The 121896-nt window shown below is 57.2% G+C and overlaps 12 protein-coding genes and 2 long non-coding RNA genes across 47 annotated transcripts in view; 10 read left to right on the forward strand and 4 right to left on the reverse strand.

The window, feature by feature from the left end:
* The window catches only part of FLYWCH2 (FLYWCH family member 2), an 8757-nt gene extending 2838 nt beyond the window's left edge, over nucleotides 1–5919 (forward strand). The window contains exons 2-4 of one of the 2 annotated variants that reach the window (XM_044233384.1): nucleotides 2313–2407; nucleotides 2801–3233; nucleotides 4735–5919. In XM_044233384.1, the coding sequence (XP_044089319.1) occupies nucleotides 2903–3233; nucleotides 4735–4838 (435 nt within the window). In that variant the 5' untranslated portion in view covers nucleotides 2313–2407; nucleotides 2801–2902 and the 3' untranslated portion in view covers nucleotides 4839–5919. The remainder of the gene's footprint in view (nucleotides 1–2312; nucleotides 2408–2800; nucleotides 3234–4734) is intronic. The other variant, XM_044233385.1, reaches the window with a different exon arrangement.
* Nucleotides 5920–13007: 7088 nt separating this feature from the next.
* Nucleotides 13008–34458, forward strand: FLYWCH1 (FLYWCH-type zinc finger 1). 3 transcript variants are annotated; one of them, XM_044232996.1, is made up of 10 exons: nucleotides 13008–13139; nucleotides 15014–15080; nucleotides 26600–27043; nucleotides 27313–27768; nucleotides 28950–29396; nucleotides 29530–29793; nucleotides 30130–30399; nucleotides 31256–31528; nucleotides 33337–33409; nucleotides 33853–34458. In XM_044232996.1, exons 3-10 carry the CDS (start codon nucleotides 26710–26712, stop codon nucleotides 33974–33976), a joined length of 2241 nt encoding a protein of 746 aa, XP_044088931.1. In that variant the 5' UTR covers nucleotides 13008–13139; nucleotides 15014–15080; nucleotides 26600–26709; the 3' UTR covers nucleotides 33977–34458. The 3 variants fall into 3 exon arrangements, with proteins under 3 accessions (XP_044088931.1, XP_044088932.1, XP_044088933.1); XM_044232997.1 differs by having other exon boundaries at nucleotides 15014–15137; nucleotides 33337–33415; nucleotides 33853–33939; XM_044232998.1 differs by having other exon boundaries at nucleotides 15014–15137; nucleotides 33337–33415; nucleotides 33856–33901.
* A 9666-nt stretch (nucleotides 34459–44124) lies between these two features.
* Nucleotides 44125–47885, forward strand: KREMEN2 (kringle containing transmembrane protein 2). Of its 4 annotated transcripts, none has more exons than XM_044232980.1 (9): nucleotides 44125–44236; nucleotides 44483–44657; nucleotides 45423–45514; nucleotides 45618–45742; nucleotides 45943–46096; nucleotides 46393–46725; nucleotides 46793–46915; nucleotides 46998–47076; nucleotides 47306–47885. In XM_044232980.1, exons 1-9 carry the CDS (start codon nucleotides 44140–44142, stop codon nucleotides 47514–47516), a joined length of 1389 nt encoding a protein of 462 aa, XP_044088915.1. In that variant the 5' UTR covers nucleotides 44125–44139; the 3' UTR covers nucleotides 47517–47885. The 4 variants fall into 4 exon arrangements, with proteins under 4 accessions (XP_044088915.1, XP_044088916.1, XP_044088917.1 ...); XM_044232981.1 differs by having other exon boundaries at nucleotides 44140–44236; nucleotides 46060–46096; XM_044232982.1 differs by lacking the exon at nucleotides 46998–47076 and having other exon boundaries at nucleotides 44140–44236; nucleotides 47306–47477.
* Nucleotides 47886–49033: 1148 nt separating this feature from the next.
* PAQR4 (progestin and adipoQ receptor family member 4) lies at nucleotides 49034–52370 on the forward strand. Its single transcript, XM_044232733.1, has 3 exons — nucleotides 49034–49340; nucleotides 50659–50880; nucleotides 51034–52370. The coding sequence occupies exons 1-3, from the start codon at nucleotides 49175–49177 to the stop codon at nucleotides 51465–51467; spliced, it is 822 nt and encodes a 273-aa protein (XP_044088668.1). The 5' UTR covers nucleotides 49034–49174; the 3' UTR covers nucleotides 51468–52370.
* On the reverse strand, nucleotides 52365–62877 carry PKMYT1 (protein kinase, membrane associated tyrosine/threonine 1). Of its 9 annotated transcripts, none has more exons than XM_044232731.1 (9): nucleotides 62721–62877; nucleotides 62327–62433; nucleotides 56232–56738; nucleotides 54934–55427; nucleotides 54118–54224; nucleotides 53815–53987; nucleotides 53573–53730; nucleotides 52706–52792; nucleotides 52365–52607 (listed from the first exon to the last, which is right to left on the reverse strand). In XM_044232731.1, exons 3-9 carry the CDS (start codon nucleotides 56580–56582, stop codon nucleotides 52496–52498), a joined length of 1482 nt encoding a protein of 493 aa, XP_044088666.1. In that variant the 5' UTR covers nucleotides 56583–56738; nucleotides 62327–62433; nucleotides 62721–62877; the 3' UTR covers nucleotides 52365–52495. The 9 variants fall into 9 exon arrangements, with proteins under 9 accessions (XP_044088666.1, XP_044088664.1, XP_044088662.1 ...); XM_044232729.1 differs by having other exon boundaries at nucleotides 52694–52792; XM_044232727.1 differs by having other exon boundaries at nucleotides 53573–53987.
* Nucleotides 62878–67645: 4768 nt separating this feature from the next.
* LOC122895659 (glycine-rich cell wall structural protein-like) lies at nucleotides 67646–79649 on the forward strand. 14 transcript variants are annotated; one of them, XM_044233203.1, is made up of 35 exons: nucleotides 67646–67901; nucleotides 68098–68130; nucleotides 68966–68995; nucleotides 69125–69154; nucleotides 69697–69732; nucleotides 70076–70108; nucleotides 70206–70259; nucleotides 70504–70536; nucleotides 71126–71158; nucleotides 71347–71388; nucleotides 72352–72411; nucleotides 73102–73134; nucleotides 73209–73241; nucleotides 73326–73361; nucleotides 73579–73608; nucleotides 73691–73723; nucleotides 74506–74541; nucleotides 74910–75017; nucleotides 75111–75143; nucleotides 75948–76001; nucleotides 76134–76166; nucleotides 76246–76275; nucleotides 76373–76405; nucleotides 76519–76554; nucleotides 76863–76997; nucleotides 77271–77315; nucleotides 77579–77620; nucleotides 77735–77767; nucleotides 78201–78260; nucleotides 78343–78372; nucleotides 78463–78522; nucleotides 78673–78786; nucleotides 79055–79099; nucleotides 79199–79252; nucleotides 79484–79649. In XM_044233203.1, exons 1-35 carry the CDS (start codon nucleotides 67646–67648, stop codon nucleotides 79507–79509), a joined length of 1812 nt encoding a protein of 603 aa, XP_044089138.1. In that variant the 3' UTR covers nucleotides 79510–79649. The 14 variants fall into 14 exon arrangements, with proteins under 14 accessions (XP_044089138.1, XP_044089146.1, XP_044089139.1 ...); XM_044233211.1 differs by having other exon boundaries at nucleotides 74988–75017; XM_044233204.1 differs by having other exon boundaries at nucleotides 73105–73134.
* A 3133-nt stretch (nucleotides 79650–82782) lies between these two features.
* Nucleotides 82783–83839, forward strand: LOC122895545. The gene is made up of 2 exons (XR_006382232.1): nucleotides 82783–83495; nucleotides 83674–83839. It is a non-coding gene; the product is annotated as an uncharacterized LOC122895545 (long non-coding RNA).
* A 4955-nt stretch (nucleotides 83840–88794) lies between these two features.
* CLDN9 (claudin 9) lies at nucleotides 88795–89899 on the forward strand. The gene has a single exon (XM_044232962.1). The coding sequence runs from the start codon at nucleotides 88795–88797 to the stop codon at nucleotides 89446–89448; it is 654 nt and encodes a 217-aa protein (XP_044088897.1). The 3' UTR covers nucleotides 89449–89899.
* Nucleotides 89900–90118: 219 nt separating this feature from the next.
* CLDN6 (claudin 6) lies at nucleotides 90119–92811 on the reverse strand. Of its 2 annotated transcripts, none has more exons than XM_044232574.1 (2): nucleotides 92759–92811; nucleotides 90119–91347 (listed from the first exon to the last, which is right to left on the reverse strand). In XM_044232574.1, the coding sequence occupies exon 2, from the start codon at nucleotides 91317–91319 to the stop codon at nucleotides 90654–90656; it is 666 nt and encodes a 221-aa protein (XP_044088509.1). In that variant the 5' UTR covers nucleotides 91320–91347; nucleotides 92759–92811; the 3' UTR covers nucleotides 90119–90653. The 2 variants fall into 2 exon arrangements, with proteins under 2 accessions (XP_044088509.1, XP_044088510.1); XM_044232575.1 differs by having other exon boundaries at nucleotides 90119–91342; nucleotides 92759–92804.
* A 704-nt stretch (nucleotides 92812–93515) lies between these two features.
* TNFRSF12A (TNF receptor superfamily member 12A) lies at nucleotides 93516–95881 on the forward strand. The gene is made up of 4 exons (XM_044234061.1): nucleotides 93516–93632; nucleotides 94377–94481; nucleotides 94738–94872; nucleotides 94965–95881. The coding sequence occupies exons 1-4, from the start codon at nucleotides 93539–93541 to the stop codon at nucleotides 95018–95020; spliced, it is 390 nt and encodes a 129-aa protein (XP_044089996.1). The 5' UTR covers nucleotides 93516–93538; the 3' UTR covers nucleotides 95021–95881.
* Nucleotides 95818–97312, reverse strand: HCFC1R1 (host cell factor C1 regulator 1). Of its 3 annotated transcripts, XM_044234059.1 has the most exons (4): nucleotides 97026–97312; nucleotides 96675–96731; nucleotides 96433–96561; nucleotides 95818–96202 (listed from the first exon to the last, which is right to left on the reverse strand). In XM_044234059.1, exons 1-4 carry the CDS (start codon nucleotides 97118–97120, stop codon nucleotides 96067–96069), a joined length of 417 nt encoding a protein of 138 aa, XP_044089994.1. In that variant the 5' UTR covers nucleotides 97121–97312; the 3' UTR covers nucleotides 95818–96066. The 3 variants fall into 3 exon arrangements, with proteins under 3 accessions (XP_044089994.1, XP_044089995.1, XP_044089993.1); XM_044234060.1 differs by lacking the exon at nucleotides 96675–96731; XM_044234058.1 differs by lacking the exon at nucleotides 96675–96731 and having other exon boundaries at nucleotides 96433–96624.
* On the forward strand, nucleotides 97313–100395 carry THOC6 (THO complex 6). Of its 3 annotated transcripts, none has more exons than XM_044234055.1 (13): nucleotides 97313–97559; nucleotides 98301–98416; nucleotides 98522–98586; nucleotides 98681–98784; nucleotides 98868–98905; nucleotides 98989–99037; nucleotides 99159–99230; nucleotides 99323–99425; nucleotides 99508–99557; nucleotides 99647–99709; nucleotides 99808–99918; nucleotides 100005–100139; nucleotides 100233–100395. In XM_044234055.1, exons 1-13 carry the CDS (start codon nucleotides 97521–97523, stop codon nucleotides 100311–100313), a joined length of 1026 nt encoding a protein of 341 aa, XP_044089990.1. In that variant the 5' UTR covers nucleotides 97313–97520; the 3' UTR covers nucleotides 100314–100395. The 3 variants fall into 3 exon arrangements, with proteins under 3 accessions (XP_044089990.1, XP_044089991.1, XP_044089992.1); XM_044234056.1 differs by having other exon boundaries at nucleotides 97316–97382; XM_044234057.1 differs by lacking the exon at nucleotides 97313–97559 and adding an exon at nucleotides 97579–97737.
* Nucleotides 100396–100400: 5 nt separating this feature from the next.
* BICDL2 (BICD family like cargo adaptor 2) lies at nucleotides 100401–107944 on the reverse strand. Of its 2 annotated transcripts, none has more exons than XM_044234054.1 (10): nucleotides 107886–107944; nucleotides 106322–106617; nucleotides 103657–103872; nucleotides 103402–103518; nucleotides 103179–103325; nucleotides 102158–102349; nucleotides 101905–102054; nucleotides 101346–101476; nucleotides 100996–101116; nucleotides 100401–100916 (listed from the first exon to the last, which is right to left on the reverse strand). In XM_044234054.1, exons 2-10 carry the CDS (start codon nucleotides 106601–106603, stop codon nucleotides 100755–100757), a joined length of 1518 nt encoding a protein of 505 aa, XP_044089989.1. In that variant the 5' UTR covers nucleotides 106604–106617; nucleotides 107886–107944; the 3' UTR covers nucleotides 100401–100754. The 2 variants fall into 2 exon arrangements, with proteins under 2 accessions (XP_044089989.1, XP_044089988.1); XM_044234053.1 differs by having other exon boundaries at nucleotides 107839–107944.
* LOC122896097 lies at nucleotides 101110–120607 on the forward strand. Its single transcript, XR_006382352.1, has 3 exons — nucleotides 101110–101245; nucleotides 119107–119276; nucleotides 119655–120607. It is a non-coding gene; the product is annotated as an uncharacterized LOC122896097 (long non-coding RNA).
* Nucleotides 120608–121896: the final 1289 nt, after the last annotated feature.

Consider the following 121896-nt stretch of genomic DNA (forward strand, 5'->3'; position numbering starts at 1 on the left):
ACATGGAATCCTATGCTACATGGTCTTTAATGACTGGCCTCTTTGACTCAGCATGATCTTTTAAAGGTTCACCCATGTTGTAGCATAATTTTTTTTAATTGCCAAACAGTATTCGATTGTATGGATAGGCTATCTTTTATCTAATCAGGTGCTGATGGGTAATTGAATTGTTTCCACTTTCTGGTGACAGTGATTAATACTGCTGTGAACATTCATGTACAGCTTTTTAAAAGATTATTATTTATTTATTAGAGAGAGAGAGAGAGTACAAGCAGGGGGAGTGGGAGGGAAGATGCGGGACTTGATCCCAGAACCCCAGGATTATGACCTGAGCCAAAGGTAGACACTTAACTAACTGAGCCACCCAGGTACCCCTAACAAACTTTTTTTTAAGATTATTTCAGAGAGAGGGGGGGAGTGCAGGGGAGAGGGGCAGAAGGAGAATGAGAGGGAATTCCAAGCAGACTCTCCTCTGACTACAGAGCCCGATGTGGGGCTCAATCTTACAATCCTGAGATCATAACCCCAGCCAAAACCAGGAGTCAGATGCTTAAATGACTGCACCACCCAGGCGCCCCTCGTGGACAGGTGTTTATGTGGACACTTGATTCTGGATTTGGAATGGAATTCCTGGGTCACGTGATAACTGTGCTCAGTGTTTCGAGAAGCCGCTGACATCCCCATTATTAGTGTAAGAGGCTTCTAGTTTCTTCTTATCCAAACCAACACTTGTTGTCCGGTGTGTGTGTGTGTTCGTTTTATTATGCCCATCCTGGTGGTGTGAAGCCATCTGTCATGGTTTTACCCGGTGTTCCTCTCATGACGAACGACGTTGAGCATCGCATATGCTTACTGGCCATTTGTATTTCTTCTTCGGAGAAAGGCTTATTCAGCACTTTTGCCTATTTTTAAATTGGGTTATTGGTCTTTTTGTTATTGAGTGTGGAATTCATAAATTCCACATACAATTCCCTCATCAGAAATAAGAGTTGCAAAAATTCTTTCCCACTCTGTGGGCTGTCTTGAGCCTCTGGATGGTGTCCTCTGGTGTCCTCCCACAAAAGTATTGAAGTTTGGTGGGGTCCGGTTATCTCTTTCTTCTTTGGTCACATGTACTTTTCATGTCATGTTGAAGAAAGCTTTGCATGATTTAAGGTCATGAAGATTTACTCCTCTCTCTCCTTTTTTTCCTTAAGAGTATTTAATTTTTTTTCTCTCTCTCTTTTTTTAAAGAATTTATTTATTTATTTGACAGAGAGAGATCACAAGTAGGCAGAGAGGGAGAGGATGAAGCAGGCTCCCTGCTGAGCAGAGAGCCCGATGCGGGACTTGATCCCAGGACCCTGGGATCATGACCTGAGCCGAAGGCAGTGGCTTAACCCACTGAGCCACCCAGGCACCCCGCTTAAGAGTATTTTAAAGTTAATGCTTGTATATGGTTTGAGGAAGGGGTCCAACGCCACGGGCTTGCATTCCCCGGTCCAGGGGGAGCCTGCAAACCTAAAGAGTGGGCTGGCTCCAGAAGATGTGCACTGAAGCCGATCTATGTATGGGTTGGGTCGGACGGCCTGGGCTGGGGCTTCCGCCATCAACTTTTCTGCCCAGATCGGCTCTAGCAGGGGAGGCTTTGGCCGTGTCTTTTCTGCGGCTGTTCCCCACGTTCCTCCAGGACTGCTGTGTCACACTGGGGGACAGGATGGGCGGGGCAGAGAAGGACTGTGCTGGGGAAGCAGAGGTTGGCTTGTCCCTGGGCTGAACTGGGGGGCTGGGGACAAGAGGGATACAGAGACACTGATCCCAGGGGTGCCTTGGTCAGGTGACCCGTTACCAGGTGGATTTCCTTGAGGGCTCACCCACTGCAGGGGTGGGTCTCCATGTCTGTCACAGCCCAAGAGGTCTCTGCGTTTATGTCTAGTGGCCAAGGGACTGGAGATGAGCGGTTGCAGGGGACAAGGCACCCTAATCGCATCCCTGACTCCTGTCACGGATGGGGTCTTGGAAAACTTCGGAAATCGGGGCATGCCCCCCTCAGGCCATGTGTGTTGGGAAAGGTTCCAGGAAACAGTGAGGACCGTAAACCGGGTTGATAAACTGGGTCGGGGGCAGGTAGGTATCTGTGAGCCTTCCGTTGCCGGGGTGCCGAGAAGGGCAGGGGAGATGCCTGCTAAGGATGAGGTCTTGTTTCTGGGCTAACACTGTACACTGAGAAAGACCCTGCCATTTGCCCACCACTCAGGTGCCCCCATCAAACAAAATTCCACTCCACACTGCCCTGCCAGGGGCCCCTGTAATATGTCTTTCTGCTTCTCCAGCCCAGAAGCCAGGGGTCCTGGAGTGACTGTGGATTCTCTGCACACCTCTACCACCTTGTCTCCTCCCAGCTGAGGCAGCACCAGCCCCGGCTCAGGTACAAGGTCACTGCCCTCTGGGCATCCCGGCATCTCTCGAGTGCTGCATGGTCCAGGGCCTCTGGCCCAGGCTGGAGGACAGATCAGGCTGTGAGTCCAGACAGTCCCCCCTCTCAGAGCCAGACGTCCCCTTTATGGTCTGCAGAGCGCCTGCGGGTGCCCAGCTCAGTCTCCCTGTGACACAGTGTCAAGAGGAGGGACATCAGGTATCCTGGGAGGGTCCGGGACCTGAGCGCATCACCCGCGTGCTGGTCTCTGAAGCTTGGTGCTCAGGAAGGCCAGTTACTGTCATCCTGATGAGGCACACCAGGTCCTGTGCAGGGTCGGGCTCTGGAACCCCCTCCACTCGACTCCTGGCTCTGCACTTCATGGATTTTTGCCTCCTTCCTTAGGACGGAGCCGCTGGACTGCCAGCTTCCCGAGCAGGGAGGAGGAGGAGGACGACAAGAACTCAACTCCTGAGCGTGGTCGCAGGGACGACCCATCATCCCAGAATGCCCCTGCCGGAGCCCAGCGAGCAGGACAGTGAGAGTGTGAAGTCTGGCCAGGAGCCGTCCCCGGAGTCCTCTCAGCCAAGCACAGATGTCGTCCCCGCTGCACCCAGGAAGCCCAGAAAGTTCTCCAAACTGGTCCTGCTGACGGCCTCTAAGGACAGTGCCAAGGTGGCAGGGGCCAAGCGCAAAGGAGTACACTGCGTCATGTCCCTGGGGGTGCCCGCCCCTGCCACCCTCGCTAGAGCCCTCCTCAAGATCCATCCTGAGGCTCAGAGGGCCATCGAGGCGCCCCCCCAGGAGCCTGAGCAGAAACGCAGCAAGCCAGACATAGGTGAGGCCCCGGCCGTCATAGAGCACACCGTGTGAGGAAGACCTTCCCGGGGCCGGAAGTCCCCTGACACCCGGGAGCCTGGGATCCAGAGGCCAGGCTGGCTCTGGACGGCGTGCACATGCTGTCCACACTACCCCTCATTGTAGGACCTGCGTGTCTGTAGGCCTCCACACACGTGTGTCTGTGTGTGGATTGGCCTGGGAGGGTGAGCTTGTGTGTCCCTCCAGGTGTGTCTGTGTGGGTCCTGGGCCTATTTATGTCCATTCTGCTCTTATATGTCTATGTGTTTGTGTGTCTCTGAGGCCCCAGGCGGGCCCTCCACGCCCCACCCGGCTTGCTGCAGGCGACACTGGAACATGGATGCATTCTTTGAGCATGGGGTCCTAAGGGGTGCTTGAGGGAGGGGATGCCCAGTAGCTGGGGAAGAGATGAGCTGGGTTTCTTCCCAGCTGGAAGTGGGGTCTGCTGGGCTCTGAAGAGACGGGGACCATAAAACCACCATTTGCTGCCTGTGAACAGGTGGCCCCCTTGGAACCAGCCAGGGCATTCGGCCTGGGCAGTGCAGGGGGCCCCATGCGCTGATGGAAGGGTAGGAGTGAGTGGTCTGAAGTCCTAGGGGATTCCTAGTCTACGGCTTCCCTGGAGTTTCGGGGGACCCAAGGGAGCCCTCAGCTTCCCTCAACTGCTAGATGGGAGCCAAGCTCAAGAAGTGGAGGCCCCGCCAGAGTCCATCCAGCTCACCCTTGAGTGTTCCTGCTGGCCAGTCCTGCTCCCAGGGCGCCCTCAAGTCCGTCTGCTGCCTCCCACCAGTCCCGGGGTGGAGGGAGCAGGACCCATGATCTGTGGGGAGGTGGGGCTCACGGAGCTAAGTCACCACTCTGAGGCCACCAGCTGGTCATGGCAGAGGGTAGAGAAGGGAGTGTCAGGCCAGAGCCTGTTCTTCTCTGGGAGCTGGGCGGTGGGCCATCCCCTGGTCCCTTCCACTCCGTCTCAGACCTCTGCATGCTTCTCAGATCTGCCTGGGCTCTTGGACCACGTGGGCCCCACCCACCCGCCACGGCGAATTAAAACGAAGCCACAGGTCCTCAGCTAGAGGGCTGGAGGGCAAAGCTAGGACTACGTTTCAGCCCCACAGACTCCCCTAGGCAGGTGATTTTGGGCAGTGAACAGCCCCGTCAGCCTGTCACCCTGCGTCTACCTCCAGGCCTGGTCCCCAGACTTTCCCACCTCTTACACCATTCCAGGCCCGGTGGTGGGGGTAGCAGTGGCTTTCTTTTTCTCAGCCCAGATCTGGCCCAAAGTTCCCTGGAAATGACTTTTAACAGCCTCTTTGTCCCTGGCCTGGTGGCTGTGGGGAGCATGTCTCTGAATAGCTCTGATTTCTGAAACTCAGCCAGTAGCATTCCACAACATCCCCCCGCTGGGCTGAGAGCTTCAGGCCCCCCGCCCCCCGCTGCCCTTTTCCTTGGATACCAGCCTGACCCACTCCCTTCTCTTCCAGACGGAAAAGAAGATGCAAGGTTGGCAGGGCAGTCTGCCCCCAGGACCGAGGTGGTGGGGGAGGAGCCCACCGCAGATGCCGTCATGCCCAACACGCTCCTGTAACTCTGACAAACACGGGTATGCCCTTACTGGGTCAATGAACTTGGCTGTGACTTCCGCTGGGGACCCAGTTGCAACTGATTTTCACTCTAAGACATTGTGTAATGTTTTCCAAATCAAGTATAAATTACTTTTATAAACAGAAAAAAAAAAAAAGAACTCAAACAGGATCAAAGAAGCTATATGCCAGGTCCCATTATGGGCAGGTTTTAAACCCTTCTGTGGTCCTTTGAGACCCCACTTGCAAAGGACCCACGTGGGTCCTTTGAGAGGCCCACCAGCCCTCCCAGGGCTCTTTCCCAGGACCCCAGCCCCTCCGCCTGGAGAGCCATCACTAGCCCAGAGACTAGGTAGGGTCTCTGAGTTTTCTCCTTTCTGCTGCTCCTGGTCTGAAAGGGAGACATTGGGACCCCCCAGGCCTGAGCCCCTGGGCAGGCTTTCTGGCCCCTCCCTGATAGTCCCTCCCAGGCCTGTTCCCAGGAGGCTTCAGCCTGCTGGTGCCAGATCGACAGAAGGCTCGCCTCCTCCAGGAAGCCCACCACCTGACAGCTTCCCCCACCCCTCATGGGGGCCTGTGTTCCTGGCTGCCGGGGGTTCTGCCAGGGGTTCTGTTGGGATCTGCAGTATGGCAGGCAGATCCCAACAGAAGTGTATGATACCCCCACCATGTTCCTTCTGGGGGTGTTTTGGGGGCTGAGATTCCTGGGCACCCAAGCCCCTCCCCTCCATTCACCCTGGGTGTCACCCCTGGAGGCCTCCCCACAGGAAAGGCTTCGTTCAGCCTCCTTCACCTCCCGTGGTCTTCATTTTGTGAAAACTGCCATCAGGCAAAGGAAACAGACGGATTATTTCTAAAAAGTTGAGACCAGAGGCCTTACATTTTTGAACATCATTTTTCCGAATTTAGCCTGTATCTATGGTCCCCTCTAGGCAAAGGGAGTTCCTCAGCCCCCTCCTGGCCCAGCTCCTCCCTCGGTTATCCCCTGTATCCCTCCAGCGAGGTTGATATTCTGATATTCTGTAACCATCGTTTGAAACGTTCCTTTGTCTTCATTTGATATTTAAATAGATTCCCGCTCCCCACCACCTTTCTCCTTTCCTGTGGCTCTGGGTCATCCCCTTGGTGGGCTGGTGGTCAGTTGACAAGAACGCTGGAGGAGTTGGTGGTGGGGCGCCCCCTGAAGGCAGAGTGAAGAAGGCGTTGGGGGGACAGGGGGCTGGCCAGGGGCGACTTGGTGCGGCTGGGCCTGCTGTCTCTGCTGTCCTGGCCGCTAGCAGTACATGGTGGGCAGTGGCTCTGGATCTGGGGGCTTGGAGCCCATAGGGAGGATTCCAGGCTCATGATGGGGAGGGGGCGGCTGGGGAAGGATTTACACAGATGAGGGACAGGGTTAGCCTCATTTTACAAAGCCCTCAGGCACCATGAAGGGAACGGACTGGAAACGTCCAATGTGGGTTCTGAAAGGCTGGCAAGGAGGCCACCACAGCCTTAAGGGAGAGGAGATAGGGGAGGTCGTGGTGCTGGCAAGACCTGACATTGGGTCAGTGACCGGTTGTCCCATCTCGGAGGGACAGTGTCGGCAATCAGGAGGAGAGTTGATGTGTTCCTGTGAAGAGTGGATCCCTCAGATGTTAGAGCAGAAGATCCTCAGAGGTCACAGAGGTAAGTAAGCGCTGGGTCTCTGCACTCTGTGCGTGTGGGGGGTCTTTATTATAGAGCGAAGGGGGCTCTGAGTCAAGAGTCAGCGTACCTGTGAGGCTCCGTCTGTTCAGCTCAGGTCATGATCTCAGGGCCATGAGATGGAACCCCACTGGGCATGGAGTGTGCTTAAGATTCTCTCCCTCAAAAAAAAAAAAAAAAAAAAAAAGATTCTCTCCCTCTATCCCTCCCTTCTCCTGCCCTCCCCTTAAAAAAAGAAAAAAAAAAAAAGGTAAATAGGATGACTATACACTTCCTTCCAAACATAATTTATTACTCTTCGAACTGAAAAAAAAGGAGGGGGGTAATTCATGTTCATTGAAATAAATACATACCGATTATGGAAAATATATTACAGATATCTCCAGTAACTCATCTAGATATGTCTATAATATTTTTCTTTTTTTAAAAGATTTTATTTATTTCTTTACAGAGAGAGAGAGGTCACAAGCAGGTGGGGGAGGGTGGGGAAGCAGGCTCTCTGCTGAGCAGAGAGAGAGATGCAGGGCTCCATCCCAGGACCCTGAGATCATGACCTGAGCCGAAGGCAGAGTCTCAACCCACTGAGCTACCCAGGCGCCCCCATGATATTGTTCATATTCAGAAAACTGAGATGATCCAGGTCATTTTCTCTTAATCCATTACGAATGTGTTCCCAACCCGGTTTTACGGACTGCAGCACGCCGCTACGGGGACGGGAGCCTATGCATCCCGCACACCTGCCGCGGCTGCACCCGGTCCTCTCCAGCTGATCAGCAATCCCGTAAATTGCCCTGGATTTTCCTGGGACGAAGCTCTAGAAGGGAGACCGCGGCTCATGGGGAGGACCACCAATGGGAGTTGGTGGTCCCATGCTCCCCGCGGGACGGAGGGCCCGCCCCCAGCGTCCTTGCCCCCGGCACCGGCGCTGTCTCCGAGAAGATGGTAATCAGAACTGCGACAGCGGCAGCACGCTTCGCGTCTCGGGCGAGCACGGCCTCCGCGCGCTGGCTTCGCGCCGCGCGCACCGGGGCCGAGGCGGCCGGCAGCCGGCAGGGGTCGCGCGCGGCCCGGAGGCCGTGGTCCCGGAGCCTTCCCAGCAGAACGAGCGCGCTCCGGCTCCCATCTGCCTTCCGCAGCGCTGGGCGTAGGCGCTTGAGCCCAGAGGGTTCCTGCGTAACCACCTGCAGCGCCCCCTCCCCCGGGTCGCATCTTCCTGTCGCACGCTCCACCCACGCAACAGCCCTCCCGTCACTGTTTGTTCCCACTGCTGCTCGCCCGCTCCCCCGAGAGAAGCTCTAGCGCACCCGAGCAGGGGTCTCTGTGAATTTGGGTCCCGAGACGTCCCTGTGGATCTGGGGCTGGTGGAGAACAGAGACGGGCCGGGAGTCGGAGGACCGGCCGGCCCCACGGGACCCGCACCTGCACCTGCACCTGCCTGGAGCCGGGGGCTGGGGTCCTTCCAGCAGCAGCTGTAGGGCAACAGCAGGGAGGCGCAGGGGTGGGGGTGTCAGGGCAGCGGGGGTTTCTAGAGAGGGGCAGCGTCTTCGCTCCGCAAAGGCTGAGGTAGCGCAGGCGGAAGGCGGAAGGCGGCGGGCTCCGGCCCGGCGAAGGGGAGCGGGCGGATCGAGGGGTCCCCGCGGGGCTGGGAAGGGTCGCGGTGAGCGGAGGGGCCCGGGAGCCGTGCGGAGTGGAGGCGGGGGCGTCCCCGCACCTGGGGCCGGCTAGGGGCCGCCTGGCCGCAGTTGAGCTGATGCTGGGGCGGCTCAGGCCGCCTCCGGCCAAGTGTCCAGGAAAGCAGCTCCACGCTGTAGTCTGGGTCCACAGCACTAGGTAGTCGGAGAACGACAAGCGTCCGACGCCTGTGGGCTGTGGGTGGGGCCGGACCTGTGGGCGAGGGAGGGACCGGTGGACCGGGGAGGAGAGGCTAGTGGACGAGGGAGCGACCAGTGGGCCAGGGAGGAGGGGCGAGACCCAGCCTGAGCCGAAATCCAGAGCCAGCCCCTAACCGATTGTGTTACCGATTGTGTTACCCAGGCACCCCTGTCTGCCGTTTTGTTTCCATAATTTCACACCTATAGGAAAGTTGCAAAACGTATAAAAACATTCCTATCTGCTGTTCACCCAGATTTCCCAAATGTTAGGAAGAAAGCCAGCCACACGGCAGTATTTATAATAGCGGGATTTAGAACCGCAACGTTCACCAAGAAAAGAACTACAGGCGCCTGGGTGGTTCAGGGGGTTAAGCCTCTGCCTTTGGCTCGGGTCATGGTCCCAGGCTGCTGGGATAGAGCCCCGCATCCGGCTCTCTGCTCAGCAGGGAGCCTGCTTCCCCGTCTCTCTCTGCCTGCCTTTCTGCCTACTTGTGATCTCTCTCTGTCAAATAAATAAAATCTTTTTTTAAAAAGATTTTATTTATTTATCAGAGAGAGAGAGGGAGAGAGAGTGAGCACAGGCAGACAGAATGGCAGGCAGAGGCAGAGGGAGAAGCAGGCTCCCTGCTGAGCAAGGAGCCCGATATGGGACTCGATTCCAGGACGCTGGGATCATGACCTGAGCCGAAGGCAGCTGCTTAAGCAACTGAGCCACCCAGGCGTCCCCAAATAAATAAAATCTTAAAAAAAAAAAAACTAAATTGTGTAGCCAATGGTATAGAAATACTATAACAATAGGGCATGGTTTACAATGTAGAGTTTAGTGAAAAGGCAGAGACCCAGGAAAATAATTGCTATGCAGTGTTTTCTCAATGATGTAAAATTTAAAATAGAGATTTGTTTCCAAAAGGATTGAAAAGAGTGGCTCCTGGGTGGCTGAGTCTGTTAAGCTTCAGCCCCTTGATTTCTGCTCAGGTCATGATCTTGAGGGTGGTGAGATCCAGCCCATGTCCTACACTGCACTCACTCAGTGCAGAGTCAACTTGAGATGCTCTCCCTCTCCCCCTCCTCCCAGTCTCCTCTCTCTCTCTCTCTCTAAATGAATCCATAAATAAAATCTTTTTAAAAAATTTAGAATATGATACCTAGAAACAGAAGGAACCAGAACAGCCAAAACCATCCTGAAAAAGAACAAAGTTGGGGGTGCCTGGGTAGCTCAGTGGGTTAAGCCTCTGCCTTCAGCTCAGGTCATGATCTCAGGGTCCTGGGATGAAGCCCACATTGGGCTCTTTGCTCAGTGGGGAGCCTGCTTCTCCCTCTTCCTCCTCCTGCCTCTCTGCCTACTTGTGGTCTCTCTCTGTCAAATAAAAAAAATTTTTTTGGGGCGCCTGGGTGGCTCAGTGGGTTAAGCTGCTGCCTTCGGCTCAGGTCATGATCTCAGGGTCCTGGGATTGAGGCCCGCATCGGGCTCTCTGCTCAGCAGGGAGCTTGCTTCCTCCTCTCTCTCTGCCTGCTTGTGATCTCGCTCTGTCAAATAAATAAATAAAATCTTAAAAAAATTTTTTTTTAAAAAGGACAAAGTTGGAGAACTCACACTCTCTGATTTCAAAACTTAAAGGAGCAGTAATCAAGACAGTGTGGTATTGGTGTAAAAAGAGCCATAGATCAATGAAATAAAGGGAAGAGTCCAGAAATAAACCCTCTGATTTATGGCCAACTGAGTTTCATTGAGGGCACCAAAACTACCAAATGGGGGGAACAACAGTGTCATTCTCAACAAATGGTAGTGGGACCATTAGGATATCCACGTGCATAAGAATGAAGTTGGAACCCTACCTCACCCCATATTAAAAAAAATAACTGAAAATGGGTCTAAGACTCAAATGTTAAGAGTTAAAATCTAAAACTCCTAAAATACATATGGAGTAAATCTTTGTGAATGGGGATTAAGCAGTGATTTTTTTAAAATAAATTTGTGCCATTTTTAAAAAGATTTTATTTATTTGAAAGACAGAGATCACAAGTAGGCAGAGAGACAGGCAGAGGGAGAGGAAGGGAAGCAGGCTCCCTGCTGAGCAGAGAGCCTGATGTGGGGCTCGATCCCAGGACCCAGGGATCATGATCTGAGCTGAAGGCAGAGGCTTTAACCCACCGAGCCACCCAGGCACCCCGGGCACTGATTTCTTTTTAAAATTGTATTCACTTGGGGCGCCTGGGTGGCTCAGTGGGTTAAAGCCTCTGCCTTCGGCTCAGGTCATGATCCCAGGATCCTGGGATCGAGCCCCACATCGGGCTCTCTGCTCGGCGGGGAGCCTGCTTTCTCCTCTCTCTCTCTGCCTACTGGTGATCTCTGTCTGTCAAGTAAATAAATAAAATCTTTAAAAAAAATAAAATAAAATTGTATTCACTTATTTGAGAGAAAGAGAGAGCAAGAGCAAGGGGGAGGGGCAGAGGGAGAAGCAGACTCCCCTCGGAGCAGGGAGCCCCATTAGGGGTTCAATCCCAGGACCATGGGGCTGGACCTGAGTCAAAGGCAGATGCTTAACTAACTGAGCCATCCAGGCAACCCTAAACAGTGATTTCTTAGATATGACACCAAAAACACAAGCCACAACAGCAAAAAGTGAAATTCCATTGTTTTTGCTGTTCAGTTTGGGCACTGGGGGAGTAAAAACGTCATGCTTTCAGAATGTGTTGGCTAAATTACAGGGGCGAAAAGTGCAGTCTAGGGAGTACAGTGATAGTGTAATAACCTTGCATAGTGACAGGTCTGATTACGCTCATCGTGATGTGCTGTTGCCTAGTGTATAGAATTGTCCAGTCACTGTGTTGTACACCTGACATTGATATAACATTGTCAGCCAGACTTCAATAAGAAAAGAAAAGTGTAAAACAAGCGATTAACAATAAATATGGGAAAGCTGGGCACCAGTGTGTCGCAGTCCATTAAGCATCTGCCTTGGGCTGGGGTCTCATGATCTTGGGGTCCTGGGATTGAGCTCTCTGTTCAGCAGCAAGTCTACTTTTCCCTCTTCCTCTGTGATCTCTCTCGGTCTCTCTCAAGTAAATGTATAAAATCTTAAAAAAAAATTTAAAAAACCCAGGCTAAGTGAAATAAGTCAGACATAAAAACCACATATTGTATGATTCCATATATATGAATGTCCAGAATAGGCACATCTATAGGGACAGAAAGCTGAATAGTAGCCTGGGGTTCGGGGCTGAGGAATGTTTCAACTGTGGCTACAGGATTCTTCCTGGAGTAAAAATATTCTAAAACTGATTGTGCTGATGTTTGCACAACTTTATGAATATGCTAAAAAAACTGAATTGTACATTTTATTTATTTATTTATTTATGCAAATCTCCTTAATGGAGGCCTAAAGAAATACTAGGGGTTCTCATTTGAGCTTTGGCAGTCAGCCTTTTACAACATCCATGTAATCCATGTCATGTCGCCTTTGCAGTATTCCACAGGGACCTCTAAGAACCCCCAGATTACACTTTGAGAACCATTCCTCTACTGTAAAATTCGTATTTCCCCCTTTGTAATTAATAAGTATCTTTGGGATTATGTAAATACCATTTCCTTGTTAAGATCTCACCCTCCAACTTTAGAGGCCATTAATAATTTTTGCCAAAATCAGCCATTAATTAGGATGGTTGACAAATGATGATTTTCTGCATCATCTCTTCTGCATTTCTTAGTTGAGCTCCTACAGGAAGAGCGAGCCTTCCCTTCTCCCCATTTATTTATTTATTTTATTTATTTATTTATTTATTTTTAGAAAAAGAGTGCTGCAGGCAGGGTTGAGGGTGAGGGGTGGGATCCGGGGAAGGGCAGAGGGAGAGGGACAATCTCCAGCAGACTCCACACCCAGCAGAGAGCCTGATTAGGGGCTCCATCCCACGACCCTGAGATCATGACCCCAACCAAAACCCAGAGTCAGACGCTTAGCCAACCGGGCCACCTAGGTACCCCTACTTATTTATATCAGTATCAACTCTTAGGTTCTTTTATTCAAAGTTATAATCCGTTATTACCAAAATTCACTGTGTTTTGCATCTCAAATTGACCCGGCTTTGCGGTGGGGTCATTTGAAGGTTTCAACAAGGTGTATAAGAAATTTCCTTCTGCTGGCGAAGGAAAGTGACAGGTCTAATACGATATTTAACCAAATGCTCCCGCTTAGTGAGCAGGGAATCAAATCCTCGTGGAGGCCTGGGGGTGGTCTCAAAGAAGCCCCCCAACTCACCTGTCTCAGAGCCCCGCCCAGAATCCCCAGTGCCAGCCGCCTCTGCGGCCAACGCTCCGCCCCTGGGCGCCACCGCCCATTCCTGGGCTTGCCCCGCCCTTTTCGCAAACCCTGGCCCTATATCCCCACGCCGATTGGTCAAGCTGCCAGCTCGTCGCCGCTCACAGAAGAGCCGGAGAAGCGGAGTTTGCCCGAGGAATGGGGCCCCGCGGCCCTGCTGCGCATGCTCGCTGGGAGACTGCTTGGGCGTTCCAAGGGGTCGGCTCCCCAGCCGGGTGGCGCGCGCTCCCGGCCAGCGCGGCGGCGCGCGGGCACGGGGCTCGCTCCCGACAGGGCAGGTGGGGGCGGGGAGCGGGCGCTAGGGTTGTGGTGGCCTGAGGCTCCTGGGCCGCGAGGTCGACGTCGGTGGCTGCGGCGGCCGAGGCCAAAGGACCCGCCGCGGCTCGGTCTCCGGAGAGGGAGGGTTCCGCTGCCGCCACCGCCCGGCCGGTGCCCGGTGAGCACGGGCCCCAGCGGGCCGGGGAGGGTCCCGGGTCCCACGGCGTGGCCGCGCCCCCGGCCAGGCCTCCCCGGGGGTCCCGAGGGCTGCTGAGCCTGGAAGTGGGGGTGGGCACCTGGCTCCGGGTCCCGGCACTCAGGCCGCCTCCTTGTCCTTCACCCGAGACTCGTCTCCCTTCTCCTCGCTCCTCCTTCGCCCCAACCCAGCAAACCCCGGACTGAGCCCCGACACCCCCAGAAAGGGAGCCCCCCCGTTCGCTCCTTCCGCACCCCCGCTCTGCGGTGTCCTCCGCACCGTGCTGACCCGCGCTGGCCCTCACCCCAGCCGCGTCCCGCCTGCGCGGTTCTGTAGGTCCCAGTGACCTTGCACTTTTTGCTGCTGTTAGACCCCTCCTTCCACTTCTGATTGCGCGGATGCCTCTTGTGACTTTCAAACTTTTTGGACTTGAGAAATATGCTCCCCATGCATAACTTGTGCCTGCGGACGTAGATTGCTGGGAGAGAAGTTCAAACGTCCTCTCGCCTCTACCTTTGTTCTGATTTCATTCTGTTGTGTTCTGTCCTTTCCGTTCCCAATGACTATCGCTAACCTGTGACACTGATTTCGGGACCTGGTGGTTCTGACCACAGTTTGAAACCCTTAACAAACCTCCGTCTTTCTCAGCCTCTGCTTCTTGCCTCTGGGGGATGCTGAGTTCCAATAATCAGATAATCATGGTAACCTTCAACTTCCCCCCAAAAGGTATATTTTTAATACTTTGGCATTTCTGCATCTCAGGGCCAAAAATCATTTCGAGGACTGGATTTGAATTTTCTGGTTTGATGCCATCAGGTTTATCTTGTTCCTCTTCCAAAGGCTCCTAGTCACACTGGGAGAAGAGAGGGTGTGAGCTTGGGGCTGGAGCGTGGAGTGTTTATAAGGGAGAAGGAGATGATTTTTACTGGAGAGAGAAATAATTGAAGTTCAGCTTTAGGAAGATTAACCGGCTGGCACTTCGTAGGGAGAATTAGCCAGGCTGGATGCTGGATGGGAAGGCCACGGAGGAATGGGGGAGGACCAAAGCCCTGGAGTGATGTTCTGTGGGAAGGCCACGGGAAGGTGGTGTGTGACCAGGTACAGAGAATGAGATTTGAGGACACATGAGGCCTGGTGAGGAAGGAGTAAAAAAAAAATAGCTAAGATTCTGGGGTGCTGGCTGGTTCGGTGGGTAAGACACGGGACTCTTGATCTCCAGGTTGTGAGTCTGAGCCCCACATTAGGCATAGAGATTAGTTTAAAAAGAAAAAAGAAAAGAAAAAAAATGCTAAGATTCTGGTGACTGAAGGACCTGGGTCTGGAAGGACCTGGAGCCAGAATCTTCCTTTCTGTGCCCTGTGCATCTCTCAGGTACTCAGGAGTGGGGTTCCCAGGGGACATATGGCAATGGTATTGTTGGGCTGGGTGGGCTGCATCCAGCAGGCAGAGGCCGGAAATGCTGCGAAACATCCCTCATTGCACAGGACAGCCCCCCTCCCCCCAAATGCCAGTGGTGCTGAGGTTGAGAAGCCCTGCTTTAGAGCCGTGATTCCGAATCACTGGGGGCGGGGGGTGGTCGCTGCCACCTTCAACACCTCCTAGGAGCAATACCTGTGTGTACATACACACAGAGAGTATGCGTATTTCATAGGAAGTTCACCAGTCAGTGAGTGCACACCTCTACCCCTCATAGCTCCATAGCACACGTGGGAGGGGGAGAGCAGCTGGAGTCCCCCAGGAGCTTTTTCAAACATCAAGACCCATGGGCCCAGCAAAGAACTCCTTGCGTGATGATTTACAGTTTATGGAAACTTTTCAAATACAGCATCTCATTCGCCACTTTTCTTGTTTCACAGGTAAAATCAGTCCAGAGGATTGATGGAATTTGCCCCAGGTGTCGTACGGAGCAAGTCAGCCTCAGCCGTAAGGACCGGAGTACTGGTGGATGGGGATGGTGGGTCTCGCTCTCTGTGCCTGAAGGTAATTCTGTTGATCCACTGTCAGCTGCCGAGTGAGGCTGGGACGTTCAGGACCTTAGTGATGAGCTCTTGCCTGAGAGGCTCCCGGCAGTCTGGAGTCCCGTGGGTCTCTTAGGTGTGTCAGGTTGACACTGAGCCCTTTGGGACCGCACGCAGGAAAGCAGTATCAGTGGGCAGTTGAGTGTGGGCTCAGAATTGCTCTGTGTCTCAGTCCTGGGGAGGGGAGAAGAGAAGAGAGGGATGAAGCAAACCGCAAGACTCTCGAACCTTCCGTGTACATCTGCCCGATTTAAAATACTCGTCACTCGGGGTGCCTGAGTGGCGCAGTGGGTTAAAGCTTCTGCCTTCGGGTCAGGTCATGATCTCAGGGTCCTGGGATCGAGCCCCACATCAGGCTCTTTGCTTGATGGGGAGCCTGCTTCCCTTCCTCTCTCTGCCTGCCTCTCTGCCTGCTTGTGATCTCTGTCTGTCAAATAAGTAAATAAAATCTTAAAAAAAAAATACTCGTCACTCAATAAATCTTGAGTGAGTGAAAATTAAATACTACAAAACAAACACAAGGATCCAAGTATTGACCTTAACGCAATGATCATCCAGAGTAAAAGAATGCATTTGAAGTCCACCCACGATAAGTAGACATATGCGTGGCGGGGTAAAAGTTTCATAAAGTCATACCCACTTATATTGCATGCAGTGCAGATTGGCAGAATTTTAAAGATTGCGGACTTGAACCAGGGATGACAGGGCCAGTGATCCAGGCAATTAGAAAAGCAGAACCTTAGACCGAAACAAAAGAAATAAAGCTGTCTCAGACAGATGTGGAAGGAACGTGTATGGAAGCTTTTACTTAACTCATTAACCAAGGAACCAGAAAGATCTAATAACCAGTTTGCAAGAGAATCCAGAGAAGATTCCAGAAGATGACAGATACTGAAATGTGCACCTGGAAGCAAAACTGGCTTTTTCTTCAGGCGGAAGAATTGTTTACATGTACTTATTTGCATGGAAAGTTTATTGCCCATAGACTAGAATAGTTTTGCATTGATCTTGGTTATCTACGCTGTGCAGAGCTGTCCCAGTAGCTCAGGCTGGAAGCCCGTAACCTGGAAGGATGTGTTCTAGACAGTGCCCAGTTTCCGCTGAGGCGCAACGGTCCTTTACAGTCTCATTACCTCAGTGAAAGATACTTCTGATCAGGGAATGAGGCTGGTCTCAGTCGATTTGGCCTGGTTGCTTGCGTAGGTATGAGCACATTAATTCACTGTAAAGGCCCTCTGGAGTTTGCTTTGCTGGAAGGAACCTTCCAGGATGGGATTTTTACAAGTCTGGTATTTGCTATCCCAAGGTACGGAAGCCATGCTAAGCTCTCTCCTCCACATTTCACTTATATTGCTTAGAAGTTTGAGCAAATTCCCGTCTGTTCTTGAGGTTCTCCGAATAGCTCAAGGTATGTGAAATACATTAAAATGTTACAGGATTGGGGTACCTGGGTGGCTCAGTGGGTAAAGCCTCGCCTTCGGCTCAGGTCATGATCTCAGGGTCCTGGGATCAAGCCCCACATCGGGCTCTCTGCTCAGCGGGGAGCCTGCTCCCCCGCCCCCCGCCTGCCTCTCTGCCTACTTGTGATCTCTTTCTGTCAAATAAATAAATAAAATCTTTAGGGGCGCCTGGGTGGCTCAGTGGGTTAAGCCGCTGCCTTCGGCTCAGGTCATGATCTCAGAGTCCTGGGATCGAGTCCCGCATCGGGCTCTCTGCTCAGCAGGGAGCCTGCTTCCCTCTCTCTCTCTCTCTGCCTGCCTCTCTGTCTACTTGTGATTTCTCTCTGTCAAATAAATAAATAAAATCTTTAAAAAAAATAAAAAATAAAAAAAAATAATAAAATCTTTAAAAAAAATGTTACGGGATCGTCTCAGAAAAGATGAAATCATAACTCTCCTGCTGACCCAAAATAAACAGGTGTTATGATTTTATTTAACACATTAATGAGGGAGCATGTACAGTGAGACAGATTAAGTAAGATCACGTATATAAAATACTTCCTGTGGGGCCTGGCACACACACAAAAAGAAAACCCTTTAAATCCTTCTTAGGCACGTCACTTAGTGACTGACACGTTTCTCCAGGGCTTCTCCTCAAGTGTTTCTCAAAGCACAGTCCGTGGTCTCCCAGAGCCTCATGGGGTGCTTGCTAAAAATCCAGATTCTTGAATCCCTCTCCAGATCCTCTGTCCAAATTTCAGATGGAAATCCAAGCATTTGTATTTTTATCAAGGGCCCCGGGGAATTCTTAAAAAGGCCAGAGTTACACATACAGCTAATTATAATAAAACTTGCATGAAAACTATACTTAGCTCATTGTACGGATTCACTCTTTCTCTTATTTCATTTTTTAAATTTTATTTCACTTTTTAAACACTGATCTCAAGTAGGCTTTCTCAGCCTTGGCTTGGTTGGCATTTTGGACCAGATGCTCCTTTAGGGGGTGTTGGAGAAGCCACCCTGGGCACTGTAGGATGTCGGGCAGCATCCTTGACCTGGCCCGGTAGATGCTGGTAGCACGCCCTGTCTCCCAGTGGCGACAACCAGAAATATCTCTGGACATTATCAGGTATTGCCTGGGAAGCAAATCACCTTGACCGACAACCACCAGTCTGAACCCACTGCACTGATACCTAGGGCAGAATCCTTAGTGTGAAAAGAACCATTTTTACTGATTTTACCAGTTGAGGCCCTGAAGGCGGACACAGGCGTCTTGAATGAGGACTGTCTTTATCAGCCTGCTCTCGGTCACAGAAGCAAGGATTCAGCCTTGGTTCCTCTGCTGGGACACGACAGAACAGCGGACTCTGACTGAGGGGCTTATTTGGAAGATAAACTGAAGATAAACTGGGGTAGTGAGTGCAGAGCCCTTCCCGGCTAGTGGCAGCCACGTCCTTGTGTCTGGTAAATAGAAAATACTGTCATCACTGTCTTGTCCAGCTGGGAAAACAGAAACTACTGTAAGATTTCTCTTTTTTTTTCCCTCTAAAGATTTTATTTATTCATTTGACAGAAAGAGAGAGATAGTGAGAGAAGGAGTACAAGAGAGGGAGAGGGAGAAGCAGGCTTCCCGCTGAGCGGGGGCTTGATTTCTACCTGGAATCATGACCTGCCTGAGCTGAAGGCAGGTGCCTAACCACTGAGCCACCCAGGCACCCTCACTGTAAGATTTCCACTGGGGGTTTCCTTGTGGTCCCTGGTGGTGGAGGAGCTGGGAGGCCAAACAGGAAATGGCGAGCGAGCCCGAGTATGGCAGGGACCCCACACTGCCGGCACAGCCAGGCTGAGCTCCAGGGCAGGCAGGTGGCTTCTGGAACATCCTCCTTGCCCCAGCCTCCAGTGTCCCACTGTGCCTCCCATGGGCCAGATCAGCCGGAAGTCACTGGGATGAACCATGAAATAGCTGGTTTGTAGGGCCGCATCGGTGCAGCTGACGACGTACTCTGAAGGCAGCTCTGAGCATCAGCTTCCGCTGCAAGAGGGAGAAGCAAGAGGTGCTTCTTAGGTCTTACTATAGCCTCCCAGGGCACAGAGAGGCACCCCGTTAGCTCTACACCAGCTAGGCCTGGGCTGGAGTCTTGGCTCTCGCTAGCCATGTGTGCCTGGGCTGCTCACTTATGGCCCCAGACACTGAGCGGGGCTGGTGGTGACACTTGGTAAGAAGATTGCTGGGTCACCGGACTGGAGGTGTGGGCTAGTGCCAGAGGAGCTTTGTTCCTGGCTCAGGTCCCAGGTCCCAGGATGGACAGCGAGGCTCTGGACCAGAGGGTGTCTCCCTCTCTCTCTCTCTCACCCTACACTCAGGAGGTCTCTGTCACTTACTTTCTCTGTCAACTCCCACTTCGTCTGTAAGTTTGACACTTGGGTTTTCAAAGTCTTTTGAGTTAATTTTAGACTTTTTTTTAAAAAAGATTTTATTTATTTATTTGACGGAGTGAGAGAGATCACAAGTAGGCAGAGAGGCAGCCAGAGAGAGAGGAAGGGAAGCAGGCTTCCAGCTGAGCAGAGTCCGACGCGGGGCTCGATCTCAGGACCCTGAGATCATGACCAGAGCTGAAGGCAGATTCTTAACCCACTGAGCCACCCAGGTGCCCCTAATTTTAGACTTTAAAAGCATTGCAAAGGTAGTACGAAGAATTCCCACATACCCATCATCTGGTCCCCCCAATTGTCAACCTCTTACCCGATGCTGCGTGGAGAGTGAATCAGGATATCAACATGGTACAGTTCTCTTTGCCTACACTGTTGACCTGACTCCAATTTCTCCAGCTTGTCCCCAACATCCTTTTTCTGTCCCGCCATCCCATATGGCATTTAGCTGCTCGGTCCCCTCAGCCCTCTCCAGTCAGTGACAGGTCCTCACCCTGCCCTTGTCCTTGATGACCTCAGCGTTTTTCAAGTGTTCTAGTCACTTGTTTTGTGGACTGTCCCTCGATGTGCCTTGTCTGATTGAAGTGGAGGTGTGCACTTGGGGCAGGAATATCCCAGAGACCGTGGGTGTCCTTGGTGCATCTCATCAAGGACATCATGGTGTAGACATGTCTTATGACCGACTAAGTCGGCCTCGATGCCCCGGGGTGTTCGCAGGATTTCCCCTCTGTCGTTACTGTGTTTCCCTTTGTAGTTAATATATTTCTCGGAGGGAATGTCTTTGAGGCTCTGCGGGTCCCACAATAAGGATTTTTAATGTCCTCAAGTGTTGCTCATTTCTCTGTTCCGTCATCTGTATTACCCTTTCATTTCTCGTGTGACTTGTCACAGGAGAGTTACGGAGTTAACGGACAAATGATGGAATGAGGAGATGGAGCTTGTCTCCCGTTTCCCCAGGTGCTGAGTTCATGCACATTGTCCACAATTTCAAGAAAAAGAAATGGAAGGAGAAAGTAAATGACTACTCTTCCTACTTTTAACATTTTGAGATATTTCTTCCTAGGTATTTAAGGCTTTGGGGTTTTATTTTTGTTTTAAAGATTTTATTTATTGGGGCGCCTGGGTGGCTCAGTGGGTTAAGCCTCTGCCTTCAGCTTGAGTCGTGGTCCTGGGGTCCTGGGGTCCTGGGGTCCTGGGATCAAGCCCCACATGGGGCTCTCTGCTCAGCGGGGAGCCTGCTCCCCCCCCCTCTGCCTGCCTCCCTGCCTGCTTGTGATCTCTCTCTGTCAAATAAATAAATAAAATCTTTAAAAAACATAAAAATAAAGATTTTATTTATTTGACAGGGAAAGACACAGCGAGAGAGGGAACAGAAGCAGGGGGAGGGGGAGAGGGAGAAGCAGGCCTCTAGCTGAGCAGGGAGCCCAATGCGGGGCTCGATTCCAGGACCCCAGGATCATGACCTGAGCCACCCAGGCACCCCATTTTTTTGTTTTGTTTTGTTTTTGAGGCCATGAATACATAAAATCAGTCTGTAACCGACAACTCTGAGCAGAGACTCCAGAGGCAGAGGGAGAGGCCCCGCGGGGTCCAAGCTGTACTTGGGTTTGTTTTTGGGAAAACCTTAGCTTAGAAAAGATGGTATTTGCAGACTTTGTTCACTGCATCTGCTTCCTAAATGTTAAGTTTTGTAAATACAAACATTTTGGGAAATCTTTGGTTATTTTTGCTTCATGGAAGAACTCCCACGTTCTTGTTTTGGAAACGGTCGTGTGAGGCCGCTCTTTCTTGCCGAGGACGCAGTGCGCGGGCCCTATGGAGCAGCACCGCCACCCTGCGGCCGCCGGGAGCATTGCTGCCGGGCTTCTCGGTGCGCGCTGGCGCCGGTTCTAGGCCCGCCTTACGTAATGATTTGATCCTGGGCTGGCGCTCCATCTGGTCTAGGTGGGTCTAGGTCCACCGTAAAGTGGGGCGAAATCGCAAAGGACATGTTGATGCGACGTGTGTGTCACGGAAAACAAAACGTCCGTCCAGAGCTCTGACCTAAAAAGGGACAGAGCTGTGCGTCTGAGGGGCAGGATTATGGGGCGTTGACTAGGAATTCGGTTCTTAACAGTTTAAACAAATTTTTTTTTTTAAAGATTTTATTTATTTATTTGACAGAGAGAGATCACAAGTAGGCAGAGAGGCAGGCAGAGAGAGAGGAGGAAGCAGGCTTCCTGCCGAGCAGAGAGCCCGATGCGGGACTGGATCCCAGGACACTGAGATCATGACCCAAGCCGAAGGCTGCGGCTCAACCCACTGAGCCACCTTTTTAAAAGATTTTATTTATTTATTTGACAGACAGAGATCACAAGTAGGCAGAGAGGCAGGTAGAGAGAGAGAGGGAAGTAGGCTCCCTGCCGAGCAGAGAGCCCGATGCGGGGCTCAATCCCAGGACCCTGGGATCATGACCCGAGCTGAAGGCAGAGGCTTTAACCCACTCAGCCACCCAGGCGCCCCTAAACAAATTTTTATATCATTTTTACAATATAATCTTCGCAACCTCCACAATCTCCTAATATTCAATCCCTCTTCTTTGATGAGGAAACCACGCCCAGTAGGGAAAGGCCTGCTTAGGGTGTACAAGACCGGTTTTCGGGGCGCCTGATGGGCTCATCAGTGGAGCGTGTGACTCTTGATCTCAGGGTTGTGAGTTTGAGCCCCATGTTGGGTGTAGAGATGACTTTAAAAAAATCTTTAAAAAAAAAAAAAGGAAAGAAAAAGAAAACTATTTTTTATCCTAGTGACCCTGGGGACCTGAGTCCCTATAAGGATATTTTCTAAGCAGTTTTATTGAGATCTGATTTACACGCATACAACTCCCCTGTCAAGAGTGTATAACTCACTGTATTCCATGTGTCCACGGAGTCCAACAACCATCACCACAATCAGTTTCACTGATTCACAATCAGTTTCATTACCCCAAAAGCCCCACACCTCTTAGCATCACTTCCAGATCTCCCCTCGCCACCAGTCCTGTGCATCTACGTTCCATCTCGGTGGATTTGCCTGTTCTCAACATGTCATATGAACGGAGTCATGTATATGCTATCTTTTGTGTCTGGCTGCTGCTGCTTTTTTTTTTTTTTTTAAGATTTTATTTATTCATTTGTGAGAGAGAGAGAGAGAGAGAGCACAAGCTGGGGGAAGAGGCAGAGAGGGAGAGGAAGAAGCAGACTCCTCACTCGTTCTCGGGACCTGGAGCTCATGACCTGAGCTGAAGGCAGATGCTTTACCAGCTGAGCCCCCCAGGCGCCCCGTGCCCAGCTTCTTTGACTAAGCATGATGTTCTCAGCGTTCATCTGTCACGTGCCAGAACTTGATTCCTGGTTATGGCCGAATATCATTCCGTCGTATGGACGGACCACACATAGGCCCTGCGCAGGTGGTTTCGAGGGAGATCGCGGTGTACGGATCGACACAGCTGGTGCCAACCCTGCACGGGGTGCTAAACGAGAGAGCGGTTGGTGTCCGCAGAGCTGGCGGGCAGCCTGCAGACAGCCGGGCCGAGAAGGCAGGAGTGTGGGCCGGCCTTCCAAAGTCGGACTGTTGAGGGAAGGAGGGGCTTTGGTTAGGTCTTACTCTCAGACACAGGAGACCGAAGAATCTTGGTAGTCCCGGTGCAGAGAACGTGGAGGCAGAGAGTGTTGGTGACCAGAGAGATCAGGACATGAAGGGTGGAGAAGGGGCCCAGAGGGGAGGGGAGCTGTACCAAGGGAACTGGGGGGAGACAGCTTATTTCCAGGTCAGGAGAAAATATGTATGCCCCCTTCATCCAGATAGTGAAGAGTGGTAAGAGCTTATGGAGAGTTCCATCCTCGGAGGGTAAACTGTGAAGCAGATAAAATGGTTAAAGTCCGCATCCTGGAGAGAGAACTTCAGCTTGTTTGAAATCTGCCTTTTCGGGGCGCCTGGGTGGCTCAGTGGGTTAAAGCCTCTGCCTTCAGCTCAGGTCATGATCTCAGGGTCCCGGGATCGAGCCTCGCATCCAGCTTTCTGCTCAGCAGGGAACCTGCTTCCTCTTCTCTCTGCCTGCTGCTCTGCCTACTTGTGATTTCTTTCTGCCAAATAAATAAATAAAATCTTTAAAAAAAAAAAAAAAAGAAATCTGCCTTTTCTGCACAACCTCATTCCCCAGTGATGTTAGGTAAATGGAACATTTCTCCATGTAGTTTGTTACAGATTTGTGTGCATGTGGTAAAACATATATCACAAAAATTTACAGCTTGAATCATTCTGGCCCTCACGCTGGTATGCCACCATGGCCACCCTCCGCTGCCAGAATGTCGTCATCATCATCCCGAACTGAAACCACACCCACTGAACAACAGCTCCCTGTCCCCTCCCCCCTGCAGCGGCCCCCCGATTCTGCAGCCATGAATTGGACTAGTGTAGGGACTTTACAGAAGTGGAATCCCATGCATTAGTTTTTTTTGTGACTGGCTTATTACATTGCAGACTTTTTGCTATTTTTGTTGTTGTTGTTAAGATTAGAGAGAGAGAGAACACAAGCAGGGGTAGCAGCAGGCAGAGGGAGAAGCAGGCTCTCTGCTGAGCAGGGAGCCCGATGTGGGGCTCGATCCCAGGAACCCGGGATCATGACCTGAGCCAACGGCAGACATTTCACTGACTAAGCTACCCAGGCGCCCCCATTACAGGGGGCCTTAATTCTCATTGCCATCCTTCATACTTAATTTTTTTGTTCTTCTTGGTGGATTACCAGCCCATTAAGTGTGATCAGCTGAGGGATTTAACGTTTCTGTATCATGGCCCCTGAAGTTCAAATGCACTTTGGTACTGTGCATCTCACAACCTTTTCTGTTCCATCCATCAAAAAGCCAAAACCCACCAGGCTCAATTACCTTCCAAGAGTACCAGTTACTGCTGAGTAACAAATGACCCCGATCTCACTGGCTGAAGATAAGTTTATTATTGATGCGTATCCCATGAGGTGGGTGGGCTGTTTCCATGGCCGCTGTGCAGGATCGCACAGGCAGGGGGTCTGCTGGGCCGCACAGTGCAGGATGCTTTTCCACGATGCCCGGCAGTTCTTCCTGCCAGCACGTGGCCGCTCACACGGCTTCCTAACTTGGTGTCTCCTAAGGGTGAGGACTTCTAAGCCCCCAGGTTGCTTCCGCCACACTCAGCAAGTCTCAGAGCGAGGGACCCGTCTGGGCTGGAGCCTGTCCAGATTCAAGACCACATTGCGAGGGGGGCCTGCGTACTTGATGTGGTCATTAGACGATCTACATTCCGAGACCCCTTAGTGGCTGAGGATGGTAACCATCAAACCAATCCAAGTTCAAGGTCATTGCCAGACCCCTGCTTTTCAGCAGATGATGAGGGTGTGTTGGGGGGTGAGTTGGGGGTGGCCAGAGTTCGCCTTTGGTTGTGCTGAAATCTCTTCCGTATCCTTTGAGGGGTGTACGTGTTAGAAGCATTTTATGCAGAACCTGTATTTGAGGAGATCTCACTGTCCTCTGACTCTGGGGTACCCATGACTCCGGGTCCTATTCCTGTGGAATGTGGGGGCTCTTAGTCATGCCAGTGCTCTCTAGTTTGGAGGAGGCCAGCCTTCGGCATTTGATGGTCTGAGGCCAGTGGCGTGTCGGGGTCCCCACAGCATCCCCTCTTGCCCCGCGTGTGGCAGGGACCCAGGGCTGGGCCTGTTGGAGTGTGTGTGCTGTGTGGACTGCGACCACAGTGCTTCGCCTGGCTGGAGTTGTCCGAGGCCTCTGCAGAAGGGAGGGCCGGCCCCCTGCACCCTTGGTCCTGCAGGCTGGAGGCCGCTGGGACGCGGAAGAGCACCAGCCGGCTGGGGCATGGGACCCAGAGCACAGGGACCACAGTGCGAGGGGAGCAAGCTGGCTGCTGACTGACGGTCCTGCCTCAGGCCAATTCGCGAGAGGGACATGGCGGTCCGGGGCGGGGCTTCCCGCTGTCACCCTTTTCTGCCCAGAGCATCTCTGCATGCACACTAGGTCCTGCTGGGGCCGGTCTCCAGGGGTCCACGCGTCCCGGCCCAGCCACGTCACGGTGTGGGGCGGGATGGGCAGGGCAAAGAAGGGTGGCACGGGAGGAGCGAGCATTGGAAAGTCCAGGGCATGACACGGGAGGGCAGCACAGCCAGGATTCTCAATCAGGTGGCCTGGGACCTGGAAGATTTCCTTGAGTCTCGCCACCATCTCCCACCCCAACCCCCTGTGATGGGCTTCTCCGCTGCCCTGGGATGGGCAGGCGTGTATGGCGAGATGGGGCGGGGATGAGGCACCCCTCTGGGCCTTCAGCCTTGGCTCTGTCCTAATGGGGCACTGGGGCCCTGCCCTTAGCCTGACCAGGCCTTGGGGAGCTGAATCTGGGCCCCAAACCAGGAACTCCAGAGCAGGAATGGCGACACTGGAAACGAGGGTGACAGCTCACAAATGGGGAGCTGAAATGTGCAGGGAGGCTGCAGTCCTGCTTCTTCTTAAGGAGAGTCAGGGGAGACCGAGCCATTCACCCACCAACCAGTCCCTCAAGAAAGCAAGGAAGTTCAACCTACACTGGTATCCAGGGCCCCGTCTCCAGGCTAGCTCCACCCCTGTAACACATCCTTTGTGCTTCTCCATCCCAGAAGCCAGGGGTCCTGGAGTAACTGTGGATTCTCTGCACACCTCTACCGCCCCGTCCCCTCCCAGCTGAGGCAGCACCAGCCCCGGCTCAGACACAAGGTCACTGCCCTCCACGTGTCCTGGCATCTCCTGAGTACTGTGTGGTCCGGGGCCTCCGGCCCAGGCTGGGGGACAGATCAGGTTGTGAGTCCAAATAGTCCCGCCTCTCAGAGCCAGACGTCTCCTTTGTGGTCTACAGAGCGCCCGTGGGTGCCCGGCTTTCTCCCTGTGACACAGTGTCAGGAGGTGGGACACCAGGTATCCAGGGAGGGTCTGGGACCTGAGCCTGTGACCTGCGTGCTGGTCTCTGAGGCTTGGTGCTCAGGAAGGCCAGTTACCGACATCCCAGATGAGGTAAACCAGGTCCTGTGAGAGGTCAGGCTCTGGAACCCCCTCGACCCGACTCCCGGCTCTGCACTTCGTGGCCATGTTGGCTGTCCTAGCGTGCCTCAGTGTCCTCATCTGTACACTGGATCAATAAGAATGATAAACTATTATAACATGGGGCCAAATTAAATGGGAAACCCCGTGAAGACATGTCCCACCATGCTCAGCACCTAAGGGCCTCTATTTGTAGAAGCTCATGGTCCTCAGTGCCTCAGTCTCCCCAAAAGCCCCTGGAGAGCCCAGCCTGTGGCACATTTTACAGACAGGAGTGTGGCATTTGTGGAGGGGACGTCACCAGACCGCAGTTGCCTGAGAGGGCACAGAGGAGCAGAAGCACCTACCCGGGGTGCCCCAGCTCCACCCAGGACTCTCCCCAGCCTTTCAGCCCCCTCTGGCTCCACCTCCAGCCCACGTCCATCTTCCTGAGCCCCAGGCCCAAGGGGGCCTCCATGGATGGATTTTGCCTCCTTCCTTAGGACGGACCCCCTGGACTGCCAGGTTCCTGAGCAGGGAGGAGGAGGAGGAGGACAAGAACTCCACCTGCTGGGTCCTGAGCGTGGCCGCAGGGACTGGCCATCATCCCAGAATGCCCCTGCCGGAGCCCAGCGAGCAGGAGGGCGAGAGTGTGAAGGCTGGCCAGGAGCCATCCCCGGAGTCCCCTGAGCCAGGCACCAATGTTGTCCCCGTAGCGCCCACGAAGCCCCAAGAATTCTCCGAACTGGTCCTGCTGACGGCCTCCACCGAGAGCGTGGATGGGGTGGACTCCCAGCCCGAAGGAGGGCACTGTGTCCTGTCCCTGGAGATGTCCAGTCCTGACGCACTGGCCAGGACCCCCCAGATCCTGTCAGTGGAGGAGCAAGTGGGGGCAGTCCGGCCAACCCCCCAGGCCTTTGAGCAGAAGCACAACAAGCCAGACACAGGTGAGTTCCAGGCCTCCTGCTCCTGGCCCAGCTCCCTCAGTGGGCCTGCTCGCTCAGACATAGGCCCTGTGGACCCCTTTCTAAGGGATGGCCTTGGGGTCCCATCTCTGCTTGGAGCCAAGCATCCTTTTCTCTAACCAGGACTCTGTCTGGCTGGTGTGATGATCTCAGGGCATCGTCCCTGCACATCCCCCCACGCTCCCATCCATGCCCTTGGCCTCAACACTTGCTCCGTTCCAGCCAACCCAGCCCTCTCTTTTCCTCCACAGCCCCCAAACCCCTGGAGTTCCTGAGGACCCCTTTCGGGGGCCGCCTTCTGGTGCTTGAGTGCTTCCTGTACAAGCAGGAGAAGGCAGTGGGGGACAAGGTGTACTGGAAATGCCGTGAGCACTGGGAGCTGGGCTGCCGGGGCCGGGCCATCACCCGAGGCCCGAGGGCCACGGTGATGCGGGGCCACTGCCACCCGCCCGATGAGGAGGGCCTGGAGGCACGGCGCCGAAGACAGAAGCTGCCCGGCCCGGCCCTGCCTGAAGGCTTGGGGGGTCCAGATGGCCCTGGGGGCCAACCAGAGGAGCCGCTGAAAGGGGTGGGCCCCTGGCTGTGCCCTAAGGAGCCAGAGCGCACCCCTGGGTTGGTGCTGAGCAAGCCGGCTGCAGTAGAGGAGGGGCCGCGAGCCATGTCGCTGCTGAGCTTGCCCCCCAAGAAACGCCCGACGCTGGGGATCGGTGAGTGCCCCGTGCCCGACCTCCACTCTGGGACAGGCAGGAACCCGGGGGTCCTTACCTGTGCTCAGATGGAAACGTGGGGCCCCCATGGTTTGTAATGCGCTCCAAGTCAGCATGGCCCAGAAATCATCAAACCCGGGGGACAGAACTAGTGCTCCAGAACCACGGGGCTCAAGTCCTTCTGGAACTTTGTGATGCGGGTCTGGTGCTAGGCCCAGAAATGTGAGTTTGAACAGAGCGAGGTGGTCCTGGTGGCCCAGGACATTAGGGGAGGTCAGCCTAGGGGAGAGCTCTGGACCAGGTTCAGGTCACAGCCCCACCCCACCAAGGTTCAGCACAGGTGCTGAAGCTCTGGGGTTTTGGGAGCTGTCCGGGTTGGGGCATCGCTCCAGTGCGGAGGGGTGGGGGGGGGGTGAGATGCTTGATGGGCTGGAAGCGCTCAGCGCCAGTCCCACATGTGGTGGCACCCAGTGCGCGGTAGCTGAGGTCTTGGTGGCTTTTATTACCAGCAAAGGGGAGGTGGACTTGTCCCAAGGGTTGGCTCCCTCCTGATCCAGATGTGAGGGTTTAAGGACTTAGGGCTGCTGCTGTGCTGGGTGCTGGAGCGGGGGAAGGGGCGGGGTGGGGGGAGGCGGAGAATATGTGTTTTTTACTGTCTATTTTTCTTTAAAGATTTTATTTATTTATTTGACAAAGAGACAGAGATCACAAGTAGCAGAGAGGCAGACAGAGAGAGAGGGGAAAGCAGGCTCCCCACTGAGCAGAGAGCCCGATGGATGCATGAGGGGCTTAATCCCAGGATCCTGAGATCATGACCTGAGCCCAAGGCAGAGGTTTAACCCACTGAGCCACCCAGGCGCCCCAAATAAATAAAATCTTAAAAAAAATTAGAGAAAAGTTTCAAACAAACCTTAAAAAGAGTACGGACAGGTGTGTTACACCATGAGGTGTAACCACCTGAGCTGGGGCCTCCCCGCTAACCTCCCGGAGAGGACCTACACCTTCTCCCTGGCTCCCTTGGGGTGTTGGGGGGTCGGGAGAATGCCCAAGGGGCCCATGCACACCCAGCTCAGGGGAAGCCCCAGTCGGCGTCCGCATCAAGGGAAAAAACGCTTGGCCCCCCACGCTGCCCCAGACTCCACTCCTCCACCTGCCGTGACTGCGCCAGCTTCCTCCCCCAGGAGAAGCCCGGCCCCTGGAGTTCCTGAGGACATGCTATGGTGGCAGCTTCCTGGTACACCAGTCCTTCCTCTACAAGCGGGAGAAGGCCGTGGGGGACAAGGTCTACTGGACGTGCCGGGACCATGCGCTTCACAGCTGCCGCAGCCGGGCCATCACCCAGGGCCAGCGGGTGACCGTCATGCGGGGCCACTGCCACCCGCCCGACGTGGAGGGCCTGGAGGCCCGGCGACAGCAGGAGAAGGCCATTGAGACGCTGCAGACCCGGCCTGGGGGGTCTGGGGGCCAAGCAGACAAGCTGCTCCGAGGCGTGGATAGCCTGCTCCCCTGCAGGGGGCCTGGGACCCTGACTGTCGCCAAAGCCCGGCCCAGGAAGCGCACAAAAGTCCTTCCAGCCCCGCCCCAGGACCCACAGGGATCCCCTGCCGAGGACCAGGACGAGGACCCAGGTGAGCCCTTTGCACTGCTGGCCCAGAGCCCCCGAGGGTCTTGCTTCCTCAGGTCCAGGGAGGTAGGAGAGGACCCAAAACCCTGAATCGCCACTTCCCTCCCCCCCACCGCACCTGTCCCGTTTCTCCCTAGGAGGCCCTGAGTTCCTGAGGACCCCTCTGGGCGGCAGCTTCCTGGTGTACGAGTCCTTCCTGTACCGGCGGGAGAAGGCGGCAGGGCAGAAGGTCTACTGGACGTGCCGGGACCAGGCCCGCATGGGCTGCCGCAGCCGGGCCATCACCCAGGGCCGGCGGGTGACCGTGATGCGTGGCCACTGCCACCCGCCTGACCTGGGGGGCCTGGAAGCCCTGAGGCAGCGGGAGAAACGCCCCGGTGCGGCTCAGCGGGGGAGCCCAGGTAGGACAGATTGTGGCCAGTGGGCCTTGGTGACAAGCAGGAGACCCAGAAGGCCACCTTTCCCTCAGCCCTCCCATGAGCTCCACCAAGCAGCATCCCGTTCTTAGGGGAACACTCTGGAAGTGGATACAGCCCTCTCCGGTTACTCTCTCCTCCCCTTCCTTGCCTCCCCTCCTCACCTTAGCCCTGCTCTGTCTGGGCAGGGCCCTCCCTGAGCTGCTCTGTCCAGGAGCTATACTGCTCTTGCTTTGAGAACAGGGGCCCCCATCGCCTCCCTGCTGAACTCCAAGACCTGGCTCCCAGTTCTCACCCCACACCTGTCCTGTTTCTCCCCAGGAGGCCCTGAGTTCCTGAGGACCCCTCTGGGCGGCAGCTTCCTGGTGTATGAGTCCTTCCTGTACCGGCGGGAGAAGGCGGCCGGCGAGAAGGTCTACTGGACGTGCCGGGACCAGGCCCGCATGGGCTGTCGCAGCCGGGCCATCACGCAGGGCCAGCGGGTGATGGTGATGCGCAGACACTGTCACCCGCCCGACCTGGGGGGCCTGGAGGCTCTGAGGCAGCGGGAGCAGATCCCCAGCCCGGCGCAGAGGGAAGGCTCAGGTGCGGGTGAGCTGGTGCAGAGCACGGCAGGTGCCGGGCCCCGGTCTCCCTGCTGGGACCTTCTGTCCTTGGCCCTGGGCCTGGTGGGGTCTAGCCAACCACGTGTGGTGGTCTGCAAACAGACCTAAAGCTCCCTAAAGGCAGGGGTGCTTATGCGCTCCATCCTCGAGGCTGGTACTGGTGTGGGACTGGCTGGCAGCAGAGAGAAACCCACTCAGCTGGAGGGAAGGGGACAGGGGGCGTGATCTGCTACAGGACAGGAAGTGCCCAGCACCCACTAATGGGGCAATAAGCCTGGACCTTAGGGACCTTCTGTCTTCCCTCTCGGGTCCATCTATTTTCCTCACTCCCCCGCCCAGTTCTCTCTAGCCCCCCAGACCCCAGCATCGCAGGACCTTTCAATTCAGGGTCTTAAAAGCCTCACGAGAGGGTTGATCAGTTGCCAGCTGGTCGAGGGGAGAGGGGACATGGAGCCAGGAGGCTCCTAGTGCATGGTCCCAGCCAGCCATGGGCCCCGCTGAGTGGTGTGGCCCAACCTTCGAGCGGGGTGCTTGCCAGCAGGTGTGGGGTCCCAGGTGGGTCAGGAGGGGTGTGCAGGGACACAGAGCCAGCCTCCCAGGCAGCCCCAGAGCCCTCAGAAGGAAACAGCCAGTCTGTCCTCCAGGGTGTCAGGGCCGCAGGCCCTGGGCTGGCCGTTGGAGCCGCAGCCCTCGGGCCCCAGAGCGGGGCTGGTCTGCCGGCAGAGAGCAGAGCGCCTCTGTGGGGTCACCGCAGGCTCAGAGGAAGCGGCTTCTGTCCCTGCCGCCCAGGCTCTGCAGCCTGCTTCCGAGCTGCCCCGTTCACGTTGCCACATTCCTTCCAGGACCCCTCCAGCCTCTGGAGTTCCTGAGGACGTCCCTCGGAGGCAGGTTCCTGGTGTACGAGTCCTTCCTCTACAGGAAGGAGAAGGCGGCAGGGGAGAAGGTCTACTGGATGTGCCGGGACCAGGCCCGGCTGGGCTGCCGCAGCCGGGCCATCACGCAGGGTCAGCTGGTGACTGTGATGCGCAGCCACTGCCACCAGCCCGACCTGGCGGGCCTGGAGGCCCTGAGGCAGCGGGAGCGGCTCCCCAGCGTGGCCCCACAGGCGGACCCAGGTGCAGAGGGGATTGGCGGTCAGAGTGGGGTGAACACGAGCGGTGGGGCTTGCAGCCCTCCCAGCCCATGGTGCGGACACCTCAGAGGACAGGCACTGTCTGAGGAGCTTTGTGCCCTGGCCTTTCTACCTTTCCAGAGTTTTCTACCTCTCCTGTCCTCTGGAGCCTTTTCCAGAACTTGAAAGCACCCCTAGATCCGTCCCGTTCTCAGAACAACTCCCCTTCTCATTTGTGTCTTCTCCTTTCGCTTATCCTAAGAGGTCTTAACTGGTCACAGATCAGTCTCTTGAAAATCAGATGAAAAAACAGAGACTGCTCCAGAAGAGCGTGCCAGTGTTTGTGTGTACACACACCCGCGCATGCATACACACAGGCTTACACACACACGTGCACACACACACGTGCATACACACGGACACTCATCAGGTTTTGCCAAGAACTAATTTTATTGAACTGAAAGTGGGTTCCCGTCACATAAACAGGATAGAAAACAAGTCATTAAAAAGCATTTTTGTGTTTCATGTTAATTCATGCGAACAATAAGGGCCACATCTTAGAAAATACAAAAATGAATCCAAGTTGTATAAAACCACCAAAAGAAATATGGCTCTGCTAAAAAAAAAAAAAGGTGGTTTCTGGGAGAAAGGAGTGTTTGGCGTCAGTGAGAAATAGAAGTCGTGGGGGGCATTGGGTGGCTCATTAAGCATCTGCCCTCGGCTCAGGTCAGGATCCTGGGGTCCTGGGATCAAGCCCCGTGTCAGGCACCCTGTTTAGCGGAGAGCTTATTTCTCCCTCTGCCTGCTGCTCCTCCTGCTTGTGGTTTCTCTCTCTGTCATAAAAGTCTTTATAAAAAAGATTATTTATTTGTGAGAGGAACAGTGAGTGAGAGAGAAAGGAGCTGGGGGAAGGGGCAGAGGGAGAAGCAGACTCCCCACTGAGTGGGAAGCCTGATGCCGGGCTTGATCTCCCAACTCCAGGATCAAGACCTGAGCCAAGGGAGCTGCTTAACTGACTGAGACCCCGGATGCCCCAATAAATAATCTTAAAAAAAAAAAAAAAGGGAGATGCCTCGTGGCTCAGTGGGTTAAGCCTCTGTCTTCGGCTCAGGTCATGATCTCAGGGTCCTGGGATCGAGCCCTGCATCTGGCTCTCTGCTCGGTGGGGAGCCTGCTCCCTCTCTCTCTCTCTCTGCCTGCCTTTCTGCCTACTTGTGGTGTGTCTGTCAAATAAATGAATAAAAAAAAATCTTAAAAAACAAACAAACAAGCAAATCCCACATCGGGCTCCCTGCTCAGCGGGCAGTCTGCTTCTCTCTCTCCCACTCCCCCTGCTTGTGTTCCCTCTCTTGCTCTCTCTCTCTGTCAAACAAATAAAAGATCTCAAAAAAAGTTGTGGGACAAGGGCACCTCAGTTCGATGTCTCATTTAGTCCTGCTCTCCTGAATGATAGGACCAAATGCTGACTCTCAGGGTCCCCAGTGGCTTCTTTCACCAGGCACAGGTAGTTTGGGGTGTTAGAAAACCAGAATTTCCAATGGCTTCCCCACAGGGTGGGGGGACCCTTCTACCCCATTTTCCTCATCCTCAGGCCCGTAAAGTTGTCATTACAAAGAGCATGCCTTTGGCTCCAGCAGCTTCAACAAGAAAAGAGTTAACCAGGCGCCTGGCCAGCTCAGTCAGTAGAACACGTGACTCTTGATCTCAGGGTTGTGAGTTCAAGCCCCACATTGGGAAAAATAATAAGAAAGAAAAGAAAATCTTAAACAAGAGAAAAATTATTAACCCTTGGTTTCCACTTTCCTTCCTCAGGAAAGATGGAGCTTCCCCCCGCAGCGCCGCCGTGCGTGCAGCCTGGCTCTCCGGAAAGCCCCGAGACGCGTGGGTAACTGTGAGTTGTCTCGCGCCCCCCCAGGTCACCCCCCACACGTAGTGGCTTATGGCGACACTTTCCATCTCTCGGTGTCAGTGGGCAAGATGTCCGGAGTGTTCGGGTTTGTGGTACTGGCACAGGGTCTCCCCTGAGGTTGGAGGAAAGCTGTGGGCCGGGGCTGCGGTCCCCTGAAGACCCGCAGAGGCTGAGGGTCCCTTCCCCGGGGCCTCAACTCCCTCCCTCACGTGCCTGTGGGCCCCAGCTCTCCCCGGGGGGCTGCTCCTGCGAGCGCCAGCTCTCTCCCTGTGACATGGGGGTCCGGAAGGGAGCAGCAGGTCTTCTCCGCAAGCGCACAGGGGGTGCTCGCCGGGCCAGATGGGACCCAGGCCCCGAAACAGCAGGACTCGTCCAGCGACAAGGACTGAGATCACACAAAGGGCGTTATGTGTTCACAGCAGAGTGAAGCCGGAAACCGGCAGCACAAAGCAAGATGGGGAGCTTACAGATATTGAATGTCACCCCACTCCCGCGCACCCGGTGACTGGAAGAAATCCCGAGACGAGCAGGGACCTGGTCTGAGGTGAGCAGCTTGGAGCCGCGGCCCTGGAGACGCCTGTCGGGGACAGAGCACCGCTTGAGGGAGCCTGGTGGCTGGAAAGACTTCCTTCAAGAAGAAGAAAGATCTCCTGTCGGCAGCTTACGCTACCATGCTAGACGCTGGGAAAAGAAGAAAGGAACGACCCTAAAGCAGAAGGAGGGACGTGAGAAAGAACAGACATGAATGAAATAGAGATGAGAAAATGAACGCGACGCGAAGCTGGCTCTTTGAAAGGATCGACCAAATCGACAAACCTTTAACTACATCGCCTCCAAAATTGCCTTTTATTTCTTTATTATTTTAATTTAATTTTTTTCAAAATTGGTTTATAAAGTTGTAGGGAAAACTCAGGGGTACCCGGCTGGCTCAGAGGGGTGTGCGACTTCTGATCTCGAGGTCATGAGTTCAAGCCCCACGTGGGGTGTACAGATTACTTAAAAAAATAATACCATTATTTATATTTTTTAAGAATTTATTTATTTAGGGGGTGCCTGGGTGGCTCAGTTGGTTAAGCTTCTGCCTTCATCTCAGGTCATGAGCCAGGGTCCTGGGATCGAGCCCCTCATCGGACTCTCTGCTCAGCGGGGAGCCTGCTTCTCCCTCTCCCTCTGCTGCTTGCCCTATTTGTGCTCTCTCCCTGTCAAATAAATAAATAAAAATCTTTCAAAAAGATGCGGGGCTCGATCCCAGGACCCTAAATCATGACCTGGCTGAAGCAGATACTTAACCGACTGAGCCACCCAGGCACTGTTCCTCCTGCCAAAATACAATCTTAAAATAAAGATAGGGAAGACTCATGGGACGCCTGGGTGGCTCAGTTGGTTGGGCAGCTGCCTTCGGCTCAGGTCATGATCTCAGCGTCCTGGGATCGAGTCCCGCATCGGGCTCCTTGCTCGGCAGGGAGCCTGCTTCTCCCTCTGCCTCTGCCTGCCTCTCTGTCTGCCTGTGCTCGCTCTCTCTCCCTCTCTCTCTGACAAATAAATAAATAAAATCTTTAAAAAAAAAAAAAGATAGGGAAGACTCAGATTATTAAAATCAAGTGTTAAAAATGGGGCATTACTGCCTACCCTACAAGAAAAACCACACTCGCACGGAAGGGTCAACCAAGATGAAGTAAAAACGGTCCTAGAAAGATAGGCTACCAAGGCCGAATCAAGAAGAAATAAGAAAATCTGAGTAGACCTGAAAATCTGAATAAACCTGTAAGATGAATTAGTCAATTTATTTTATTTTTTTAAAGATTTTATTTATTTATTTGACAGATCACAAGTAGGCAGAGAGGCAGGCAGAGAAAGGGGGAAGCAGGCCCCCTGCCGAGCAGAGAGCCCGATGCGTCCCCAGACTCTGGGATCATGACCTGAGCTGAAGGCGGAGGCTCTAACCCACTGGGCCACCCAGGCGCCCCTGAATTAGTCATTTTAAAGCTTCCCACCGAGAAAGGCCCCCAGGCCTGGATGGCAGGCCTGGTGCCCTGTACCAGACACTTAGCCAAGAATTGACACCAGCCCTTCACAGACTGTCCTTAAAAGTGGACAAGGACGGAAAGGACTTCCAGGGAGATTGGAAAGGTCCTTGAAGTGGTTGTGGGGTTGGGTGCGTGGCTGTGGACCTGCCGACCCCGCTGAGTCCTGCACTGACACGGCCAGCGGGCTGGCGTGGGAATAGCAGCTCAGTAAATCTCTCTAATGACACCAGGAAGCAGGTGACAGTGACATCTAGAACACTGTCACACCCTGCCGCTCTGCTTTACTCTGCTCCTTAGAAGCCAGCTCACCCCCGCAGCCCCTGCACAGGGGAATCGGACTCCTGCCCTCCTCCTCTCAGGAGTGTCTGTTTCCTCCCAGGACATGCTAGTATAGAAAGCCAGGCACCCCCAGACTGTGTGTTCTGGGGCAACCTCCCCTTTTAAAGGAAACGGGGAGCTTGTGTGCAGGTGAACGTGTACAAAAATGACCTAGCTGATGGTTATCTCCGGGGAAGAGGAAACTCTCTGCATTGCCTACCTCTGCCATGTTTGGATTTTTATATTGAATATGTGTTTCTTTGTAATCAAGAAGGTGGAAGGTACAAAATGGGACAGTAAGCCCCAGGGAGGCCAAGCTCCTCGCGACATGAGCGGACAGACCTCGTGCGCTATGCACCCGGGCCCCTGGCCTTTCCCGCCCAGTTAGATGTTGCCTCACAAAAACCCTCTTCCACTCTTGCTAAGCGCTGGCGGCCTTCACTGTGAGAGGCTCCCGGGAGTGCCATGTGGATGGTGTCTCCGGAGCGGGCAGACGGGAGTGCCAGGAGCTCGCCCCCTTGCAGGTGTACGTGACCTGAGGCAAGGTCCCACGAAAGAGCTGAAGAAGCTTCTTCCCACAAAGATGCCCCTTCGCTGCTTTGCTGCTCCGAGCTGTGAACACCCGTCCGTTGTCAGGGCATTTGACTTTGCCAAGGACAGTCCAGTCTGGTGGGGCCGCATCTGAAGTCGCTGCTGCTTCCCACTGAGCTGCCCTTCCGGAGCGACCTCTCCATGGGTTTCCCCAGACAGGTGCAGGGGTGTGTGGGGAGGGGGCAGCCCTTTGTGCTCCTGGGCCCCTCGCGGCTGGGCTGCAGTCATCCCTCACCATAGCAGAGCCCGCCAAAGCAGAGGCCTCGCCACAGCCTCTGTCGGAGTTTCTCTCCTTTGCTGTCTTCCGGCTTAAATCCAGGGTCGCGGTCCCCATAGTAGGTGTCATTCCTGGCCGCGGGAGCCAGCCCAGATGTTGCCAGGAAGCCGGCCCTGGGCAGACACTACCCGGCCAGCGCTGTCTGGGTGGTCCACACCTGTCTGATGCAGGAGGAGAGGTGGGCCCGATGGTGGCGGAGCCCCATCCCCTTCTCTGTCTGGTAGCGTTGCGGCGGACCGGCCTGATGGCCGAGGAGGAGGTGGTCCCAAGGTGGCCGCTTGCTAACTGGGCCACAGCCTTGACAGTGAGCGTCCTTGCGTCCATGCACACAGCCACAGGCCCCCCCTCTCCTGCCAAGCTGGCCGTGGGGCCTGCTGTCCGGCTATGGGACAGCAACAGCTTCGGGCGCCCCCTCACCATCCCTCTGCATATAGATTTCCTGCCAATAAACCCTGTTTTATATCTCACCGTGTAGAACTGGTATGTGCATCCACATTGGCCACCACGAAGCCACGCATACTGTGTCTCAGTGCCATGAAGTCAGGAGTGATAGAGTTTGGTTGGGCACCCCCTGAAGAGACCCCCCTCACAGGAGGCAGTGCCAGCTCACCTGGCCCCCATGTGGGCTGGACCAAGTGCAGGTGGGGTTCTCTGGAGCCGTTGGTGAGGGCTCTGCTCCCAGCCTGCAGGGGGAGCTGCGGCCCCTGCTGGCCATGACCCTCCTGTCACTGAAAGAGAGACCTTGGTTCTCTGTGGCTGCCCCTCACCCTGGGCCCCATCTTTCTCATAGACTGGAAATGGCTCCCCCAAGGACAGGGCAACATAGACCCTCAGTTCAGACCCTGGCTCCCTTACCAGGCGAGTCGTGGCCCATCAGCTGAGCCAGTTACCAGCTTCCCGAGGCCCTCGCCCCGCAGCCTTGGCAGCAGTCAAGAAGACAGTCTGGGGACAGCAGTCCCCCTCCCAGGCGGGAGCTGTCTGCCGGAGGACCCCTCAGCAGAGGACACTCTACACAGGGGCTAGGTTTTGAGGAGTGCTCTTGGCCATGAAGCCTGCTGCCCATGGCCAAGGCCGAAGACACAGCCCTGTGGGATAGGACACCCCAATCCTGGGTCCATCTTTGTATCACAAGGATGCATGCCCACGGGAGGTGCCACTGTGGCTCAGCCTCTCTATGGATGGGGTGCCTCAGACAGCCATGAAGTGCTCCTATGAGAAGCACTGAGTCCCCGTAGCCGTGACCCCCTGTAAGGCCAGTGGGACCTGCTGGCCCTGCAGCCTCCCCAGCCGGCTCTCTGCAAGGACAGTGACTTCCTGCGTCCCATGTCCCATGGCCCTCAGCTTGGCCAGGCTCCAGGATGCAGCACAAGGAGAGTCACAGAGGGACGCAGGCTTCTCCTTGCCCCTAGACATCCATGCCGACAAGGGCTGTATGCTTGTCCCCTCCTCTGCTCCTGCGCTGACTTCAGAGGACAGATGGTCCGTGTTCCTTGGCCTGAGGACGCCCGCATGGACAGGAACTTGGATACCGCTCCGGCTCCAGAGGCCTCCTCCCATACGTCCGCTTCCTCCACCGTTGCCGGGCCACACAGATGCCCCCTGCCCTGTCCTCTCACAGCGCAAAGTGCACTGGGGTGGGGAGGGGCAGGTCCTCAGAAGCTGGCTCCTCCTCCGTGGGTGATCAGGGCTCGCCTCCTTCCTTGCTGCTGCTCTGCTGCTGTTTCCTCCAATAAACCCAATCTTATGACGTCTGCACCACACAGAGCTGGTCGTGAGTGCGCCTCTGCCCCTTCCTGTGACGGTGAGCGACAATTATGAAATTAGGTTTCAGTTATGAAATTGTTTACAAAAGTTCACCAGGGATAACAGAAGTCTCAACAAGGAGCTCCACTTTTATTTATTTATTTATTTATTTATTTGAGAGAGAGAGTGAGAGAGCATGAGAGTGGAGGTCAGAGGGAGAAGCAGACTCCCCATGGAGCTGGGAGCCTGATGTGGGACTCGATCCTGGGACCCTGAGATCATAACCCAAGCCGAAGGTGGTCACTTAACCAACTGAGCCACCCAGGCACCCCAAGGAGCTCTGCTTTTTAAAACGGGGAGCAGTGGCCTGCTACAGGAGCCTGTTAGCTGTGAGTGCCCCCCAGCGCCACCTGCCTGTCACCGTGTCACCCACACCCCATCCAGTTCACCCAAAGTGTGCAACTCCGTGGAACCTCAGTATACTCACGAGTCCGTCCAGCCATCTAATTCAAGAATATTCACCACCCCAAAAAGAAACCCCAGACCCATTAGCCTCACTTGCTCTGCCCCTGACTTTCCCTCCGTGGTCAGGCTGGTGGGGTTCCTTTCTCTGGTGCTGGGTGGTTTTGGGGAATTCAGGTGTCTGTCATAGCAAATACCGTAGCTGGAGGGTGGCGCGCGCCCAAAAAGGCCCACGTAGTCCTCAGAGGCCTGGAAGCTGGAAGCCTGAGATCAGAGTGCGGGTGCCAGCAAGTCCCGAGAGAGCCTCCTTCCTGATGTACAACGGCTGCCTTCTAGCTGGGTCCTCGTACTGGGCGGGTGTCCCGACCAGCTACCTACCTCTGCTCATAAGGGCACTAATCCATTGGGAGGCTGCACTCTGACCTCCTAAAGGCTCCACCTCCTAAGGTCATCACATTTTATTAGTGTTTCAACATGCGGATTTCAGAGGGACACTGTCACTCCACAGCCCAGCTAAGGTGCTCTTAGAGTAAAGACAACCCTTTAATTGGTCCTTATGTTAATAAACGTCCCCATCCCGAGCCCCAGCCACCTGCCAGCTTGACCACAGCAGGCTCTCGTGTCCCCTTTCTGCAGTCCATCCCCATGATATCCAGAAAGCCAGGGGCATTTCTAGAGAGCAGTCCCATCACGAGGTACCTGGCCTGTCTGTTCTCTCTGGTTCCCACATCAATATGACACCTGGTTCAAGGACCAAAACCCAGAGGTACAGGGGCAGGGCGTCCTCTGGCAAACAGCGAAGGACAGGGCAGCCTCTGGCCTTGGGTCATATCCTCACCACAGCCCTGCAGATCCCAGACCCTTGTGGCTGCCCACCCCACTGTCCCCCCGAGGGCTCGGGGGTGCACTAGAAGAGCCCCTCAGCTTTGGAGATAAGGCCCTGGCTTGAGCCTTGGGCTCTGGCCTCGCACACCCAGTGCTTGAGAGAAAGGAGGAGTATTTGTCTTGCACCTAGCAAGTGCTCAAAGAATATTTGTTAAAGATGTGATTGAGTAAATGAAGAGGGAAGGAATGAGGACCAGTGAGGGTCCTGCTCAGGCCCCTGTCCCACATCCATTGGACTCTGGCTGGTGGAAGTGACCCAAATGTCCATCGTCAGATAAATGTATAAAGAAAATGTGGTCTATCCATACCATGGGCTATTATGAAGCCTTAAAAAAGAGGGAAATCTGTCATGTTTTGTGATTCCACTTTTATGGAATACCTAAAGTAGTAAAAAAAAAAAAATCACAGAAACTGGAAGTAGAAAGGTGGTTCTGGGGGGCTGGGAGAGGGGAGGGGAATTAGTGTTTGATGAGAGAGAGCTTCAGCATTGCGAATATGCTTAACATCATTGAAATGTTCGTTTAAAAATGGCTAAGATGAGGGATGCCTGGGTGGCTCAGTTGGATAAGCAGCTGCCTTCAGCTCAGGTCATGATCCCAGCGTCCTGGAATCGAGTCCCGCATTGGGCTCCTTGCTCAGCGGGAGCCTGCTTCTCTGTCTGCCTCTGCCTGCCACTCTGTCTGCCTGTGCTCACTCTGACAAATAAATAAATAAAAATCTTTTTTTTTAAATGGCTAAGATGATAAAGTTAATGTTAGGTGTTGTTTACTACTGGGGAAAAAAAAATGGGCAGATGCCAAGAGCCAGAAGGTTCTTGCAGTTCACCAGCCCCCAACAAAAGACTCTGGCTGCCGGAGGGGTTGTAGAGGGTTAGAGTGGGGAGCCGAACATCATTTTGGAGTATGATTTGTCCAAGGAAGAGACCGTAGTGGCCCAGACTAGGGAAGTGGCAGTAAACATGGAAAAGGGACAAGAGATGAGCTGTCATTAATTGACTTGTGCGCTTCCCACCTTCCCATTCATGTGCAGAAGTGCCAACCCGCAGTATCAGAGTGGGATCCTATTTGGAAATAGGTCATTGCTGTTGTGATTAGTTACAATGAGGTCATAAACCTTGGGTGAGCTACTGAGGCAATATGAGTGGTGGCCTTATAAAAAGGGGAAATTCGGATGCAGAGCCACACCCACAGGCAGAGCACCATGTGAAGACCGAGCCAGACATCCAGGTGATTCTTCAATAAGCCAAGGAACACCCGTGACGACCAAACAACCTCCAGAAGCTAGTGGAAAGGCATTGAACAAATCTGCACTCACAGCTCGCAGAAGGAGCCCTCCCGCTTAGTCTCCAGATTCCGGTCCCCAGTCTGTGGGACTCTGCTAGGACGCCCTGGGAAAGCAATAGAGGAGACAGTAACTAGATGGGGCAGGAGGTGGGTCGGGGAGCTAAGTTGTGCCAGTTGGCGTAACAAGGAAACCTCCAGTCTCAGTGGCTACACAACACATGTTTATTTCTCATGTGTTGGTGGGCTCCTTCCACCAGGGCACTAAGGAATCCAGCTCCTTCCACCCTCCCCAGGCGCTGGGCTCTCCCACATCTAATTGCGCTTTGCAAACCTGGAGATCTTTTTAAAAACAGGTTCTGATGAAGGAGGTCTGGGCTGGAGCCTGAGAATCTGCATTTCTTTCTTTCTTTCTTTCTTTTTTTTAAGATTTTATTTATTTACTTGACAGACAGAGACACAGCAAGAGAGGGAATACAAGCAAGGAGTGGGAGAGGGAGAAGCAGGCGTCCCCCTGAGCAGGGAGCCTGATATGAGGCTCCATCTCAGGACGCTGGGATCACAACCTGAGCAGAAGGCAGAGGCTTAACCCTCGGAGCCACCCAGGTGCCCCAGAATCTGCATTTCCAACAAGAGTCTCAGGGATGCTGATGCTGCTGGTCTGGGCCCCCGCTTTCATTACCAGGAGGCATCACTCCTGCCCACACCCATTGGCCTGAACTCATTCCCATAGTCAAATGCAAGGGAGTCTGGGAAGCGGAGTTCACCTGTTTGCGTGGGAGCTGGAGGAACCAGGATCAGGAAACACAGGTGGAGGGCCAGAGCAGGTAGGAGGGACAGAGTCCTCCCCCCAAAGCAGTACTGTTGTTCTGGACAGATCAAGGGGAAGTCCTGACCGAGACTGTGGGGCCCTTTAACCTTCCTGAACGCTCTGTAAGTGACAAGGTGAGGGCCAAGATCTTTAATTTGAGGCTCTGTGAGTCATCTGGACCAGAGCTTGCAAGAAGACACTGCCCCTCCTCTCAGTGCCCCAGTCCTGGATCTGAGCACCCCCTGCTGCTCATCCAGTAGCTCCTCTGTGGGAGACTGAGCCCTTGGGGACTGGGCAGCCAAAGTACAGTAAGTAGACTGCATGGACAGCTTGGTCCGTCCCTGCCATGACAGGAGCCAGTTCCTACTCTACTGTCCCTACTAACCACTATCCCTGACCCCCACCTAGCCCTTTCCTGGGCAGTCTGTGACCCTGGAGGTGACACTCCCCACGCACCTCCACTACAGAGGCTATGGCCCAGGCCTGCAGTCCCCTGAGGCTCTCTGTGGGCCAGAGACTTGGGGGGACACTTACAAGCCGCAGCAGCCACTGCCTCTCTCTGTAACCCCCTTGGGAGAAGGGGCCCAGGTCAAAGGGTAGCCACAGGTTGTCCCCTGGTTAGGGGGGGCCTTAGACAGGTTGTCTGTACTGGGCTAGCACGTGCAGCTGAGACTCCCAGTCCAGCGATCAGCGTGGCCAGGGAACCCGGAGTGGAGCCTTGGCCAGCCTGGCCGCTGAGAGGGCTTCCCCAGGAGACGACACTGGTGTCCAATTCCAGTTTCAACAGCCCCTCTCCCCACTTCGAATTCTCCGTGGGCTGCCCGTCCCTAGGATCCAGGAACCTCATCACTGGGGCACTAACTGCTAGGTCTCCCATCCCATGGTCGCCACCCACATTTTGGTCTTTCCAGAATCTTTCCTGAACGCCCCCTATCTTATGGGCGGGCACAGGTCCGTCAGGGCTGGACAGCTTGGCGAGGACGTGGGGAGAGGTGGGGAGGCTGGATTGAGGGGCAAGGGATCTGGGCGGGGCGGGGCCGCTCCGGGTCGGCTACCACCCATCTCCTCCCCTGCGCCCGCCCCCGCCCTCCCACGCACCTGCGCTGGCCTCCCCCCAAGCCCTGGGGGCAGCCGGCGGGCGGCGCTGGGAGATCAGAGGATTCGGAGGAGTCGGGCCCGGGGGAGGGGGCGGGGAATTTCCCCCCACGCCTGCCTGGGCCTGCTCCCCTCCCCCTCCCCCGCCAGGCTGGGGGCAGGGGGGGCTCCGCTGGGGGAATTCCACTGCGCTGGGAGGGCTCAGGCGAGCCTGGGCTGGGGGTCCTACGGAAAGAAGGGGGAAGACAGGAGGGGACAGGCTGGGACCAGGGGCGCAGCTGCCTTCCTCCCCAGACACCAGCTGCCCCTGCCTGTCCGGGATTGAAAGTCCACCATTCCCGCCTGTCTCGCGGGCGCGGGGGCAGGGAGTGGCACTTCCTCCGTCAAACCAGAGGCATTCGGTACTTGGAAAGAGGGACGCGAGGATCCGAAAGAGGGTGTGCGTTGGAGCTTCGGACAATGAATGGGTGACAGACTGGGAGTGCGTGCGTACCCTTGAATCAAGGGTTCCTGTGAACAGGAGACACTGGGGTGTCCCAGGGGCGTGTGGCCTCGGGAGAGGGTCTCATATCACTCCCATTAGGGTCTGTCTGTCCACCAGCGTGACCTGTCCTCCTCCACACACCCCTAGAACATGCAAGAACCTTGAGAGGGGGAGGGGAGGGGAGAAGCTTGCCGGGACACCGAGGGTCCCCGGGCAGTGGGTTTGGGGGGAGATTGGCGTGGGAGGCGTCTGGACCTGCTGCCTCCGCTCCAGTCTCGGGCGGGGCTTCCCGGCCTCGGGGGGATGGGGTGGGGAGGGAGGTACTCAAGGGGGAGGGACCCACAGAGGGACGCGAGGGGGGCAGGAGCCAGTGCGTTAGAGACCTGATTGAGGGAGGCTCAGAGAGCAAGGCGCAGCGGGAGGGGGCGGGCGTGGAAGCCGAGGAGAGACCGGGAGCACTGAGGGGCAGTGACTGAGACGGCTCCTGGTCAGAGAACCCCGGAGATATCCCCAGTGGGGACACAGGGGCAAAGAGACACCTCCAGGGGCGGAAACCCTGGAGGTAAATATCCACGGGAGTGACCGCCCTAGACGAAGAGCGCCTCCCAGAGTGGGACGAGAACAGACGGTCAGAGGACAACGCCCCCCCAGGTCGCCTGGAAGACCCCGGAGCGACCCCGGGGGCGGCATGGACCGTGCGCTGGCCAGTGCAACCTCTCTTTGGTTGGGGGTGATGGACACACAGGCCCCGCAGGGCCTCCTCCTTCTCCTCCTCTTCCTCCCGCTGCTGCCGCCACGCGGGGCCTCCGCGGGGAGCCTGCACAGCCCAGGTGAGTTTTGGCCCAACTCTGAGCCATGGTCACCACTCTGTCCTCTGCCTAAGACCCGGGTCCAGAGGCTGAGGAGGGAGCAGAGCAGGTGGCAGGAGCAGCTGAGCAGCGCCAGGGCCCCACAGGCACCGAGGGCGCTGTCTGGGCAGCCGGGGGCAGGTGGGTGGCCGGGCAGTTGGAGTTGGGGGGGCGGTGAAGCTGCGGGCGAAGGTCCGGACCCCCCCAGTCCCCGCGGTCGTCGTTCAGGCTTGTCCGAGTGCTTCCAGGTGAATGGCGCAGACTACCGCGGCCACCAGAACCGGACGGGGCCGCGCGGGGCCGGCCGCCCGTGTCTCTTCTGGGACCAGACGCAGCAGCACAGCTACAGCAGCTCCAGCGACCCCCAAGGCCGCTGGGGACTGGGCCCGCACAACTTCTGCCGGTGAGGGCGGGGCCTGCGCTGGGGGCGGGGCTGCGCGGCGCGGAGCCGGCCTTGGCCGGGGGAGTTGTAGGGGAATTGGAGAGCTCTGTTGGGCGGATACAAAGTCCACCCGGAGGGGCTGGGAGCGGAGCCTCCGCGAGGGACGAGGCCCAGCACCCTGGGGGCGGGGCTGGACGCTCAGAACACTGTCGCTCATGGGACCCGCCTTAGGTGCCCAAACTCTGCCGTCTCAGGTCAGGTCTGGGCATTCAAGGAGGCTGCCGGGGCAGGATCCAGTCGGGGGTGGGGGTGGGGGTGCCGAGCCCTGGAGAGAGGGGCCGGGTCCTCGCGGTACAACTGATTTGAGAGACTCTACTCGTTATGGAGGGGTTGGGGGTTCAGAGCCACAACTGATGTCTGGACCTGAGCAGGAGGACACCACAAAGCTCAGGGTTCAGCACTTGTGCTCTAAAGCAGGGTCCCAAGGCAAGGGAAGTGGCTGAGGCCCAAGGCAGAGTTGGGGACAACCTCAAAGTCCTTATGTATAAGGTCACATCCTAGCAACAGCTGAAGCCCAAAATATGCCCTCAGGATCCCTTTAAGGACTTCCCACCGAACCCTTAGGAAGTCCCAAAGCACGTGGGACAAACCAGAATTTGTGCGGCAACGGAGAGGAACAAATTCTAACACACACTGCAGCCATTTTGCGGATAGGCCGTGGGGTGGGGCCTGGGACTTGCAGCCTTTGGGGGTGCTGGATGGGGACCACTTGTCCTCCACGGGCAGGAACCCCGACGGAGACGTGCAGCCCTGGTGTTACGTAGCCGAGACAGAGGAGGGGATCTATTGGCGTTACTGCGATATACCCACGTGCCACAGTGAGTGGGCCCGGTTGGACAAGGATGGGAATTTTCTGGGCTGCCTGCGTAGACTTCTCTTCTGGGGGCACCCGACAAAGCCTGACTCCGCTGCCCCCTCCAGTGCCTGGATACCTGGGTTGCTTCGTGGATTCGGGGGCACCACCCGCCCTCAGTGGCCCCAGCGGCACCTCAACGAAGCTCACGGTACAGGTGTGCCTTCGCTTCTGCCGCATGAAGGGCTACCAGGTACTGCCCCCACCTCCCGCCCAGAACGGCACCCTGAACTTGTCCTCAGCACCAAATCAACTCCCAACCCTGGCGTCAAACCCTGACGCTGATTTTGGAACCTCCGGTACAATTCCCACTTGCGACCCAGACCCTAGGTTCCCACTACCCCGCCCCTGCCCCATCCGCTGCCTCTGGGGTCACCCAGTCTGTGCTCCCAGCTGGCGGGCGTGGAGGCTGGCTATGCCTGCTTCTGTGGCTCTGAAAGCGACCTGGACCGGGGACGCCCGGCCCCAGCTACCGACTGTGACCAGATTTGCTTCGGCCACCCAGGCCAGCTGTGCGGTGGCGATGGGCGTCTGGGTATCTACGAAGGTGAGGAGTGAGCGGGGAAGAGAGCCCTGGGGGAGCGCCGGATTCTGGGTGAGACCGGGGAGCGCGATGCCCTCATAGGGGGCGGGATCTGAGACGCGCAGAAGTGGAGACCCGGCCGAACCTGGGGGGGTCAAAGGTCGGGCCTGGGTTGAGGGTGGGGCTTGAGGAGGGGAGTCACGGTCCACGAAGGAGTGGGACCCGGCTCAGGTGGCAGCAGGACAGATCTGGGGTCGAGGCCCCGTGGGGGAGGAGAAGGAGCCTGGCCCCGGGATTCTGACTGCCGGCCCCGCCCACAGTGTCCGTGGGCTCCTGCCAGGGCAACTGGACAGCTCTTCAGGGCGTCGTCTACTCCCCGGACTTCCCGGACGAGTACGGGCCGGACCGGAACTGCAGCTGGGCGCTGAGCCCGCCGGGCGCCGCGCTGGAGCTCACCTTCCGCCTCTTCGAGTTGGCCGACCCGCGCGATCGGCTGGAGCTGCGCGACGCCGCCTCGGGCAGCCTGCTCCGCGCTTTCGACGGCGCCCGCCCGCCACCGCCCGGGCCGCTGCGCCTGCGCGCCGCCGCGCTGCTGCTCACCTTCCGCAGCGACGCGCGCGGCCACGCGCAGGGCTTCGCGCTCACCTACCGCGGTAAGCGCCCGCCTGGTCGCGCCCCTGCCCGCCGCCCCGCCGCCCCGCCTCACACTTCTCTCCGCAGGGCTACAGGACGCCGCCGACGACCCGGAGCCCAAGGGCTCGGCGCAGACCCCCGCGGCGCCCCCCGACTGGGCTAACGTCAGCTGCAGCCCCCGGCCCGGAGCTCCAGAGGCCGCGATGGGAGGTGAGGCGGGCGTGCGAGGCGGGAGGGAGTTCAGGGAGCCGCCGTTAACAGATCCGGTCCTCACAGTACCGTGCGCCCGCAGCCCGGGTCTTCTCGACGGTGACGGCCATCTCGGTGCTGCTGCTGCTGTTCCTGTCGTTGCTGCGCCTGCTTCGCCGACGGTGCGCCCTCTGGGGCAGGGCCTGAGGGCGGACGCCTTGGTGGCCCGGGGAAGGGGGCTCTGCTGGAAAGCTGGGGCCTCCAAGGGGAACAGAACAGGGAGGAAATCCTGGGTTCTCGAGGGTCGAAGCCTTGCGTCCACACAGGGAATCGCGCGTGGGATCGCAGGTGAAGCAGGACGCTGGAGGTAAGATTGGTTGAGGGTTCGGCTGACGTCTGCTCCCTCTCTAGGAGCTGTCTGCTGGCTCCGGGAAAAGGTCCCCCAGCGTTGGGGCCTTCCCGGGGCCCCAGGAGAAGCTGGGCTGTGTGGTACCGCCGGCCTCGAGGGGTGGCCCTGCCCTGCCCTCCCAGCGACTCTCAGGCTGTGGGTCTAGCCGCAAGTTACCGGCCCCTGAGCGCCTCCAGCCAGAGTTCCCTGCGCTCGCTCATCTCTGCTCTCTGACTCGGGAACCCCAGGGTCTACTGGACCCTCTGCCAGAGGGATGGACACCTGAGACTTCATGCCAACTCTACGTTGACCTTCTGCCCCTGTAAGGGCAGCTCGATCCCTGGTCATCCGGTGGAGGCCAGACATTGGACAGGAAGCATCTGATGCTATTGAGAACTTGGTCTGACCCTCAGGGTCCAGATGGTTGAGGCCAAAGGGCAAGAGGAATCCCAGCTTCCTTTCCTCATGAACCTTGATATGGGGGTGTCTGATTTCAGGTTGCTTTGAGAGCCTTTTGGTGGTGGTCCTGGACTGCTGCCCTAAGGGAAGTATGAGAGGTCAATTAAAGTAGTCAAAAGACCAACTATAGACTTTAAATAAAGGACCTATTTTGGTACAGTTCTGCAGGTTCCTGCTTGATGGGAGGGGTTATGTTAATGAGGGTATCGGAGCCAGGGTTGGGTGTGTCCATGCAAATTAAGGAGTGATTTGGAGGACTCCTGTAATGCTGAAGACTGAGGAACAGCGGAGGCGAAAGGATGGGTGGGCGGGGTCCTGGAGACGGGAGGAGGAAGCCGGTTGTGGGGGTTAAGCCGGAGAAGGGACGCATTCCTGGACCCGCTTTAGGATGAACTCCGGCAGCGACCGACCTTTCTCCTTTGGCCTCCCGCCCTCTCTTCCCCCCGTTTCCTGTCTTTTCTGGGTGGAACTGAAGGTGCCCCCAGTGGGCAATAACAGGGAGCGAGTTTGACCGAGCCCAGGCTATAGGGAGCCTGGCCAGAAGGGTAGGGCATCACCCGAGGGTGCTGGGCGCGTCAGACACACCCGTAGAGACCTGGGCATCTCAGCGCGGCTTGCTGCGCGCTGGCTGAGTCGGCAGGGTGGAGAGCTCGCCCGTGGAGTGGGGACGCGCCGGGTCTAGACCTTACTGGTCCGAAGGTCCGGGGCCGGCAGCACCTTGGACAGAGCCCGGGCGAGGGGTGGGGCTGGGTGAGGATAAGTGAGAGGGTGAGTGCCCAAGGGTGCCTCGATCTGGGGGGTCGCGCGGAAAGCCTGGGTGCGCAAGGTAGACTCAGGCGCCGGGGCCTCTCCAGCAGAGCCACCCGGACCCAGAACTGTGGATCCCTCGCCCACAGCTACCCCATGGAAATGAATCTGGGGCCGCATATATTATGCCAATTAAAGAAAAATCTGGGCAGGCGTGGGCGGGGCCTCCCCAGCCAGCCGCGCCCATTGGCCCTCTCAGGGCCTACGTCACGAGCACCGCGCGCGAAACGCTGGCGGGATGGCGGGGGCGAGCAGCTGGGGCGGAGTCTGGCGTCCCCACCAGCGTCCGGCCGCACCCGTCCTCCCGGCTGAGAAGAGACGACCGGCAGCCGCCGCCGCCGCCGCCGCCGCCACGAACTGTCCCTGCGGCTCGCCTGCCCCGGCAGGGCCGGCCGCACTGCGCTCCGGCGCCCCGCGCGTCCCCGGCCTCGGCCCCGGCGTGGGGGCGCCGGGCCCGCGCGTGCGCAGCGCGGGAGGGGGCGCGGGCCGGGACCCCCGGCCAGCGCGTGCGCGAACGGAGCCTGGGAGGCGGGCCGGCATTGGGATGAGTCTCCGCGCGCCGTCGCACCACTAAGGAGGAGGCCGGGGGCCGAGGGGAGCGCGGACCACCCGCGCCGGGCCGGGCCATGGCGTTCCTGGCCGGGCCGCGCCTGCTGGACTGGGCCAGCTCGCCACCGCACCTGCAGTTCAACAAGTTCGTGCTGACGGGCTACCGGCCGGCCAGCAGCGGCTCGGGCTGTCTGCGCAGCCTCTTCTACCTGCACAACGAGCTGGGCAACATCTACACGCACGGTGAGCCGCGCCCCGCATCCCACACCCGCGGCAGCCCTGCCCGAGCCTGGCCGGGGGCCGGAGGGCCGGCGAGCGCCCCACTGCTAAGGTTCTGGGTTGCCTGGGCCCTGGCACGGCCAGGAGCCGTGGTGACAAAGCTGCTATTGTCCCGGACGGAACTGTCCTTCCGCTCCCCGGGCGGGGCCCCGGGACAGGCGAGGGAAGCAGTAGGGGACCAAGTCCGCTTAATCCCTTTGAGCCCCGGGGAGGAGTCTGGTGTCCGCCCCCTTTCATAATCCCTGCGTCTGGGGCACCCTCCCCCGCCCACATTAGTCCAGTAGACGGGTGTTGACATCGGCTGCGAGGGGCCCAGGAAAAGAAGCCAGGCCTCAGCCCCTCCCCATGCGGCTGCCCTGCCACCCCCGGGCCGGAGCAGCCCGGCCGCGAGGCTCCGCCTGGTGGCGGCTCCTTCCTCCCCCCGGCAGGCGCCCAGCCCCTCCTCCGCGGCCCTGCTCTGCTGACACAGCCCTGCCCGTCCTTGGGCTGCCCGGCGCCAGGAGAGGGGCCTGAGCAGACTGGGCCCAACCTTGGTACCTGCCTCACTGGGGTACTGTGGCCCGGCCAGACCTTGGCTGGTGTGCAGCCTCAGTCTGCTGTGCCCACCTTTGACCCCTGTGAGGGCAATGCCAGTACCCAGGGGAAGGGGTAGGAATTGCCCTGGTTGGGGCCAAAAGGAATGGAGCACGAGGAAAAAAGTGCCTAAAGGAGATGGAACAAGCTTCTTCAGCCCCTCTCCCTTGCCTGACTTTGCCTCTTTCTAGAAGACAAAAAGATCCAAGCCTCCTGGTGTCTGGTCACACAGGCTTTGGGAGAAGCAAGCTAAGTGACCAGGGGATCTGGTATCATTGCCCACATATCCTATTCAGAATTCAGCATGAGGTCATGCCTCCTTCTGGCTTCTGCTGACACACCAAATTTGGGGGATTGGGGCGCCCGGCTTTCTGGGGAGGTAATGTGGCTGAGGGACGGGAACAGTGTGGGCGTTAAGACTGTGTCCATGGCCTACCTGCTGGGCTCACCCGGGGCACTCACTCGGCGTCTTCAACTGAAAGTGTCGATAACCATCTCTACTTCCAGAATTGTGAGCTCTGCTGTCACGGAAGTTACTGAAGGCACAGGGCTGCCCCTGTCAGAGGCCCGGCTGCTCTGTGCTGAGAGCACTGCCAAGACTGGTCTTGCCTCATCCCTCTTGTGTTATCTCTAGACCGTGGACTTCCTGAGGACACGACTTGTCCTCTGTGCTCCAGCTGTGTGGTGGCTCATTGTCTCCCTCCCCCAGGGCTGGCCTTGCTAGGCTTCCTGGTGCTGCTGCCGATGACCATGCCGTGGGGTCAGCTGGGCAAGGACGGCTGGCTGGGGGGCACACACTGTGTGGCCTGCCTGGCACCCCCCGCAGGCTCCGTGCTGTATCACCTCTTCATGTGCCACCAAGGGGGCAGCGCTGTGTACACGCGACTCCTTGCCCTGGATATGTGTGGGGTCTGCCTCGTCAACACCCTCGGTGAGCCCAGGGATGGAGTGGGTTGGCTTGAAGGGTGGGAGCCAGTGGGGAGGGGGTGGAGGCAGGGGTCACTCACGTGAGCCCTGGGTATAAAGGGCAGGCAGTTAGTTGCCTAGACTTATGTGCCTTCTCCTGCCTCTCTCTCCGGTACAGGGGCTCTGCCCATCATCCACTGTACCCTGGCCTGTAGGCCCTGGCTTCGCCCCGCCGCTCTGCTGGGCTACACTGTGCTGTCGGGTGTGGCCGGCTGGCGGGCCCTCACTGCTCCCTCCACCAGTGCCCGGCTCCGCGCCTTTGGCTGGCAGGCTGCAGCCCGCCTTCTGGTGTTTGGGGCCCGGGGAATGGGGCTGGGCTCCGGGGCTCCAGGCTCCCTGCCCTGCTACCTGCGCATGGATGCGCTGGCACTGCTCGGGGGGCTGGTGAACGTGGCCCGCCTGCCGGAGCGCTGGGGACCCGGCCGCTTCGACTACTGGGGCAACTCCCACCAGATCATGCACCTGCTCAGCGTGGGCTCCATCCTCCAGCTGCACGCTGGCGTCGTGCCCGACCTGCTCTGGGCCGCCCACCACGCCTGTCCCCCAGACTGAGCCACCTCCTGCCTGCCACGCCGGCCTCCCTCCTGACAGTCCTCTGGAACCAATAGCGTGCTTCACTCCTGCTGCTGGTCTTGGAGGGGCCGATGGCCTGGATGCTTCCAGCAAACAGGACTTCCCAGCTGGGAGCCCTCATCTGTTCGTCCGTTTCTCCCTGTGGACTAATCTCTTCTACTCACACCTTGGAGCTCTGGCTTTCCCTCCCTGCTGCCTTCCTTCAGGGTACTGTCCCGGTAGGCTAGAAGGAACCCTTTCCTTCCTAGGCCTCAGTTTATCCTTTGTGACCTATGAGGGCATGGCTGGAGGGACTCTGGGGTCATGTCTGGCTCTGACAGTTGGAACCCTACCAGCCCAGAGCCATGAGCCTACTCTGCCCCCACACATAAGGTATCTTATGGGTGCCTGGCCCAGCCTTCAGCCCCTATTTCCTGACTTTTGTCTTTCTGCTCTGCATGCCAGCCCTCCCTGCAGCCTGAGGCTCACCTCCCCTCTTCTCCCTTCTGTCCAGAGACTGTGGAGTGAGGAGTTTGGGCAACAGGACCAGTCTCTTATCCCAGGACCAAGGGGTAGGAGGGTAGCTGCAGCTGCTTTTTCCAGGCAGCTAGCACAAAGACACGAGAGCTGAGGGGCACTGGACTCAGGGTCCCCCTGTGCTGAGGCCCCCTCTCCACTCTTGAGGGCCATGCTCTGATGGCCTGACCTACACAGTGGGGATGTGCCTGCTCAGGAAATCTCGGCTACATGCAGCGCATGGCTCCTGCCTCCAGCCAGCTGGCCTGGGGCCCTGCATGAGGGCCCAGCCTCGGTGCACGCTGGGGCCGCAGACCCTAGGCAACATCAATAAAGGGGCAGGAAGCACAGTGTTGCCACACAAACAAGCGTGGGTGCTCCCGAGATTCAAATACCTTTTATTAGACATGGGTAGGCAGGAGGCACCCTTGGAGCTCCCAGAGGGACCCCAGCCTCCAGGAGGACTGAGGGGGAGGCTAAAAGGTTAAAAGCACTGAGGCTGGCCTGTAGACTCAGGTTGGGCCCAGTGAGTCCTCAAATAGGCTAAGGAGGTTCCGAGGTTCAAAGGTGGGGAAGGAACCCCGAGGGGGCTCAGAGTCAATATCACTTAGGTCCAGGGCATCCCTGGGGTGGGAGGGAAGAGAGACAAATGACAGTCAGGGTCTGAAAGCCACTACCTCCCACCCCCCCTGGATTCTGGGCCTGCTCACCTCAGTGAGTACCTGTTCCGGGGGGCAGGGGAGCCATTGCGGGGGGTGGAGGTGTTCCCAGCAGCCCTGGCCAGGACGGCCTCCGGAGAGAGCGAGAGCCTGCACAGGATGGGCCAGACAAGTAAGGTGTCAGGGGGTGGGGGGTGCACGGGGAGGAGGCCACAGCTGGGTGGGAGCAGCAAGACCAACCCTGTCCCTATGCAGGTGCCAGGCTCCAGCCTGACATGGGTGGGGATGGGGCCCCAGTGGGAAACAGCAGAAACGCGGTGCCCTTTGACAGAAGCACCTTCACAACTCTGAGAGGCCACCTGACCACTCAAAGGCCACGTCCGTTCAGTCTCAGAACACGTGGTTAGGACGGCTGGCTTTGTAGTGACCTTGTGGATATGAAGCTTTTCGGGTACTTCCTATCGATATGAAGTGTCCCCATGGCAAGGGGGTGACGTTTCCGTAAGGAAGGGGTTAATGGTGTGATTCCTCCTGAGGCCTGTGCCCCAAGCATGTGGTTCTCTTTTGCAGCAGTTTCTTAATTGCAGCCCCTCACTTAGCCACCAGGAGTTTCCCAGGCCCAGCTCCTTGGTGCCTCATCTGTGGACACTGGCAGCCCCTGCTATTGGGGGGAGGGGGACTTGGGCTGCAGTGCCCCAAGCCCAAAGTTGCCAGGTATGCTCTGCTCCACACATTCCCTACACCGAGCTTGGAAAAGACCGCTGCATTCATGGCCAGGCTGCACCCCACTGGCCTCGGTTCCCGTCCCAGGGCATGACGGGGGCTAGGTTTGTGGGAAGGGTCCTGCTCACCACTAATCCTCTTGGGTCTGGGGCCTGGACGTGATGACCACCCCGTCTCCCGCCCCCAGCACCCACAACTCTCACCCACCCTACGCTGTCGTCATCCCAGCTGCTGGAGAGGCTGCTGTGCAGGAGGAGGCTGCAGGGCGGGGAGCCAGGCGGGGTTGCTGGGGGGCTCGGGGGCTGTAACCAGCTGGCAGGGTGGGCCAGTCCATGCCAGAGCCAGCACAGCAGGGAGAGCAGGGCCTGTGGGGACAGGGATGGGGGAGGCAGATCAGACCCTGTGGTCAGGGAGTTGGGGGGGGCACCCTGCCCCATCAACCGACTTACCTGCCACAGGGCCCACCCTCGACTGAGGGCATCAGCAGCCACGTACCATAGAATACTCCAGGGCCGAGGCCGCCTGAGCATGGGCAGGGCCAGCAGGGCTGAGGCTGTGGCCCGCAGCTTGGGGTCAGGTTCCAGCATCATGGTAAGGACAGAACGCAGCTCAGAGGACAGGCCTGTCCACAGGGCAGGGCCATGTCAGGAGTGAGGGGCTCTAAGCCCAGTGTCCCCCACTGCTGGCCATTCCCACGCAAGCCTGCCCTCCCTGGGGCAGCACGGTCCTCTCCATCCTTGCCTTCTACTTACCAGCCGTGAACTCAGGGGGCAGATAGCCCTGGCGAAGCTGCTGCCAGCCCTCCCCACCGTGGGGCAGCTCCATGTTGCATGCCACTTCCAGGATGGTGAGACCCAGACTGGGAAGGACGGGGGCAGTGACAGAAGAGGGGCAAGGTTGGCCTTGGGATGACAGACCCCAGAGCTCCAGGCTGCCCAAGAAGAGGGTGGGGAAGGGGTGCTGTCTTCTGCCATGAGCCAGGGACATCGTTGGGGGGGCAGTTAGGGGGTCCTGAGAAGGACTCAACAGGGCCAGTGATGGGACCGTGTTGTGCAGCATGGACCCCGGGCAGAGCACAGCCTACAGCAGCTGGCGAGTCCTCCTGGCACCCCTCACTGACTGCACGGGCACTGTGTTACTAATGTTCCCATCATGGTTCTGTGGATAAGGCTGGACGTGGCTCTTCGAGGCCAAACAGGGTTATTAGCATGGATGAGGGGACCCAGTGCTGGTCCAGTCTCAGCCTCACCACGTGCTAACTGGACTTTGGGCAAGTCCCTCAACCCCACTGTGTCCGTTACTTGTAAGTGGGGTCATTGCCTCCCCCATGGGGGGGTGTGACGAGGATGGGGTGGACCCATGTGAAGTGGCTCCAGAGGGTTCGCTGCTTAGACAGCCTGACTCTGCAGAACCCCCTTGACTACAGGGTGGGCCTCCACTCCTTCAGGGCAGGGTGTCCAGCCCAAGGCTGAGTCTTCCTGGCTTTGGACTAGGGCAGCGTTTCCCTCCCTCTGCTAACTGCACCCACCTCTGGCCTACCACAGAGCCTCTCACGTCCCAGCCCTCACCTGAACACGTCCGCCGCTGTCCCGTAGGAGCCCTGCAGCAGCTCGGGAGCCATGTACCGGGGGTCTCCCTCCTGGGCCTCTCCAGCTCCAGATGTGCCCAGCTCAACCAGCAGCCCAAAGTCACCCAGCTTGCAACGGCCCCGGGGCCCCAGGAAGATGTTGGCGGGCTTGACGTCAAGGTGGACCAGGCCTTGGCCGTGGAGGTGAGCCAGGGCAAGTAGGGTGTCCCGCAGGTAGCCCCAAACCTGGGCCTCGGGCAGGCCGGTGCCCCAGGCCTCAGAGTGCTGCTGCAGGCTGGGCCCACACAGCTCGGTCTGCAGGTACAGGATGCCGCCCTCCTCCCAGGCTTGCTCCAGCCGCACACAGCGCGGGTGCTGTCCCACCTTCTCGTGGCCACCGACCTCGGCCAGCTTGCGGGCCCGGTCCTTGGGGCCCCGGAACGGTGACATGGAGCGCTTTATTGCATAGAGCCGGCCGTCTTCCTTAGAGCGTACCTGGAAGGGAGGTGGTGCCCGTGGGGGGATGGGAGGGGGCACCAGCACTTAGGAGGTCTGCTGGGCAGGCTCTATTATGACCGCACATGTGTGGATGTTCTAGCAGAGCTACCTTAGGGACACCCGCACACGTGCAATAGCGAAACTGGATGACCCACTCCAAGAGCTCAAAGTCTCGACCCAGGAGGGTCTCTGTGGCCTGTGGTTCCGTGAGGGCCGGAGGCAAAACTGTGTGGGCAGGGTGAGCGCTGTGCAGAATATAAAGTGAGTTTGTTTCTCAATGATCAACTTTGGGCATGTATAGAGAAAGGTCTGGAAGGAAAGACACCCCCCTGAGAAGCACAGTAGCTGCCTCTGTGAAGAACTGGTCTAGGGGCCGTTGTTGTTTGTACTTTTTAATGACAAAATTGTCTCCTGTGTAGTACTTGTGTAAGGAGAATGTCCATTTTAAAGGGAATATAAATGATTGGAAATATATTTTAAGAAAAAAAAAAAAAGTGGCATGGAGGATGTAGCCTGGGTGCCTGCTTGCCTGAGGTGACGGGGGAAGGGCGCACTGCACAGAGCGGGCTGGCTCTACGTCAGGAGAAAGGGCAGCCTTTCTCCTTTAGGAAAAGGCACGGCCACTGTGCAGTGTGCCAGGCTCAGGGCAAGGGGAGTGTGGGTACTGGGGGGCCTGAGCAGGGGGACAGGGAAAGCTGTCAAATCAGGAACTAACAAAGGAAGCCTGTCAAGCAATGAGAAGCAGGGGAGGGAGGCAGGGGGAGTCCCCCAGCAGGCCCAGGGAGTTGTGCCCCCACTCACCTTGAAGACCTCTCCGTAAGAGCCGTGGCCCAGGCGGCCAAGCCTCTGGAAACTCTGTTGGAAAAAGGACTCCGGGCAGCTGGGGTCATACGAAGGGCTCTGCAGGGTCTCAGAGGCTTTGCCTCGGAATGACACTCTCCGGGGCTGCGGCTGGTGCCAACCCGGGGTCCGAGGAGGGAAGAGGCGGCTGACGGGGATACTGCCCTTGGCAGGGGGTCGGGGTGGGAGGCTCCGACTGAGCCCCCCAGGCCTCTTGAGGGAGAAGCCAGGTTCGGCATGGCGGAAGTAGGCTGGGACTGGGACAGGGGTACCACTCAGTGGGGGAGGTGTGCCCTCCGTGGGCACGGGCATGGCCAGCGCAGGAGACCCCAAGTGCACAGTACAGAGCACTGTGTCTACTCAAACAGTGCCTGGTCCTGTGGCCCCAAAGGGACTTCGGAAAAGAGCCACGTCCACTCCGCACGCACGTTCAGCTTTAAACATGGAGGCCACAGGGACACCAAGCACCTGCGGGAGAAGGCAGAGGACAAATACGTATACATCAGCACAGAGTCATCTGTACCTTGGAGGTCACAGAAGCATAAAGTGAAAAGCCCAAGGCCATGTCCTAGAGACTCCCACAGCCCAGCAGAGTTTAAGCTGAGGCAGGTTCCGGAGCCAGACCGCCTGCCTGTGTGTCCCTGCCCTGTCACAACCAGCTGTTTGGCCTGAAAATTTATACCTTCTTCCAAAAATGTAAGGTGGAAATATTAACACAGGCCCAGCATCTCTTATCTCCAATTCAAAAGTAAAAACAAAGGTCTGAAGCCAAGTTTCTTTCCTGACTTCTTTCTCCTAGCTGTGGGGCTGAAACTCATTTCATGAAGCTCCACTTCCCGCTCTGGGTGGCAGAGGTTGCATTCCTGGCAGGTACAGCAGACAGGCCTGGGGCTCCCTCTGCCATCAGCCCCTGCTCAAGAGGCAAAAGCTCAACCTCAGGGCCAGGAGGCTGGGAACACGGAGGCCTGATAGCTCAAGGCCAAGCTCATTCACAGGAAGGAGGCTCCCCCATGGGAAAGGTGAGCAGAGAAGGCAAGGGGCTGCTGTCCCCACCCTAAGGCAGCAGTGTCACCCAGGGAGACAGGCACCACTGTCCCTGCCCTCAGCTCCAGTGTTGCGGCCTAGGGATTCTGCCTATGGAGAAGCAGACAATGACACAGAAAGTTCTGAGGCTCTCTCTGGGGCGGGGGGAGAGACTTTTTTTGAAACAATGTGTGGGAAGTTCAAGCTTAAAGGCACTCTCAAAGTCACTGGAGGTTTTGGTGATAAGCAAATGCGAGGAAGCTGGCACCACTATTAGTGCAACCAAGTACCCCATGGGCCAGCCAGCTTCCCAGAGAGAACTGGGGAAGGAGACAGCTAGCAAGAGCTCTGCTGGGGTCAGAACACACCCCAGACACTGAGTGCAAAAACTCCCTTGTTGAAGGAGCCCCAAGTTAATTAGATAAGTCTATGGAGCAGTGGAGCCCGAGGCAGCGTCAGAAACAGTGGGACGATCAGCCCACAACCGGTGGAGTAGGAGCTGAGGGAGGGGAAGGGCAGAGAGAGCCCCCGGGAAGCCCCTGGTGCTCCAAAGGGTACACGGGGTGCCCGGCTGGGCCCTCCGAGGAGGGGGTGAGAGAGACATCACTACAAGGGCCCAGCTGGTCACAAAGCAAATAAACAAGCAAACAAAGTCACAAGCTGCAGAGGACCAGTGAGAAACCAGTACCCACCGTTGCTATAGCACTGTCTAAAATATCCAGTTTCCCACAACAACAAAAAATTACAAAACACACAAAGGCATAGGAAAGTGTGATTCACACACAGGAACAAAGCAGGTGACAGAAACGACCGGTAAGAGGGACCAGATGTCAGATTTCACAGATGAAGATGTCAAAGTAGCCACTCCAAATGTGTTCAAAGAACTAAAGGGAACTGTGCTTAAAGAGAACTCTGATGACAACACCTCACCAAATAAAGAATATTGATAATGAGATAGAAATTATAAAAAGAACAAAGTGGAAATTATGGAAATGAAAGGTGTGATACTGAAATGGGAACATTCCCAGGAGATGTCCAACAGTGGATTTGAACTGGCAGGATGCTAGCCAGTCTGAAGACAGAAGGAAAGAGATTATTCAGTCTGAACAACAGACGGAACAAATCAGGAAGAACCAGAACAGAGCCTCAGAGAAAAGTAGAACACTATTAAGTTCACCAGTGTCGGCAGAATGGCATGTGGGAAGGAAAGAAGAGAAGCAGCAGGGAAAATACACTAAGAAATAACAGGGGAAAACTTCCCAGATGTGATTCCCAGAAAAACCTCCCACCCCAAGAAAAATGCATTAACCTAGCCAATGAGCTCAATGAACTTCAGGTAGGATAAGCCAAGAGATCCACATCCAGAAACATCGTATTAAAAAATGCTGACAGCCAAAAACAAGGACACAATCTTGAGAGTGGCAAGAGGGGAAAGGACTCATCACTTATAAGCCCCCTACCGAAGGAGATTAACTGCTGACTTCTCACCAGAAAAAGCCAATGCCAGAAGGCCGTAGGGTGGCATATTCAAATATCGGGGTAGGGGGTTGGGGGGGTAGTTTGTCAGCCAAGAATTCTTTTTTTTTTTTTTAAAGATTTTATTTATTTATTTGACAGAGAGAGATCACAAGTAGACAGAGAGGCAGGCAGAGAGAGAGAGAGGGAAGCAGGCTCCCTGCTGAGCAGAGAGCCTGATGCGGGACTCGATCCCAGGACCCTGAGATCATGACCTGAGCCGAAGGCAGCGGCTTAACCCACTGAGCCACCCAGGCGCCCCAGCCAAGAATCTATATCCAACAAACTATCTTTCAAAAATAGAGGCAAAATAGGGATGCCTGGGTGGCTCAGTCAGTTAAGTGTCTGCCTTCAGCTGAGGTCATGATCCCAGGGCCCTGGGATCAAGCCCCACATCCAGTTGCCTGTTTGGTGGGGAGCCTGCTTCTCCCTCTGCCACCTCCCCTGCTTCTGCTCTCTCTCTCTCTGTCAAATAAATAAATAAAATATTTTTTTTAAATAAAGCCAAAATAAAGACATTCCTGGATAAAAACAAAAAATTCATTGCTAATAGAGCTGCTTTTTTAAGAAAAACTAAAGGTAGTTCTCCATGCTAAAAGTACATGATTCCAAATAGTAATCAGAATCTATATGACGAAACAAAGCACTGATAAAAGTAATTATGTAGTTTTGAAGGGGCGGGGGGTGGGAGGTCGGGTGAGCCTGGTGGTGGGTATTGTGGAGGGCATGTATTGCATGGAGAACTGGGTGTGGTGCATAAACAATGAATTCTAGTACACTGAAAAGTAATAAAAAAAAAAAAGTAATTATGTGAGGGCGCCTGGGTGGCTCAGTGGGTTAAGCCGCTGCCTTCGGCTCGGGTCATGATCTCAGGGTCCTGGGATCAAGTCCCGCATTGGGCTCTCTGCTCAGCGGGGAGCCTGCTTCCTCCTCTCTCTCTCTCTGCCTGCCTCTTTGCCTACTTGTGCTCTCTCTCTGTCAAATAAATAAATAAAATCTTAAAAAAAAAAAGTAATTATGTGAACCAGAAGACAATGTGGGGTGCCTGGGTGGCTCACATGGTTAAGCATCTGCCTTTGGCTCACGTCCTGATCTCCAGGTCCTGGGATGAGCCCCATGTCCGGCACTCAGCTCATTGTGGAGTCTGTTTCTCCCTCTTCCTCTGCCCCTCTCCCTGCTTGTGCTCTCTCTGTCTCTCTCTCAAATGAACAAATAAAATCTTTAAAGGAAGTGTTAACATTCACATGTAAATATGTATTTCTTCTCTTAGCTGATTTAAAAAGCAATTGTACAGGGACGCCTGGGTGGCTCAGTGGGTTAAGCCGCTGCCTTCGGCTCAGGTCATGATCTCAGGGTCCTGGGATCGAGTCCCCCATCGGGCTCTCTGCTCAGCAGGGAGCCTGCTTCCTCCTCTCTCTCTGCCTGCCTCTCTGCCTACTTGTGATCTCTCTCTGTCAAATAAATAAATAAAATCTTTAAAAAAAATTATTAAAAGCAATTGTACAAAACGATATGTATGTCATTGTATGTTGGGCATACTAAGTATAGACACATAACATACATACTGTTAGCCCAAAAGAGCTGGGTGGGAACAGAACGATACTGGACTAGGAGATGACACCAGGTGAATCCACAGGAACAAGTGAAGAGAATCAGAAATGATAAATAAGATCAATATAACAAACATCATACATATAGACCTGCTTTCCATTTTTCCCTCAGCTTCTCAAAGAAAGTAAAGACAACATAAATAAATGGAAAGACATTATATGTTCATAGATCCAAAGAATTAACATAGATAAAAAATGTCAATACTTTCCAAACTGATCTACAGATTCAGTAAAATCAGAATTAGAATCCCAGCTGGCTTCTTTGTAGAAACTGAGAAACTGATCCCAAAATCATACGGAATTTCATAGGTCCCAGAATAGTTGAAACAAAGTTGGAAGTCTTGCATTTCTCAATTGTAAATCTACAGGAATCAGAACAGTGATATTCACAGAAGGACAGATGTATAGATCACTGAAATGCAACTGAGAGTTTAGAAATAAACCCTGACACTCACAGTCAACTGATTTGGACAAGGGTGCTGAAACCATTCAGTGGGAAAGAAGTCTTCTCTACAAACAGTGCTGCAATGACTGGATCTCTACATGCAACAATCATCGAGCAGAAAACTCTGACTTCTTTTTCCCTCTAACAGTGAATGTTCATGTATTTTTGTTTTAAAAGATTTTATTTATTTATTTGACAGATGGAGATCACAAGTAGGCAGAGAGGTAGGCAGAGAGAGAGGAGGAGGAGGAAGCAGGCTCCCTGCTGAGCAGAGAGCCCGATGCGGGGCTCAATCCCAGGACTCTGGGATCATGACCTGAGCTGAAGGCAGAGGCTTTAACCCACTGAGCCACCCAGGTGCCCCTGTTCATGTATTTCTTTTTTTTTTTTTTTTTAAAGATTTTATTTATTTATTTGACAGAGAGAAATTACAAGTAGATGGAGAGGCAGGCAGAGAGAGAGAGAGGGAAGCAGGCTCCCCGCTGAGCAGAGAGCCTGATGCAGGACTCGATCCCAGGACCCCGAGATCATGACCTGAGCCGAAGGGAGTGGCTTAACCCACTGAGCCACCCAGGCGCCCCTGTTCATGTATTTCTTGACAGAAATATTAATGGGTTTGATTATGGGATGATGTCCTAGGCCCACAGGTGATGTTACATATAAATGATGTGTGTACTCTATTAGCTTTCTAAAATCAAGAGACATGTTGAATTCAGAAACACAAGGAGCCACAGGGCATTGTGGACCGTAATACCTCAGGGAAGGCTCAGCCCAGTGTCTGGCATACAGATCCCCCAGTAAATGCTGTTACATAACAAGTAATATATAATAGTGTTCTGAGCAGTAACTGAAGGAACACACAAAGTGCAACCATCCCAAGGTGTGTGTTGGGAAAGAAAGGGCTCTTATGTTGCTATAATGTTATAACAGAAACAAAAACAAGAAGACCAAAGAGGAGGAGTCCAATTTGGAGAGGAAGCCACAGTGTATCAAAAGATACCATACCCAGCAGGGAGTGAGTCAGTAACAGAACCAGGAGGGAGCAGTCGTCTGAAGTGGTGTGCCCTCCAGTAGCTGGGACAGTGAGAGGACAGGGGAGGGACACCCCCACCGCCACCCCGTAAAGGGGCCTGCAGGGAAGACACCCTATACCCTGTGGGGACCCTTCCTCCACAGGGTTCACCTCAGGATTCCCATGTCAGGTTTCTTCCAGGCAGAACCAGGGTGTCAGAACCCCCTCCAGCGCTGGTTAGAGGCCCAGTCCCAGCATGTTGGGGACACCAGGCATCTGCCTCTTAAACCAGTTCTCAGACCACCCCAATATCCCTTGCATTCTAGCACCACTTGGCCTGGCCGAACAGCTTTGGGGAGGCAACAGGGTAGAGAGAAGGAACAGGGGCTCCCCCGAGAGTCCAGGGTGGCCCGGAGCAGGCCGGCCTGCGAGACCTCTGGAGCTTTCTCACCCTCTCACTGGGCTGGACACATCGCTGACCACGGTCTACCGCGCTAGACTGTGAGCTCCTCCCGGGCAGGGCCACAGCTGGTTCACCTCGGTGGACGTGGGGAAACCCTGGCGAACATCCGAAGAGACCGGCTGTCAAGGGTGAGGAGCTACTCCCGGAGAGGGCCCGGTAAGGGGGGGGCCAGTCTAAGGGGAAAGGCGCGCCCAGAAAAGGGGCCTGGGAGGCCGGGCAGGCCAGGAGGGCCGGGGCCCGCCCCGGGAGCCGAGGCAGGGCAGAGGGCGGGGCCGCCGCGGACAGGGCGGTTGAGGCTGACTCCGGCAGGGGCTGTCACGGGGCAGAGGCTGCCGGGAGGGGAGTCCCGGCCCACCATCCTCAGGACCCGGCCTGGGCTCACCTGGAGGGGTGGGCGGGGAGCAGCTCAGCAAGGTCCCAGATTCCGGGTCGGCAGAGGCTGCGGAAGCCCCCGGGGCGGTCAGGCGGGCTGGGGCCTGCGGGCGACAGCTCTCTACCGGAGGACTCTCGGAGGGGAACGGCCCGTGAACGCGCGCAGAGCCGGCTCGCGCCAAAAATTCCAAACCGGCCTCGAGGCCACGCCCAAGAACGCCTCACGCCCCGCCCACTCCCCGATGCAGCCCATCAGAGGCGCCCAGGGCGCCGGGGCTCCGCCCCCCACGTCTCTGCGTGCGCGTCACCGGGCCCGTTCCGCTGGCTCCTCAGGCCGTGCCCTCTCACTGCGCAGGCGCGACGTCACCTCGGCGCCTGCAGGGTAGGAGGGTGTGACGCGATGCGGTGTCCCGGTTGAGGGGTGGCGTGGGGTCCGAGTTGGCCGGTGGACCTCTCCTACTCGGTTCCCGGGATGTGGACAGACCTCCAGACCCCAGTCCCGCACCCACCGCCCTCGCCTCGCTGGCTTGGTTTTCGAGACTGTAAAAGGGGCGGTTTGCCCCAGAGGTGCCCCAGGAGGCGGTCCCTCGGGACCAGTCGGGAAGTCCCTGCGGCCTCCGGGTCCCAGCGGGGTGGGGCGCCCTGGGTTCGCTGCCTCCCTCTTGCCTGCCGTGCACCTCACCCGAATGCCAGACATTCTCCCACCCCCCGGGGAAGCCCTGCAGAGTGGCCACGGCCGCCTCCGAGGCAGCCCTAACCATTCTCTGGATTTGAGATTTCGAGCTCAACTCTACCCTGCCTCAGCCCCTGGGCTGAACGACCTTGGGGACGCACCGGGCCTTTCCGAGCTTCGGATTAGTCTCTTCTCCTGCAAAAACTGGGCTGATTGATGCAGCTTTCCCCAAGCAGCTAGAGGTTCAAATTGGATGATCCCCTTATAGTCCTTAGCAGGGAGCCGGGGCAGGGCAAGGGCTGGTTCCTAACAATAGCGCGGCTGGGGGTTGCCCCTTCCTTCACATAGGGCACCTTTTATCCGTTTAACGGGGTGCTTCCAGGCCACCCTCTCTGGAACACTTCCCATCTTGTCGTATCTTGCTTCCCACCTTATTTTCGTATTACACTTCCTCTATCTGAAATCCTGTCCTCTATTTACTGGTTTATTTGTTGACCACCCATCCCCCAAGTTTCTGACAGGTTAGGGTTCCCAGCCCATTGTGCCTGCACCTTCAGGGAACATTCCAGTTCATGGACCAGCACGGGAGGGCCTGGCGTATCAGTTTAGGCCCATAGACCTGGAGCTTCTCTGGGGGCTGGATCCGCCCCCCACCCCTTCCTTTGCATTTGCATCTCTGGCAGCCACAGCCCCTGTGACTCAGGCTGGGTCCTTGTGAGAGACCCCAAGCTTGTCCCCAGGAGGCCTGGAGAAGTAGGTGGGCCTCTCTCCAGCTGCCATCCCCTCTGCCAGACCCATCTCCCAGGAGTCCGGGACCTTGGGCTTCTTCCAGCTGCCCAGTCTTGCAAAGCCTGCTTTGCAATTATTTAAAGTAAATATTTTTTAAATTCAAAAATATACTTCCAAGGGATATTTCCCTCTGTGGAAGGACTGTATTATGAAGTTGAGTACAGATAGTAGGAGAGAGCACCGGTCGTGGAGTAAGGAAAATTAGGGCTCTATCCTGCTTTGCTGTACACGTAAGCTGTGCTGTCGTGAGCGAGTTGCTTTGTTTCTGGACCTGTTTCCATGTTTGTAAAATGGAGATGATAGTTCCCACGTCCTTGTAGGATAGGAGAACTACATAACAAAATGAATGCAAAGGGCTTAGCTCAAGGCCGAGGAAGCACACAGTAGGAGCTTACTCACCGTTTAATAATAACAGCAACATTCTGTCATTTGTATCGAGTTGTACAGGTTTTCAAAGCAGCTGCCAGGGCCAAAAGGAAGTTCCTGGGGAGAGGAACCGGGACCCCCACACCCGCCCCGGGATCACAGGGGCAGAGGCAAGGGCCCGCAGGCTTTGAGACCAAACAACTTGGAGGGGGCTGGGCCCGCCAAGAACACACCACCCCGCCCCCTCCCCGGCCCAAGCGCTGGGTTCCCGGGGTCCCGCCAGCACTCAGGTGAGAGCCGGCTCGAGCCCCGCGCGCCCCCGTGTGTCCCGTCGCCGCAACAGCGCCACGGCCACACCCAGACTCTCCCAGGGAAGTCGTACTAAGGGGACTTAAGCAAAGCAGGGAAAGGACGGCCCAAGTGCAAACAGGGCACCGTAATGAAGAGGGGATTGTGGTGTGTGCGTCGGGGGAGCTGGTCTTGGTGTCAGGTGCGGTGGGTGGTGTATAGGTGTGTTACCCACGCTTCTGGGTGTGTGCCTCATTTCACACTAGCACAGGTTTAATAAACCTGGCGGGGGGTGGAGACAGGGAGTTAACAGAGGTCAGCATTGGGAGGGCCTGGAGGTGCAGGCAGCCGTGTCCCGGAGGCAGCCAGGGCAGGGGTCTCCACTGAAGAGCTGCCTGATGGAGGGCCGAGTGGGTGACTGAGCACAGTCGCAGGTTCACGGGGCACCTGCCTCCCCTCCAGCTGTCCTCCCCAAATTCCCTCCCACCCGGGCAGGTGCTGCTCTGAGCAGCTGGCTGGGAGTCTGCTGACAGGCTTTGCCATTTTAGGCAACAGGCTTCCTGGGCCTCTGCTTTGCACTCCCAACACCCAGCTGTCGCCTTGCCCTGGGCTCTTAGCTCTATCCCCTCAAAGTTGCTCCTCTCCTTGGAAGCTGAGCCACCATGTCCTCTCACGCCTAGGAGAGAAGGTTCCCGAGGCTGGGACTCCATCAGGGTCTCTCCTGGCCCCCATGTGGTCCAGGGGCTCTTAGCCAGGCTGGCTTGGGCCAAGCTGGGGATGACCTGAATGGACTGGATGTGCTGGGGTAGGGATGGCGCCATTGCATGGGCCAGGGGTGCCCCACTGGGCTTGGCCCCCAGCAGCATGAAGCTGGCCCAAGCCCCAGGCTGGCTGGCATTTTCCACCGGCCCATGCCAGCCCCCAGGCAGCCTGGCAGTGGCAGTGGGCACCAGCATTCCCTTTGGCAGAAGACTCGCAGGCACTCGGCCCGAACCCCCTGCATGGTCCCTCCTGGTCTGTGCCCACCTCCTGGTGGGCCAAGCTTCCCTGGCACCCGGTGGGGCAAGCCTTGTGTCTAGGTCTGTAGAGGGGGCTGTTAGCTATACTGAGTCTGAAGCACACATCTTGGGCCCAGAGTGACATGAGGCGGGCAGAGAGCAACACAGTGTCTGGAATAACTGGGCCTGCGGACTGTCTGTCTTCAAGTCCCAGGCCCCCTGCTTGGGAGCTGTAGGACCTGAGCCCACTCCCTTCTCTGCTTTTTGCCCATCTGTAAGACGGGAGTAAGAAGCAGCTCCCCCCAGGAGCCCTGAAACGCTGGATGTCAGTGTCATCATTGTAGAGGAACGAGAACGGGCCCAGGGAGGCTGGGTTCCTGCTCCGGCATCCTGGCCGGATAGAGCGGGTATTTGAACCCAGTCGGAATTTGAATCCACTGGCCGGCCTGGCAACCACAAGCCCATCCCGGGGCTCTTGAGGAGACCAGGGAGCCAGTGCTTGCCTTCACAAGGTGGAGCAGGTGGCCTGGCAGGAAGCCCTCCCCAGGGAGTCTGCAGAGATCGTCCCAGCTGTTCTGGGCTCTCATGGGGTGGCTGGGCCCAGGGGTCTGGGGCCCCTCCCAGCAGCCAGTAAAAGGTCCAGCCCTCAGGATTCTGGCTCATAGCTCTATGCCAGGCAGGGGAAGCAGTGGGCACATGGGGGCACCTCACCGGGGACACCGGGCTGAGGGGACCTAGTGGGAACAGAGGGGCCGTGGGAGTGTGGTCCTAGGATGCAGCCTGGGATGTGGGTGGAAGGGCATGGACAGGCATGTGTCCGTGCTAGGGGGCATCTGCTCAAAGCCCTGCTGTGGCTAGAGGTGGCCTCTGCATGTGCCATGGTCTTGGGAGCCCTGCAGCAGGCCGACTCCCCACCATAGTCCCTGTCTAGGCCCTCAACCCGTCAGGCAGCCCCACCTGATAGGCCGCCCTCCTTAGCCAGAGGTGCCAGGAGGGGCTGGCTGGGCAGGGGCCAGACCCTCAGACAGACAGGGTGTGGAACATTTTGGAGAAGGGCCCAGAGGGGTTGAGTCACTGCTGTCCCCAGCCAGCTCAGAGGTGGGGGGTTCACTCCTGGCACTTCCAGGCCTGCCTCTTCTGTCTTCTCATAGTTGGCTCCCCACCAAGCCCCCCACCTGGCCCAGGCTCCAGGCTCTTCTGCCACCCTAGAAACAGAGTGCTTCCTATCTCCACTGCCCCCTAGGCAGTGCCCCTCCCTCCAGTCCCCCAGCCTTGGGGTCACTGCTGCTAGAGCTGAGCAGGAGACCAAGGTGACACCGAGAGGACCTCCTGTGGCAGGTGGACTCCAACCAAGCCTTCAGGCAACAGCAGTGGTCCCTTGACAGGCTCCTTCTGTGTCACCGCTTCTTATGGAAGGGGGTGGGGGCAGCTCCTGCTTTGGTCCCGGAGTCTCCGGGCTTAGACGAGCTAATTGCCTGGCTCTTCCTGGACAGCCTCATTGTCAGACCCAGTGTCCTGCACTGCTGCTTCTCCACGTGCCTCTGGGACACTGTGGCCTCTGCCCCCCACTCTCCGTGCAACACAGTAACTCCTTCGGGCTCTGCTGCCAGGCCCCCCCCCCCCACCATTTCTGGGCCTGGCTTTCCCTCCTCTCCCCAGCTGTGTTTGGGCTGGGCCTGGGGTGCCTGCCTGCCCTTTGCCAGCTGCGGGGAGGGAATCTGAGCCCCCAAGGCCTGGCGCCAGGGCCCCAATCCTGACAGGGGCGGAGTGAGCCTCGGGGGCCAGGTGGGGGCCTGTCCCGGCTGTCAGCACTCGTGATGGATGAGGGGTGGGGCAGGGAGAAGGCCGGGCTCTGGAGTCCTGCCAGGGAGAGAGGTAGGGGGCTGGCCCCCTGGGGTCTGCCAACAGAGCCTCTGCCCCTCACAGCTGGGGGGCCTGGGTGAGAGACCCCACCCAGGAGAGGTGCTTAAAGGCCCAAAGGGTGAGTGCCCTCCCACTCCACTCGGCATAATGCGCACCTGGGCCTTCCCCGCAGCCCTTCTCCTGCTCTGCCTGGCTTCAGAAAGCCTACAAGGCGGTGAGGGGAGGGCAGGAAGCAGGCAGTTGAGGTTGGGGCTGGGAGGGCTAGGGACAGCACTGGGCCAATGCTGGGGCTCTGGGTGTGTGAGGTCTGGGGGGCAGGATTATGGGGGGTTCAGGGACAGATGCCTGGGTCCTTCTCCCTCTCCATCTCTGGGGTCCCCATCCTGAGTTTGCGCCTCCTTGCTCCCCAGGACTACCTCCCTTGTCTCCGGGCCCAGGGAAAGGTAAGTGGTCCTTGTTGGCACTGGGGTCAAGGGAGAGGGCCTGGTTTCTCCCCTGCGAGTCCAGGAGATCTCTGGGAGAGAGCCCCAGATGTTCCCTACCTAGTTTTGGGATCCCGATGTGGGGCCCAGGAGAGCACAGGGTCCCTCCCTGTCTTCATGGCAGACACTCTTGCCCATGGTTAGCTCGAGTGTGGGGATCAAAGACACCCCACACCTTTGGAACCAGGGTGAGGTACAGCAGCACATCAACGACAGGCATGAGACATCTCAGAGGAGGGGCTTGGAACTGGGTCTCCAAGGGGGTCAAGCTAGGACAGGGAAGAGTAAGGACATCCTGGCAGTGAGAAGGGGCAACGGCTGGGAGGTAGGGCGGAGGTAAGAAGAGGAGGCTGGTGGCCAAGGGGCTGGGTGGGTAGGGGCAGAGTGTCACAGAAGAGTCTTCAGTGGAGTCCTCAGGGTGGGAGAAGGGGCTCCATCCTGAGACCTGATGCACCAAAGCTGCAAGAGAGAAAGATGAGGGGGTGGGGCACCAGGAAGGGAGGGGTCCAGAGACTCTCCAGAGTAAGAATGGAGTGGGGAGGGGGGTGGTGGTGGTGCCCCTGCAGAAGGAGCGGAGGGGGGGGGGAGATCTGCCCCCAGGGGTCCAGCCCGAACACCTCCCCCCAAGCCCCTGCCTCCAGGCTGCTCACCTGGTGCTGTCCTCACCCCTCCTGTGACCGGAGAGGAAACTGAGGCCCAAAGGAGGTTACATTCTTGCTTGCACAGCAAAAGGGGTAGCATTCAGGTTCAGCCCTTTGCCCCCTCCTAAGTTAACCCCCTTCTCCGCAACCCACAGGCTTCAGGATCCCCAAAGGCTACAGATCAGGTAAAGCTGGCTGAGAGGATGAGCAGGGTGGGAGCAGCTGTGTCCTCCGAATGAGGGTGAGGAACCCCAGCTCCCAGCCCCTCCCGGACCTTTGGGCTCAACTTCCTGTCTTCATCCTCTCCCCCCCAGGCTACGGCTTCCCCAGTGGCCTTGGAGCAGGTGAGAAATGGACAAATGGGATTTGGGAGTTGGGAGAAGCAGCCACCTCAAAAATATGTGGGGACAGTGCTGATCCCACCCCGCCCCCATCCCCAGAGAAGTGAACTGTGACCCTTTCAGGCTGGTCTCCTTTTCCTCCTGTACACACTCCCCTCCCACGTAGGAATCCTGCTCTGATGTCATCTCACCTGTGTGCCCCACCCCAGACATCCCCCAACTCTTTCCTGTCCCTGCTTGTTGTCTGTACTGCCCCCACTGAGCCCTGTGCAGTGGGGGCAAGTCTGGCTCACTGCATGTCCCCTGGGCCGACTGAGAGTGGGGTCCAAGGCCCCTTTCCCCATTCACCAACGGGGCTCTCCATCTCTGGGATGGGCAGATAGGAGCTGAATTCCCATAGGCCTGCTGCTCAGAAGCAGCAGGGAGGGTCCTGGGCCCCTTACCTAGTCCCTGGATCTCCCCTGGCTTCTGAGGGAAACCTGCCCAGCCCCAGCTCTGTCCCCCACCATTTCTTTCACACCCCTTATCTCCATTTGTCCCCCCAGGATTTGGGAACGGGAATGGGCTGGGAGCCCAGCCAGGTGAGATTGGTGGGTACTAACTAGGGGTTGGTTCGGTTGGTTCTACCTGCCTCCCTCCCAGGCCTTAGAGGGAAGGATCAGGATTTTTCAATGATTGAGGCAGGCAGACAGGGAGCCTTCCAGTTTGCCATTTCTGGTGTGGTCCAAGGGTCCTGTACCCCCACCCTAGCGAGGACTCCAAACCTCCCTTGTTCATCCCTCCCTCTCCCTGTGGATCCTCCAGCTCTAACTGGCTACAGAACAGGTAGAGGTGGGCCCAGGGCCATTGGGAGCTGGGATCAGGATTCTAGGTATTCCAGAAATGGGATTTGAGACCCTCACTTGGGCCCCATCTCCCTTTCAGGCACTGGCGGGGGTGTGAAACCCCAGAAGCCAGGTGAGCCCCCACCCTGTTTCTCCCCATCTCTGTCTTGCCTACCCCCTCCCTGTTATTCTCTTATTCCCCCCTGACCCCCTCTTTTCCTATTCCTCAGGGTTTGGAAACGGGCTGGCAATGGGGACCTTCCCAGGTGCTGTCGCCCAGCCAGGTAAGGTAGGAGAATAGCTGAGGGCTGATAAGGCTGGGTGGGCACTGGGAGGGTCTTTTCCCAGGCTCCCCCAGGGCAGAACTGCTGACTCGTTGGGGGAGGAAAGAAAAAGGGCACCCCTCTTTCACCCCCATCTCAGCTGGGACCCCAGAAGCCCTGTGCCTCACCTCTCATCATGGCCTTGGAGCCCCAGAAAGGGGCTGGGCCCCTGGGACTCCCTCATCCACCACTTCTCTCCCCCCAGGTTTTGGAGGGGGTGTGAGACCCCAGAAGCCAGGTGAGATGCCCCATCCACGCCCACACCTCTCTCCACCTTGCCTTCCCACTCCCTCTTGCTTATTCCCTCTGGCTCTGTCTCCCCAGTATATGGAAATGGGCTGGGAGCTGGTTCCTTCCCAGGGCTGGGAGCCCAGCCAGGTGAGGACACCTGGAGCCTGAGCCCGGGGAGGGAAAAGCAGGAGGAGGTGTAGAGTTGGAACAAGGATGAAGTAGGGGAGAAAGTTAGGGGTGGGGCCATGGGGAGGTTGGGAAGCCTCTTGGTCTCTCCCCAGGCCTGGGAGGGGGAATGGATCCTCAGAGGCCAGGTAAGGGGAGAGCAGCCCTCTCTCCATGTCCCCCGCTTGGGCACGTGTTACCCCTCTAAGGGACTCCTCTCTTCATTGGGCTGCTGCTGTCATTTCCATGGCCTGAGCGTGGTCTCAGAACGGTCTTTCCGATTTCCAATCCCTTCTCGGGGCATACTTCCTGCAAAGAGCAGTTGAGGGACACAGAGGTCCTGGGTGAGGGCGGCACAGGTCAGGGGAGCCCCCCAGAGCAGCCACACTGGCCCAGCTCCAGCTCCAGCCCTGCCCTCCCTCTCTCCACAGGCCCTGTGGCTCAGAATGGTGGCCAGGCACCAGGTACGGGCTGGGGGCTGGGGGGCAGAGGCATGAGTGGGGGGGCTTCAAGGGAGCTCCAGGCTCTCTCATCTGGTCCCAGGAGTTGGAGGGGGCGTGAAACCTCAAAAGCCAAGTGCACTGCCTGCTGTCCCTGTGTCTCCGTCCTCTTCTGCCTGGCCTCCCCTTACTCCCTCTTGCTGTCTTCCCAGGACTCGGCAATGGGAATGGGATGGGACTCGGAGCCCAGCCAGGTAAGGGCATCTGGGCCGAGCTGGGGTTCTGGGGAGGAGCTAGGGAGGTCAAGGACTGGAGGGCAGAAAACTGACTCCTGGGGTAACAGGATGGGATGAGGTCCACATGTGGCTCTGTGGCTCTGGGTGTTGCCCTAGTCCCTAATTCTCCCCGAGCCCACTCCTCACACTGCTTTTCCTCTCTAGGCTGCAGCTGGCAATAGCTAGGGGCCTGGCCAGGCTGGGGCAGCTTGGGGGCGGGGGCACAAGGCTGGAGCGGTCAAGGTCCCGGCCATGCCTTGAGTGCAAGCACAGGGTCTCTTAGGGGCTCCTTCATTCCACCAGCGTTCAAGTTTGCCTGTCCTGGGCCAGCCAGCGCGCACAGTCCTGAGGGGCTTTAACCTTGCAAAGGCCCACACCCTTGGGGTTTTAAGCCAGAGAGAGCCACCCTTGACCCCAGGGCTGGGTGGGAGGACTGAAGGAGGCTGGGCTCGGAAACATTGTGGCAGGAGATGTGGGGTTTAAACGTGGGCCAGAGGGCAGCTGTGGGGACAGGTCTGAGGGGTGGGTCCCTTGCAGCCTGCCTTCCCAGACGCTCTCCTGTCATAGGCTCCATGGCCCCCTCCCTGACTCTGGTAGCCAGGCTGAACGGAGGGATGTGTGAGGGGAGGGATCCGTGCAGCAGGGTGGAGGAACCCGGGGGCCTGTTTCAGCACCACCCCACTTTTCCATGTCACCCCCTCCCCCAGCAGATGTCACAGCTCATAATCACTTTGGACCAGGGATAGCAAGGGGATGGGGTTGAAGCTGGGACCCAGGGCTGGGCTTCTGGGTCCCTCACCTGCTAGTCTCTCCCCCAGGCTTTGGAGGGGCGGAAAACCCCAGAAGCCAGGTAGCCCTGTTCTTTGTCTCCCCGTCAGTATCTCTTTGTCTGTGCTCCCAAGCCCCAGATCCCCCATATTCCCTCTTGCTCTGTCTCCCCAGGATTCGGGAATGGGAACGGGCTGGGAGGTGGCGCCTTCCCGGGAGTAGGAGCCCAACCAGGTGAGGCTCTGAGGCTCTAGGAACATAGGGGTCACTGGGGGTGCCCAGGCCTGGTTAGGATCTGAAGGAGCAGGAGGGGCTGGGGGGGGGACACACAGACAGCCTCCTGGCCTTCCCTCTGCCTGGGAGCCACGTGAGACCCGCTGTCCACCGCTGCCTCTCCCTTCTAGTGTGAGCAACACTGGTTCAGCCCACCAGAGGCCGGCCAGGTGGGAGACAGGCCCCCCTGGAGGTTGGGGTGCGCTAGGACAGGTGGACAGGAAGGGAGTGTGAGCACAAGTGGGGAGCCAGGAGCATCTAGGGAAATGGTGGCAGAGGCCAGGGGGAGGACCGCTGGCTGGGGCCCACTGAATCGGTGGGTGCTTGAGCTGTGGCCTCCAAGAGAGACTGGAGAGGGCAGTGGCTCTGGAAACAGCTCAGAGGCCAAGGTGGCAGGAGCGAGAAAGGAGCTGGTGCTTGGGGAGGCGGAGCCGGGTCACCCAGTCTGCTGGTCTCCCCCACTGGCTGATGCATGTGGTGGCAGTGACAGCCGTCCAGGAGGGACCCAGGCAGTGGGGATGATGTTCAGGTTTCCCAGGGAGTTGGGCCCCAGGGGGAGAGTAGGGGCTCCACTGGGTGGGGGTGGCCGTCGTCGGATTCCAGGGGGAACCTCAGAGAGAGGCTGGCCCCAGAGCCCCTCTTGCCTTCCAGCAGGTCCTGCAACTCAAAATGGCTACAGACCAGGTAGGCACCTTCTAGGACTCTAAGGACACCTGGAGATGGGGACCAGGCTCTCATCTGCTCCCTGTCTTCACTAGGCTTTGGAGGGGGTATGAAGCCCCAGAAACCAGGTGAGCCTCACCCCTGCCAATCTCTCTCCACCACCAAACCCTAAGCTCCCCTCTCCCATTCACAAAGCCCCCTCTGTCCCCCAGGGCTCGGGAACGGCAATGGCTTGGGAGCCCAGCCAGGTGAGACTGCTGGGGTCTGCAGGTCAGCATCTGGGCACCCTCTCCCACCTCCCTCCAGGCCTGGCAGGGGCAGGATTGCTAAACATTGGGGGGGTTGTTGAGCAGAAGCTTCCAGGATTCCAGCTTTCGGGCTTGGCTCTGAAGCGAGCACCTTCACCTCTGTGTCAGCTTGACCCCCCAGGCCCCATCTCCCAACTCACCCTTCCTCTTCCCACAGGCCTAGTGACCCAGAATGGATATGGAGCAGGTAGAAGCAGGGTGGGGAAGACTCTGGGGAGGCCTTGAGATGGGGCTTCTGGGCCCTTCACCTGCTCCTGTATCTTCTCCAGGCTTGGGGGGGGCCACGAAGCCCCAGAAACCAGGTGAGTCTGGCCCGGTCTTATCTGTGTCCATGGGCCCCTTGAAGCCAGAGCACTCCCTCCTCAGGCTCCCTGTCACTCTCTAGGATCTGGGACCTGCTGGGAGGCATGGCCATCTCAGGGGCCTGGGCCCAGGCTTCTCTCAGGGAGAGAGGAAGGCGGAGGGCTGGCTTCCAAGTGGTGGGGAGGTGGGAGCTTAGCCTGTGGCCGGGGAGGCCCAGGGAGGGAGGAGGTGACCTCTCCCTTGTACCGCAGCTTCTTCGCCCCACACTCCCATGCTGACGGCTCTGTCCTGCCTCCTCCTGAACCCCTCCAAAACCAGCCCTTCCTGTCCACCCCTGTTTGTCCTCCCCTGGATATGGGAGGACTAGGAGGGGCGCCTGGGAGGCTTAGTGGGTTAAGCCTCTGCCTTCCGGCTTGGGTCATGATCTCAGGGTCTTGGATCATATGAGACTCTCTGCTCAGCAGGGAGCCTGCTTCCTCTGTCTCTGCCTACTTGTGATCTCTGTCTGTCAAATGAATGAAATCTTTAAAAAAAAAAAGAAGAAAAAAGGACCAGGAGCCCAGCCATGAGGGGTGCCGAGGAGTTGGGAGAAACTGGGGGCACAGGGGACCCTGAGGAGAGGTCTGGTGGGTGGACATCAGCCTCCACCTCCCCAAGCCTGGGGGGTGGAGGTAAAACCCAGAAGCCAGGTGAACCTCACCCCTGCCTGTCTCTCTCCACCTCCCCCAAACCCTGAGCTTTCCTGCCCCCATTCACACCCCTATCTATCTGTCCCTCCCAGGATTTGGGAATGGCGACGGGCTGGGAGGCCAGCCAGGTGAGACTGGTGGGGTCTGGGTGGTACAAGTCTGGGCATCCTCTCCTGCTTCCCTGGCGGCCTGGCAGGAGGGCGGGTTAGCCTGGGAGCAGCTGGGCCTCCAGGCTGGGCTCTGAAGGGGGACCACAGGCGGTTCCCCCACCTGAGCCAGCCCCAACCCCCTGCTCATCCCTCCTCCCCGCACGGGCCCTCCAGCTCCCAGAGGCTGCAGAGCAGGTACTGAGGGGAGAAGAGAGAAGGGCCTGGCGGGGAGCACTGGTCCTCACCCAGGCCCTGTTGGGGGCGGGGTTTCCTGCCAGACTAGGTGGGGGCGGGGCTTCCTGACAGACTAGGTGAGGGCGGGGCTGGCGATTAAATGGAAGTTGCAGGAGGCCCAGGAGGCCTGGGTTTCCGGCTCCCTGCGACCCACCCCGGTCCCCCGTACCTGAGCCTCTCCATCTCCACAGCCCCTGCGGTTCCCGTGGGCTACGGACCAGGTAGGGAAGCGGGCGCTGGGGCCAGACCCCGGGGTTCTGGAGAGGCCCAGAGAAGGGGAGCAGGTCACTCACCTGTTCCCATCTCTTCTTCAGGCATTGGTGAGGGCGGGAAGCTGCAGAAGCCAGGTAAGGCTTTCCTCCCTGTGAGTCCTGCAAGACGGGGACTTCTAATAAGATAGAACTATTTGGTCTCCGGGTCCTGGCACAGAGCCCCTCAAAGCCTAGGAATTTCTTAAGTGCGGAGACCAGTAGAGTGTCTTTTGTTATGTTAATGGTGACTTTTGGAGAGCCTCGTGTCATCTAAGGTTGGGGCTGCTTGCTGGGGGCACCCAGCTTGGGACTGGAGGGTTGGAACTTTCAGTCCCTCCCTTTGACCTCTGGAGATGGAAAGGGTCACCAGCCGTGCCTGTGTAAGGGAGCCTCCCTAAAACCCCAAAAGGGCTTCTGGGGTGGCGGGTGACCCCTTGGAGGCCTGGGGAGTGCAGAGGCCCCTCCAGCCTTCCCACAAGCCTGGCCTCTTTATCCTCCATCTGCTGGCCCGAAGTGCTAGCCTTTATAAAGAGCCTGGATTCTAGTAAGGAAACTTTTCCTGAGTTCTGTGAGCTGCTCTAGCAAATAGGTCCCACGCAAGGAGCTGGGTTCCTAGCCAGAGGGTCAGATGTACTGCTGGGCTGAGGGTGCTTGAAATGAGGGGGTGGGGGACTGAGCCCTTCACCTGTGGGGTCTGAGGCTGTCTGCAGGTGGCTGGTGTCAGGCTTGAGGTATGTTGTCAGACACCCAGCTGGTGTTGGGAGAATTGCTTGGTGCTGTGGGGAAGTTCCAGAATTGGGGTCAGCATCAGAATCAGGCCCCCACTGCTCTCTAACCCCAGAAACTGTCTATTCCTCTCACTGCTTTCCCCCTTCTCAATCCACACACCCTGTCTCCCAGTTTACAGGAATGGGCTAGGAGCTGGAGTCTTCCCAGGCCAAGGGGCCCAGCCAGGTGAGGGAGGCCGTAGGGCAGGGTGGGGGTGGGGGTGGGGTCAGAGCCCCTGGGGCGCAGAGTTGGGTCCTGGGAAGAGAAGGGGCAGGGTGGCATCCAGCTGTCACTCAGCCTATTTCTGTCTCTCCCTAGCCCTGGGAAGGGGCATGAGCCCACTAAAGCCAGGTGAGCCCATTCCCGCCCCTCCCCCACCTTGCCCTGAGGTTGCCGCTGCTGGAGCCCTCATACCCGCTTTTCTCCCCAGGCTTTACTCCGGGACTGCAGTTCCCAGCAGGTGAGTGTGGTGGGGGGGGGGGCTTCAGAAGGGGGGCACTGGGCTCTTTCTTGGGAGCTTGAGGTCTGAATTCTGAGGGGGACTGTCTCTCCTGCAGCTCTGGGAGGAGGTGTGAAACCTCAAAAGCCAGGCAAGTGAGAGGACCCCCCCCCACCCCCGTCTCTACCTACACCTCCACCTGCCTCCTTCTAGAACCCTCCTCACTAAATTACTACCACTCATATCCCCGCTTTTTCTTTCCAGGATATGGCAACAGAAATGGGGTGGGGGCCAAGCCAGGTGAGGCTCCTGGGGCAGGGCTGGGAGTGAAGGGAGATGCACCAGGAGAAAGGCAGGAGCGTTGTTGCTGGAACACAGAGGGTCTAGGTGGGCCAAGAGCAGGAGCCATGTTAGGTGGCTGGGTCCTCTTGTACCCCAAGTACCACGGGAGTGGGGCTTTCTCTGGCCTGGCCATGGCCTCCCTCGGAAGCTGTGTCTGCCCTGGAAGTCATTATGGGCTGGTGGCTTGGCTAGGCTGAGGCCGGGAGATTGGCCTGGGGCAGGCGCTAGCCTGGGTTCACTGCCCTCCCCCTTCCTTCCCCATCTAGGTCCCTGCCATGGGAGGGTCCCTCCACTGCTTCTCCCCAGGCCTCCCACTTCGGGGTTCCCTTCTGCTAAAGGGGGCGGCGGCTGGGGCCCCAAATCCCAGCCCTCTCCCCCAGGGCAGAATGGCAAGTTCCCAGGTCAGTGTGGAGTAGGGGCCGGGGATGGGGCACCAGGGGATCCCTGGTCCCAGGAGGGGCTGGATCTAGCTTGGCTGCTCACAAGCCCCCAGGGCCATTCTCTAGCTAAGACTGAGGCTTGTCACTGAGAGCCAGCTGAGGGAGAGCCTAAACTCTGGCCCTGAGACCCCACGGGACTTCCATTATGGCAGGTGCCCCCATCTAGGGGCAGGCTGCAGCATTCCCAGCCCTCCCCGCCCTAAGATCACTTCTGTCCTATGGCTTTCTTCCTAGCACCGACTCCTGCCATCCAGTGGGGGCTGAAACCTCAGAAAGCAGGTGTGACTCTGTCTGTCCCCTGTCCCTAGTCCAGATCAGGTCACTCCTCCATCATCCTTGGGCCCCAGTCTGCCGCAGCTGTCCAGGCTCCTAAGGCCAGGAAGTCCCTCCCTGAGTCTACCCGTAGTCTCTCTTGCTGCTTTCTAAGCCCATTTCTTCTGGTTCTGTTCCGTGTCGATAGGGAGTATCCCTTCGTCCTCCTCAGATCCCTTAAGGTCCATATTTGGTCCCCAAGGAGTTAATGGCCCCCATTCTCCTCACAGGATACCAGCCCCTGAATGGCTATGGACTGGGAACAGAACTGGGTGAGGAGGCCCTTCCCCTTTCCTCCTCTCCTCGCCCTAGCTCAGGAAGAGGGGAGTCGGAGGCTTTATCTCTCTCTGACTCCTCCATCTCTGCCCCCATTTCCCCTCTCTCAGGATTTGGTGGTGGCCTCAAGCCTCAGAAAGTTGGTGAGCCCCCTGGGCCCCCAAGGGTGCAAGCTGGTATCTTCCCTGCGGCAAGCCCTCTTGTCCTTGTGTCTTGCCCTGGCTGGCTCTCTCCCTGAACCAGCACACATCCCGTCTACAGCAGGCCATAATGCCGGCCAGAGACAGGCCGGAGACAGGAGTCTGCTGAGGGTCAAGTGCACACTGAGGTAAAGTCTCGGGTGCAAAGGGAAGCGGGCCAGAGGAAGGCCAGGAGAGGCTTCCAGAAGGTGGAACAACAGAGTTTGCACAGGGTTGGTTGGCTGAGCATGGGGACCGTGTATGTGAGGCCCTCTCTGGGTTGCCTCCGAGTCAGTCTCTGTCTGTCTGCTGCCTCCTGTCTCTCCACTAGCTGGTCACCCTAAGCCCCACCCTCAACCCCCACTCACCCAGCCTTTCTCCCACTGCTGTCTTGCAGGTTTTGCTTATGGGAATGGTCTGGGAGCTGGGGTCTTCCCTGAGGCCCACCTGCAGCCAGGTGCCTGGGAGTGCTGGGGTGGGCTGGGGGCCCCTGGACTGAGGGGTTCCTCCTGTCTCTGACCTTCTCCTCCCTCCTCCAGAGTTTCCCGGGGCCAATGGCTTTAGGAATGGTGAGTCAGGGACAGAGGACAGAGTGCAGGAGCTGGAAGCGGGGGAGGGCCATCCAGGGGCTAGGCAGGAATCACTTGGATTTCTTGCAGGGTATGGGGAGGAAGCACCAGTGTACTCCAAAGCAGCAGTTCCAGGCTCTGAAGGAAATGGTAGGAAATGAGTGTTTAGAGGGTGAACCCTGGTAAGGGATGCGGGGACCAAGCCAAGGGGGCAGGGACCTGAAACCCCAGGGGGCTTGTGGGTTCCTGGATGTCTGGCCCTGGTGGGCAGGGGTGCCCACAGTAGCTCTCTTTCTGCAGGTCAGGCCAAGGCCCTAAGGGGCTCTTCTTGGCCCTCCATGCACCCTTGGGGGCTTGTCTTGAAGCCTGGATATGGGCCTGGTGGCACATACCCAGGGGTCGGGAGCCAGCCAGGTAAGGGGGGATGTGGAAGAGCATTGTGGGGTTGTCAGGGCTGGCTGTGAGGAGCTGGGTCCTGGGCCAAGGCGCACCCAGAGCCCTGCAGAGAAGGCGTGGGACAGGGACAAGAGGGATTAGGTAGGAATGGATGGGGTTTGAAGAGACCGTTGGAGCTGGGGACCCTGAGTGTGAGCCTGGACACGAGACCAAGATGGGGAAGTGACAGACACCATGTGAGGGCCCCTGGGGACTCAGTGCTCCCACCTTCTGTCCCTTCCCCCAGCGACCTATGGACAGCTAAGGCCAGAGCTGGGCCCTGGACCGTTTGGTGAGTGGCGGTTTCCCAGGGCCCGGGGTGAAGCTGGGGAGGGCAGGGGGGCCCTAAAGTCCCCTGGTGACCCGGTGCCCTGGCTGATCTATGCCTTAGGCAGCCCTCCAGTGAAGAGAGACAGCAGTGGCCCACTGCGAAATGGCTATGGAGGTGAGAGAGGTCACGGTGGCCCTGTCCCCCACTTGCCCTGTTCACCACAGTTGCTTCTCCAGGGGCTGTCCCAGCATTGGGGCTGTCCCAGCCCTTGGGAGGGACAGGACACTCTCAGGTCACCAGCAGGTATCTGCTGACTGATCTTAGAGACCAGAGGTGGGAGAGGGTGCAGGTCCCCTGGGAGGTGAGGAGAGGTCCAGACCTCACCAGGGCCCTGCCTTTTCCCAGGCCACTGTCCTCTTGGGAAATGCTGAACACCGAGGCCCTTTCACTGCCCACCCTGACAGCCTCTCTACCACAGCCGTGTGTTGGGCGAGGAGGGCCAGATCCTGGGGCTTGGCTGCTGGCCGGGGGTCTCCTGCGGGCTAAGAGTATTAATAAAGGTGGCATGCTACCCTGTTGGCCTCTGTGTACTGTCCCGGGGCGGGGTGGGGGTGGTAGTGGTTGCTGGTTGGTGCGGGGGCAGTCCAGGCCACCACCTCATTCATCTGTTCCACAAACGGGACAGCACTTTGTCACAGTGTCGTGGGGGACACATCCAAGTTAGGGAGGGGACTGGTGCATTCTTTATGTCTACATTTATAACCAGCTTATTAGTTATTCAAGTAAAAATCTTTCTTAAGCCTTCCACTTGCCTCCCAGTGTTATTACACTGATCAATTTTATAATTTGATGTAAAACTCACTTTCACATTCTCCAAATCATGTTCAGTTAGATTATGGGCTTGAGGGGCACCTGGGTGGCTCAGTGGGTTAAAGCCTCTTCCTTCAGCTCAAGTCATGATCCCAGGATCCTGGGATCAAGCCCGGCATCAGGCTCTCTGCTCATCAGGGAGCCTGCTTCCTCCTCTCTCTGCCTACTTGTGACCTCTGTCTGTCAAATAAATAAAATCTTAAAAAAAAATTATAAGTTTGATAGATCTGACTCCCCCCTGAATATTTAGCGTGCCTTACAAACCTGACTAGCTCAATTCCCTTAGACACTTCAATTACACGCAGAATCTCCTTGATCTGCAAATCCCACCAGTAACTTCTTCCTAAGCACTTAAGGGGCTCTTGGAAATGAATAAATCAAAACTTTAATATCTCAGATTACTGAACGTTTTCAAACGTCTTGAAAAGCCAGTTACTAATCCAGTATCCATATTAGTGCTAATGGATTGCTGCTTTTTCTTATCCTCTGATTACAAATTTGCTTGCCCAGAAATGCAGAAGCAAAGGACTCTTTTTACTTGGGTCCAGAACGGAAGTTGTACAACTGGCGTTTGACCTGCCACTCTGAACTTTTCCTCAGAGACAGGCCGGTCTCAGCCACTCAACCGACTGAGCCACCCAGGCGCCCGGTGGACTCTGCCTTTTTCACAGAACTTGGTTAAACCTCTGCCTTCGACTCACGTCATGATCTAAAGGTCCTGGGACCCAGTCCCTGCTTAGCCGGGAGTCTGCTTCTCTCTCCTTGCTCCTCTCTCTCCAACGATGCACGTGAGCTCTCTCTCCCTCAGATAAATAAAATATCTAAAAAATATATCCAAATAGTCTTGTCTTCCTCTGCCCCAAGGTGGTAGAATAAGTCACATCTTTTTACTGGTGTTAGAAAGAAAACCAGAAGACAAAAATGGAGCCACTTAGGCCAGTCCCCCAATGGGAGGCTTAACACCTAACTTAATTGCAGTTCCCACCTCCTCCAGAAAGTCTCAACCTGTCAGTCAGGGATTTTCTGGTCAGCATGAATGAGTTAATGTCCCATGGGCCCTCACTATCCACCCCCACCCAAAGGAAGATGAGGTAATCCACCCAAGGCAGCCCCCAGCCCCACCCCAGCAAGAGAAGGTGACCTTGCCTGGAACAATCTTTTTTGCTATAACTTCCTTGCCCCCTCTCCCTCCTTCCTATAAAAACCTTCCATGTTGTACAATTCCTGGCAGCTCCCTGCTGTTTGGTGGATCAGATGCTGCCCGATTCTTGAATCACTTAAAGTCGATTAAATCTGCAAATTTACTCGGTGGAATCTTTGTTAACACTGGAGAACAGGATTGCAACCCAATATCTGGGCATGGGGCCACCCAGCGGACTGTCTCAGTGAGGGCAATGGGTGATAGCCTTCCTAACCCACCTAGAAAAATGTTCTGTTATTTTAACAAAAGTTTCTATATCCCGATTTTAAAGAGATCGATCATTCTCTCTTTTTCCCGATTGTCACCCATCGTCATTTATATCCTTTGTTAAGGTAAATGCTCCATGTCATCAAATTCTGGTTTTGAACGATCTTTTCTTAAAGATAATTGAATGGGAATCTGCATAGGTCTTTTTTTTTTTTTAATTTAAAAAAAGAATTTGTTTATTTATTTGACAGAGAAAGACACAGGGAGAGAGGGGTCACAGGCAGGGGGAGTGGAAGAGGGAGAAGCAGGCTTCCAGCTGATTAGGGAGCCCGATGCGGGGATCGATCCCAGGACTCCGGGATCGTGACCCAAGCTGAAGGCAGATACTTAACCACAGAGCCACCCTGGCACCCCTCTGCATAGGTCTTGACCCACTTCAGGCCTCTCATTCCAGAGTCTCCCAAGGGTTAACCTCCTTCGTCGGCGCGCGGCTTCCGTGGCTGCACCCTGAGGCCAGGTGGGGGCGCCAAATGCACATGTGCAGTGCCTGGTCGCTGGGCTGGTGGGAGGTGGTGCCTGTGGGACTGCGGGGCGCCGTGATTGGTTGGGACCCTCACAGGAGCGCTGCCGCCTGTGATTGGCCGCCCAGAGTAGCTCGTGCCCGCCGGCGGGACCCACGCGAAGGCGGCCCGCGCGCCGGCCGGTGATTGGCTGGGTCAGTCCCTGCGCGCGCGCGGCCGTCCGTGGGAAGGACAGTCGAGGCGGGAGGCCGGCGCCAGGCCCTGGCGCTGACAGCAGCGGCCAAGCTGGCGGCGCGGCTCCCCCGCTCCCGCTCGAACCCGCGGCTCGTCCGCGCCCGCGCCCACTCGCGGCTGGGCCGGGCCCGCGCGTCGCTGTCGCTGACCCCGCCGCCCGCGCCGTCCCTGCCGCACCCACCGCTGCCCGGCCTGCCGCCCGGCCTGAGCCCCGCGCAGCCGCCGCCGCCCTCGGCGCTCGCCCTAGCGGACCTGCCGCCTCTGCCCGCGCTTCCGCTGCGGCCCGAGCCCCTCGCGCCCTGGGGCCCCGGCGCCCACCTGGCGCTGCCGGAGCTGCCGCCCGAGGCCTGCGTGCCCGCGCCGCCAGCCGCTGCGCTCGCGCTGCAGGACCTGCCGCGCCTGCCCGCGCCCGCGCCGCCGCCCGCGCACCTGCCGCTGCCGCCGCTGCCAGAGGCCGCCGTCGCCGCCACGCCCGGGCCGGTGGGCGCGCGCGGCCGGCCCCCGCTCGTCGCCGAGCCGCCCCCCCAGCCGCTGCCGCCGCTGCCCGCGCGGCCCGCGCCCTCCAGCCTGCTGGCGCCGCCTGCGCCCCGCGCCCCCTGGTTGCTGCCCGCCTTCCCCCCGCCGCTGCCGCCGCCAGCGATGCCGCCGCTGCCGCCGCCGCACCTCTTCCTGTCGCCTCCGTGCTGACGGCGCGGCCCTCCCGAGACCGTCGACCCCGAGGGGCTGCGGGTGGGTTAGTAACCAGCCCCTCCTGGGACTGCCGGGCCGGGCGCCCTGACCGCCTTCCCCACCCCTATGGCTTCAGAAAGCCCGGGTCAGAGCCTGGACTGCGCAAGAGGGAGGGAGTGTCCGGGGAGCCGCCCAGCTTTGGGTTGGAAGCACCAAGTCTAAAAATACATTCGTTTTAAAGAATAGGGTCTTTATTCCATTTTCCCCGCCCGCCCTACAGCAAGCCTCCTGCCTGGTTATTTGAGACCGTAACTCATCCCGTGTGCTGATAAGTGCGCAGCTTATCAGAGCCTTCTAGACAGGGACGGGGGGTGGGGTGGTTGTGGGGGCGCCCACCGCACTTGTCTTGAGGAAATGAAAACAAGAGTTTGAAATGCCCTGACCGGGTCCGCAAAATGTCTCATTTTCCCCTCTAAAACGAAGGGTTTGGGTCCCATCACAAGGCCCTGCCCCACTCTGCGTGTTTGGCTTCCGGAAACCTGCCCGCGGCCTTACGAGTCGGGAGTCAGGCTGTGAACTGAAATAGATCCAAAGGTTCTTCCTGGGTGCCCGGGAAGAGCACTGGTGCTGATGGCTAACCGATACTGGGCTCAGGAGCAGCAGCATCACATGTAAGGACCAGGTCATCCCCACCAGGGACAGGAACACTCCCAAGGTGAGTCATGAAAGGAAGCTACTATTCTCCCTCCACCTTTGCTTGCCCTCTCCTTCATCCCTACCCTGCCAGGCTCTCCCCAGCGTCGCACAACCCCGAATAAAAGTTCCCTTTGTTACTCAGGTGGCTTGGTCTCAGATAACCAGGCAGATGTCCTATCTCAATGGGTCTTCTACAGGTCCAGAGTGGTATCGGGAAGTCAACCTGACCTTGGGCGACCTCTGAGAGCCGGGGATCCACCAGCAAGAAAGGCAGTATATGAATTTCCTGGGACTGCTGGAGCAAATCACCACAAATTGGGCCACTTAAAATAAAAAGAATCTGTTCTTTCAAGGTTCTGGAAACCAGAAGTCCAAAATCAAGGAATTTAGGGCTGTCCTCCTCCCAAGGCTCTTGGGGAGGATCCTCTCTTGCCTCTCCGAGCTCTTGGTGACCCTGGCGTTCCTTGGCTTGCAGCCTTGTCCCTCCAGCCTCGGGCTCGAGCTTCACCCCGCTTTACCCTGTGTCTGTGTCTCAAATCTTCCTGTTTTTTTCTTTTGACACCCGTCACTGGGTGTAGGGCCCACCCTGAATCCAGAATGATCTCATCTTGAGGTTTTTAATTTATCTTTTTTTTTTTTTTAAGATTATTTATTTATTTATTTGACAGACAGAGATCACAAGTAGGCAGAGAGGCAGACAGAGAGAGAGGAGGAAGCAGGCTCCCTGCTGAGCAGAGAGCCCCATGTGGGACTCGATCCCAGGACCCTGAGATCATGACCCGAGCCGAAGGCAGCGGCTCAACCCACTGAGCCACCCAGGCGCCCCAAGGTTTTTAATTTATCTTAATTACAGCTGCAAAGACTGTTTTCAAATAAGGCCATTTGTTTGAAAGCCACGGGTTCCAGGGCTTAAGGCCTGGCCTGTGTTGAGGGCTACCATGCAACCCATACGGGCAGTGTTCTCCCCCGGAGAGGGGGTGCTGGCCCACCTCCAGAGCTGTCTTCCCAGCTTCCCCAAGCCCTGTGTTTGACACCTTGTCTCTTGCTGACCTGGAGCCCTGGGTGCCCTTGCAGTCCATCAGTAGGAGCCCAAGCCACTAAGTACCTTAATGACTCCCTTTCCCCTTTCTTGAATTATGGCCGAGTTCCCATTCCTGCTGGCTTGCTTCCTCCACTGACATCCTGCAGCTCTCCTCTTTCCGCTAAGAATCAGACTCTGCAGGAAGGACAAGACTGAAGGCAGGCTCTGAAAGTTCACAGCCTTGAGGTGAGGGGTGACCCCCACTCAGAACCCCAGATGGGTAAATGCCGCCAGGTCTACGGAGTCTGACCAGAGTGAAAAGGCCATGATGCTGTTATCAAAAGAGTCTCAGAGTCTCGTGACAAGTCAGGCCCTACAGTGATCCCCCCCCAAGGTGCGTGGGGTGCTCCCTGCCCGGGCAGGTTCTTGTAGCGCCCCTGGGAGTAGGTAAGGCCGACTTCTCCCTTCCTTCATTTTGCAGCAGGGAAGCAGCTGAAGTTACTGCACTGGTGACTTACCCAGCAAGGTCTGACCTGTCCTCCCTGAGGCTGCCCACAGCAGGTGGGCGCAGAGCCAGTGACCTGACAGCGGGGTTGGGGGGTCTGGGAGGGGGTCCTCCCGGTGTGATCAGATCCAGAGGCAGTCCTGTGCACAGGCTTTCTGGAGCAGGCTGCCGGGTGCCTGGAGGAGCGAGGAGCGGAGCGAGGGGAAGGAGGGAAAACTGGCTGGGGAGGAATGGGATAGGATGTGGGGGGGCCGGGAGGGGGTTGTGGGCAAAGAGGCACTGGGAGCCCCAGGTCACCCTCCAGCCCTGGGCTCAGGGACTTGAGGTCATGGTCTGGAGCTGCTTCAGGCTTGTCCTGTTTCTCAAAGCACCTGTGGGCAAGTTTCCATTGCGCTCTGAGCTTGTTTCATTGTCTGGAAAATGGGGGTAGAGAGCTGTCATGGGACTCCAGGGTTTCATCTGCACCTTTTGGTTCAGGGGCCCGGGGAATCTGGCTTTTCTATCCACAAAGTCTGGGGCTTTGGGCACCTCTCCGAAGTCGAGGCTGGTGTTCCCTTGGAGTTGTGCCATCCCCCTGCCCACCCCATACTCTTCTTGGCACCATGGTGGCTCTCGGACCTTCAGTTCCCCTCCTTTGTCTTTGAGCCACACTTTTCTCTAAAAGCCTGGCAGCTGTTGGGATTGGAGTTAACCGGCTTCCGCCCTTCTTCCTGCCTAAGCCCAGCACCGGCTGCTTCCGCCCACCTGAATGGCCCCACCTGAGTGGCCCCACCCCGCTGTCCCCCCACAGAACAAAGATCTGGTCCAGTTGTGCTGCTCCCCGAAGCAGAGTGGAGTGAGGCCGCCCTCCCTTCCCCCGTGCCTCAGTTTCCCTCCACAGTCGTGTGTTGGGGCGGGTCTCCCTCCCCCATCTCTTTCCGGAGCGGAAGTGGAGGCGGTGGGGGTGGGGAGTCCAGCGGACTTGGAGGTGGTAACAGCACGGAGGGAGTCCGGGAGTCCTACCTCCATATCAATGGCATTCCAGCCCCACTGAGGGTCCCTGCTGGGCCCCAACTTTAACCCTTTGGTTCCCGGATCCCACGCAGTCCAGGTGGCCCTGGGACCCACGAGACAGCCTAAGGAGGGCTGAGGGTGGGAAGCCTGTCCCGCCTGGGCGCCCTGGGAATCCACCCTCGGCCACTTAGCCCTCCTGCTCGCGGTTCCTCTGACCAGCCCTGCTGACTTCTCCTTGTTCTCCCACAGCCTGTCCCATGTTCACCCTCCCGGAAAGCCTTGGCTGGGGGGGTCTGTGTCTTCAGCCTCTGAGCACCCCCTCCCATGTGGCCAGCCCACCCCTGGCAGTGTGCAGTCTTCTCTGCTGGACTGTTGACCTGTTGAGCCCAAGAGGAATTTGGATCTAGAACAGTGAGGGTCCTGGGTGCTGCCCCCGGGGGCAGGACGCTTAGCCAGGGTGTGTGTGTGCAGTGTGCGCAGGGACTGTCACAACGCTGGGGGTTTAGAACTGCTGGTGGAACGGAGGGTCCTTGGCGCCAGGCCTGACTGCAGGCTTATAGGCTACCTGGGCTCATCAGGGTGAGTTGATCTCATGAAACCCTAGGCTTTCTCTGAGCCTAGAGAGCAAAGAGACCCGGGGCTGGGCTGCCTAGGATGGGAGGCCCCGAGGGAGGGTTGCTGGAGCCCTCGCAGACCTGGGCTTCAGGTCCGCCTCGACAACTGCTTCAACCTGTGTGTCCGGATTCCTCCAGGCCCCCAGGCTTGCCTCTGTTTGCCCTTCTCCTCAGCCGCCCCTCCCCAGCGTGAAATCCAGGGCCCCAGGCGCTGGATGAGCTGGGCAAACAGCCCCGAGATTCCCAGGATCACCGCGGCCTGCAGGCTCAGTCACGGCCCCCTCTGGCCCCTTTCCACTCCCTCAGTGTCCGCCCGGCCACCGCAGTCTACCCCACAGCTCTGCTCTTGGGTGCTGGCCTCAGTCTCCCTTTCAGCAGTTCTCTCGAGCTTTTTTTGGTCGATGACCTTGTTGCAAATCTGATGAAAGTATAAACCTTTCTTCCCCAAAGTGCTAAAACCGCATTCCCAGAAGCAGTGCACCCACTGAATGGGTGGAGAGGCGCCCAGTGCACACCACGCCCAGGGCCCTAGAGCGGTGCCTTCAGAGCCCAAGCTGGGGGGCCCCAGTGGCCCTGTTACTTCCCAGGCCGACAAGGGGTGCCCCCTCATAGAGCAGACAGGCCATGGGCACTCCCTTCTCAGGAGGAGGCATGGAAGTGAGATGCTCTTCCAAGTGGGGCCCCAGCTTTGCCTTAAAGGGTCCGCCTGCCACCCAGGAAAGTGTATGAAAGGAAGGAATTTTCATCAGCGTCTCCCACCCCCGTTCTTTTCCCCTCAATTCCTAGCACCCAGGAAGGGACTTGAGGGTGTTCATGACCCCCCATACGAAGGGCCCATGTTTGTGGGTCATGTAAGGTTTCTCACAGTGGTATTTAACCTAAGAAGGGTAAGGACCTTGACCTTCCATGATTGGTCCCTGGTTGGTGGCAGGATTTGAATTATAGTCTGTGAGTCCCAGGTTGCCCCCACAAGAGGAGTCACAGGCTCCGATGGGGTCTCAGGAGTGGGAGGGTCTTTCCTGGGGACAGTGAGACAGAGTTCACCTGGGGTCACCTTCTTGGGCTCCTCCAGAGTGACCATTTACTCCTCATGGCAAAGCCTTGGGTCCTGGGGCCTCGCCCCCAGCTGGGACTTCTGTCTCTGTTACTCTTCCCCCTTCACCCACAGACCCCTGTGTGTCCCTCCCCTGCTTTCACAAGAAATTCTTTATCCCTTGGCCCCTAGAGACCTGTGGCAGCTCAGCTGGGCCCTCAGTTTCAGTGTGGGGGTGGAGACAGCACACCTGAGCTGGTGGGGGGGGTTTCTAGGCCGTTGCCTGGGTGATGCTACCTGAGCTGGGCTCCAGGCACCTGTCTCCCAGGGAACAGTGCGGGCGGGGCCCCTCCCTTGAGAGCAGCCGGGCCACTGGGCTGAGACTGAAGACAGATCGGGTTCCTGGGGCGGGCAGGGGGACGAGCTGGGTTGGGGGTGTGTGATACTGGGGGATCCGGATGTGTTGGCAACACGGAATGAAACGCCTACAGGGAGGAGTTGCTGGGGGAGGGGTCGGCGGCCTGAACCTCTACTTCTCTTTGCTGAGACTGCCAGGGCTCCATTCCCCGCCCTACTCCTTGCTCCCCAGCTGGCCAGTCTGTCCTTTCCCTTGTCCCTGCATTCCCACAGGCACCGAGATTCTTTCCTTCCCCATTCCGGTCGCAGTACCCCCTCCCAGGCTCCGCATCCCACCCCTAGCTCTGCCCGCTGCCTGTAGCTCCCGCTTTCCCCAGTCTCGGCTCCACTGCCCCTCCCCTGCCTCCACCTCAAAACCCCGCCTGCACCTGGGAGACGGCTGAGTCCCCAGGTGACACCCACAGACGGTGTGCCGCTGCGCCTCCGGCGGGACAAGGCTCTGCTCAGCCTGCAGGTGGGTCCGGAGGGTCTTTGCAAGCTGGGTCACGGGGGCAGTGGCCAACAGGACCCTCGAGAGAACGCCGCTACTCAGCTGAGGGCTGTGAGACTGATCCGTGCACGTCTGGATCAGAGAGAGGTGCTTTGCAAGAGGCCCACGGATGTGAGGGACGGTCCTGGCCAAGGCCACTGACTTCCCCACGTCCTGGGCACTGAGACCCCCCCACCCAGTGGCAATAGACCCACCCCTGGGAGTCAAGCAGGCCGTCTAGGGTTAAGAAGACCTGAGCGGACAAGATGGCTTCAACTGGCCTTGAACTCCTGGGTATGACCCTGGCCGTGCTGGGCTGGCTGGGCACCCTGGTGTCGTGTGCCTTGCCCCTGTGGAAGGTGACCGCCTTCATCGGCAACAGCATCGTCGTGGCTCAGGTGGTATGGGAGGGGCTGTGGATGTCCTGTGTAGTGCAGAGCACCGGCCAGATGCAGTGCAAGGTCTACGACTCCCTGCTGGCCCTGCCCCAGGACCTGCAGGCGGCCCGCGCCCTCTGCGTCGTCGCCCTCCTGCTGGCCCTGCTCGGGCTGCTGGTGGCCATCACAGGGGCCCAGTGCACCACGTGCGTGGAGGATGAAAGCGCCAAGGCTCGCATCGTGCTCACCGCGGGGGTCCTCCTCCTCCTCTCCGGCATCCTGGTGCTCATCCCCGTCTGCTGGACCGCACACGCAGTCATCCAGGACTTCTACAACCCGCTGGTGGCTGAGGCCCTCAAGCGGGAGCTTGGGGCCTCCCTCTACCTGGGCTGGGCCGCTGCTGCCCTGCTCATGCTTGGGGGGGGGCTCCTCTGCTGCACGTGCCCTCCACCCCAGATTGAGCGGCCAAGAGGACCAAGGCTGGGTTACTCCATCCCCTCCCGCTCAGGGGCGTCTGGACTGGACAAGAGGGACTATGTATGACGTGGAAAGTGTCCCTGGAAACCCGCAGCTCAGAGCCTTGACCTTGCCCCCACTGCCAACACCTCCCCTGAAGCAAAACCCCTTTCCCAGAAGCTCCAATCAGGGCTGGCTATGGAGTGGGGTCCCTCCGGGTCTTTCTCCTACCTTGCTCTCTAGGCAGAGCCAGAACTGATGGGGTATGCCCGTCTGCCCCCGCAACCTCCCCACTCTGCTCCTCCTGGTCGAACTGCTCACTTCTTTGAAATACAGCTTAGGCTGGCCATCCTCTTCCTCTGAGGCTACCCCTGGCCTAGGAATTCGGGCTTCACCCAAAGGGCAGAAGATCCTTGGCTCCAAAATAAGGAGGGGATCCCTGCCTGGGGTGGGTCCTCCCCAGCCTGGCCACCACCTGAATCCAGAGGTCCAGGCCAGGAGCACAGCCGATCGCCCCACCCTCTATGCCCACCTGCCCGTGGGGAATAAACAAGAGAATTTGTACCTTGGCTCTTCTGGTCTGTGGCTGGGTGGGGAAGACCAGGTGGCCTTCCAGTGGGCTGTCAGCCTACGGCTTGTGCAGTGGAGACCCTCCCTTCCCGGGTGAGGCACAAGGATAAGATGAGCCCCTTGTGTTCTCCTCCTCCCCTGCCAGGTTGGCACCCAGCAGTCTCCCAGCAGCAACCAAGGCAAAGAACAAAATAAGACATGCTTTATTTAGCAAAAACTGGTGAGTGTGTTGGTGGGGGGCGTGGCAGAAGTGTGCAGGGTTGAAGGTGAGAGGATCAGGGTGGCGGGGGGTGGAGCATCCGGAGCACAGCTGAGACCTGGGAGGTGGGCAGTTCTTTGGTGTCCGTGAGGCCTGAGAGCCCCCAGGGGTTCCAGAGGCTGGACCAGTGAGGAGGGACTCCAGTACAGGCTGAGAGCCCCCGGACAGCTATGCTGGCCCACAGCTTCAGCTGGCCTCCAAGAAAGGGATGCCCAGGGTGGAGAAAGATCCAGAAACCAAAGCATCTCCTCCTTGGTGCCATCATCCAAAGGCAAGAAATACCAACAGCAGAGCCCAGGAGAGACCTGGGTTCCTTGGTTAGGTTATCAAGTGAATTTTTAAAATACCCGTCCCCACAAGAGCGGAAAAGAAGAACAATCCCCAAACTGTGTGTGGCACCGGCACCGTCTCCGTGTCTCCAGCCCAGCAGGTTGCTGAGGGAGCCTCCACTCCCCTACCAGAATTAGACGTAATTCTTAGTGGGGTACTCAGGGGCACCCTGAGAGGTGGCGTGTGCGGCTGATGCCGAGTAGCGGGCCATGTAATGGTTTGGGCCCCGGGACCCCCCAGAGGGACAGGTGCAGCACAGCAGCCCCCCGCCCAGCAACAAAAGGCCGGAGGCTGCCCAGCCCAAGTAGAGAGAGGCCCCCAGCTCCCGCTTTTGGGCGTCTGACACCAGGGGGTTGTAGAAGTCCCGGATGATGGCGTGAGCCGTCCAGCATATGGGGATCAGGATCAGGACCCCTGAGATGACAAAGATGATCCCAGAGACTAGCACCAGACGGGCCTTGGAGTCCTTGTCCTCCACGCAGGTGGTACACTTGGCTCCTGCGAGGTAGACCAGCAGCCCGAGCAGGGCCACAAGGAGGGCAACGACGCAGAGAGCGCGAGCAGCCTGCAGGTCCTGGGGCAGCGCCAGCAGGGAGTCGTAGACCTTGCACTGCATCTGGCCGGTGCTCTGCACCACGCAGGACATCCACAGACCCTCCCACACCACCTGGGCCACCACGATGCTGTTGCCGATGAAGGCGGTCACCTTCCACAGGGGCAGGGCACACGACACCAGAGCATTTACCCAGCCAAGCAGTGTCAGGACAATCCCCAGGATTTGCAGACCAGTGGAAGCCATGGCCAAGTTGAGGTTGAGAGGAGCTGCACTGGGGGACAGAAGCAGACGGATATTAAGACAGGCTGGTCCAGACCCTCTGTTACTGATGAGGGCCAACTCTCACACCACAGGCTGTGGCCCCCCCCCACAGGGCAGTGTTATCAGACAGCAAAATAGCCAAAAGGGCAGGAATTCCCCAAAAAAGGGCAATTTCCAGGTGCCCTCCTTGGGGCACACAGATGGTGGGTTGGCTCTAGCCAGGAATTTCAGGCTCAAAACCTGTCAGTTTCAACATCAAGATTGGAGATCCAAGCTTCCTCCCCACCACCCAATAGCAGTGTCTAAACCCCTCACCCCAACCATACCCCCAGGTGGGTGGTGACCTTTGTGTCTCAGGTGACCCGTCATCCCTGGCCTAGCCAGGCCCTACCTATCCCGGCCCATACTCAGTCAAACTCCAGAGGGGGCTGGAGAAGTGAACAAGAAAAAAAATTCCACCCTCTTGCCCAAAAGCTCTTCCCAAAGCCTCCCCTCTGACCCTCTGGGTCCAGCTCTTCTGCCCTCCCTTGGGGTCACACTGAGGATACTTCCAAGGCTGGGGACATTTTCTTGTGCCTTCCTGTCCCAAATGCCATCCTCTCAGGATTCAATTCCTCTAAAAGGATCTAAACCCTCAGAGTGTGTCCAGCGAACCGCCCCCCTCACTTGTCTCCCCACACATCCCACTCTGTTGTGGCTAGGTTCGGGGGTCAGTTCTGCTCGAGGTCCTGTTGCGGTTCTCCGTTGCCCAAAGATTCCACACAGGATTTGGACCTTAAGTTAGCACCGGCCCCAGCCGCGTGGCCAGAGGACAGACTGTGCACATATTTGCATCCCGCCCATACCTGACGGAGCTAATGACCTCGGAGGAGATGGGACGGGGCGGCCCACGCCGGGCTCATCCCAACCCCGGCGTCGGCCCTCCGCGTCCAGGCACCCAGCACCTATCCCCTCCAAGACCCTATCCCTGTCCTCGACCCCTTCTCTTTCCGCACACTACGGGGTCGGCTTGGTGCAAGGGCGCCCCCTCCTGCTTTCGATCTGAGTCCGGCCCGAAGAACGGACGGCAGCTTGGGAGCGGTGCTGCGGGAAGGGCTTAATGGCGGCGGTTATCAGCAGGGTCTGCTCCGGTAGGTGAGGGGGAGGGGGGCCCCGCCCCAGGGAGCAGCGCAGGTGGGGGAGGGGCGCCCGGGTTTCGGTGCCTTTGTCCCGGGGGAGGGGGAGGGGCGTTTAACCCTTCAGTGGCTGCAGAAGAACCTGACCAGCTCCGCGGCTTCGGGGCAGACCCCCGCCCAGGGGCGGTGTTCCCCCAGTTAAGTCCAGGTTCTCTACATGCACCCCTACCTACACCAACATACCCCCTGCACCCCGCTCCTTGAGGAGTCCGCCTCTTCCCCTCCAACGCTGGCCCCCAGGCTCACCTGCGAAGAAACGCACAGAGATTCGTAGGAGCCGCAGAATGTGCGCACGGGGGCGGAGGTGGGGGTCTTAAAGAGGCAGTGACGTCACTGGACCACCGCCCCGGGGAGGGGCAGAGACCCCTTTCCAGACTGCGGCGCGCGAATCCCAACCTCGTCAGCTGGGGTCGCTCGAGCCTGGGGCCGCTGCTCCGGCGTGTGGCCCGGGGGGTGGGACCTCAGCTGGCTAACGCCGGCCCCCAGTGGGTCAGGGTACAGGGCATGAAGCCCTAGCTTGGCTCTTGACTCCGCGACTTACTAGTCCTGGGACCCTGGGAACTCACCCAACCTTCCCAAGGTTCAGTTTCACACTCGGAAAAATTGGAGACAACAAGAGCACATTTAACTGTGTAGCTATGCTCCAAGGTAGAAATTAAAGACATTATTATTATTATTTGTTATGTCGTTATCATTATACTCCGGGGTCCTTAAAAAAGCTGCAGTTATCTTTGAGATGCGTTGTTCGTGTCTGTCGCCCGCAACTTCCTGGACTTCCGGCATCCACAGCATAGGGCCAGGTCTGCGTCCTTGCGGGGTCCCCGCCGCAGGCGCACCGAGTTGGTGCTTTTTGAGCTAATGACTGAATTAAGCGGGCCAGGCTGGGCGGGGCGTCCAGGAGCCGGCCGCGGGGCGGGTCGAGCCGAGGGCAACGCCCCGGAAGGCGGGGGCGGAGGCGGGGCCGCTGCTCTCCGCCCCGGCCCGCGCGCGGCTTGCTCAGACGGCCGCGGCCGCCGGACGCGCACCATGGCTCTCGGTCCGCTGCGTCCGCTACCGCGGCTCCTCGTGCTGGGGCTCGGGCTGGCGCTACTAGGCGCGGCGGGAGGGGAGCGAGTGCCAGGTACGCCGGGCGCGGGCTGGGCGGGAGGTCGCGGGGGCCCTGGGAGCCTCTCGCCGGGGATCGGAGAGCCGGCATTGGGGACCCGGAGAACCGGGCCGAACTTGGGGGGAAGTAGGCGGACACGGGGATTCGGGGTTAGGTGTTCTCCAGACACCGCACTCCCTGGCCCGGAGAGGTTCATCCCGCTCCGAACTTCATCCGCAGTCTCGGCCTCAGTTTCCCCCATTTCAAATGGGGGGAAGGCTTCTGTCCTAATAAGTCCAGACTCAGAAGTGGAGGGAAAAAGAAAGTTTGAGGGCAGGATATCTCGTTCGGTGAGAAGGCACGCCCCTATCGTGTCAAGTACCTGGTTCTGTCTGGCCCCATTGACCGAAGAGTCTCTGGGGGGTGGTATCGAGGACACGGGGGTCGGTACCCCCTATACCATGTGGGGTGCCCCCTTCCATCCGGTGACTTCAGTGCCCAGCTATGCGGGGGGAGGGACTGGGGTCGGGCCCGGTGCCCAGGAGTGAGTCACCCGCCGGCTGCGGGGGGGGTTGGGGACCTGATACCCCCCCCCCAGCGTCCCGCACTAGGCCCCCTTTCCCCCACGTTGCTGAGCTCCGGCCGGGCCGTGCGGTCACCTGTGAGGAATGCGGGGGGAGGGCGCCGGTGACTCACGTTATTTGAGCCGGCCGACCCTGACCTCAGCCCCCAGAATAGCCGTGCCCCGCCCCAGCCTCTGACCGGCGGCCCCCTCCCCAGGCACCACCCCCTGCTCTCGCGGCAGCTCCTGGAGCGCGGACCTCGACAAGTGCATGGACTGCGCGTCTTGCCCGGCGCGACCACACAGCGACTTCTGCCTGGGCTGTGAGTGGGGGGAGGGACCAGGGGCGAATGGACCAGAGTAGAAGAGTTGCGGGGGTGGAGAGGGGAGCAGTGGGCTTCAGATCTGGGGGATTAATCAGGAGTGGGGATTGGAGGTGGGGTGGGAAGGGATAGGATTAGGGCAGGGGCCAAGGTGGAGAAAAGGCGTGGGACTTTCCCCCAGGTGGGATCTAGGGGGATCTAGGGGGCGGGGCTAGTACCGAGAGGGGCGAGGCCTAACTTGGAATCCCGCCCCCAGGCGCTGCAGCCCCTCCTGCCTCCTTCCCCCTGCTGTGGCCCATCTTGGGGGGTGCTCTGAGCCTAGCCCTCGTGCTGGGACTGCTTTCTGGCTTCTTGGTCTGGAGACGGTGCCGCAGGAGAGAGAAGTTTACTAGTAAGTGAGCCAGCCCCTCCCGTCCCCCCCCCCACGCCCCGTTATTCCTCACCATCTCCCTGCTCCTGACCATCCCTCTTCTTATCTTGCAGCCCCCATTGAGGAGACCGGCGGGGAGGGCTGTCCTGGTGTGGCACTGATCCAGTGACAGAGAGAGCCCCTGCCAGCAGGAGGCCCCACCCACTCATCATTCATTCATTCATTCATTTTGGAGCCAGCCCCCTCACTCCAGATACAGTCAGAGCCAGACTCTTCCAACCACAGGGGTGTGGAGGGATGGGGGACTGGTGAATCAGCTCTCCGAGGCCTGGGCCTAGGCTTCAGAGGAGCCTTCCAAGGTGTCTGACTGCCCTGTCTCTGGCTCCAGGACAGGAAAGGAGCCCCACGCTGGCTCACACCAGACAGCTGACACCAAGGAACCGCAGCATTTGCACAAAGGGTCCCTCCCTCCGCCCCCATGGCCCAAGGGCCAGAGGGCCAGACATCAGGCCCCACCCACTCGGACGTTCTGAAATTCCACCGTGGGGTCTCTGCCTGGGGAGTTAGGGACCTGTTGCTAACACTAGGGGGCTGGCCCTCTAGGGGGGCTGGCCCTAAGACACTGTCCCCCCCCACCCCCAAAGGGGGGGGAAATATTTATTTTGGGGAGAGAGTTTGGAAGGGAGGGAAAATTTATTAATAAAAGAATCTTTAACTTTAAATGGTTTGGAGAGTGGCATGATCCCCAGCCCGACTTCCCAGAGCTAGAGGGAGGAGTGAGTCAGCCGCGGGGGCGGGGGGGTGAGGCTCTGACTCACACATTCTCAATGCCTGAGCCCAGCCTGCCAGGACCTGGCCGGGTCCTGACCGTTTTTTCCAGGGAAGATTTTGAGAAACCCCAAGCATCCAGTGTCCCAGCCTTCCCACCTTCCTTCCCAAAAGGTCCCAGGGTTCCAGACGGAAGCCTTCATTTGCTCAGCAATCTTTATTCAGTTCTAGGGGAAATGCTTCCCTTCCTTCCCATGCTCCTGTCCCTCCAGCTCCTCCCAGTCCAGGGCTCTGTGGGATTCAGTGTCCTCCTCTTTTGAGGGTCCGTTCTGGGGCCCAGGGGCCTGATCTGGAGAATATTCAGGACAGCTGGTCCCTCAGTGGGGATGCTGGTCTTCTGTGTTGTGGGGAAGAAGGAAAGTGGGCAGAAATACTGCCCAGCAGCACTCAGAGCTCCATTATCTCCCCAGCTTGGGTTGCAGAGTAGTGGGGGTTGGGGGTGTCCCCTAGCCTCAGCAGCCGGAGGGCCTCAGGGATCAGGTTCCCAGGATAGCGCCACAGAAGCAGCTCAGAGCAAGGGCTCCTGGAAAAGGAAATAACAGCATGGGGCTGAGGCTGGCCTGGAAGAGCCACCTCCCTCCAGGACCAGGTCCCCAAGAGCTCTTGGGCTGCCAGCACCTTCCAAGGAGCCAAGATGGGAAACAACAGAGGTTGGGTAGAAGCTAAAAATAGCAGGATGAGGCAGGGCCTAGAGAGTGGCTTCAAAGATCGGGTGTGAAACTCCAGAAGGCCAAGACGGTGGATGGTGCCTACCTGAGTGGGGGCAGAGATGGGGGGAAAGCCATGGGGGGGCTGCAGTAAGGGTGGTCATTGTGCAGGCTGAGTCGAGAGAAGTGAGTGGCCATATTCTCTTCAGAAAGGAACTGTTTTCGCAAGGGCTCCCTGGGGAGAGACAGGAAGACAGGCAGGCTGGGATATTCACATCCCTGGCAGTCTGATGGGGACCTAAGGTGACAGAAATCTTGTTGGGAGTCCCTCCCTGCCCCCAAACTCACTGCTCCTCCTCCAGGCGCCGCTTGGTGCTCATGGGCACAGCTCCTCGGGGAGGGGAGCTGGGAAGAAAAGAAAGCCAGGTGCACCCCACCCTCTTGGCCCCATCCCCAGGATCGGCTCTCCAGTACCTGCAGTGTAGTCAGGAAGCCCCCAGACCACCCGTCACAGCTGACACCTAAGTCACCCCATGTTCCAGGTCAGCCAGCAGCCTGCCTCAGAACTCAGCCCAGTCTTAGCTTATGCCCAAGCCTTGCCGACTTGCCCCACCGCGTGTCATCTTGCAGACCAGCCATGAGCCCCCAGCCCAAGCTCCTGGGCCTCTGGGCAGGCCCACCCAGTTCCCTCACACACACCTCACGTCCTGAGCTCGGGGCGTCCCCGACGCGGCCCGTGGGTCGCGCTGGGCCCGACCTGGGGGGCCTTGTTCCAGGGGCTGCTGCAGGATCATTTGGGTTCGGGGTCCCACAGGAAGAGGGTGGGATCCAGGCGGTAGGGCGGAGCCTCAGAGGGCGTGGTCCAGCGTGAGGGGCGTGGCACTACGCGCGCGCAGTGGCGAGGTTCTGCGCAGGCGCGGAAGACGAGTGCCGCGCGGCTAGAAAGCGGGTGGGCTCGGCGAAGTGGGGGAGGGGACCTGTCTTAGAGGGACCGCGCTGGGCGCTACTTCGTGTTGGCGATCTTCGCGGCGGTCACCTGGGATCCTGAAGCACTGGGTAATACTCGGCGGCCGCCTTCGCGCCGGGCCGGCCGGCGTTGTTGGGGCTGTCCGGCGCCCCGAAGGGAACCGCTCGCGGGCACGTTCAGACTTGTGAAACTGCGTCGCGCTGAGCGCCCTGGGATTTGTAGTTCTCATGGAGCGAGCTGTGCCACACGCGGTACCTCTGGGTCAGGTGAGGCAGGCGTGGTGCGCGGTGCCTTCTGGGTTTTGTAGTCCATGCCCGGCTCGGAAGAGGCAGGCAAGGAGTCCTTCCTGAGCACGACTGCCCTGTTTTGTTTGGGACTCGGACTCTGACCAGGAGCGGCCTCTGACCCAGCAAGACCTTAGGGGCCTAACGTGAAAGTCGGAGGGTAGGGATTAGAAGTCAGTATATTTTATGTATCGGGTTAATGGAGCCACTTTTTTTTAATAAATTTTTTAAAAAAGATTCTTTTATTTGGCAAAGAGAGGTCACAAGTAGGCAGAGAGGTAGGCAGAGAGAGGAAAGCAGGCTCCCCGCTGAGATCCCAGGACCAGGATCCCCAGACCCTGAGATCATGACCTGAGCGGAAGGCAGAGGCTCAACCCACTGAGCCACCCAGGCACCCCTGGAGCCACTTTTTAAGCGCTTTCTACCAGACAGTTGTATGTGAAGCTCTAAATATATGAGCTCAGACACCTGTGACAAAGTCTCCCGTGAACTCCATTTGCCACTTGAGGAGGCCAGGCTGGGCACTTGCTCAAGGTCCTGGTAGACATCACACCTTGACAACTCTTGGGACTCTGGGCACACACCCACTTGGTGGCCCGCCTCAAAGGATGGCTGAGCGATCTGGGCTGTGGGAGGCCGGACAGACTGCAGGGGATGCGGGAAGGAGTCTGACTGGCAGGTCCTAGATGTTCCAGGTGGCCTTCATCCAGCTTCCCCCCACAGATGGAAGTGTTTCAGGCCCTGCAGCGGCTCCACATGACCATTTTCTCCCAGAGTGTCTCACCCTGTGGGAAGTTCCTTGCAGCTGGCAACAATTACGGGCAGATCGCCATCTTCAGGTATCCTCGTCCCTGCTCCCACTATCCCGTAGCTCTAGCACTTGTAAGCCCTGGTACTGGCCCCCCTGCTTCTGACTCTCAGGCTGCCCTCCCCTCTCCCTTCAGCTTGTCTGCTGCTTTGAGTTCTGAGGCCAAAGAAGAAAGTAAGAAGCCCGTGGTCACATTCCAAGGTGGGTACAGCCATTGAGTCTGGCTTAGAGAACCAGGGGTAGGGGAGGGGAGGGCAGCAGGACAGGGTCACTCAGGTTCTGCATTTCCGTCTAGCCCATGATGGGCCTGTCTACAGCATGGTCTCCACTGATCGACACCTGCTTAGTGCTGGGGATGGGGAGGTGAAGTCCTGGCTTTGGGCAGAGATCCTCAAGAAGGTAAGGAGTATGGAGCTGGGGGAGAGTTGGGGTGCCTGGTCCCAGGGAGCCTCTGACATCATCCAGTGTTTCCTTCCGTGAAGGGCTGTAAGGAGCTGTGGCGGCGTCAGCCTCCATACAGGTAAGCTAGGGCCCTGTGGGCAAAGGGGGCTTGGGGGCAAAGGTACGGCCTCACCAGAGCTGACCTCACTTTCTCTCTCCCAGGACCAGTCTCGAAGTGCCTGAGATCAATGCTTTGCTTCTCGTCCCCAAGGTCTGAGCCTTTTGTGACTGGGGCTCTACTCTGCCCTGTTTTTGGTCCAGTCTTAAAAGCCTTTCCCCTCCCTGTCCTGATTCGACGTTGACTTGCGATTCCACTCTGCCTTCTTCTATAGGAGAATTCTCTCATCCTGGCAGGGGGAGACTGTCAGTTGCATACCATGGACCTTGAGACTGGGGCCTTCACAGTGAGCAGGCCACGGGGCTGGGTGGTCAGGGCTGAATGGGAGTAGGGGCATCCTTCCAGGGTCTCCTCCTGACACTGGCCCTCCTCCTGCAGCGGGCTCTCCGGGGCCACACAGACTATATCCACTGCCTGGCACTGCGGGAGCGGAGCCCTGAGGTGCTGTCGGGTGGTGAGGATGGAGCCGTGCGACTTTGGGGTAAGTTAGTGTCTGGTTGGAGGGAAAGGTGGTGGCGAAGACTGGGGCCAGCAGGGCGCTTCTCACCGTCCTTCCCCCACAGACCTCCGCACAGCCAAGGAAGTCCAGACCATCGAGGTATATAAGCATGAGGTGAGGACACGCGCACGCCCTGTCCTCCCTTCCACCTCCCTGGGTATCACCCATGTCTTCATCTCCTTCTCTTACCCTCTTTCCCCTAGGAGTGCTCGAGACCCCACAATGGGCGTTGGATCGGATGTCTGGCAACGGACTCAGACTGGATGGTGAGCAGGGCGAGGTGCAGAATGGGGTTACCACTCCGGGCCCTGCCAGCTGAGAGCCTGACCTCAACATGGCTGGGGACCCCCTCCCTTCTGCCCAGGTCTGTGGAGGCGGCCCAGCACTCACCCTCTGGCACCTCCGATCCTCCACGCCCACCACCATTTTCCCCATGCGGGCACCACAGAAACACGTCACCTTCTACCAGGACTTGGTGAGGCCCTCTGTCTTGCTTCTACCACCTTTGCCCGGTTCCCCTCTCCAGTTCTGACCCCTGACTGCCCTCCCTACCCTCCACAGATTCTGTCTGCTGGCCAGGGCCGCTGTGTCAACCAGTGGCAGCTGAGTGGGGAGCTGAAGGCCCAGGTGCCTGGCTCCTCCCCAGGGCTGCTTAGCCTTAGTCTCAACCAGCAGCCAGCAGCACCCGAGTGCAAGGTGGGTCCTGCAAGGGGCTGCGATGGTCCTCAGGGCGGGGAAAGGGGGGGGACACATGTATGGCCGGGCCAGTCACCCCCATCTTGCCTCCAGGTCCTGACAGCCGCGGGTAACAGCTGCCGGGTGGATGTCTTCACCAATCTGGGCTACCGCGCCTTCTCCCTGTCCTTCTGATATCTGTCAACACCTCTTCCGTAGTAGGGATTTGGAGTGCTTTTTTTTCTTTCTTTTTTAATAAATAAATTTCCAGGCTATTTTTCCGTTTATGTTCTTCCCAAGAACGGAGGCCAAGTTGGGGTAATGATTTTTTATATATTACTCTGTTCGACCTTGATACATAAATACCCACCCCCATCTCTGCCCTGGAGCATGCCAGGCGCAAGGTGCTTAGAAAACAGAGACCTATATAGATTTAAAACAGCTCTGCCTCACCTGTCCCGCCACCCACCTGGGGTCCCTGGCACCCAAAGCTGGCCCCTGCTCCCAGTGAGCCTTTGCCCAGCTTCCCGGGGCGGGGAGGGCACCAGCCCCCTCTGGAAGACAGGGCCCTGGTGCTACATTGGCCAGAAGAGTTACGTGAACCAGAAGCCACTGGCGGCCCCCTTCGCCCGCCCTTCAGGTCCTTCGGAAGAGATTGCTCAGGAAGCCGCCGGCAGACCCAGGGCCCAGGCGCAGCGAGAAGCGCGGTGCAGCGCGACGCGGGGCTGATCCGGCCGCACTCAGCTCCTTCTGGCGTTGCGAGCGCAGCTGCTGGCCGATCACCACCTGCATGTCGTCCTGCGCCGGCCCGAGGAGCGGGTCAGCGCGCTGGCCCCGCCCCTTCCGGTCTCCCGCCCCTTCCGGTCCCGCCCCTCACCTGCCAGGCCTCCAGCTCTTGCGTCAACGCCACCTTCTGGCGGATAGTGCGAAGCAGCTCCCGAGAGAGCGAGTCCCTCTCCAGAGAGACGCGGCTGAGCTCCAGGGACAGTTCCAACGCTCTGCCGGCAAGAGGGGCAAAGAGTGGGTCCGAGGGCGCTCGGGCGTCAGGGAACGGGCGTGGCGAGACGCCGCTGGACCCCGACGGGTGTGGTGCTGCTGACACCGAAAGCAAGGTCGGAGGGCTCCTGGTGGGTGTGGGGATAACTATATCACGTGGCGGGGGTTGGGGGTGGGATTCGAAGGCCCAGGGTGCCTGGGGGGCTATGGTGCATGGTGGCAGAGGCTCACTTGTTCACAGCTTCGTCCCGATCCGAGAGGGCGCCGCTAAGGGCCTCCTCGGGGTCCTCCTGTGTTCGCAGCTCCTTCTGCCTTCGCAGCTCCTCCCGCAGGGACAGTATCTCTGTCCGCTGCAGCGTGATCTGTGGGCAGGGGAAGGCGAAAAGAAGCAGGTGGGCCCCCTGGGTCTCCCAGCAGCCAGGGCTTCAGGTCTCCAGGCCCTCCCTCGCCTGCTCCACAAACTCTCTGGGCAGCTGCGGCCAATGTGGAGAATAATCTGAGCCCCCAGGCTGGTGCAGGATGGGGTGGGGGCAGGGTGGTGTAAACCTGCAGAAGGGATGCTGAGAGAAGAACTAGGAGGTAGGGCTGGGGGGTGGGGGGGATTGCGGCTTAGGAAGCCCTCCTGGAAGAGGTGGCATACAGTCTGACTCTTGAAGCATAACTACAAGTTTGTTGGGATGCAGATAGATCCATGTAGAGGGGGAATTCGTGGGCAAAGGCTCAGAGGTGTAGATGGGCAAGAGAAACTGGCCTGGGGAGGGGCTCTCCATCCGCTCTCGCACTCCCACACCTCATCCTGCAGCCGGGCCACTTCGGCCTCCTTCTCCTCGAGTATCTCCCCTGGCCTCAGGGATGCTCGCTTCTTGGGAGGCTCCAGGCTTTCCTCTTGGGCTGAAGGCAGGTGGCTGAATGTCTCTTGGATCTCAGGAGACAGAGTGTTCTGTTCGCCAAAGGAATCTGTCAGTGAGGTGTCGTACCTCCTGGGGAAAGGAGGAGGGGCGGAGTCTGCATGGCACGTGGGGGCTAGTGGGCCACGAGCTCACCGGGGCGTCTCTGCATCCATCCACTTTCTGGTCCTTGTCGCCGTCGAGGCTCTGAGCAAGCTCGGACTGCAGTGAGGCTACTGACACGTCGGCGTCCTGAAGGCGCGACTCCTCCTCCAGCTCCGAGACGCGCCTCTGCAGTCTCCGCAGCGCGCTCAATGCCTCCCCGGCCTCGGAGCGCGCGCGTTCCAGCTGCGGAGGGACAGAGGAGGGACAGACAGAAGGGCAGAAGTGTGGTTAGTCAGCCAGGGACGCCCTGCGCCTTCATCCCGCCGCCGACCTACAGGGGGCGCCGGCGCGCCGCCCAGAGCCCGCAGTCCCGCGCGTCGGAGCACCCCAGGGATCCTGCTCCCACCCTCGGATCGCTGGGCGGCCTTGGACCGCGCAGGTCCCCTCGGCAGATCCCAATTTACTCCTCTATAATGCAGGGTGCGGACAGGTGCCCTGGCTTTAAAATTTCCAGTCCGCCTCCCCCCAGCCCCTCCCCATCGGGTCACCTGGCGGGCCCCGCCCCCTCCCCAACCGGTCGGCCTGCTAACTCTTCATCCTAGGTACGTTTATTGATCCTTCTAACCCCCCGCTGTGCTGAGTGCCTCACCCTCCCCTCGGCTCTTCATCATCCCCATCCCATCTCACAGACAAGGAAAGTAAGAAGGGATGTTGGGATCCGGGCCCACGTTATTTCACCACAGAGTGCACGTTCCTGAGAGCTTAAACATCAGGCCATTGCTACCTCTTGTCATTTCCTTTTGTGCATCTCCACTGCCCCAGACCTGGTCCAAGTCCCTGTCATCTCTGGCCTCCCAACTGCCGGGCTCTGATGGCTTCTAAAGACAGACCACCCCTGCTCAGTCTCCTTCCAAAGCTCCCACGTGCCCTTGGGCTAATGCCCAGGCTCTCTTGGCCCAGCTTCTGGGGCTCCCCATGACCCAGCTGTGGCCTCATCTCCCTGGAAGCCCCGAGGCAGTGGCCCCTGCCCTGGTCAGATACACCCCTCCACCCCCATCCCCCCACCGGTCACCTCCAGGCTATGCTCCCGCTTCTCACGCCGCATTAGCAGCAGCTCCTCGTGGGTGGCCCGCAGCCTGGCCTGGCCCTTCTCCACCTCCTCACGCAGGCCCCGGATCTGGGCCTCCAGGTCCTGCCGGCGGCCCTGCAGCATCTGGTTCTGGGGAGAGACCTCAGGGCTGGAGGGGGGGTGCCGGGCCAGCCCCAGATCACCCCCAGCCCCAGCTGGCACTCACCTCCCCCTGTAGACTCTCCAGCCGCGTCCTCAGCTCTGCTTCTGCCAGGACCTGAGCCTGGCACTGACCCCGAAGGCCATCCACTTCCCTCTGAAGTTCCTGCTCGGTCTGGGAGGCCTGTTGGGGGTGAGGGGGAAGGCAGTGGAGCCCCCAGCTGGCCCTGAGCCTTGACCCCAAGCCCCATGCACCCACCCCAACACTGGGACACAGACACCTGCCCTCCCTCTGTCAGGGACACAAGATCGGTTCTCCCACCTGGGCCAGCTGCTGGCTGAGCCGGAGGTTCTGCTCGCTGAGCTCACAGAGGGCCCGTGCCCGCTCACGCCCACTGTCCTCCTGCTCGCAGCGCTGCTCTCCCAGCTGGGCACGGAGGGCCTCCACGTCCCCCTCCAGCTCCACGGCTCTGGCCTCCCATTCAGCGCCCCGCACTGCCAGGCCCCGGCGGAGCTCATGGTTCTCCTGCTGCAGCCGCTGTGGAGGCCCGGACAGAGGGTCAAGGACAGAGGGAGGGATGGGGGAGAGGAGGCTGGAACAAACACACAGATGGACCCAGAGGGGTCCAGGGGTACTGAGACAGGTGTGGAAGCAAGAGGGAGAAGCAGGCAGAGAGTGAAAACCAGAGCCTTGGAGCGGGGGGAGAGTGGAGAGAGGTTTCCAAGTCAGGCAGGAGGAGCTGATCTGGAACTGGAGGAGAGTGAGGATCCCTGATGCCCGCTCACCTCCGGCTGCTGCCTGGGCTTCTGCACCCGAGGTCGCAGGCGCCGTTTTTGGCGCCTGAGTCTGGCAGAATTTAAGCCACGGCCCATGGCCTCACCAGCCGGTGTCCCAGGGGCTGCTTAGCCTCTGCTCAGCTCTTCTCCCCCAGCTCCTCTGGGCCAGCTCTCTCTAATTAACCCTGGCCAGCCCCACCTGGGCCCCAGGCCTCAGCGTGCCCTCCCCAAAACCTGTCCAACAGGTGGGGGGACGCTTTTGTCACACCCAGCTGCCCGGCTTGGGGAGGCAGGCAAGTCGGGGGGCCAGCCTCTGGCCCCCACTCTCTATAAACCCTCAAAGCAAGAGGGCAGTGGTAAACGTATGGTGCTCCAGATATTAGGCACTCCGGCCGGGCTCTGTGCTAGCGCCTTCCTGGTGCCATTTCATCCAGCCAATCACAGTTAGAATTGTCAGTGTACTTATTTTCTATATGAGGAGCCTGGGGGTCAGAGAGGTCAAATGCCTTGCCCAAGGACACACAGTAAAGCAGTGAGGCAGCAATTCCAACCCACGTGCACAAACTCTTAGCCAAATATCGTGGGGGCAACAGAGCTCTAGGATTAAATCCCCAGGTTCAGGGTCCAGTTGTCCTCGCTGGTGCCCTGCTGTGCTGCTCTCCTAGATTAGACAAGCTCTTTAATACCCCCTGGGTTCCGGCTCCCTAGCCAGCCCAGCAGTACTTCCTGAGCTCCTCCCACTGTGGGGTCTGGCTGTCTGCAGCACTGGAGACCACCGAGTTCCTAGCCTCTGGTAGCTTAGAGTCTAGAGACTCAGGCGCATGGACACAGGCTTGAACTTGGTCAAACTTGGTCGTTTCAGAGAGAGTGTGTAAGGGCTGTAAAGAAACCCCGATGAGGAAGAGTGGGGTAGGCTGGGGGGTTCTTTAAAGAGAAAGTGACGTTTGACTTCACACCTAAAGCGCAGGATGGAAGAGGGCTACACCAAGGAGCAGCACGTGCAAAGGTCCCAAGGGAACACGTGGGGTTTACTTGAGAAACTAAAAAGAGGTTCTGGGGGAGGACAGCGGTGTCACTGGCCGAGGCCCTGGAGCAGGGACTTTTGGGCCCAGGTGAAGTGTCATTGTAAGTGAGATGGGGAGCCGTGAGGGGATTTTAGGCAAGGACAGAAATGATCCGATTTGCAAGTCTTTTTTTTTTTTTTAAGTTGAAGTCCTTTTTTTTTTTTTTTTGTCGGAGAGAGTGAGCCCAAGCAGACAGAGTGGCAGGCAGAGGCAGAGGGAGAAGCACGCTTCCTGCTGGGATCATGACCTGAGCCAAAGGCAGCCGCTTAACCCACTGAGCCACTCAGGCATCCCCCAATTTGCAATTCTTGAAGATGCCTCTGGCGGCCCCATAATGGAGCATGGAGAATGGGCTCTGGGAGCAGGAGTGGAAGCTGGGCATGAGTGAGGAGGCAGCTGCGGGGCTGGGGCAGAGGCGATGTTGGCTTCAGCCAGCTTGGAGGCTGCAGAGACCCTGGGAAGCGGGTAGATTCAGAATCTGGTTTAGGGGCAAAATCCCTAGGGCTTGCACATGCGGGAGAAGAGAGGTCATGAGAGGCTTGGGCTCTGGTCCTGATATGGGAAGTGGGGATGAGGACCACAGGTGATGGGGTCAAGATGTGCCACTTAAATGTTGACATGCCCACTAGGTGGCCAGAGGAGGAACTGAGGGACATGAGCTCCCCAGGTCTATCCTGAAGCAATGGTTGGGGCTCTATGGATGCTGGAGTCGGGGTTGTCCGGGGTGATTAGGGGCCCGATGTGACCCTCAGAATGGCTGTGTAGCTGAGGACAGCCTGGGTAGAGGGGAGAATTCTATGTTACAGGTCTAGGAGAGAATTGGCCGAGACAACGTGCAGGAAGGGCTTAGCCCAGGGCCAGGCAGGGAAGGGGTGCCCAGTAACTGGTGGCTGGGGTTGTGCCATCCCACTGAGTGGCCAGACCCAAGATTCAGAGAAGGCCAGTGGCTGGCCCAGGGTCCCACAGCCAGGCAGAGGCCTGAACCTAGCTCCTGGCTTGTCCTCAACCACTGGAGAATCCCTCCAGGAACACGGGCCCAGTCCTGAACTGCTCTTCCGGGGGCCTCCCCCTGCGCACCTGTCTCCCGCCTGCCCTCCACCAGCTCAGGCTGTCCCCTGTCCCACCCTGCCCCAGCCGCCAGCTCACTTCCTCTCGCTCAGAGTGCTGGGTGTTCAGTGTCTCCAGCTGCCGCTGTAGCTCCTCATTGCGCTCCAGAAGCATCTTGCCAAGCTCCGCGGCCAACAGCAGGTCCTTCTCCTTCTGCTGCAGCTGGAGGGCCAGGTCCTCGGGCTCCTCGGGCCCCGGGCCCCCTCCCAGGAACGAGTCCCGCCTTTCCAGCACGAAGGGGAAGAAGCCCTCATTGCCACTGGGGGAGGCACCTCCAGAGAGCAGCCCCGAAAGGAAGCCTGGTACTTGTGGGGAGCTCATGGTGGCTGCAGCCTCTGTGGGCACAGGAGGGTCAGTGGGGACAGGCAGCTGGCTGGGACTTGCCCCCTGCTGGTCAAGATCTGGCCCTGCGGCAAGGGCCTCCTTGGGCTGTGAAGGGTTAATGATCTGCGTCTTGGCCACCCAGCTCCGTTAATGTCCCCGGGGTAAACTGAGGCAGGGAGTACAAGGAAATAAGCTGCTGTTGAAAGACATCCTCTGCCCCCAGGTAACCGTCCCAGTGCTCCAGGACCTTGCTGACCGTGCCCCCATGCCCCACACCTTAGCTGTCCTGGCTCCCAGCCCCTCACCAGCAGGGAAGCTCTTTCTAGAAGCCAAGTTCTCAGAGACTCAGGACTCAAGAGGAGCTCAGCCTTTTCCCCTCCCAGAGTACAGGCCTTGGGAATTTAGGCCTGCGGATCCCTTCTCTTCTAGAAGCCCAGGACCCCAGAAGCCCAGGACCCCAGCCCCCTTCCCTCCCAGGTATCCTGGTCCTTGTTTTCCTATTTTCACAAGATCCAGGTGTTTTGGTCCCCATGCCTTGGAGCTCAGGTGCCCAGACCCAGTCCTCCCATTCTGGAGTGTTGGCCCCAGTTTCCCAGGGGCCCCAGGGCAGGCCCAGGGCAGGGCCAGGTAACAAGTTGTACCAGCAGACGGTGGGGCCACTCCAGGTTTCTGTTTACTTCCCGGCCCGCCCCTGGGGACGGGAGCCCGGTGGCGCTCTCCCAGGGCTGCTTAGGGCCCGGCCGATCCGGGGCTCAGAAGAGACACACCAGATTTCGCTGGCACCCTCCCCACCTCCAACCCTCTGGGGGGGTCCCTCCCACCCCTTACACACGCGCGCACAACACCCCCCACACACACACACACCTGTCCCTTCCACCCCAGGTGTCCAAGCCCAGCCCCATCCGCAGGACCCAGTTGTCGCGGTTGTTCCGGCCCAGCGGGGTCCCGGAGTCTCCCTGAGGTGGCCCCTGTGGCCTCAACCCCGCTCTGGAGACCGGGGGGCGTCCCTTCTCCTCCCGCCTTCTCGCACCTTCTCGTACCGAGCCGCTGTTTAGCATCTCGATCCAGGCGTCTGGACCCCCAGCTCCTCGACACCCCCCACCCCGCCCCGCCCCAGGCATCCGAGGCTCAGCGACCACCTACGTTCCTGCCCACGCCTCCAGCTTGTGCGCCCCAGGAGCCAGGCTCGACCACCCCACCCCCGGCGCCTTCTCGCGCCGACCCTGTTCTACCTGAAGCTCCAACGGCCCGCGTCCTCGGGCGCCCCCCAGGCTCTCACCCGCTGACGCCGGGCTCCCTCCAAGGTCCCCACGGTCCCGGATCCCCTCTTCCGGAGGCGGCGCCAGGTGCCCGGCCAGCGCAGGTGAGGGGGCGGTGTCGCGGGCAGGACTGGGGCGCCCCCTGGCGGCCGGAGTGGCCGGGCGGGGCTGAAGGACTGTCGCCTCCACCCAGCTCTGGGCACCTGCTCTGTGCCGCTGCCATCGGAAACCGTGGGCCCCATTAATTGATCACCTGTTGGGTGCAGATCCCAGGCTGCGCACAAACGTCAGCTCCTTTCCCCTCACAACTGCCCTGTAGGGTAGGACATTACTGAGAATGACAACGAGGACAAATACAACATACCAAGCACTCTGCTAAGTGAGCTCTTTTATGAGCACAACTCGTTTACTTTTATGACATCCTAATGAAGCAGGAACTGCTATTGTCCTCATTTTACAGATGAGGAAGCTGAGGCTGAGGGGGACCCCTCACTTGCTTAGGGCTCTCCGTCTTGAAGTGGCCCGAGGCTGGACCCCATGCTCCAGTGCGAGGACAGAGGACTTGGTGTGGAGGCCAGGAGCATTTGGGGTGGGTCCAGCCCAAGGCCGCCTGGGCATGCCCGGTGATAAGTCTCTCCAGACTCCCAGGGCTTGCTGGCGGGAGGTCCGGGGCCTCCCGGCCTGGTGGGCAGGGACAAAGGGAGGGGTGGAACAGCGGTGTGCTGGAAGTTCTATCAACAGCAGGCTTTCTGGCGGAAAAAAAGAAAGACCCAGTTTGCAGACTTGGCAATTTCGGAGGGTTAGTGATCCCTGCTTGGCAGATTTCGAGCTACCCCCGACATTATTGCATGAGAATTTGGGAAGGGATGTGCGCTACTGGCTTTTGTCAGCTGGGAGCAGCTGGTTTGCAGGCCTCTGGCTGGCTGTCAGGACTCCTGGGTGTCGGGAGCCTGGGGCCAGCTGGCCGGGTCTTAGAGAAATAGGAAGATGGGAGCTGGACCTCCTGACTTGTGGGAAAAGGGTTCAAGGACTCCTTGGAAGGATGGTTTAGGGGCTGGGATTGCTGGGTCCTGGGAAGGCTAGGACAAGGTTTCCTGCCAACACAGAGTAGGGGTGCCAGTTTGCTTTGCAAAGAGGTTTGAGGGTGGCATGGCCTAGTGAGGCCATCATGTCTTCCCACAGCACCTGTGACAACAGCCTCGTGGACTTTGGAGATGCCTCAGTCTCTCCTGGGTGCCACCATCTGACCCCTTCAATGCCTAGCCCACCCCCCCACACACCCATATTTAGCACATGTTCCCTGAGCCCCGCCTTCTGCCAGGCAGGGGGCTGGACTCACCTGGTGATGAAGTGGGCAAGGCCTTCCTCCCGGGAGGTTTGAAGCTCTACCCAGGAGCAGGGAGGGGGCAGAGACCTATAAACCAGAAATGAACTCATAAAGCAATACAGCAAAGGAGGTTGTCTCACAGACTCCAGCATCCATGGCTTCGGGCCAAATTCCAGTTTGGCCGTATGTTCGCTGGATGTCCCTGGGTCATTCAGCTGATGAACCTCTGCAGCCCTTAATTTCCCTGTCTGTACAATGGGGATGATAGCACTTGCTAGCTTCAAGGGTTGTGGGGCTTAAGTAAGGGTCCAGTCCTGCTGGTGGCCCTCAGCAGGGGCAGGGCAAGGCCACAGAAGTGACTCACCACCCATGTTCCAGAGAATCCCACAGCCACCCTCTGAGGTCATACCATTCGAGGACCAGAAACCAGCTCAGGGAGGCCCAGTGATCTGTCTGTGCCTGTAATGGGAGGCCCCCAGCCCGCCTTGCCTGGCGCTCAGCCTCAGTCTGTCTTTCAGTCTTTGGACTTTTAAATCAGTGCCCTGCTGCCTCTGGACCCAGGAATTCTGGCTTCCAGCTGCCCAGCCCCTTCCCTGCCCCTCAGCTCCCCTCCCCCAACCTCCCTGCTGATTCCAGGAGGAAAATGGATCCGAGGGGGGCAGAGTGTCCCCAGGAAGAGGCCTGGGACAGTGAAGGGAGGGGAAGTTAAGCCAGCCCTTGGAGAGTCAGCCCTCTGACAGGCCCGTGCTCACCCTAGGACGTTCTCCCCCACCTTCCCCGCCACCTGCTGGGCCTCCTGCTGTGCCAGATCTTGGCTCCAAGGTCTCCTCCCTGGGGAAGACTTCACACACCTCACAGAGCCGGGGCAGTCCACACTGGCATCCAGAGACCAGCAGATGCCCCCTGCTGTAGAGGCAACCCCATGGGAATGGCTCGGGTCCAGACCAAGGGGCCTGCAGGCTTTTATGACACAGTCTATGAACAATAAGAAGAATTGTTGGGAGCACTTTAACCCTCCGTATGAGACAGGTCACGCCAAACGCCCTGGTCGACAACTCGCTGTTTCTATTTAACCTGATGTTTCCAAGTTTCTTCCCATCTTAAAAAAAAAGCTGCCAAAAATAAAAAAGTCAGCTTTATGGAAGTAGGTATTTGTTTCCTAAGGCTGCTGTTGTAAATCACCACAACCTGGGTAGCTTAAGCAATGATTTCTTGTCTCAGGGTTCCAGAAGCCAAAAGTCCAAAAGCAAAGTAGGGACAGGGTTCGTTCCTTCTAGAGGCTCCGAGGATGAAATCTATTCCGAGCTCTCTCCTAGCTGCTAGAGATCCTGGGTGTTCCCTGGCTAGGAAGAACCCTGCTCCAAGCTCTGCCTGCCTCTTTACATGGGCTCCCCATGGGTCTTCTCTAGGACCCTGGGTCTCAGATCGCTCTCCACTTTCTCTTATAAGGACATGACTCATTGATGTAGAGCCCATCTAAATCCAGAATGGTCTCATCGTGAAATCTTTCTTTCTTCGCTTATTTATTTTTTAATATTTTATTTATTTATTTGACAGAGAGAGACACAGCGAGAGAGGGAACACAAGCAGGGAGAGCGGGAGAGGGAGAAGCAGGCTTCCTTCCTGCCGAGCAGGGAGCCCAGTGCGCATCCCAGGACCCTGGGATCATGACCTGAGCCGAAGGCAGATGCTTAATGATTGAGCCACCCAGGCGCCCTGGGAATAGTTTTCATAGAATAAAATTCACCAAGTTTAGTATTTCATTTGATGAGTTTTTAACAAATATCTGGGGTGTAAGTGCTTCTACAGTCATGATAGAGAGGACTTTCTTCACCCCCAGCACGCCTCAAGCCTCTTTGCAGTCTGTCTTCTGTAGCTCGACCCTGCGACCACTGATCTGCTTTCCGTAACTATCATTTTGTCTTTTCCAGAATGCTCTCTAAATGGAATCCTGTCTAGTGGATGGTCTTTTGTGCCTGGCTTCTTTGACTTAGCATAATGGTTCTGAACTCGTCTGTGTTGTGTGTATTGGCGGAATCCATAGTTTTGAAAATTTTCCAACCTCAAGAAAAGTTGCAGGGATAATACCACACCGTCTCTGTGGACTCACAGTTGCGAACGTTTTGCCCCATGTACTTTATCTCTCTCTTACACAGCACGTACCTACACACATTTTGCTAAACCATTGGCTACCTCCACCGGCATCTCCTGAGGGCACAGATATTCTATGTAATCAGGGAACATTATCACATGCGACAAACCAAACAATAAAATAAGACACAATAACCTTACCTAATGTACAGCCCGTGTTCTAACGTTCCTGGTAATACCATTTTAGACAATGTGAAATCAAGGACCACATACTCACTTAACTATCATTTCTCTTAGGTCTCCTTTAATCTAAAATAGTCCATTAGGGGTCCTGGGGGGCTCAGTCGGTTAAGCACCTGACTCTTGATTTCAGCTCAGGTCACAATCTCAGGATCATGAGATGGAACCCCCAGCCCTCCCTGTGGGCTTGGTGCTCAGAGGGAGGCCGCTTCTCTCCCTGTCCCTCTGCCTCTTCCCCTTTTCAAGTTTTTTTTTTTTTTTTTAAGATCTTATTTATTTATTTGAGAGAGAGAGAGAGTGTGAGAGGGGAGAAGGTCAGAGGGAGAGGCAGACTCCCCCCACCAGCTGGGAGCCCGATGCAGGACTCGATCCCAGGACTCCAGGATCATGACCTGAGATGAAGGCAGTCACTTAACCAACTGAGCCACCCAGGCATCCCTCCCCTGTTCAAGTTCTTTCTCTCACTTTCTCACTCTCTCTCAAATTAATAAACCTTTTATTTTTATTTTATTTAAAAAATTTTAAAGATTGTATTTATTTATTAATTGACAGAGAGAAAGAGAGAGAGACAGCAAGAGAGGGACTATAAGCAGGGGGAGTGGGAGAGGAAGAAGCAGCAACCCCCCCCAACCCTGCCACCGCTGAACATGGAGCTGGATACATGGCTTGATCCCAGGACCCTGGGATCATGACCTGAGCTGAAGGCACACTTAGTAACTGAGCCACCCAGGCACCCAGTAATAAACCTTTTAAAAAATAAAAAATAAAATAAATAGTCCGTTGTTGGGACCCCTGGCTGGCTCAATATATAGAGTATGCGACTCTTGATCTTGGTTCGAGTGATGGGTTTGAGGCCCATGTTGGGTGTAGAGCCTAGTTTAAAAAATAATAATAAAGAAAGAAAGTCTGCTTGTCTTTTTCTGTGTCTTTCAGGACACTGATTTTTCTTTTTTAAGGACTCCATGGCTCAGTCAGTGGAATGTGTGACTCTTGATCTTGGGGTTGTGAATTTGAGCCCCAACTTGGATACAGAGATTACTTAAAAAGAGAAACATCTAAAAAAAAAAGCACTCCAGGCAGCTGTTTTTCCAAAATGTTTCTGAGATTTATCCCCGAAGATGCATTTGGATACAGTTTGGTCATTGCCGTATGGTTTTTCATCCAATGTTTATGCTCCAATTTATTTCTCTACTCTTCTATCAGGGAGAACTTAGCCTTTTGGCACTTTTTCAATGTTATAAACAACGTTCTAATGCACGTCGTTGTACACAGACCTCCATGGACACGTGGGTGGGAGTCTTATGCTGTTATCCTTCTAGAAGTGGAATCAGCAGGGGGAGGTGTTCCGTCGTTCTCCTATGCGTAATGGCCATCCTGCAGCTTAGAAGGCTTCAAACAATGATCCGGTTTCCTGTTCCACAGCGTCGAGGGTGGGCTGGGGGCCGCTTAGGATTCTTGCTGCTGGGCTCTCGCGCAACTGCACATGAATAGTGGCTGGGAAGTCTTCTCGGCTCAGAGGTCTTCTCGGTTCCTGCATCCGGCGCCCGGGCAGGACGTCTGGGTCACTGGATCAGCTGGGACCAGTTGGTGTTTCTCTCACCACGTGGCCCCTGCCTGTGGCCTGCAGGGATGTCCTCACAGGGTGTCGAGGCCAGACATGGCAGCTGCTTCCCCCAGCACAAGGGTCCGAGAGGCCTGGGCGGAAGCTGCAAGTCTTCTCAAGACTCAGCCTTGGAGGTTGAGAACCTCAACCCCAAGGACCATCGCTTCTGTGGCATTCTGCTGATCAAGGCACTGGGGCCAACCCAGGCTGGGGGTGGGGGGGAGGTAGAGGGGGGAGGATTTGAGTCCACCTCTCAGTGAGAGGAGTAACAAAGAATTTGCAGCCATCTCTTACCCACCGCGGAGGCTATGCTCTTTAGCTCTATTAAATATGGCCAAACTGGTTTGCAAAGTGTAGGTATTAATTTACACTCTGTAATAAAGAGTCTGACTCCATTTTTGATGTTTGATGGCTGACAGCCTTAAAGCTACACGCCTCCTTTCCCCACTGTGCTCCACGTATGGGCAAGCTGATTAGAAGGCGCTGGCGCTCTCTCCGCGGCACTGGAGGGAAATTTAAAGCAGGGAAGCCCTGGCCAGTGTGTGGGGGCCTCCACCCAGCCTCCCCCCGCCCATTGCCATGATGAGAGCCCCTCCTTGCTCTCTCAAGCCATCTCAGACCTGCTTAGACACTGGCCCTGCTGCCCATGGAAAACCACGTCATCAGTTGACCCTTATGTGTGTCATCAGTCTTGTCACAGTGTCTTGGTATGAGCAGCCTCATCTGTCTTCACATCTGAATCCCATTTTGGGTGAAAACTTGACTCCCTAGAGGGGCAGCCACGAAACACTCTCCTGACAGCAGCACGAGTTTCACCTGGCTCACGTTGTCTACAACTTGACATCACCAGACGTTTAAATTTCTGCCGATCTGGTGGCAAACACAGTGTGAAATAATAGGGAAAAAATGTGAGTGTGTATATCTCTGTATCTCCACTTGCCCCCAGGTGCTAGCACAAAGCTCCCCAAACCCTTGTAAATCAGGATGCCAGGGACACGAGGTTTTCATTACAGTTGGTGTCATGGAAGTGGGATCTGCCAGAATGGCCCCGACTCACAGAAATGTGGTTTGGGAAGAGAAAGGGAAAAACGGTGGGCAACGAGTAGTTCCTAGTGGCCACGTAGTCACCCACAGTATGAAGCAGGAGCTGTCCGGCACTCAGTCACTCCCGGGAAGGGCTACCCGTGGAACATAGGGATGGAGCCAACTTCCTGAGAGCTGGTTCATTGGAGCCGTACGGAAATGCAAACTATTTTGTACGAAAAAGACAAAATATTCAACCCCTTGCTTAGCTGTAATAGTTAAAATGCAGTTAAAAGAGAATGCTGGGTCAGACCTCGCTGCTTCGGTCGCTCGCCTAAAAGCCACTCCCCAAGGGAAAAGTGATCCAGTGACAGCAGAAAGGACCTCTGAGACCTCTGCTTGCCAAGGAGGTAGTCAGTGTAGGGGAAGGGCAAAACCGAGAAGCCGCTGGAACCAGGGGTCAGGGCGAAGGAGTTGTTTCATTTCATAGATCGTTATCATTAGCTTCCGAGGAGCCCTTACTGACTCGATTGGGAGAGTGACTCACGTGGGGCCTGTCTTGGGCTGTGAATGCTGGAAGAACATGTTTGGGTGAGTCAGGACCCATGGCTCCCTATTAAACAATCACAGATGGCCGCACACGATCCAGACCCACGGGAGGGAACAGCCAGCGTAGCAGATGGGATAAAAACCACTGTAAGGTCTGTTTCCCCCAAGCGGGTGGGCTGTCTGTTTCTCTGTATAAATGCCAAGCGGAGCACCCCATATAAAGCAGCTTATGTGCTCTATAGGCCAGCCACGCAGGACTGGCTTCATGATGGACATTCACCCTCTGAATAAGGCTCTGGTTAAGGGATGCCCTTTTGCACGGGGACCCCATGTCACCCGCAGCTCCAAAATCGAAGGGCAGTCAAAGAAAGAAAAAAAAGAATAAGGGAAGTGGAGTGATAGAAACAAAATAATGAGGAGAAAGAGAAGGGAGAGTAGAGTGGCAGGACACATCCCAGCAGGGTGGAAATCTTGAGATGGTTTTGTTGTTGTTGTTTTATTACTTTTTTTAATTATTTTTTTAAAGATTGTATTTATTTATTTGACAGAGATCACAAGTAGGCAGAGAGAGAGGAGGAAGCAGGCTCCCCGCTGAGCAGAGAGCCCAATGTGGGGCTCAATCCCAGGACCCTGGGATCATGACCTGAGCTGAAGGCAGAGGCTTTAACCCACCGAGCCACCCAGGCGCCCCTGTTGTTGTTTTTCTAGATGGTTTCTTTTAAGTGGGGTGCCTAAATGTTGAATTGATGGAATGGGAACAATGTGGCCAATCTGACACATTTGGACACATATATATACTCCAAAAAACCCTTATGGTCATGGTGATATTCATAACTCCTCACATTAACCTCATGCCTCTTACCTCCCCCAACCCTGCCCAGGCAAGCACTGATCTGCCTTCTAGCACCATCGATTAGTTCACACTTACTGAATATGCGTGGGACCACGCAGGGTGACCTCTTTGGTTGCCTGGCTCCTTTTGTTTGTCTTCAACATCAGTCTTTTTTTCACTGTGGTGGAAATACACAGACTGAAGCTTTGCCATCTCAGCTGTTTGGGTACTGCCAACATTCCCACTGTCCTGAAGCCCTCAACCCCATGTGCTCCCAGATCCCCTCCTCAGCTGCTCCAACCCAGACTGTGTCCCTATTAAATACTGACTCCCCATGCTCCGTCCCCTGACCCCTGGCACCTACCATCTACTCTCGGTTCCTGTGATTTTGATGACACTGAGTACTTCATAGAAGTAGAATCTTTTTTTTTTTTAAAGATTTTATTTAAATCTTTTTTTAAAAATAAAGATTTTATTTATTTATGACAGAGAGACACAGAGAGAGAGAGGGAACACAAGCAGGGGGAGCTCAGAGGGAGAAGCAGGCTTCCTGCTCAATCCCAGGACCCTGGCATCATGAACTGAGCGGAAGGTAGATGCTTATGACTGAGCCACCAAGCTGCCCCTAGAAGTAAAATCTTAAGAGTATTTATTTGCCATTAGGTCTTTTTAGGTACAGTTCCTGTTGATTTAATTTTTTCCCCTTTGAGTGGGCCATACTTTCCTGTTTCCTTGTATGCCTTTTTAAAAAAAGATTTCTTTGTTTATTTTAGAGGGGGGTAGGGGCAGAGGGCAAAGGAGAGCAGACTCCCCAGTGAGCACGGAACTCCACGCTGGGCTGAATCTCACAACACTCAGATCTTGACCTGAGCGGAAATCAGGAGGATGCTTCACCCACTGAGCCGCCTAGGCGATCCTGGTTGGTTGTTGTTTTTTTTTTTTAAAGATTTTATTTATTTATTTGACAGAGATCACAAGCAGGCAGAGAGGCAGGTGAGGGGGGTGGGGGACGAGGGGACAGGGTCCCTGCTGAGCAGAGAGATGGATGAGGGGCTCAATCCCAGGACCCTTGGATCATGACCTGAGCCGAAGACAGATGCTTTAACCCACTGAGCCACCCAAGCGCCCCTGTTTGTTTCTTAATCTCTACACCCGCCACCAGCCTTGAACTCATAACCTTAAGATCAAAAGTCACCTGCTGAGTCTCCTGATCTCAGTGTTGTGAGATCAAATCCTGCACGGGGCTCAGCTCTTAGTGAAGAGTCTGCTTGAGTTTCTTTCTCTTCCTCCATGCCTCCCCACCACATGCTCAATAAACAAATAAACAAGTAAATAAATTAAATCTTAAAAAAAGAAAAAAAAAGTCATCTGCTCCACCGACTGAGTCAGCCAGCTGGACTTGTGATTTTTTGGTGGAACCCTAGACATTTGAGTCTAACAATGCTCTGGACCCCAGATTCTTCCTCCCTCTTTGTTACTGTGCTTGTGGATTGTGTCTGTTTTTGTGAAGGTTGTGGGCGGTCTCTGTGCCTGGGAGCAGCCTCCGGGGTACACTTACCCTCTTCCCAGGTCCTGTCTGAGCCCTTCCTGGGACACGTGCTTTCTCATTCCACCTCCCCACCCCCATGCACAATTGTTTTGTTTCATTGTGGTTTTTCGGAGGTGGGAGTGGGAGCTGGTGTTTTCTTTAGCAGACGTATAATGGACACGTAACACTGTGTAAGTGGAAGGTGTGCAATGTGTTTATCTGACACATTTATACACAGCAACGACTACCACTGGTGGTGCCCACGAACACCGCAAGCACACCACATCATTATCGTTTCTTCCACGTGGTGCGAACCCCTAAGATCTCCTCACCTGGCAGTTCTGAAGCATGTGACATGGGAGTGTTGACTGTAATGCCTGTCCTGGATCTTAGATCTCCATGACCTACTACTGAAACCACATCTCCCCAGTTCCTTCCCCTGCGAGCCCAGCCCCTGGTAACCACCATGCTACTCTATTTTCTGCCTGCATTATATGCAGTGGTTTCAAATGTTCTAGTTTTGGGGGTGGGGGGTATAGCCCAGTGGTAGAGCATTTGACTGCAAATGTTCTAGTTTTTAATGTCTGGCTCCTGAAAGCGGAAAAGTGAACAATGAGGGGGGGCTTAAGGCACCGGCCCTTCAAATCCCCTGGTAGTCACCTCGGCAGGAGAGACAGGGGCTCACCACAGTGGGTGGGGGACAGCAGTGGCTGCCCACCTCTGTGCATCTCTGGGATGAGATTCCTGATATCTGGAGGACAGGGTCCCTTTTGTCCACCCTAGTTCCCACAAGCTGCAGTGTGGCTGCACGTGCAGAGCTCAGCTCAGAGAGTGCTGCCACTGTGTGCCACGGCAGTCTGCCTCCCAGAGTCTCCCCCAGAAGGTGTAAGCCTTCCACAGGACTCTAGAGTTCCGAAGTGGTTACTGGAGGTTCTGTTAGCGCACTTGCTGTCCCGGTGGGGAGACAATTCCCGGTGCTGCTTCCTCCGCCATTTCCCCAGGATCTTCCCTGATCCAAGGCCTTTGGATCCTGGATGGAGAAGTTTTCCGACTCCTTGACCTAGGAGCCCTGTGCACTTTGCCACTGAAACCCACTGGCAAAGCCCTGACTTGGGCTACGATTAGATGGCAGGTAAGAATGTAAGTGTTGGTAAAACGGTGCAAGTTGGAATGTTCGGGCGGGCCTGCTGGCAGGAGGTCGTGTCTCCTTTATGTACTGTTTTATGCAAGTGGATATTATGTCACATAAGGAAACACATCCCCACCTTTGTATTGTACAACCACAGCCTGTCGGTTTTGCCCTGAGTGGGTTAAGTACTAAACAGAGATTACCAGTCATAAGTACTAAACAGAGATTACCAGTCAGGTATGTGAGGGTTGGTGGAATTAAGGTAAAAGTCGGAGAACTGGTATGTTGGAACAGGTGTTACATGAGATGGTTGAGTCTCTTAAGGCAGACTGTACTTTGGAGATGGGCGATGTTTCCTCCAGCTAATGGGGGTGGGAGGCGCGATTCTCTGTGCCCTGGCCCCTGTGAAGTGCAGACCGGCACAAGCCTGTCAGCGCCCCCCAGCGACAACCACTGGGACTTCGGACTACAGAATCCTCCTTTTAACGGGTATTTACTACCTTGCTCCCGACATAGAGTGAAGTTACCCTGGTGAGGGAAGGACTTAAAATGATCTTGGCAGGGCGCCTGGGTGGCTCAGTGGGTTAAGCCGCTGCCTTCGGCTCAGATCATGGTCCCAGGGTCCTGGGATCGAGTCCCGCATCGGGCTCTCTGCTCAGCAGGGAGCCTGCTTCCCCTTCTATCTCTTTGCCTGCCTCTCTGCCTACTTGTGATCTCTGTCTGTCAAATAATAAATAATAATAAAAAGAAACTTTAAAAAAACGTTCTTGGCACCTGTTACACCTGTGTTGTCTTGGGTACTGTTAGAGAGACACTCTCGGGACGGCAGTGCCCAGCAGCGTGCCCTGAGAAAATGAATGTGGTTTACATGGGACTGTGCTGCCTGGGGAATGCTCTGAGCATGGGAGCCTCTTTCCAGGGCTGAGTCCAGAACTACAGAAGGAGCAGCGGGATTCTGTTGTCCTTGGGACCGTGCCTGGCAAACAGCTCTCCGTTGACCAACAAGTAGCCGCTTGCTTTCTGTGGACGGCCATTCTGAAGGGAGCGGACAACATCCTGTTCGGAAGACGGCCACTCTGATCAAGGAAGGTATGAACAAGTCAGTCCGGTGGGCTGAGTTGCGGGCTGTTTTTCCAGCTGTGAAGGAATACTTGAGCAGGGGTAAAAAGTCCTTATGTTCTGGTTTCTACTGACGCACAGCCAGGAGGACAGTGGTAACCTGGCCGACTACAGAGGTGCCCAGTTGAGGCTCGGTCCCGTGGAAATCACTGTGGGAATTTGCATTAAAGAAAGTAGGGTGTGTTGAAGCCCGTCAGAAGAGCCCCCTTCCAGGTTTGGAAGGTTACTGGAATCCATAATCAGATATCCCCATGTGCTCACCTAATGTGGCCACCCGGGTCCACAGAATGAGTGAATGTGGAGGGCCCTGGGGGCCGAATCGACACTCACTCCCTCCATGCCTTCTAGGGTGGGAAATGGCAGTAGGAACTGTTCCTCTGCCTGCTGAAGGGACAGAGACTACAGAACTACAGAACGTGATGACACATCGTCACGGGGATGCCCGTGGTCATTCAGGAGGCGGCAGATGGGTCCCCACAGGAAGAGACACTGACTCCGGACCTGGCTTTGCTAAGCCAGAGGTGGATGGATGTGCTCAGAGAGCCAGAAACTAACCAGAACGGAGACCAACATTTCTTCAGACCAAGGACCACCATTGCCAGCCTGTAATGTCCCACAGTGGGCAGAGAGATATCCTTCTCGGAGACTGGTTTGGTAGAGAAATGGGAGAGGCGATTAAAGCATTGGTTGTCTAAAATGGGGTGGGGGCATGGATGGGGAGATAAAGTAATGACTAAATGAGTTATGTCATAAGGGAAATCCAGTGCGCCATGAATTCCTCCAAAGAGGCTCTGAGCAAGAGATGCTGTGTTGTCTTAGCTCAATTATACTGGATGTCCACAAGGGCAAAGTGAAACCATGCATGTGCTGACACCACTCCTGCTTCTGCACCCTGACCAGATCGAGGAAAGGGCTTCAAACCTGATGACTGGCCTCACCCTGAGAGATGTTTTCATGCAAGAGAACGATGGACCAGAATGGTTCCCAAGAACTGGATGGGATACTAGTAATGTGCTATACTATCATTTTGCTGCAAGGGGTCATGTGGCCAGAGGCTAGGGGTGTGTGTGTGTGACAGAGAGAGAGAGAGAGAGAGAGGAATAACAGAAGAAAATACATATATGGGTCTTAGCACAGAGGTCTTAAATCTCCTGTAATTTCCTAAAAGGTAAGAGCACTAAAAGCATCTTCTGTTCTATCATTTGCTCTTTGACCCCAGTTCCCGACACTGGGCTCCTAAATCCCTTGGAATCTCCTGGGAGATGGTAGTGTCTTTTTTGTTTGTTTGTTTGTTTGTTTGTTTTGTTTTGTTTTTGTTTTTTTGTTTTTTGTTTTGAAGGTCAAGCAAAGCTTTATTCTAGATGATAGTGTCTTATTCTAAGGAGGTGACTCCTGGAGAGCGCCTGGACAGAGGCTAAAAGACCAACCCATGACTGGAAGCCTGGAAATTTCAGCTCCATCTCTCATCATCCAGGGAGGGAAGAGGGACCAGAGATGGAATTATTAGTTGAGCCTGCTTATGAGACAAGCCTCCATAAAACTCTCCAAAGTTTGGGCTTTGGAAGGTTTCTGGGTGGTAACATCTTGGTGCTGGAGGGCACCCTCCAGCACCACAGGAACAGGAATCACTCAGCCCCTGTCCCAAATAATGTTTTGCTTTGGGGAAAACCCAACACACAGTTGGTGTCGGAAGCCTCCTGAGTGGGGTAGGAGTTGGAGGGTCAAGGAGAAGCTGGAAAGGGAAGTGCAGGCTTTCGTTGCACTTGGGATTGACCATGGACTGTACTGTGTTCTCGCCCCACACCCCCCAGCCCTGGTGTTGAGGTCCTCATCCCTAGGACCTCAGCCTGTGACTGTTCTGAGAGGCAGGGCCTTTCCAGAGGCGACGAAGGCAAAACGAGGCGGTGAGGGTGGCCTGACTGTGCTCTTAACGGTGAGAGGAGATGTGGGCCAGGGCTGCCGGGCGCAGAGGGAAGACCAGGTGAGCACGAGTCCGGGCAGCCACCTGCAAGCCCAGCGGAGGGACTGAACTGGCCGGAAGATCCGACCTTGCCGGCACCTGGGTCTTGGCCGTCCAGCCTCCAGAAATAAATTCGTGTTGTTTCCGGCACCCGGTCCGCGGTGGTTTGTTAGCGCAGCTGGCGGGGACGCATACAGGATTTCTGTGTTTTAGTTTGTATCTGGAGCTCGCTCATCCTGCTCGTTATTTATTTTATCTAAGCCACAGGGCGCCCATCGCTGCCCTGCTGCAGAGACAGAGCGGTGGGACTCGCACGCCCTTCGCCCCTCGCCGGGAAGTCCCCTCCCCACCCCCCCCATTCCTCCCCATCCGTCTCCTGCGGCACCGCCTTGTAGCCCTGGGCTTCCCCGGCGGGGGTGAGGCGTGGCTCTGCGGGTCCCCAGGTCTCTGTCGGATCCGCTCCCGTTCACCCCCTCCTCCGCGCTGCGCGTCCGGCCCTGGGCTGCAGCTCCAGCCTCTGCGCGCCGGGCTCCGGCTCTTGCACGGCTAACACCAGCGGGAGGGGGCGCCGTCACCGGGAGGCCCGGACCCCGGCCCGCGGACGCAGAGACCCCGCGCAGCCCACGGGGC

This window comes from Neovison vison, chromosome 14 (genome assembly GCF_020171115.1).
Source record: "Neovison vison isolate M4711 chromosome 14, ASM_NN_V1, whole genome shotgun sequence".
NCBI classification, from domain to species: domain Eukaryota; kingdom Metazoa; phylum Chordata; class Mammalia; order Carnivora; family Mustelidae; genus Neogale; species Neogale vison.

Excerpts from the sequence above, each read along its gene's own strand:
- TNFRSF12A (XM_044234061.1), top strand. The coding sequence starts at position 93,539 with ATGGCTCTCGGTCCGCTGCGTCCGCTACCGCGGCTCCTCGTGCTGGGG. Across the intron at positions 94,482-94,737 it reads CAGCGACTTCTGCCTGGGCT|GCGCTGCAGCCCCTCCTGCC; the intron begins GTGAGTGGGGGG and ends TCCCGCCCCCAG. Across the intron at positions 94,873-94,964 it reads CAGGAGAGAGAAGTTTACTA|CCCCCATTGAGGAGACCGGC; the intron begins GTAAGTGAGCCA and ends CTTATCTTGCAG.
- FLYWCH1 (XM_044232996.1), top strand. The coding sequence starts at position 26,710 with ATGCCCCTGCCGGAGCCCAGCGAGCAGGAGGGCGAGAGTGTGAAGGCT. Across the intron at positions 27,044-27,312 it reads GCACAACAAGCCAGACACAG|CCCCCAAACCCCTGGAGTTC; the intron begins GTGAGTTCCAGG and ends TTTCCTCCACAG. Across the intron at positions 29,397-29,529 it reads GGACCAGGACGAGGACCCAG|GAGGCCCTGAGTTCCTGAGG; the intron begins GTGAGCCCTTTG and ends GTTTCTCCCTAG.
- CLDN9 (XM_044232962.1), top strand. The coding sequence starts at position 88,795 with ATGGCTTCAACTGGCCTTGAACTCCTGGGTATGACCCTGGCCGTGCTG.
- KREMEN2 (XM_044232980.1), top strand. The coding sequence starts at position 44,140 with ATGGACACACAGGCCCCGCAGGGCCTCCTCCTTCTCCTCCTCTTCCTC. Across the intron at positions 44,237-44,482 it reads GGGGAGCCTGCACAGCCCAG|GCTTGTCCGAGTGCTTCCAG; the intron begins GTGAGTTTTGGC and ends GTCGTCGTTCAG. Across the intron at positions 46,916-46,997 it reads TCCAGAGGCCGCGATGGGAG|CCCGGGTCTTCTCGACGGTG; the intron begins GTGAGGCGGGCG and ends GTGCGCCCGCAG.
- LOC122895659 (XM_044233203.1), top strand. The coding sequence starts at position 67,646 with ATGAGGGGTGGGGCAGGGAGAAGGCCGGGCTCTGGAGTCCTGCCAGGG. Across the intron at positions 77,768-78,200 it reads CCTCAAGCCTCAGAAAGTTG|GTTTTGCTTATGGGAATGGT; the intron begins GTGAGCCCCCTG and ends GCTGTCTTGCAG. Across the intron at positions 78,373-78,462 it reads GGCCAATGGCTTTAGGAATG|GGTATGGGGAGGAAGCACCA; the intron begins GTGAGTCAGGGA and ends GATTTCTTGCAG.
- THOC6 (XM_044234055.1), top strand. The coding sequence starts at position 97,521 with ATGGAGCGAGCTGTGCCACACGCGGTACCTCTGGGTCAG. Across the intron at positions 99,426-99,507 it reads TGGAGCCGTGCGACTTTGGG|ACCTCCGCACAGCCAAGGAA; the intron begins GTAAGTTAGTGT and ends CTTCCCCCACAG. Across the intron at positions 99,919-100,004 it reads TCACCTTCTACCAGGACTTG|ATTCTGTCTGCTGGCCAGGG; the intron begins GTGAGGCCCTCT and ends TACCCTCCACAG.
- HCFC1R1 (XM_044234058.1), bottom strand. The coding sequence starts at position 97,120 with ATGATCCTGCAGCAGCCCCTGGAACAAGGCCCCCCAGGTCGGGCCCAG. Across the intron at positions 96,625-97,025 it reads CCCCGAGCTCAGGACGTGAG|GTCCCCATCAGACTGCCAGG; the intron begins GTGTGTGTGAGG and ends CTGTCACCTTAG. Across the intron at positions 96,203-96,432 it reads CCATCTCTGCCCCCACTCAG|GAGCCCTTGCTCTGAGCTGC; the intron begins GTAGGCACCATC and ends TTCCTTTTCCAG.
- PAQR4 (XM_044232733.1), top strand. The coding sequence starts at position 49,175 with ATGGCGTTCCTGGCCGGGCCGCGCCTGCTGGACTGGGCCAGCTCGCCA. Across the intron at positions 49,341-50,658 it reads GGGCAACATCTACACGCACG|GGCTGGCCTTGCTAGGCTTC; the intron begins GTGAGCCGCGCC and ends TCCCTCCCCCAG. Across the intron at positions 50,881-51,033 it reads CTGCCTCGTCAACACCCTCG|GGGCTCTGCCCATCATCCAC; the intron begins GTGAGCCCAGGG and ends TCTCCGGTACAG.
- BICDL2 (XM_044234054.1), bottom strand. The coding sequence starts at position 106,603 with ATGAGCTCCCCACAAGTACCAGGCTTCCTTTCGGGGCTGCTCTCTGGA. Across the intron at positions 103,519-103,656 it reads TCAGCCAGCAGCTGGCCCAG|GCCTCCCAGACCGAGCAGGA; the intron begins GTGGGAGAACCG and ends CACCCCCAACAG. Across the intron at positions 103,326-103,401 it reads TGGAGAGTCTACAGGGGGAG|AACCAGATGCTGCAGGGCCG; the intron begins GTGAGTGCCAGC and ends GTCTCTCCCCAG.
- PKMYT1 (XM_044232726.1), bottom strand. The coding sequence starts at position 56,582 with ATGCCCGTGCCCACGGAGGGCACACCTCCCCCACTGAGTGGTACCCCT. Across the intron at positions 55,428-56,231 it reads CTTACGGAGAGGTCTTCAAG|GTACGCTCTAAGGAAGACGG; the intron begins GTGAGTGGGGGC and ends CCTCCCTTCCAG. Across the intron at positions 52,608-52,693 it reads CGGAACAGGTACTCACTGAG|GGATGCCCTGGACCTAAGTG; the intron begins GTGAGCAGGCCC and ends CTCCCACCCCAG.
- CLDN6 (XM_044232574.1), bottom strand. The coding sequence starts at position 91,319 with ATGGCTTCCACTGGTCTGCAAATCCTGGGGATTGTCCTGACACTGCTT.